The sequence below is a fragment of the Sceloporus occidentalis genome, unplaced genomic scaffold (genome assembly GCF_023333645.1).
Source record: "Sceloporus occidentalis isolate IW3139 unplaced genomic scaffold, rSceOcc1.0.p SCAF_14, whole genome shotgun sequence".
In the NCBI taxonomy this organism is placed as follows: Eukaryota; Metazoa; Chordata; class Lepidosauria; order Squamata; family Phrynosomatidae; genus Sceloporus; species Sceloporus occidentalis.
Window position 1 is genome coordinate 5,935,932 of NW_028316994.1, and position 106,340 is coordinate 6,042,271.

General features: G+C 41.5%; 5 protein-coding genes across 6 annotated transcripts; 2 read left to right on the top strand and 3 right to left on the bottom strand.

The window, feature by feature from the left end:
• The first annotated feature begins 577 nt into the window (after positions 1-577).
• LOC149303670 (galactoside alpha-(1,2)-fucosyltransferase 2-like) lies at positions 578-16,208 on the top strand. 2 transcript variants are annotated; one of them, XM_089480396.1, is made up of 3 exons: positions 665-678; positions 14,063-14,172; positions 14,659-16,208. In XM_089480396.1, exon 3 carries the CDS (start codon positions 14,678-14,680, stop codon positions 15,728-15,730), a length of 1,053 nt encoding a protein of 350 aa, XP_089336522.1. In that variant the 5' UTR covers positions 665-678; positions 14,063-14,172; positions 14,659-14,677; the 3' UTR covers positions 15,731-16,208. The 2 variants fall into 2 exon arrangements, 1 of the variants encoding a protein (XP_089336522.1); XR_016271979.1 differs by lacking the exons at positions 14,063-14,172; positions 14,659-16,208 and adding an exon at positions 2,092-2,171 and having other exon boundaries at positions 578-678.
• Positions 16,209-27,672: 11,464 nt separating this feature from the next.
• LOC149303671 (T-cell-interacting, activating receptor on myeloid cells protein 1-like) lies at positions 27,673-41,456 on the top strand. The gene is made up of 7 exons (XM_089480802.1): positions 27,673-27,979; positions 33,111-33,401; positions 36,085-36,192; positions 36,920-36,947; positions 38,425-38,474; positions 39,320-39,357; positions 41,281-41,456. The coding sequence occupies exons 1-7, from the start codon at positions 27,673-27,675 to the stop codon at positions 41,434-41,436; spliced, it is 978 nt and encodes a 325-aa protein (XP_089336928.1). The 3' UTR covers positions 41,437-41,456.
• Positions 41,457-53,157: 11,701 nt separating this feature from the next.
• On the bottom strand, positions 53,158-61,349 carry LOC149303672 (immunoglobulin superfamily member 1-like). Its single transcript, XM_089480803.1, has 6 exons — positions 61,097-61,349; positions 58,278-58,568; positions 55,741-56,031; positions 54,708-54,998; positions 53,472-53,659; positions 53,158-53,172 (listed from the first exon to the last, which is right to left on the bottom strand). The coding sequence occupies exons 1-6, from the start codon at positions 61,347-61,349 to the stop codon at positions 53,158-53,160; spliced, it is 1,329 nt and encodes a 442-aa protein (XP_089336929.1).
• A 10,787-nt stretch (positions 61,350-72,136) lies between these two features.
• LOC149303673 (immunoglobulin superfamily member 1-like) lies at positions 72,137-83,968 on the bottom strand. Its single transcript, XM_089479737.1, has 9 exons — positions 83,889-83,968; positions 82,510-82,797; positions 80,604-80,894; positions 78,814-79,104; positions 77,452-77,742; positions 76,160-76,465; positions 75,116-75,400; positions 74,065-74,264; positions 72,137-72,244 (listed from the first exon to the last, which is right to left on the bottom strand). Exons 1-9 carry the CDS (start codon positions 83,962-83,964, stop codon positions 72,197-72,199), a joined length of 2,076 nt encoding a protein of 691 aa, XP_089335863.1. The 5' UTR covers positions 83,965-83,968; the 3' UTR covers positions 72,137-72,196.
• A 4,317-nt stretch (positions 83,969-88,285) lies between these two features.
• Positions 88,286-105,836, bottom strand: LOC149303674 (T-cell-interacting, activating receptor on myeloid cells protein 1-like; the record flags this gene model as incomplete). The annotated part of the gene is made up of 7 exons (XM_089480804.1): positions 88,286-88,417; positions 89,643-89,680; positions 91,689-91,741; positions 93,922-93,946; positions 94,476-94,580; positions 95,225-95,509; positions 105,599-105,836. Coding segments are annotated over 7 exons (876 nt in total), but the record flags the coding sequence as incomplete, so codon positions are not given.
• Positions 105,837-106,340: the final 504 nt, after the last annotated feature.

Sequence of the window (106,340 nt, forward strand, 5' to 3'; positions counted from 1 at the left end):
CACTTTTGCTGAGCACCAGATGGTATGTTAACTTTGTTCCAGTTGATAAGAAAATAATTTGATAAGAGACCAAGCAACATCTGCTTAGGAAATGTGTGTGGAGACAGTGCTTACACTTTCCTTTAGGAAGTTTCTGAACAAGAAAGGTAGGTACGTCCTTATAATTTCCTATGTCCCTCAGCTCTAAATGAAAACCAGAGCACTGTAAGAGGTCTTAAACTAGGATATGGACTACAGAAGGACATCATATCCTTGGGTAACCATTTTAAATCAGGGAAAGCACCAGATATTTTCCCTAAAGGAATATAATGAGTTTTTGATTGAACATATTTCAGGTCAAGTTCCCCCTTCCAGCACTATGTGTGTGTGTCTTTTTGTGTGTATGAAACCTCCCCCAAAGAAATGAGCAGAAACAAAAATGGGAGAGGCAGACAGGATTGGGCATTAGTCACTATAAAAATAGTGTTTTGTGTGGAAAAAGCTTTCTGTAGAGAATGAAAAAAATACCACTCAGTTTAATATATTTTACTGAGAAAGTATGTTGTGAACATAGGTTTTTTGTGTTTTTTTCAGGCTACGTGGCCGTCTTCTTGAAGAATTTATTCCTGATGTTTCGCTTGCATCTGTGGCTGGCATCTTCAGAGAAAATGTTGTGAACCTTCCAGAAAAAGCAAATCGGTCTGTAATACAATAGATTCCACATACAAAATAGTTTTGTGAACTGAGAACAGTGGCTACATCTTCACTGCAGAAATAATCCAGGTTGACACTGCTTTAATTGCCACGGCTCAACGCTATGGAATTTGGGGATTTGTAGTTTGTTGTGGCACCAGAGCACTCTGAGGGAGAAGGCTAAACTATGATTCCCAGAATTTCATAGCATGGGTCATGGCAGTTAAAGTGGTGTCAAAGCTGGATTATTTCTGCACTGTGTATGGAGAAGTAAACACATACTGTGCAAGCCATTCTCCTGTAATGGTTTGAACTCTTAGTAAATTCTAACACACCATGACTTCTCTGCAAAACTGTGTCCACCTGGAATTCCTTTAAATAGGTTACTCTTAAAAGCCAAGATTACAATAACTGATTTTCTCTAATGAAAACTGAATTGTGTCCATATTGTGTCAGCACATGCATCCATCAAGTGTTAATGTTGGGGTTTTGCAGGATTCATATGCTTTTGTGGGGGCAGGGTACCTAAACTATACAGTATTTCTAAATGCTGAATTGGTATGCTAGAAATCTGAGGACTGAATGAAAATTTCATTTGGGGGCAATTCTCTCATTTGCTTCCTCATTACAGCCTTGTTTTAGCATGATGTATGATCCTAGTAATCTACCTAAATATCCTGAAGGCATCCAGTCCTGTCTGATCATGGAAGCTAAGCAGGGTCTGGCTTAGTTAGTATTGTACTTGGATTGCGAACCACCAAGGAATACTAAGTACTGTAGGCTGTTTTTCAGAGGAAGACAAAGGCAAACCAACTCTGAGTACTACTTGCCTAAGAAAATCCTATGTTTATGGAGTTGCCATACATCTACAGGCATCTTAAAGGCATGTACTTTACTTTTACTGTGAACCCAGCAATAGCTTTTACTTTGGTTTGTTTCTCCCTGCAAGAAATTAAAGAGAAGAGCGAAGAAAAGAAAACCTGGATGTTTCTCAGAGAATGGTACTGTTTAGCTTGAATGTCCCACTAAATAAACTGTGGGATGAACTCTGTGGCATGTTGATCCACTCCAAGTGCAAGTGAGAGCTATCAGAAAGCGATTTTGACTTCTTTAAACAGTTAAGTGATGTACAGTCAGCCTTCCATAACTATGGATATTTTATTCACAGATTCACAGATTAAAGTACAGTCCGTCCTCGCCTTACGCGGGGGATCCGTTCCGGATCCCTCCGCGTAAGGTGAATTCCGCCTATGCTCGAGCCCCATTGGAAACAATGGCACCATTTTCCTATGCCATTGTATTTAATGGAACTTGAACACCAACAGATTTGGGTATCCACAGGGGGTCCTGGAATGAACCCCAGTGGATACCAAGGGATCCACTATATTTAATAATATATCTTGGTACTTTTTATTACAGATGTGGAAGGGATCTGTTCATCCTCATTTGTGCTTGCAGTCACACCCATGATGGGAGATTCTATGATTCTATGATTGTTTGGACAGAACATTTGCCCTGGTCCACCAGAAATCCCAGTCAAGGATGCTTTTAGTTTTTTAGGTTTTTAAGTGGGGCCACAATGTCCCATTTGCTGCAAGAGACCACATTGAACCCTCACTACTGCCATTTTGAATTTCTAGAAGTGGCAATGCATCACTTCTACTTGACCTTTGAGCTATTCTCTCTCTCTCTCGCTCTCTTTCTCTCTTTTGGGGATCCGTCACGAACAGAATGGGACACCCCCACAAATGGGATTTTAGAAATATGTTTGAGATGTTTTTTTACTGATTTTCTTTGGGGGGGGGGTCAGTGGAGGTCCCAGCCTGTGGGTCACATAATTCCTATCTCTTCTTTGTAATTATGAAACTACAATCCTTTATCTAAACACTGTCATTTCCTGCTCTATAAAATTATTTGACAGCACAACCTTTGTAGCCTTATTTAAATTTGAAGCCAAAACATGAATAAACATAGGGAGATGGCCAGTTTAGTTTCCGCACAGTTTACGATGGCCTTTGCCAGGAATGCCTGTTGGCTTTTGCCCGCAAATAAAGGATGGGAGAATAAATGCTTTGGTGGATTGGAGGTGAGCCCTGACAGATAGGCCTGGTCATGTCAAGTTTCCATGGAACTGATGGTAGCAGGCACATTTAGCAAAAATATTAAGAGCTGCACACTGGTTTTATTAGTTTCAGGGGAGAAACTCTTCCAGGCACAAAGGAACTTATTGCACGGAGCTTTTAAACCACTGTTAGACCAGGAAAAAGTGGATTTGGTGATACTGCTCACACGACGCTGCATCCAACTCATAGCTGCTCTGTCCTCGACCTGTTGCTGCTGCATCCCTTTTTATTAACAAGGGTGCAAAACATCACCACCAGGGCATTTCCAATATTGGCGGTAATGTAGTGTCAGATTCCCCTCTTCTTCCCCTGTCTTCCCTTTCCCTTGCTATTCCCAAGCAGCCTGTTCCCTTTTATTATTATTTAGACGGAATTGCATGCAAAGAATGAAATAAAAATGAACTAAATAAAATAAACAAAAGGCATGCCGGGAAAGGCATTGGGCAGGGAAGCAGGGTTAGCGGAGAGTCAGAAAGAGAATATGATGGCAACCCCAGCCAAGCAATTGAGAAGATGTACGGTGATGGCTGCTCCGTAAGCGGTATATTTGCATTTTTAAAAAACAGATGCCATTGCAAAGAGAGGGTGGCTGGCATGGTAATGTCCTAACGTTCTGTAGGATCTTGCAGGCTGAAGGTTTTAAAAACGGGCAGTTAAACAGAGTGACTCTAAGTGATAATGATGTAGGACAAGCTGATTTTTTTCAGCAAAAACAATTATTTCTTTATTAAAAAGATAGGAAAAAAATAGCAGTAGAAACCAAGAGAAGAGTCTACAGTCTATGCAAGCTGTTTATGAAAGTAAAAGAAGGAGGAATGGCATTGGAACTAAAAATCTTTTTCCTAACTAATCGAAGGAGGGTGTAGCTAAACTTGAGGGACTACAGGCTAAAATACACACATGGATTTTCTCATCCTTCAATGTGAAGAGGAGTCTAGGGCAGCATCTGCACTGCAGAAATAATCTGCTTAGACACTACTTTAATTGCCATGGCCTTGCTTTGATGCCAGAACAAACTATCATTCCCAGAATTCCATAGCATTGAGCCATGCCAGTTAAAGTGGTGTCAAACTAGACTATTTCTGCAGTGCAGATGAATTCTAGGATGGCTGAAGATCAGAGCAAGGAATCAGATCTCGGAGAGGGAAACAAGTCTGAGAGAGGGGTGGGGGGAAACAGGTCTGTTTCTCTTCCAGTTTATCCACATACGGTTAGTCACCATTGCTCCTCCTGACCACATAATGTCGAACAAGCCATAGGTTGCTGCTCTCAGGAACCCTCCAAAGAACATATGCCAAAGCAAGGAACTGAGTATCGCATTTGTGGTGGAGGTGAGATTGGCTGAGTAGAGACAAATGCATCCTTTGCTATATCAAGACTATGGAATGCACTTGTCTCTCCACATTCACTGGGGTTAGGGGCACAGGACACAAATAACAAAAACGCTATGTTTTTACCCGAGAGAACACCTCTGTAGGAATTTCTAGGTCCTCCAGTGCAACTCAGTGGTCAACATCTGCCAGACACTGACTACAGAATTGCACGGGAGGGGCTACAAATGCCTAGTGGAATGTTCTCTCTTGGAATCTCTAGGTCCTTCAGTGTGACATTTGGTTAAAGTTGACCATAGACTTGTGCTAGAGGACCTAGAGATGCCTAGAAAGAACGTTTTAATAAAATCCGTGAATAATCAAATTGGCAATCGTCAAAGCTGCAAATGTGGAGGAACAAGTGTACTTGAACGTATCATGTTAGGTTAGGATACCTCCTTGCCTTTTATGGGTGTGTGCTTTAGCAAAACTCAGATTCACTGGGGCCCTCCATGTTCTACCTTGAAGCATGCTCTGATTGGGATTGTGAGTTGGACTGTGTCTTTTCCCACATATGGAAATTGGTATGGATTTCTGTGTGCATTTTCTCAAGTGTATGTGTGCATGTATAGCACATTCTAACACATACATATTTTCTTCCAATTAATTAATTTTTCAAATGTATGTTTTTCAGGCATATGCATTGTAAACGCCTTTTTGGATGAGGGGGCATGAATGGCATTAGAAGCTTGAAATGTATGGATCTCTGGTTACAAACTGTGTTCAGGCCCAAGGTTTGCCAGTTGAACAAGTGTGTATAAATTTATGAACTGAATGAATTTCTCATCCATCTCTTATTAGTTTCTATCAATTGATGAAGACATTCCTCTTAAAGGGGCCATTCAGACTACCTTTTACCCCGGATCAGAAATCGAATTTTGCACGTGAAGTTCATATTGGCCCCGAATTTATCACAAGTGAATCAGAGGCTTTCACATCAGTTCAGGGGCAAGTGCCCCTTGGCACGCGTCTTTTCAACTTGGAGAAAAAGCCATCTCTTTTTTAAAAACCCGAGTTCGGTGAATATGAACTTGCCCCGATCATCGGAGAAGGAGGAGGAGGAGGAGGAAGGAGCCAAAGGGTCCCAAGTGATGGAGAAAGATCAGGAGGAGGATGAAGGAGGATGAAGGAGCAGGGGCCCATGGAGGGCAATCGGGAGCAGGACCAGGAGGAGAAGGAAGGAGCCAAAGGGTGCCAGGAGAATTGGGGACGGAGGAGGACCAGGATGAGGATGAGGATGAAGAGCCGGGGGAGAGAAGGGAGCCATGGGGGGCAATTGGGGTAACAGAGCAGGAGGAGGTTCAGGGTAGGTCAGAGGGAGGGCACCAGATGGAGCAAGCCTCTGCTCTCCCACCAGGGAGCTTTCTCTTTTTAAAAAAATGTTTAAATTATTTTTGACAAACTATGCGCATGGTTTTAGCTTCAGGTTATAGAGACAGAATGTTGCTGGCTGCCTGTTTCCCTTTCCCTTTCATTTTCGCTTCCAGCAGCAAGGCACTTTTTTCCTATGTGAATGCTACAATGCGAATGTTACAAACATTTCTCTTTCCAATTTGGCAAATTGATACAGAATGCTTTTGCTACTTTCTCTAAGGAATTCAGGGGTAGCTGTGGGAAAGCAATGGATGCATGGCATTTCTAGCATTCCGGAATATTATTATTATTATTATTATTATTATTATTATTATTATTACAGGAATTTATCAGACAAGGGGAATTGGAAGCATAATCCAATGGCAATCTGAACGCAGTCATGGGGTTTAACGTTATTGCGTGATAACCCACTTCACACAAATTTGGGCAATGGGAAGTCAGTCCGAACGCAATCATGGGGTTTCACGTTATTGCATGATAGACTGCCACACGCAAATTTGGGCAATGACATGCTATTTTCTGGCAATGGGGAGCCAGTTCGAATGCAATGCGTATTCACATAATTGCCTGAAACTAGCAACTAGTCAGCGCTTGCTTCCAGAGAGATTCGGGGGAGGGAGCCTGATTCTGCCCGGTTCCATCCAGGGCAAATAGCTCAGTCTGAATGGGCTCAAAGAAAGGTTTTTGTTTTTCTGGGCAGAAAAATACCTCTATGACAAGCCCTGTTTAGGGAGGGATACATTATGATGTAGTCATTATAATATTGGACAGAGAGTTATGAGATCCAGTTGTAGTCCTCACTGGACTATGAAATGGACTCAGTGGCTTTGGGCTTGTCTCTCTCATCCTCCTTCCTTCTTTGTCCTCACAAGATCTATGATGAGTTACATATCTCACTCCAAAAAAGTTAATCTTGGGAGTAACACACCAAATTACTCCGAATAAGCTTTCTGAGATCCACCTCTCTAATACACATCACTGATATCAGTAAACAATTACTTGGCCTATATGTAACCCAGTAACATTGACACAAGATTTTACAATAATCCTTTCTTGTATTAATGTAATACAAGCGGAAAAAATAGGACATAGCTTTGGCTGTATGTGATTAGAAATTGGATTACTCATTTAATCCTCAAATGTTGTTACTTGCATTTCCCATCAACTCTAGCAAGAATAGACAATAATGAGGGATGCAAAGAGTTGTAGTTCAACAGAACCTTGAAGGGTTGCAGTTGCCCATGCCTAATCTAATGAAAATGTCATTGAATCAAAAATATTTATCATAGATTCACGCAGCTAAAATGGACAGCAACAGCTGTTATCTAGTTCAGCCACCCACCAATGCAAGAATCAACTACTAAAACACCACTGATATGTGGCCATCTAACTTCTGTTTAGAAGCTTCCAATAAAGGAGACTCCAAAAAGGTGACTGCCCCTCGGCAGTCTCCCTCTTGCACCAGGTGCTCCCAGTATTCCTCACCACTGGTTATTCTTGGTTAGGAACTTACTTATGGGACTTGCAGTCTGACACTATCTGGAAGGCCACGTGATCCCCAACCCTGCATTACAACTAGAAATGTGATTAATTTTGTTAAAGCTAAATCTCAGTTTCCAACAATTCTGGGTCCAGTGCCAAATTTCAAGCTTTGACTGGAAATGTGGAAGGCTGAAAATATTACCTTAAGGTTTCTGGAGACCTTAAAAGTCAGGTGGCATCAAAGATGTAATAATTGAACATATACATTTCCTGTGTGTGTGTTGTGTGTGTGTGTGTGTGTGTGTGCGCGCGCGCGCGCGCGTGCGCTTCAAGTGTGTTTTGGACAAAGACCATAAATAAAAATTGCAATTACAATTTGCTTCAAGTTCAAGAAGAAAAGAAGTCACAGGTAATTTTGGAGTCCAACGCATGTGCAAAAAATAAAATAAAAAAACATCAAGACATGCACATGATTTTCATTATAAAAAGAAGGCAGGGAAAGAGTCTATTGGAAATTCTATTTTAATTTATTTGAAATGAATTGAAATAAACTACTTCTAGATAAAGCTTCATGAAACATATCCTTTTTTTTTTTTTTAGATGCAAGTCATTTTCATATCACGAATTATTTACACAGTACACAGGCTAAATTTTAAACCTGCCTGGAAATAGTAACTGTGAAAGCGAAAACAAGCTAGCATGTCAGTCAACCTTTAGATATCCTTTCTTCTTCTAGTGCAGGTCTTAAAGGGCAACATTGCCGATAACAGCAAATAAAAGGAGTGTGGAATTTATTGAGACCTGCCCATACGCTCAGGAACACCTTGAAAGAGGAACCGTAGTTTAGCTCCAGATAAGCTTTCACTACAGGCAGGTGAGAAAAGCAATGATGGGAAAATGATTCAGTTTAAGTATGTGTGCTTTTGTGAGAATTTCTATTCAAAACCAATGCGGAAAGGCAAGCCGGGATACATAGAGACAGTACAAAACAGGGAAGGGGTATGTATAGACTCCCAATACTTGTGGGAAATATAACTTGGGGAGTATGGATTCATTGCTATGGATTGGATGAAAGGACAGACAGGGAGAAGAACTGGAGAGCAAGGTAAGGATCAAGGCACTATCCTTATTTCCCCACCTGTGGAGGGGTAGGTAATAGGCAATAGGTTAAATATAATGGATTTCTCCAACTGGAGAGGGGGAAAATGAAGTGCCACAAGTTGGGAGAAAAGAAATTCCAAGAAGGTTATGATTGTGGATGGTGATCTGGACGGTTCCACACCCTCCAACTGTCCTGATTTGACCAGGGCAGTCTGGATGTTAATATCACAACTTATTTATACAGTATACAAGACTGAATTTTAAACCTGCATGGAAGTAGTAACTATGATATTGAAAACTATGATATTGATCTGAGTGGTTCCATACCCTCCAACTGTCCTGATTTGTTTCACTTTTAGGATTCGTTTCAGTCCTCTTTCTTTCCACTTTTAAAGCTGCTTATAAAATGTCCCAGTTTCTCTCTCCTCCTTCCACTTTCTCTCTTCATCCCCACCTTATTTCATGTCAAATTCAGTTGCTGCAAACTGAAATGAAAAGTGCAAAAGTAGTCTTAACTCAGCCAGAAAGAGAGAGAAGAAGAAGAGCAGACTCTTGCCCTTCCCAGTAGACTTGGGCAAAGGCAAACTTCTGCAGCCTCTCCTAGCATATGTGTTATTCCTCATTAATAACTTTTGTCATCTTGATCCCATTCTAATGTTGTTTGGTCACACGTGTCCCAGATTTCATCTGTGAAATGTCGGAGGGTATGTGGTTCAGCAAATGTCTCTCCTGTCTGTGATGATCAGTTTTAAGGAAATCTCGTGGTTAGCTTCTATCAGAGAAGATGAGAAAGTCCTAAGATTGTTTTCTCAAGTCCAGAGAAGATCTCCCACCTTGTCAGAACACAGGAAGACTGATTATAGTATTCAATGGTAGGAAAATGCTACTCTCTTACTCCCTACAAAGCCTGTTCTTTTGAGAACTTGATGAATAGCAGAAAATTAATTTGATGCTGCACCAAGATAAGAATAAAAGAACAGTCCAGTTAGGTCAGATGAAGACCCTGTGAATTCCACCTTTTTCTACATCTATATCTATATCTATGTTTTTTAAATTATTATTTCAAAGAAAAAATAGGAAAGATTAAGAGAGAGGAAAAAGGAGGGGGAAGGAAATGTAAGGGTCTGAACAAGGGTTATTGTCGTAAGTTCAGCAGATTTTCAAAAATACATTTTCTTGAATTGATTCCTAAAAAATATAAATTCACCTGTAGCTAACGCTGTAAGGACTTCTGAGCATTGAACAACGGATGGTGTATATTTGTCTTTCCATGCTTTTGCAACAGTACAAGTATGCAGGATCCAACAATGTTGACCCTCTGTTAAATTCAACATCACAGGAATGCAATTGAAAGAATAAGCCAAAGATTTTTTTAAAAATACAAAATATGTTGTAACATATTTCACCCTCAGGTAGTCAACTATATTTAAGTGGGAAAATGAGGCAGTAGAAGTTATGTGCTGTTGCCTCTTCCTCCCCAGTAATTTGTACCAGTAATTTCTAATCCAAGTATTTTATCTCTAAGCATAGTGGTTTTACTGAAGTACCATGGCTAAAACCACTGCTGACCACAATTTTTCTAATCACTTCAATCTTTTTTAAAATATATATTTTTATATTTTTAAATAAGATATCATTTACACCATACAAAACAAAATAGCACAGCTTCATACATCGTTCAATTACAGATAACAATATTAGATAGTACTTTCCTTCCTCTGAAGATTTGAAGTTAATTAAGTCCAGCCAGACTTCCCTTCCTTTAAGTTTATTCTCAAGCCTCTACTTCTAAATTAATTTCCTTATCCATCCTGTTAAAACTCTTTCAAATAATCTTATAAATCCTTCTCCATTGATGTAAGCTTTACCGGTTTACAAATCTTAAATTTAACATCCATAATCATTATTTTTAATGAACTATCGGCTCTTATAATACAAACAGAACATAAATCATAATAACTCCTTAACCAAATTAATAACTGAATCCTAAAATATATTCTTTTCCCCATCTAAGAGTCATCTTGGCCTGTTACAGACTGCCAAAATAAAGCTGCTTTGGGTCTCTTTGGAGGTATGCTGTTTAAATGATGCATGGGTCCTAAGAGTCCGGAGGTCACGCCAAAGCCACACTCCATTCCTAAGCGCCGGAGTGCAGCTTTGGTGCAGCTTCCAGATCCTTAGGATGCATGCATCATTTAAACAGCATACCTCCAAAGAGACCCGAAGCAGCTTTATTTTGGCAGTCTGTAACATGCCATAGTCTGTTAGTGGCTTCCACTCTTCTACAAGCTGTGAGATGCTGCCTTGTTTCATTAAACACATCAGTTTGTCCATCTCTGCCAGTTCATATGGCTTGAACAGCATATTGTTGTCTTTCAATTTCTGAGCGAATGCTAGCCTTGTCGCTGACACTATATATCAAGGACGTGGGGGGGGGGGGGTTGGGGGTCCGTACCCCCCCCTTCAGGCCCTAGGGGCATTCAAGCTCCTTCCTCCCCCCTCCTCCCCTCCATCAAAACCATGGAGAACTCAGAGAGGGAAAAGGGGAAAGACAAAACAAAAGTTGCAAGCTCAGAGAGAGAGGGGGGGAGAGGAGGGGGAGGGAGTGGGTCCCTGTGATTTCTTTCCCTTTCGATTCCACAAGAGTCCAGCTTTAGTGAATGGAATAACTGTGATTTACAGATATCAGTGAAAACTGTTACTGTGATTTTAAAATATCTGTGATTCAAAACTGTGATTTTCTGTGATTTCTGTGATTTTCTGTGATTTCTGTGATTTTATGTGATTTCTGTGATTTCCGTGATTTCTGTGATTTTCTGTGATTTCTGTGATTTTATGTGATTTCTGTGATTTCCGTGATTTCCGTGATTTTCTGTGATTTCCGTGATTTTCTGTGATTTCTGTGATTTTATGTGATTTCTGTGATTTCTGTGATTTTCTGTGATTTCTGTGATCTGTACACTAGAGTGATACTGCTGCTACTGATCCAGAATCACAGAATTGTTTGTAGTAGTTACTCTGTCTTGTGACTGGAAGGTGGAAGCACCTTACCTACAAAGGACTCAATCAGTGATTTTCTGTTATTTCAGTGCTTCCTGAGTGATCTGTGAAAAAGTAGCAGCCAGTTCTGTGAAAATCACAGTTTGGAGCTCAGTAACAGAATGAATCACAGTCACAGAAAAAGTAGCAGTTCTGTGAAAATCACAGTTTGGAGCTCAAGAGCAGAATGTGTGGATGCATCCACACTGCAGAAATAATCCAGTTTCAATCACTTTCAATGCCATGGGATTTGTAGTTTGTTGTGGCACCAGAGCTTGTTGACAGGGAAGACTAAATGTCTCACTCACAAAACTAAAGTTTCCAGAATTCCATAGATAGCACTGAGCCATGGCATTTAAAGTGGTGCCAAACTGGATTATTTCTGCAGTGTGGATGCAGCCACAGTCACTGAAAAAGTAGCAGTTCTGTGAAAATCACAGTTTGGAGCTCACTAACAGAATGAAATCACAGTCACAGAAAAAGTAGCAGTTCACAGTTTGGAGCTCAGTAGCAGAATGAAATCACAGTCACAGAAAAAGTAGCAGTTCTGTGAATATCACAGTTTGGAGCTCAGTAACAGAATGAATCACAGTCACTGAAAATCACAGTTTAGTCTTCAAGCCAGTCACAGTTCCAAACTGTGACTAGTGAATATCTGTGAAAAAGTAACAGTTCTGTGATTCTATTCCATTCTCTATCCAGCTTCCACTCCTCCTCCCCCCTCCTCCCTCAGAAGAAGGGAAGGAAGGGGGGGGAAGGAATGAAGATTGATAGAGAGGGAGGGAGAACTGAAGAAAAGAAGGAAAAGAAAGGGAGGAAGAGGAAGGGGAGAAAGGAAGAAAGAAAAAGGAAGGAAGGAAGCTTCTAAAAGGAAATATAAAAGAAAAAAAGGTGACTTCTAACTTTCCTTTCAGCAGTTATATCCATATACAATATAGTAAAATAATAATAATAATAATAATAATAATAATAATAATAATAATATCCCTTACCCAAAATGCTGAGGACTAAATGTATTTTGGATTTTGGAGTTTTTCAAAGTTTGGTATATTTATATACAGTATGTCTAATGGGATATAATGGGAGATGGAATCCAGGTATGTCTCATATGCATCTCATAGACATAGACTGAAGGTAATTTAATACACAATATTTTCAAAATAATGTTGTGCTTCTGCACACTGAGCTTCAGCAAAACCCTGAGACCACTATTCCTTGTATAAGTCAATAATTTAGGTTTCAGAAGTCCAGAGAAAGGAGACTCAGACTCTACTCTGGACATTTCTTCTGATAATGAACTCAGGTTTTCAAAAACAGTCATTTCTGGATTTTTGCAACAACAAAAAAGAGGAAGGTCTGTGATGCAAAAAGGCAAGAGGCTTCCTTCCAGCCTTGTTTTTTCTCTTTTTTAAAAGACAAATACAATAAACTACAGTTAGCTGGCCCTTTTTCAGCATGTCAATGGGGATGCTTTGACGGAGAGTTCCTGCATGGCAGAATGGGGTTGGACTGGATGGCCCTTCTTGGGGTCTCTTCCGACTCTATGATTTTATGATTAATTAATTAATATATGGAATCAATCTAAGATGATGAATCAGGGCTGTGGAGTCCTATGGCCCTGCTCCAGGCAATGCTAGACTGCAGGCCCCATCATCCAGCAGCACCACAGACTGCTGGGAACTGAAGTCTAATAAGGCTGCACACTGCAGAAATAATCCAGTTCGACCCTACTTTAATGCTATAGAAAATCCTGGGATTTGTAGTATGTTGTGCCACCAGAGTTCTCTGACAAAGAATGCTAAATGTCTCCCAAAACTACAATACCCAGATATTGTTGTTGTTGTTGTTATTTTCTTATATCCCGCCTTTTTCCCAATATACGGACCCAAGGTAGTGATTTTCCATAGCATTAATCTATAGTATATCTTTCTACAATGTAGATGGACACCTCCATTACATAATTTGTTGAGGATGCTTTGACTGGGAGTTCCTGCATGGCAGAATGGGGTTGGACTGGATGGCCCTTGGGGTCTCTTCCAATTCTATGATTCCATGATTCTATAGCACTCTGAGCCTACTGTGATTTTAATTGTTTTTAAATGTATAAAGGTATAAAGTCTTATAATGCAAGCCATGCACTGATGGACTATTGCACTATAATTTTTTTATTGATTGATTTTATACCCTGCCTTTCTCCCAAAATAGGATTCTCTTAAAGGGGTTTGTTTATTATAAAAAGAAAGGAACGTATAATGGCTTGGAATTAAAAATTATGGTTGGTAGATAGATAGATAGATAGATAGATAGATAGATAGATAGATAAGTCTTGGAATCAAAAAGTGTGTGTGTGTGTGTGTGTGTGTCTTAAAATTAAAAATCCCTCTTGGAAGTGGGAATGAAATGTTGTGTGGATGCAGCCTGGGTTCTTAGCTCAGGTTCCCAAAAGCAAACCTTGATTTTGCCATTTTATATAAGGGACACCATTTTACTATACCATTGTATATAATAGGACTTGAGCATCCAGTGATTTTGGTATCTATGGGAGGTTCCTTGAACCAAACCCCAGAAGGGACGACTGTATGCAGTTCTTGTGCTTTTGTAGATTTTCCAGACATGGATCTTGGGAAAAAGGTACATTTATGGCATTATGGGTGAGTTGTGGTAGTAACTGAGATGGAATTTGTTATTATTGTTTAAGATAAACCTTAGATCCGGAGGCCTTATTCCCTCCCCTGAATTTTCCAGTAAGGTCTGGTGAACTCACTCTGTATCTCTTTATATGACCCTGAGGTATGATAGCTGTTCCAGTAGCTGAGCTGTCAAAATTCAAGCATATTTGTTCCTCAGCAGCTTATCTCAATCGTCCTGTCTCAGGTTCAATCTCCTACTTGTGTTTTCTAGATGTTTCAGAGCATGATAGAGACGTAGCAGTGCACTTGGATGATGCTTTAATTGTTTTCTGCTGCTGGACGCCACTTCCTCCCACCCTACTAGCTGCCTCAGAAATACCGGTGAGTTTGTTTAAGACCATATCTACTTTTTTGAATAGTGGTTTTATTATTTCTATCCATTCTAGGATACATATACAATGAAGAAATGATGCAGTTTGACACCACTGTAATTGCGGTTACTCCATCCTACAGAATGCTGGGACTTGTAGTTTTGTGGGGCACCAGCATTCTTTGGCAGAGAATGCTAAAGCCCTTCTAAAACTACAAATGCCAGGATTCCATAGACTGGAGCTACAACAGGTCACACTCTCTCAGCCTCAGGAAGGCAAGGGCCAACCCCCTCTGAACAGATCTTGCCAAGAAGGCCCCGTGTCTTAGGGTCACCATAAGTCAGAAACAATTTGAAGGCACGCAAGAGATGCATAGGATTTTTGTGGTCAAGTTTTATATAATTTATTGCCATATAGCTCGCTATCAAGGGGCATGGTGGCTGCTTTGTACATGTAAATCCCCCCTGTCTTTCACTGTATCCCAATTTTCTTTTAGGTGCCCCAGTTGTGGAGATATGTATCTCCGAGAAAAATGCATCTTTGAGAAACCTTCCTCCTTATTTGTCTTCTATGCCTTTGGTCTCATCTCCCTCTCCACATTCTTTCACCTTTATGACCAGACCTCTGTTCTGAAATGGAGAAGCACCTGGACAGAATACCCTGTTTATGTCAACACAAGCACTAATTCCTCTGCCTCACCTACTGAGCCAGTAGATACTAGTATATGGACAGTCAACTCCATAGGACGCTTGGGGAACCAGATGGGGGAATATGCCACTCTTTATGCCTTAGCCAAGCTCAATGGACACAAAGCCTTCATTCTTCCTGCCATGCACCGATACCTATCCCCAATATTCCGGATTACTTTACCTGTGATTCCTGCTGAGATGGTTAGTAAAATCCGTTGGAGGAATTTCCATCTACATGACTGGATGTCAGAGGATTATCGTCACATTGAGGGCAAATATATTCGTTTTACAGGCTACCCTTGTTCTTATACATTTTATCACCATATCCGTCAAGAGATACTCCAGGAGTTCACCTTCCATGACCATGTCAAAGAAGAGGCCAATCAATACCTTCAGAGTCTGCGAGGGAAGAGAGAAAATGTGACATATGTTGGAGTGCATGTCCGGAGGGGGGATTATGTCTGGGTGATGCCACACACCTGGAAAGGCGTGGTGGCTGATAGAAGCTACCTGGAGAAAGCCATGAACTACTTCAGAGAGAAGTACCACAATCCCATCTTTGTTGTGACCAGTAACGGGATGGATTGGTGCAAGCAGAATATTAATGCCTCCAGGGGGGATGTTTACTTTGGTGGGGATGGGCGGGAATCCACTCCAGGGAGGGATTTTGCTCTTCTTGCTCATTGCAACCACACAATAATGACCATTGGGACATTTGGTATCTGGGTTGGATACCTGGTTGGTGGGGAGACGGTGTATTTAGCCAACTACACCCTGCCAGACTCGCCCTTTCTCAAAGTCTTCAGGCCCTCAGCAGCATTTCTGCCTGAATGGATAGGCATCCCAGCTGACTTGTCCCCTCTATTGGGCAAAACATAAGCTGCCCAAATCCAGAAACCAGACAGAAACCATACATTCACTGATGTGCTCTCTGTTACTAGTGCCTGGGCATTGATCCCTCAGGGCATGAGTGTGTAAGAAGAAGTGGCTGATGGCAATCCTGGTAGCATACTCTGAGGGAATCCACTTTAAATGCCATGGCTTCATCCTATGGAATTTTGGAAATTGTAGTTTGTTGTGGCACCAGATCTGTCTGACAGAGAAGGCTAAATGTCTCACAAAACTACATTTCCCAGAATGCCATGGCATTAAGCCATGGTGCAGGGGTAGGCAACCTGTGGCCCGCGGGCCGGATGCGGCCCGCCTAGGCCTTGGGACCGGCCCCAGCCCAGTCCTGCCACTGATTGTCACCGGGGCCTTTTGGGGGCAATGGTCTATAGAAGCCTCAGAAACATGCATTTATATTAACATTTTAAAAAAAATCAGCAAAATTTTTTGCATGTCCTCCATTTTTTTTAAAAAAGTGTCTTCCATTTGAAAATTTTGTCCTACATTTGTCCTGGTTTATTTATATATTTAATTTTTATTAAAAAAATTATTTAATTATTTATTTTTTGGCTTCGCCCCCCCCCCAGTTGTCTGAGGGACAGCAACCCGGCCCCCGGCTCAAAAAGATTGCCTACCCCTGCCATGGTGGTTAAAGTGGTGTCAATCTGGGCTGTTTCTACAGTGTGGATGCAGCTACAGATTCCCAAGAGATAGTTCTGGCTTCTAGAAGACAGTGACTGATAATTAAAATCCAGTTAAGAGTTAACGCCAATGAAACTGAGAAATGCTTAGAGAGGAAGTGACTACTAAACTGTTTTGGAGGCCTATATGATCACTTCCTGCCATGGTACTTTCCTTCATGTGGAAATTTGGGTTTAACCTTTTTTAATGCTGATAATAGACTGCCTTGTGACTCATGCAAACAAATTAACTACCTCTGTTTCTCATGCCTTCAACATAATAGGGGGAAACATGAAGGGGGATAAGGGTGTTTGTCACACAACACAGTGCTATGATTGCACTTTAACTGTCATGGCTGCATCCTATAGAATCCTGAGATTTGTAGTTTTATTTATTTTTTGCACTTGCATCCCATCTTTTCCCCAAAACGAGATCTAAGCTGAGTTACAATAATTTGAAACACATCCAGCTCAGGCATTAATTTTCAATAGTTAAAGGGGAAATAAAAATCAACATTATTAGAAACATAATGAAAAACAGCTCAAACACTAAAACACTCAAAATATATTTAGGGAGGGATAGTTACATTTCTGGAGGCACAGTGTGGCATAGTAGTTTGAGTATTGGACTACAACTCTGGAGACAAAGGTTCAATTCCCAGGTCAGCCATGAAACCCACTGAGTGACGTTGGGCAAGTCACACTCTCTCAGCCTCAGGGAAGGCAATGGCAAACCCCTCTGAACAATCTTGCTAAGAAAACCCCATGATAGGTTCCTCTGGGGTTGCCAAAAGTTGGAAATGACTTGAATGCACACAACAACAAGGGTGTTACATTTCTCATGCAGATAACTTTAGTGTCTCTCTAGATTAAAAACTCCAGAATTCCATAGGACACAACCATGGCAATTAAAGTAGAATGAAACTACAGTAGCTGTGTAGTGGGAAAGATCCCAGGTTATTTTTTAAGAAAGTGTAAGAAAAACAAAGAAAATGGACTTCACTGTAAGAATTCTACTGAATTAGAATAGTTACTCAGGATGCTGCTCTGTATTACTCTTGGTACATGCTTGGAAGTGAGCTAGAACAGAGAGCAGAGAGAACATGAAAGCAACCCTTAGGATATCAGTAACATCATGAAAAGAGACACATCAGATTGGCAACAGGGAAAACTCCCAGTTTGTCCCAGGTGTCTGCTTGGATTACTACTGATCTCTCTAAGCACACAGATCTCAGAGCAAAGTGTGGCTTCACGTTTCCCTTCTTGCAAAACAGAGGTCATGTGTGGCTGGACTATGGCTGGAATCCTGTTGGTGTCTTATGCATGTGTCAGTTCCCTTCTGGAATCGGTTGACCATCTTTGCCCAGTGACTGATGTCCGCATTCAGTTCATGGTAGCAGAAGTGCAATTGTGCATACATTGGGAGGCACATTCTTACCCAATGGACATCCATCTACTCCTGAAGTCTTTACTTGCAATGTTGCCACTGGACACAAATTTAACAGTACAGTAGGCCCTTGGTATCCACTGGGGTTTCGTTCCAGGATCCCTCATGGATCCCAAAATCTGTGGATGGTCAAGTCCCATTAAATGCAATGGTATTGTAGAATGCTGTCCCTTATATAAAATGCCAAAGTCAAGCTTTGCTATTTGGAATTTATATATTTTTTCAGTATTTTGAATCCATGGATAAAGAATCCATGGATACAGAAGGCCAACTGCACTATGCAGAGATTTGTGACATGCATAAATGACATATTGGAGGCAGTGGTGTTGCTGATGTTGGTGTCATCTGGTGCATGGGGGCTGAACTGTCCTGCCTCTGCCCACCCAGACCGCTGCTGGGGTTGTCACCACACACACACACACACACACACACACGCACACACACTTCTTCAGGGTCCAGTGTCACTGCAGCCACACCAGAATCTGAAGTTAGTTCACCCATTTAATTCTTCAGGGTCCGGCCAGGCAACAATTCTGGCAGCCCTCTGACCAAGGCCTTCAGGGTCTGGCATGGTTGCAGCTATGCCAGACTCTGAAGGCAACTCCCCAGGAGCCGCCACTACTGAGGAAAGATGCCTTTCTTGCTTGCCCAGTTACCATGCCAGTCCCTCTGGGTATACTATTCCACCAGGTGACAGCCCTCTCTGGGGTGTCACCCAGTGTGGTCTGCACTCCTCTCATCTACATAAAGACGCCACTGATTGGAGGTGTATACCTCAAATAGATTTCCAATAGGCCTTCTTGGTGGTTGTTCCAAGGCTTTGGACCTCTCTCCCACAGGAGGCTTTGGTTGGCTCCCTCACTGTTCTCTTTCCACAGAAGTCCAAGAGACTTTTGGCTAATAACTCATTGTGGCAAAAGGGGTCTTTTAATAGCATGGACTGTGCTTTCCCCCTCATTGCTATGCTTTAAATGCCATTGTTGTGTTTTTTTAAAGACAGTGCTGTTTTTAATAGGATAGCTTATTGAATTGTTTTAAAAACTTTTTAAATTATATATTTTTTAAAAGCTGAATTTGGTTTGTATCTGTGCTGTGATTTGCCTTGAGTTCCATGTTGGGAGGAAAGTGGAGTATGCCTTAACTAAACAAACAAGCAAATTAATACATATAATTATCTCCTTCCTGCCTGCCTCTCATTTGGTTATCATGATTCCATTATGTCTATGATATATGTTGTAAAAAGGGTTTTCTGTGACCATTTCAAGCTGCTCTTGCAGTTGAATTGTGTCCCAAAGGGCATGCCAAGGTGGCCACAGGAGGTCCATGGATTGTTTCTGGAGTGGCTTGGGAGAAGGAAATGGGGAAATGGGTGAGAGATCCTTCATTACAGTCTAAATTACATAAATTTCTGAATTCTGTCAAATCCAGCAGGACACCAAAGTTCAGAAATTCAGGCTCAGTAGTAAAAGCTCACAAACTATATTAAGACACTATAGGCCCAATCTGGTGATTTTCATTGACAGAACTGACCCACAAATGTTGTAATCACATAGTTAAATTACACATAATCCAGACTTCGGGTGAGCTTAATTGTTATTTGTTAAAATTGATAAACACATTTCTCTTTTCTTTCCTACACCGCCCCTTTCTCTTTGTTGTTATAACCAAATGCTTCCTTACGAAAGACTTTGACTGAGTTTGCCTCCATTTCTGATTTATCTCAGTACCTGTGTCTGAGATGACAGTTCTAAAACACTCTAAAACATACTATGAGTACTACACATCCCATTATTACATAATGGTAGGATTAAAAACATATACAACTCTTCACAATTCATAGCTACATTGCAGAGATGCAACAAAACTCTGATAGTAAATTTAGATATAAGTCCCATGCCTAATGTTAGCCTGGGTCTTTAGCCCCCATAATGTGCAACTAGGAATAATTTTAATGAAGTATGTTGCATAGACAAGCAAAGTCTCCCTTAGCCACAAACCAAAACTTTGTTCATGACTGGATGAGATAGTGACACCTCTGCTTTCTGTTGGTTCAGTGTACACAAACTTTGTTTCATGCACAACATTATTAAAAATATTGTAGAAAGTTACCTTCAGCCTATGTGCATAAGGCCATATATGAAATATAAATGATTTTTGTGTTTAGACCTGGGTCCTATCTCCAGGTCTACATCTATATGTACATCTATGCAAATACAGTTATTTCCCCCCCCCCCCAAAAAAAAAAACCTTTAAAAATCCAAAATGCAAAAAACTTCCAGTCCTAAGGATTTCGGATAAGGGAGACACAACCTGTAGGTGACATTTGAGAAGCAATGGCAAAAAAACCAAACTGAAACTCAGTAACTTTGAAGACTCTGAATAAAAGATCTTGGTGTGGTGTAATGGTTTGAGCATTGGACTATGACTATAGAGACCAAGGTATGAATCCTACCTTGGCCATGTAAACCCACTGAATGACCCTCGGCAAGTCACACTCTCTCAGCCTCAGAGGCTGGCAATAGCAGCCCCTCTCTGAAGAAACATGCCAAGAAAATCCCAAGATAGGTTCCTCTTAGTGTTGCCATATGTCAGAAAAGACTTGAAGGCACCCAACAACAACAGACATGCACAGCATACTAAACTGCTAGTAGAATTAAAAGCAATTAGAAGCGTGCTCATTAAAAGAGACAAACAGCAAATACAAACAATATGGCACATTATTAAAACCCCTTTCCCCTTGTACTGATAGCATTGGCCCAACCAAGCTTAGCATCATGGGCACTGTGAGAAAAATTATGATGCCAAGGCAAATAAATGGAAAGGCAGACATTAGATTTTTACCGCTTTGTAAAGTTTAAAGTCTCCCATTTACCTCCTGACTGGGTGAAGGATCACACATGTAATTCAGTACAAAGATAAGCAATACTTACTTGGAAAGCAAAAATCATTTTGATAGGTGGAAGCTTCTTTAGCCTCTTTGGTACAGCTGTCATTTTGATGATTGCTTCTCTCCCCTCCCAATATACCTTCTTTTAAAAATATGGAAGAAATTACATAGCTAGTTTGCAACAAATGTTAGCTTTGAAATTCCCATATAGCAGTGACTAGATTGACCCGACCTCTCTGCATTCTTCTCACAGTGACCTCCTTAAATACTCCAAAATTGTTGACATGGGCAGCTGAGATAGTGACACCTGTGTTTTCTGATGTTTCCATGTACACAACCTTTGTTTCATGCACAAAATTATTTTAAAAGTATTGTGTATAAAATTACCTTCAGGCTCTGTGTATAAGGCGTATATGAAGCATAAATGAATTCCATGTCTAGACTTAGGTCTCACCTCCATGATATTTCATTATATATATATGCAAATATATATAATGCAACCCCTGAGGTTGACCCAATAGTCAAAGGCTGGCATCCTGTTAGGGATTTACATCACCCAAATATGAGCCAGTGTGTGGTGAAGTGTTTTAAATGGTGGACTATGACTCTGGAGAGAAGACCAGGGTTCAAATCCCACTTGGTCATGGAAACCTACTGGGTAACCTTGGGCAAGTGACACTGTCACAGAGGATGATAATGGCTAACGCTTTCTGAAGAAACATGCCAAGAAAATCCCATGATAGAGTCATTTTAGCATCACCATAAGTTGGAAACTACTTGAAAGCATAAAACAACAACTATATGACTTAAGATGAGGTAAAGGTGAATTGTGATGTTGCATATTGCTTATAGTCTCCTACATTTCCAGGAGCATTACACAAACAGTGCTAGGAATATAATGATTGCACAACACTCCCATGTATAAAGTGTCCAAATGCACATCAGGACACATTGAAAATTGGGACACTGCATTGGCACACATTGTGCATTGGGACATGTTTCACCTTGGGACATGCTGCACATCAGGGCATGTTGCAAAGAGGGAAGCCCTGTCAACACAAGATATCTTGCATGGTGCCCACCAAACATCGTTGGAGTTTCCTAGCAAGGTTGCATATCATGTCTATATCTATATCTGCACTGCAGAATTAATGCAGTTTGACACTGCTTTAACTGCCATGACTCAGTGGTATGGAATCCTGGGATTTTTAGTTTTGTGAGATGTTTAGCCTTCTCTGTCAGAGAGCTATGGTGCCACAACAAACTACAAATCCCAGCATTCCATAGCACTGAGCCATAACTGCTAAAGTGTTGTTAAACTGCATTATTGTTGCACTGCAGCTGCAGCCTGTGATATGGCTTCACCATCATAAAGTTATTACATAAGAGATTATGATATATAACTTTATGATGGGGCTTAAATAGCCAGTTAGTCTTCTTCCCAGCCCTAATTCATCACTTCATTGCCTACGGAGGTCTTGCACTCTCTTGGCTTACATGCAGATGCTATGAACTCCCAAAAAGTTAAAACCTCAACAAAAAAAAATCACTTTGGTGAAAGTAAGATCTGAGTTACCATTTCCCTAGAGAATGACCTCTTTCCTCAAACAATCTTTTGTCTGAGGATAGAATTAGTTAGTTGTGCGCCTTCTGAAGGGTAACATGAACCTGTTGTCCATGGTACAGGATTTAGGTCCAGATCTCCTACATAAAGGGCCATTTGCTTATTGGAGCTGTCCCAGGTCCTGAAGTTCAGGAATCTCATCCTTCCTGTGCTTTGGTGTTGAAACCGAGTTTGACTAAATTCTTCTTTGGTGTAGATCAGGGCCAAGGAGCCTGCTGCCCTCTAGATATTGCTGAACTACAACCCCAAACACCCCAACCATTGACCATGCTGGTTGGGGCTGACGGGAAAGATAATCCAGTAATATCTTTAAGCCCTTTCCCCTAGATTTTGTCTTTCAGGCATTTCATCAGATGCACATCTTCCTACATTTGGGAATTCCTCCTGACCTTCCTTCACACATACCAGATGTCGGACTGTTTGGGGTCAAATTAACTAGTTTGCTTTGTTAGTTTTAGTATTTTTCTAGGTTGTAACTTCAGTAGTCTTTTAGCTCTTGCACGTATAAATATTTTATTGCATTGAATAAAATTTTGCTGTTGTTAGTAATTTTTTGGAAGCCATTTGGGGAGGGTTTTCATCCTTAAAGGCAGCATGTAAAACCTTTTAATATATTATAACAGTGCTGGAGCCATCTAGTGGTTATCTGTAGACTTTCTTTTTAAGACTTGAAAGAGATGTGATCATTTGGATGCAAGGAGCTGCTCAGAGCAGCTTAGAACATGCACAATTTGATATGCACATTTGTCCTCATTTTCTTTAGATATCACTGGGTTCACAGTGTCCCTGTTGTTGTTGTTATTTGTTTTGTTTTGTTTTTTGCAATGCTATACTATATGCAAGAAAACCAAGGAGTGCTGTGAGCATAGGCTGGGGAAACTATGTTTTATATGAAAATCCTCAGGATTCCCAGCTTCTCCCCAAAATGTAGGTGTAGCAGGGTTGACCATTAACCAAAATCGAAAAAGCAAACTGTACATTAGTGACACATTTATTAGGACAACCAGAAGAAATATGTTTGTTTTCAAAGTTCACTGGCTTCGTCATCAGGCAAAGATAGTAAAAAACCACAACAACCACAACCTTGCAAGGGAAACAAAACTGACATTGCTAGAGTCACAAAATTGTTTTAAGTGTTGGCCTGGTACCAGAATGTATTTTATTTTATTTTATTTTATTTTACTTGTCATATTGGAGCCAGCTGTATCTCTATGGACAAGGCATTCTGATGCCAGGCTGCCAATGCAGCCTCTCCCTTTGTGCCACATATATATGAGCTCGCCTCTATCATATGGAGGAGGCAAGTATCGTTAAACTGTGATTAAATTGTGCTAATGGCACAATTGGGGGGAAGATTATCACACATCCCTGCATGCTTCTCTTGTTCGTGTCCCATGCGTAAGCAGTAATGGATGTGTCATTGGGTAATAACGGGAGTTATTACATAGGCCTGAGCTGATGATCTTAAGGCAAGAGTAAGTTGATATAAGAACAGATGCAAGCCCTTTTTATGATATAGGCTTTTCTATGTCATTTGATGTTTGATTGCAGGAGATTGTTTCTACAGATTGAGGAAGCTCAGCCTGAGGATGAAGCTGTGTTATCTGTTTCCTGTGGCTTCAGATGTAATCTGGACATTCACAGTGAACAGCATGCAACTGAGCTAGAGACAGTGTGACTTTGGAACTGGTTATTAGGAGCCCTCACTTCCCCGTGTCATGATGCCTGCTCTCAGCATTCTCTTTTGTTGGTAAGAATCACTAAACTGGGGCAGATCAGACAGGGATCTGGACTGGGCCATTACTGATAGAAGTGTGCATGAGACAGTGTGTGAGTGAGATGTATGGAGTTTAAGCTTGAAACTGCCTGCCTCTTTAGCCTTGTCTCTATCTCAGCAGTAGAGAACAAGTGGACCACAAGATGTTTCTGTATTTCTTCTCTCATCTTGATGGCACAGCAAATGCAGAGATATTGCATGACTTGCCAGTCCAATAACACCTGGAGGGCCATAGATGCTCAACACAGCTCTATGGCAATTCAAGGTCATATGTGAATGTGATTATTTGGCAATAGGAAAAATAATATGCATAGGCAGAGGCATCCCGCTTTCACTTCCTGATAATTACATATTTTGGGGAGATGAAAGTCTGGACCAGAGGACTAAATACCCGAAAGCTAGGCAGCGTCAGCCTTGGTTAGCACTTGGATGGAAGACCGCCAATGAATACTAAGTGCTGTGGGTTATATTTCAGAGGAAGGAACTGGCAAAACCACTGCTCAGTATTCCTCACCTAAGAAACCCCTATGAAATTCATGGGGCTACCATATGTCAACAAGCAACCTGAAGGTGCATACAAGTATACAAGCCTAGGGTGGGAATCAGGGATGGGAATTATGTGGCTCTTCAAATGTTGTTGTATCACATGTTCTAGCATGACTTACTATTGCCTATGCATGTTTGGGACAATAAGAGTTGCAATGACACGTGGAAGGCCACATGATTCCCACCTTGGCCCTGGCTTTGGAAACATGATAAAGAAACTTATCTTAGCTAAAACCTTCTTTGTGAATGCATAAATTGTTGTTGTGTGCCTTCAAGTCATTTCTGACTTCTGGCAGCCCTAAAGTGAACCTACAATGGGGTTTTCTTGGCAAGATTTGTTCAGCGTGGGTTTGCCATTGCTTTCCCCTGTGGCCGGGAGAGTGTAACTTGTTCAATGTCACCCAGTGGGTTTTCATGGCTGAGCAGGGATTCAAATGCTGATCTCTCACAGTCCTAGTCCAAGATTCAAACTACTACACTACAGAAAGAAATGATTGCTAAAGATCTCTGTAATAACTCTTTCCTCTTTGCAGGCTGCTCTCCAGATCAGAAGGAAATGATTCAAAAAGGTAAGAGTAGGCTGTGAATGAGAGCAGTAGATGGAGAATATCATGCTGGTTCCTTTGACTCTCAGAGCTTTGAAATTGAGAGATTCTCTTAGGTCTTCTTACATTCGCTACACTAATTCGTACAAATACTTTTCACATTATAAGATACGGTTTACTCTCTTCTTTGTGAATGTGGATGGACACTGCAGTGATATGAGAATCTTCACAAGCTAATCATGTTGCCATTTGGGTGCTCTACTCATGGCAGTCTATGAATTTCCCTGTACAACTTACTGTGATTCTAGCCAGAGATCTGGACACGGAGTAAGATAACCTGAGCTTCTCAAGACAAAAAAAAAAAAAAAGTCTTCAAAAGTTGTAGGAATTGCTTCTGCACAAACCAATTTTATTTTGGAGATCTAAATAACATTCTCCTCACTCCAAAGTATTTCTAGGGAACTCCTAGCATTACCAAGGAGTTTTCATTCCCACTTCCTAGGACAGTTTAAACTAACCAAGTATTTATCACAATGAAATGTACCACGGCTTTCTGTTCATGTTACACCAGAACTGAGATGGCCACAGGCAAGAAACATAGTGACAATTTCCTGAACACAGGTTCAACAGAGATCAAATGAGGGAAATAGGAAGAGAAAATGATCCCAATGCTTAACCAGTTTAATATTGCTAAAGCATTTTAACACTTTGACTATAACTCCTGAATAACCTGACCATCCTCTAGTTCCATCATCTAGAACTTTGGAACTATGTCTTGTTTAGCAAGGTTTTGATTTCCAGTGAGTCCACCATAGCTCTTTTCATCTTTATAACCCTATCCATTAGTATCCATCTTCATCTTTTACTTTTGCTTCAATTTATTCGTCTTTTGATTATGTTTGGCTTGTCAACCTGTTTATTACTAATGATATTTGTAGTTTTTCATATGAAATAAAAATAATAAGAATAAAAATAAGATGGGCTCAGTGAAAATTGGTGAAAGTCAATTTCTGAAAGGGTGGCATGTGATCAGTAGGAAGGAGGGAAGAAAGGACACAAGGGAAGGGGAAGGAGGGAAACCCAGGATATTTCAAGGAGTTTGGATATAAAACCATGAAGATGTAGGTAAAATCAAAACAAAAAGAACTGGAAAGGCTCAATATTTCCAGTGACTGTTTTCCTTTCTGGATAAGCCCTCTAGCTACTAGTTTCAGGATGACTTCAATAATCTCTAAATCCCGGATAACCAATATTTTGTTATTATATAAAAAGGATCCTATAAATCACTTCAGAGTAGGAAAAAATAGTAGGACTATTACTGTTAAATGGATCCAGCCACTACAAATATGCTTCTTTGAAGAGTTACAAAGGAACAGTAAGTAAAGGTTAGTTATTGATTCTTTTACTTTCTATCCAATCTTTCTTTCAGTCTGAGGCCCAAAGGTGACTCACAACAGATTAAAAATTTCAATCATAATTTTAGAGAACCACAGTTTAAAACAATTAAATAAGCCATCAGATTTAGACAGCACTGAATTAAACACAGTTTAAAAACATCTCAAACACAATGGATGAGAACGAATTACCCCCAACAAAAATGATTCCACAGAAACCAATTAAAATTGTACAAAGATCCAAAAAAGTTTTAGTCATTGAGTCCAACCCACTGCTCAGTACAGAATCTCCAGCTAAAGCATTCCCAGCAGTCCAGCCTCTTTTTGAAGACACCCAGTGGAGACCTCACCACCTCTCTAAGCAATTGGTTCCCTTGCTGGATTGGTCTCACTGCCAAGAAGTTCCTTCTAATGTTCAATCGAAATCTGCCATTCTGTAACGTAAAACCATTAGATCTATTTCTACCCTCTGAAGCAGCAGAAAACAAGTTTGGACTCTCCTCTTTGTGGCAGCCCTTAGGATATTTAAAGTGTGTGATCATGTCACCCCTCTGACATGAAATAACCCCAGACATGAGGTATCACTTGTAGGATGGCATCCTTTTGGGAACATGTGCATATGCAATTTTTCCTTATGCCTGTGTATGTTCTTTTGGGGACAATGCAGAGATTGGTAATCCTTTGCAGCTCCCAAAGCCTCTCCTAACTTAATGTACAGCCTCTGTTGCCCCCTTCCACATGGCCATTATCTACCTTATGTGGAGTGGGCAGTGTCAGAGAAGCATCTAGCTATGTCCCTGTAGCCAGATGCAAAATGATTAGAGCACCGACTGTGGAAAATGCTGGAGGATCTCATTGAAACTGAGCACTGATGTAATCATTTCTTGTTTGGTTACAGGGACATAGCCAGATCTTTCTCCAACTATGCCTGCTCTCATGAGGCACATAATGGCCATGTTTGGAGCAGGGGCACTCTATGCTGAGCTATGCTGAATTACACTTGTAGTGTTTCTCCCCAACCTGAACACTTACAATGGTTTTATTTATTTATTCATCAAGGAGAATTCCTCATGCTCCCTCCATTTCTGTGAGTCCTTCCTGGAGAGTCTTGGAGGGATCAGATGTCACAATTCACTGTGAGAGCCCTTACTCTTCGGGGGTGACGTTCTCCCTGTGGAAAGGAAACCACACCACCAACTTTGTTGCAGATGTGGATGGAAGAAAGGCTAACTTTTCCATCAATCGTGTGAACAGAGATGATGGAGGGCTGTATTCATGCTCATACTCCATCAACAAGTCCAGTTGGGAACGCAGTGAATCTTTGGAGCTACTGATAACAGGTAAGATCAATTTTCTTCTCAATAGTTGTAACAAGCTAGAGAGGTGGGAAGCTTCCAAAGTAGAAAGAAATGTCTGCCATTTTAAATTCTACTTTATACATGCTGGCAAAAGCTTTAAAGCAGGGAAAGCCTGCACTGCCATGCCTTTCCCCAACCAAGCAGGAGATATGCTCTCCTGTTCCAGGGCCCTTTCACACTATACAGTTATAATGTTACAGTTCAATTTTAACTGTTTTCTCATTCCAGAAGTAGTTAGAATGGCTGCAGCCAAGAAACATAGGTCTAATCTGCACTGCAGAAATAATGTAGTTTGACACTGCTTTTGCTGCTGTGGCGCAATGCTACTATATTCTTGGATTTGTAATTGTTTGACATATTTAACCTTCTCAGTCAGAGAGCTTTGGTGCCACAACAAACTACAAATCCCAGCATTCCACAGCATTCAACCATGGCAGTTAAAGGTGTGACAAACAGCATTATTTCTGCAGCGCAGATTAGATCATAGTGACTGTTCCCAGGATAGCAGATTCAACAGAGGTCAAGCAAGGGAAAGAAGAAAATTGGCAATAAAAGAAAATCATCCTAACTCCTAACTAATGTAAGATAGTAATGCTAAAGGGCTACTGCAAAGGAAGGAGAGAAATAACTTTGTTTAAAGGGTAATTTGAAGCTTATGTCAGGAGTTGCATATACTTTTATCCTGTCAAAATATGTAGGGAACTGGTGTGATCGGTTATACGGTAGAAACCCATATAACAACTACTTGGTGATTTCAGACCCAGGTGGAGAGATAAGACTCATGGCTGCTGGAGGTCATTCCATGTGGAAATATATGTAGCTGGGATAGAACAAAAAGGATGATATGGTAAAGAGAGGGGAAAATGTGTTTACTAATCATAACAAATGAGAACTGAGCCCGCCATGAATGTGAAATAACGTACTATTTAACTAGTCAGTGTTAATGCTTGCTGTTTAATTCAGACAACCAACATCTCTGCAACCTATAGTTGCAGAATAAAGGTTTACTGAGTTGTAACTACTAAGATGTTATACTAAAGACAAACAGTACCGGTGTTTGTACTGTTTTGGGCAGCAAAAAGGCAAAGAAGTGGGTCCTTGAACACATCAAGCCTGAAATTTCCCTGTAAGTCAAGATGATCAAGTGGAGGCTATTGTGCTTTGGCCACATCATGACAAGGCATGACTCACTGGAAAAGACAATAATGCTAGGAAAGGCGGAGGGTGGTAGAAAGAGAGGAAGACCGCATGCTAGATGGAGAATCAGGGAGGTCATGGGCCTGAATCTACAAGACCTAAGAAGAGCAGTGGGGGATAGGGGGGCTTGGAGATGTCTCATCCACAGGGTCACCATGAGTTGGGATCGACTCAAAGGTGGTAAACAGCAACAATAACTACTGAAGCCTGTTTTCTTGAACTTGGAATTCTGTTGGACTTGTCAGCTTATCTACATGCAAAACACCATCAGAGCATAGCTAGAAAAAAGGTAGGAATGTCCACAAAGAAGCCACTGCGGTGAGAGTGCAACAGAAATGTTACAGCATGATTATGTCAGAAGTGGTTTCAGATGGTTCTGAATATCCTCTGATAATATCCCATTTCTGGATGGAAAATGGCAGGTTTTATATCAGATACCCTAAACTGTGCCTGCCTTCTTCTTGCAGATCCTCAGCTACCTCAGCCCACAATCATTTTGTCTTCTAGTGAGGGTATCACTTCGTGGAAATCCTATCACCATTAAATGTTTAATGAATAAGCCTTCAGACAAGATCTGTCTTGTCATGGTTGGCCATGATATGAAGCCACTTTTGATGGAACTAAAAAATTACATATGGAAATAGGTTCTCACTTTCTCCTTGGATTTTAATGCATGGCATGGATTTCTATAACAGCTGTTCACCTCCTGGGGCTGGATCTTCAACTAATCATATTTAAAACAGACCTATTGAAAGCATAGGGCTAATTAAAGATAGCCATGAATAAAATCTGTGGTAGTGATTTCAAAAGATCTATTCCATATGGGATAATGTGGAGTCAACACTTAGGAGATTATTGCACTGTCCTTTTCTGTCCTCCCCTCCAGACCTAGGCAGAGGCTGAAACCTCTTTACTTTTGTGCCCAGATTGGAGGCAACCTGTACCTGATCATGGCATCCCGCACCTGATCCACTCCTCTCCTGTACTTTGCAAAGAATGGGAAAGTCCTGTTCTTTCTAAAAGTGCTGGAGAAGTCTGGATTGGGTAGCAGATGCCTCCAACATGGGCACAGAGGCATGTGATAAAAAACGTGCTTAAGAGGTTTCAGACCATTCCTAGGTCAGGAGGGAAGGATGGAAAAGGGCAGTGCAATACAATACTGTCACTGTGGGACTGTGAAGCTGAGATCCAAGAAATGGTGCTACTGCTATCCTCTCCTCTGTTTATCTTTCTGGTTGAGAAAAGTGCCAAAGAGCAATGGGACATGTCGATATGTGAAGGAAATATTTATCAACGAACCTCTCCTTTTACACAGATCCAACAATTCCCAGACCCCAAATCTCCATGCAACCACTGAAATAATCACCCTTGGAGAATAGCAATAGCAAGTACATTTTTATACTGCTTATCAGTGCACTTAAGCACTCCCTAAGTGGTTTGCAAAGTGTAAGACAATTGCCCTCAACAATCTGGGTATTCATTTTAGCGACCTCAGAAGGATGCAAGCCTGAGTCGAGCTCGAGCCCTTTTGCTGGTATTGAACTTGCTGCCTTATGGTTGTGAGTGAGTGAGTGAGTGGCTGCAGGCATTTAAGCACTGTGCCACCAGGGCTCCTCTTTTGGAGTACAATTGTCCCTCCATATTCACTAGGGTTAGGGGAACAAGACCCCCGTGAATATAGAAAAACCGAAAATAACAAAAAACACTGTTTTTACCTGAGAGGACACCTCTCTAGGAATCTCTAGGTCCTCCGGTGCAACTCTGTGGTCAATGTCCAACATACACTGACCATAGAATGGCACTGGAGTAGCTACAAATGGTCTTTCAGTGCAATTTTTAGTTAAAGTTGACCACAGAGTTGCATTGGAGGACCCAGACAGTCCTAGAGAGAACATATTAATGAAATCCGTGAATAATCAAATCCGCAAATATCAAAGCCACAGATATGGAGGGATGACTTTACATCTCTACTAAAAAACCGAAGAGAAGGCCTCAAGGTTCTATTTCCAGAAGTCTGAACAACATACAATTCCCCAGTTGATAAAAGCTAATAGAGCCAAAATTGTTATCAGCACTGGAAGTCAAAAACAGGGAGGCAACTATAGCTGTAGTTACCAGACCCAGACTGATGTGTTTTCTCCCTCCTCTGAACTATGTGAACCTGTGGAATTGCTGATCAGAGGTAATCACGGGGTGTCAACAGTCTGTCTTTTCCTTTACCTTTCCAGTCTCAAGTTTTTTTTTTGTTTTGTTTTGTTTTAAGTCATTTTAGCTCTTGGTCTGCTGAGCATTTAGTAAGAAAACAACCAGATAATTGTAGGTCCCTCATCAAATGACTAATTTCAGGATTCCATGGAATGGAGCCATGGTAGTTAAACTGGTATTAAACTGCAACAGTTGTGCAGTGTGGATACACTCTGGAAGCGATACTACTCATTTTCTGCCACCTCCTGGGCTGCTTCCTTGGGGAAGGGTTGACAGTTGACTGTTTCATGGAATTTTGCCGATCTGAACAGCTTTAATAATAATAATAATAATTTTTATTTGTATACCGCTTTTTCATAGATCAAAGCGGTTTACAGACCATATAAAAACCATTAAAAACATCTCATAAAAATAGATAAAATCCACTAATACAAATTATACAAAATCTGAACTCAATCATTCAACAGGGTAAGGCAGAGAATCGATGGGAACGGGAATACACAGCTTCATTTTACAGGGGGGAAGGCTTGACAGAAGAGGAAGGTTTTGAGCCTCTTTTTAAATGTTTCCAGGGAGGTCACAAGACGGAGCTCCTCGGGGAGACCATTCCAAATTTGTGGGGCCACCACTGAATAGGCCATCCGGGATGTAGAAACATGTTTGGAAGATGGAATTTCCAACAAGTTCTTCCCGGACGTCCTGAGTGTGCAGGGCGGATTATATGGGGAGATGTGGTCCCTCAAGTAACTCGGGCCCAAGCCATATAGGGCTTTATAGGTAATAACCAACACCTTGTATTGTGCTCGGAAGCGAATAGGCAGCCAGCGGAGATCTTTCAGAATAGGTGTTATATGGTCAAACCTGGCTCTACAATGTTTTAATTATTTTTCCATTTCCAGGTGTTTTTTCAGCTGATTTATTTATTTTTTTGGAAGGGGATGTCTGAGTCTTTGAGGGGAATTGGTAGGGGTCCAAAAGATCCCTGGCTGCATGTGGCGCAAATATTAAACAATTTCCATCAGTGGTTTAAACAAAGGGATTAGGACTAGACAAAAGCACACTTTTCTCTCCCTGACCTTAATATCTTAAGGCACCAGATCTGGTCTGATCTTGGAAGTTAAGCAGGGTCAGCTCTGTTTAGTACTTAGATGGGAAACCACCAAGAAATATCAGGTGCTGTAGACTTTATTTCAGAGGAGGAAACTGGCAAAACCACCTCCTTGCCTACAGCAGTGAAACACACTTCTTCGAAGTGCTAAGGAGTCTCCTTCTTTGGAGGTTTTCAAACAGAGGCTGGATGGCCATCTATAGAGGGTGTTTTGATTGTGTCTTCCTGCATGGCAGGAGGTTGGACTGGGTGGCCCTGAGGTATCTTCCAAATCTATGATTCTATGAAAACCCTATGAAATTCATGGCTTCACCATAATCTGACAGGCAATGTGAAGGCACTCACCCACACATACACACATCTTTTGCAAGTAGCACTGAGAAAAATAGTCTGTTTCCCCCACTAAGAGGCAAGCACAATGGTCACCTCTTCTTATCTGTTGTAACACCATGCTCTGCAACCTCTTGTCTATTCTCCATAAGTGTAATATTAATCCTCTTCCTTCCATTTGGGGCTATGTGATAAGTACTATGTACATTGCTCAGGCATACTAAAGGATCCAGTCCCTACCACATCTCAGTCCTTGTTTCCTTCTAAGCACAGATCCAAGCTTACTTAGACCTAAAATCTCCATACACCCCAGCAGACCAGTTGCCCTTGGAACAGAAGTCAAGATCCATTGCAAAACTAGGGACGGACCCATGAAATTCTACCTCCATCTAACTGGGAGAACAACAGGAAGGTGGACCATGAAGCCTGACTTTGACATGGCTGAATTTTCCATCCATAACGTCAGTCAAGAGCACCAAGGGAAATACAGCTGTAGCTATGCATATTTGAAAAGACCTTTTCTCTTCTCACCCTTTAGTGACCCAGTGGAGCTTCTGATATCCGGTATGTATCCATTTTGGTGTTTGCCAGTCTTGCTCCTCATTATTCTCTTTGAGACTTTAGAAAAGCTACCGTATTTTCCGGCGTATAAGACGACCCCCAACTTTTCCAGTAAAAATATAGAGTTTGGGATATACTCGCCATATAAGAGCCCCTCCTTAAAATCCAAGGAGGGAGAAGGCCGGCGGCCCTCGCGCCAGGCCGCGGCGCTCCTTCCTGGGCTCCACAGGCCTGGGAGGAGGAGAAGGCCGGCGGCCCTTGCGCCAGGCCGTGGCGCTCCTTCCCGGGCTCCACAGGCCTGGGAGGAGGAGAAGGCCGGCGGCCCTCGCGCCAGGCCGTGGCGCTCCTTCTCGGGCTCCGCGGGGCCTGGGAGGAGGAGAAGGCCAGCGGCCCTCGCGCCAGGCCGCGCTGCTCCTTCTTGGGCTCCATGGGGCCTGGGAGGAGGAGAAGGCCGGCGGCCCTCGCGCCAGGCCGCGCCGCTCCTTCTTGAGCTCAGCGGGGCCTGGGAGGAGGAGAAGGCCGGCAGCCCTCGCACCGGCAGCAGAGACTTCCCGGCGTATTAGATGACCTCCCAACTTTCAAAAAGATTTAAGGGGTTAAAAAGTCGTCTAATACGCCGGAAAATACGGTAATTATTTTTAAGCATAGTTATCGTATATACTCAACTATAAGTCAACCTCATGTATAAGACAAGGGTAGGTTTTGGGGCCAAAATTATGGAATTTTATATGGCCCATGGATAGGTCACGGGTAAAACTTTGGGGCATGGAATAAAGGGTTTAAAAGATGAAGCAAAGTGCTGAAGAACTTACAAAATTCCAACAGGCATAACTGCTTGTGTTCACCCTAAAGCCTGGATGAATGAGAGAATAGAAGAGGGTCAGTGCTTCCAGGACAGATTATACTGTTGCCTTTCACCAAGGGTTGGTTCCTTTTTTTTGGTAAGAGTTTTTTTTTAAAAAATATCATTTTATTAGTTCAACTTAAAAACACAATGACAATAGCAGCTCATGCAAACTCCATCCAAACCACACATAACACAACATTATTTTTTTTTTTGGTAAAAGTTAAAGTATGGTACTTACATTGATCTGTGGATAAGCCAACTTGGGTGTTTTGGTTTAATTTTTTGACTAAAATTTCTAGGCTTATACATCAGTATGTACAGTAGTTGGATGCAGTAGTGTAGCTATAAGGAGAAGGGGATGAAAGCATTAAAAGAATTCCACTCCCCCCACCCCGAAATGTTCTTTCGGTCCCCAAAATTTCTAGCCTTGCAATAAGTTGAAATTGAAGGTGAGCATTTAAAGAAAGAGTTTATGCATCCAAAGAAAAGAGGCTGGCAAAGTTACCAAAGGAATGCAAACTCAGAAAATGTTAGTGTAAATAATTTCATTCTCTGCAAAACTAGACATTTGGAGACTGAAGGAAATTTTTATTTGGGAGGGTCAGAATTCTTATTTGGGGACAATGCCTTGTCATGAGAGATCATAAGAGATCTCATGATGAGAGAGTTGGACAGTACTGGGTGCTCTATAATGCTGTCATGCTGCAATAGCATTATTGCAGCTATTTTTAAAACCGTATACATATTAAAGCAAACCAATCATGAAAATCAAGGCGAGGCAAATGGGTTGGTGATAACAATATTAGTGCAGATGAAAATACTGTGCAAATGTGGCAAGGGTGTGATACACAACCTGATGTCATCACAAGTACAGTTGAAGCAGTTTTTGAATGGTATATCCTGGCATCAGTGTGATGAATAAGGACCTGTCTTGCACTGTCTTTCTCTTCCCAATGCCCTGCATTCCCTCTCTCTCCCTCTCTCTCCCCAACTTTCATCATTACCCCTTCTCTCTCTGGGTGCATCTACAGTGTAGAGATAATCCAGTTTGACACCACTTTAACTACCATGGCTCCATCCTACAGAATTTTGGGATTTGTAGTTTTATGATGCACCACAACTTGTTAGCAGAGAAGGGGAAAGACCTTGTCAAACTACCAATTCCAGGATACTGTTGGATGGTGCTATAGCACTTAAAGTAGTATCAAACTGCATTATGTCTATAATGGAGATGCACCCTCTGTTTGTCTGTCTTTCTGCCTCTCTCTCTCTCTCTCTCTCTCTCTCTCTCTCTCACTGTTTCGTCTTGCTCCCCCCCCCCCCAAAAAAAGCCCATGAACTATAATACCCTCCAACTGCTCCGATTTGTCAGGGACAATCCTGCTTAATCCACCGTTGTCTATTTCGCCCCCCCCCCCAGCTATTTTTAAAACATCCCAGCTTTTCTCTCCTCCTCTCACTTTCCCCCTTTGTCCTCAGCCTCCTTCAGTTGCTGCAAACAAGTGCAAAAATAGTTAGCACTCAGTTAACTCAGCAGAGGGGAGCAAAGAGAGGGCAGAATCTCTCCCTTTTCCAGTAGAATAAACAAAATGGAAACTATTGCATCCTCTCCTAGTTTCCATTTCCTTCCTCATTAATGATATTAATAACTTTCATCTGTGAAATGTAGGAGGATATGAAAGAGGTAGCTACTGCGCGTGTACATTTTCTATCCAGCCAAGCAACATAACAAGCAATTTATACATATAAGAGTAGGATTGTACTGGTGGGTGTTTCTGTGCTCAGTCCTAAAGCAGACCACCATCCTCTTCTCTAACTGTTGGCTCATCTTTTTTTCAGATGATGAATTAAGCAGTTCTAGGATTCACATAGGAGCAAGAATAGCTGGTCTCTTCTTCCTCTTTCTATTATTTGGAGTCATCCTTTGCTACAAAAGAAGGCGTGATGGTAGGTGTGAACTTCTGGAGAGGAGTGACTTCAGTGGCTTTTAGTTAGAACCAGTGGACCACGATGAAGGAGCACCATATTATAGCCATGCTGCCACAGCTATTCTGCCCTTTCCAGGACACAAAAAGGAGCAGCTCCTTTTTGCACCCTGGAAAGGCCAAATTGGGGCCGTGGCAACCACACATCCGTTGTTCAGAAGAAGGGTCACCCCTTCAGGGCTGTTTCTACAACCCCTAAGCAAGTAGTGTATACTGTATGTATGTAATGTATAATGTATAAGAGAAGACCTCTTCTTAAGCAGCAGTCTAAAATTCAATTAAAAATTGGCAGCAGATCACAGAGAAGGTATTAGAGAGAAAATACCACCAGTGAAAAGGCCCTGTTTCTTTCTGAAAAGACTCTAAAAAGGCCTTGTGCTTTTTGAGGTTGAAACAAAGCAAAGCCTCTTGAAAAGTTCTTAAAGCCCAGGTAAGCTTTTCAAGAGAAGACCATCTTTATAACCAAATCCTCCTAAAAGGGAATTTGATCCGGCTTGCTGCAATCCCATTTGCTTTCAGAACAACTGGAGAAGGCAGCATCCAAAGGAAATAAGAAACACAGGAACAGCCTCAATGCACTTATTTCCTTACCCCTTCTCTAAGCAGTCATAAACATAAGCGAGCCAGATAACTGGGTGTGGATTTAAGAGAAGAAACTCACAATGAATTGATTTTATGTCTGTTTACAGATGAACCACAGCCAGTGTTGAAAAACAGGTAAGAGAATCCAGTTTTGCCCTGCACTGTGTTGAAGGTCTTCTGTACATTGTACCTTTCCCTTTGAAAAAGGAAGCAGATTCCAATGAAATGGGCCAGGAACAAAGACAATAAATCCATCTAATGCTAACCCCATCCATAGAACTCTTTTGGAGATAGAGGAAGAGAGTATCATGTTAGAATGAGCAAGCAGTGATTGATACCACAATTCGGAAATGGGTGGAGAATGTGCTCAGCCCAAGATGCTTTTTTGTTTGTTTGCTTGAATCAAAGCACAAAATGCATAAAAATGTGTCTCTTCCATCCAAATCAAGCTGCATGGTATCCAAAACCAGCCACATTATTTGGGTGCACATATTTGGGGGAAGACCGGCAGTTAATTACAACAGCAAATGCAATAAATAATTCTGCTGCCCTTTCATGACATCCAGAATCTGCTGCCATAGGCAGTTCCTTCACATCTGATTAGCCCTGGTGAGTGGATAAACCTGGAGTCCTAGGTTCCATTACAACACACAACACACACTGTTTTAAGATGGGATTTATGGACTGTGAGGAAAAATATAAAAGGTTTATTTGAGAATGAAGCTGGTTGGTTAGACTGGGCATTGTAGGACACCTGCGTTTTCTGAGGGGGGAAAGAACCAAGCCTGCATCCGCACTGCAGAAATAATCCAGACGGACATTGCTTTAACTGCCATGGCTGAGTGCTATGGAGTTCTGGGAATTATAGTTTGTTGTGGCACTCTGAAGTGAAGCAGTTAAAGTTGTGTCAAACTGGATTATTTCTGCAGTGCAGGTGCAGCCCAAGTGGGTTAGAAATGGGCCTAAATCTGTTGTCAGTCTTAACTAGAGTAGACCCGTTGAATCAATTTATTTACCTACATATTCATTTACCATTCAGTTATTGATTCCGTGAGTTTACTATAGCTGAGACTAGCCAATAAGATTCAGGCCAAGATCTTTGAACTGTGTGAGATAGCATGAAATAAAATATATGGATAGTGTGTGGCTGGGGGACCGAATTACTAGCCATGGCTATTGGGAGAATGTTTTCTTGCAGTGGCTGGGATCCTGTTAGTGACACAGAGTTGCACCATTCACAATACCATGGGGGTGGGTGGGGGTGCGCACACTCACACGCCTGCATCATTCCCAATGACCCAAGAATTCTGCTGACATGTTGCTCAAGTAAAGGTGCCCATAGAGCAGTGTTGTGCATTGTGGTTGCTCTTTGCAATTGTTCATTGCTCATTCCACAACGGCATCATCGCATTTACATGGGTTGCATAATGTTTCTGTTTTGCACTGGGACTATGTAGTACTGGTTTAAGATATTGCCACATGCAGATATTTACACTCTGCTGGAGGGCTGCTGGTATGATTGCTGGGAAGGAGAAAGACTAAAGAAGGCAGACATTTGGATAACCACTTGTAATGAAGTTATTTTCCTTTTCTTCTGCTTCTTGCTGTTTAGTAGGGGTGAGTTCCGAGTGTTAAAGCCTCAAAGGGAAGCCAAGCCTGCCTGTAAGTACCTATGTGGGATGAAATGGGTGGAGGGTAGCAGTACTGAATGGGGTTTGATTATAAACTGACATCCTTTCAAGGATCATTTACATAGGTTCATGTAAATTGACTTGACTGCAGTTAACAACAAATTACGATAACTGAGATAGACAATCATATCTTTTTAAATTTGAAGTGTACTTCTGACCAAACAATACATACATTAATATGTTTATTAGGCGAAAGCATGCACAAAAATGCATCTATTCATGAAAATATGGGGAAAATGCATAAATCAGGCAAAAGTATATAAACTATGTATATCGTGGTCCTAGAAAGAAATGAGTCCTAGAACAAATCAAGTTCAGACTCTCCCTAACAGCCAAACTGAGGCTATCATACTTTGTACATATCATGACAATGATTCATTAGAAAAGATTATACCTCTTGGTAAAGGGGGAGATAGTAGGGAAGGAGGAAGGCCACTATACAGATGGATATACTCAACCAAAGAAGCCATAGCTCTGAGTCTTCAGGACCTGATGACAGGATTTTTTTTTTAGTTATCTCATTTATAGGGTTGCCATAACTTGAAGATGATTTGATGGCAATTAACAACAGCAACATCTGGACACATAAACCAGAAAAATGCACACCATTTTTAATTAGAGACTTTTTTAAAAAAATGCAAAATGATGTAATAATAGGGGAGGGTAGATTTAAGATTGAAAAAGGTGAAACTGGTAGGAACCAAATTGGATATATTTGTCCATCCCTATTTTTAACTAGATTTGGCCATTCCTAGCATTTATTTTAGACCACACGTTATGTTTTGAAAATTCAATGATTTTCCTCCTAATCCATAGGCTACTTGACTGATCAAGATATCCCAATGGAGAATCTGGTAAGAACAGTTTCTGCAACATTTCCCCTAATCCTGATACTTGTAGACTGAAAATGCCAAGACCATAAATTGGATTATGACCAGTGCAGTAGATTTAGACCACTTCACATTCTGATTCAGTTATTAAGCTTGCCAAATGGTAGAATCAGTGACTTGAATTGGATTGTCAATAAGTAAGGCTCCCCCACCCGTCACCAGCAAATAATTCAATGTATTGCAAAGCAAATCCCAAATTAACAAACCTCACTTCATTCATGCCCTAGTGGTCTCACGACTTGATTACTGTAACATCCTCCTGGCTGGGTGGGCTTCCTCTTTCTCACCTCCGTCCTCTAATTTCTGTCCAGCATTCAGCTGCAACGCATTATCACATCCGCCCACCGCTCTGACCATATCTCTCCTGTGTTGGCATCCCTTCACTGGCTCCCCCTTCCTTTCCGCATTCAGTATAAGCTCTTGCTGTCAACGTTTAAAGCCCTCCATGGGCTGGCCCCTCCTTACTTATCAGACCTTATTTCTCCTCACCTTCCCAGTAGGGCCCTCCATTCTGGTAGTCAAGGTCTGCTGTCCCAGCCCAGGATTTCCTCTGCCCCATCTCGGATTCACCCCTTTTCACTTGCTGCCCCTCACTCCTGGAACCTTCTTCCCCCGCGAACAAGAGCCATCACTTCTTTAACCAGCTTCAAAACGGAGTTGAAGACCATCCTGTTCAGGGAAGCGTTCCCAGGCATTGCATAACTGTCACTTGCTATTTGATGTTTCTTTGTTGTCTGTTTTATTGAATCATTTCCTGTAATGCTATGTATTTTATATGTATTATCCTACTAGAAAGGCCCCTTCCCCACCACCACTCCCTTCTCCTTTTGTGTCGTGTCTTTTTAGATTGTAAGCCTGAGGGCAGGGAACCGTCCAATTAAAAAGATTGTATGTACAGCGCTGTATAAATTTACAGCGCTTTATAAATAAAGGTTAATAATAATAATAATAATTCTGACCCTGTGCAAGCTGTAAATACCCCCGATCATCACTGTACCACTTATGTGCAGCAGTGTAGTCATACATTTTGAAATCCAGACACACTTCATGGCAATTCCTATAGGTATACCCACAAAGAGAATGTTAATTCATATCAACAACAAACCAGTTGTAATAGTTTTCAGCTCACCAAGGACAGGTGTTTTAGAAAGCAAATAGTCTGAATTACTCATTCAAGACCAAGAAAAATCAAAATACTTTGCACTACAACTGAAAAGGGTCACCAAATATATTGTTGCAAGGGAACTTCATCCCACCCATCCTTATCCAGTATCAGGATATGGTCTCCAGGAGCCATTCTGCTTTACAAGCTCTCCTTGCCACCCAAGTGCCTTGTTTTGTCCCAAAATCCCACACACACTACTTGCTTAAGTTTGGGCTAATTTAATGGACAGGCATTAATACCCTGGAGTCAGTGTGGTATAGTGATTTGAGCATTGGACTATGTGACTATGACTCTGGAAAACCAGAGTTCAAATCCTTGTTCAGTTACCCTCTGGGTAACCTTGAGCAAATCACACTCTCATACTCAGATGAAGGCAAAGGCCTCAGATGAAGGCAAACCACCTCTGAATAAATCTTGCCAAGAAAACAAGAGCTGGCATGATGCAGTGGTTTGAGTGTTGGATTAGGACCATAGGAGAGTAGGATTCAGCTCCCTGCTCAGCTAGGGAAAGCCGAGTGGGTGACCTTGTGCACACTCTCTCAACCTTAGAGAATGGCAGTGCCAAGCCTTCTTTAAAGAAATCTTGCTGAGGAAATCCTATGATAGGGTTGCTGTAAATTGGAGTCAACTTGAAGGTACATAAGAACAACATTCACATCATTAAGTTAAGGACATTAGTTTGGATACTTTTACATCTCTGACTGCATCTGATTCCCTTGCAGCCTCCAGAGTCCAGCCCTCAAACCCAAATCAAAAATGTCATCTATGCTGAACTGAAGCACAAATCCTTGGACATTCAGGGGGTGGAAGAATTGGATGATGACACTGAGACTTGCACCTATACCACAGTGAAGAACAGGACTAGAAACCAGGAGTAGAGATGGAAAAGAAATGAGCATTGGTGAAGATATTGCTTTTCCTTTCTTCCCCTCTTCCTTTTTTTTTTTTTTTTTTACAAATTTACCCAATTTCTGGTATGTCAATAGGGATTTAAACAATATTTGCAAACCCTCTGGTCCTTGATGAGTCAAGTGATGTCTTCCATATGGAAACCCATGGTCAAACATGTCCTTATATAAAATAGCAAAATCAAGGTTTTCTTTCTGGAATGTTTAACTTTTTGGATTATTTTCAAATCATGGATGGTTGAATCCAAGGATTAAAAAAAACATCCATGGATATAGAGGACTGATTGTAGCACTAGTAGTAGTAGTAGTAGTAGTAGTAAGTAGTAGTAAAATTTTATTCGGTCATTGACCAATACAAAAATTGACAATATAATAATTACACATACGGTTATTAAAAATTGTCTATACAATTTCAGATACGATTTCAGGTCAGCTGTAAACAATTCAGCTTTCGTCAGCAACCAGTTGGGGGCGTAATTTACATACAATATAGCAAAATTTTGCCACCTTGTGAAGAACATTTGGTTTTCGTTTATCCAAGAGATAACGTAAATAAAAAGTGTCAGTATGACCAGCACTAGCATACTGGCTGTTTAGAAACCGCGTTAGTCTAGGTCCTACTGAGCCCAAAGCTTTGCCTCCAAATAGAAATCTATAGCTGACCAGCAAATGTTGAGATTGCAACAGATTATATTCCTGTTTGGAAAAGGTCCCTTTTGGAGTGCAAGTCCCATAATCCACAAACCATCACCCCAAGGGAAATTGTGGAAAATAACTTTTCCAAGCTCCGAGAATCACAATGATGACATAACCCCAGGGCACAAATTGGTCTGTGATGGCATTATTATGAAGATTTAAATGAAACTGTTTCTTGCTGTAGAGAGATCTTGTAGCACCTTTGAGACTAACTAAAGAAAGAAGTTGGCAGCATGAGCTTTTGTAGACTTAAGTCTACAAAAGCTCATGCTGCCAACCTCTTTAGTTAGCCTCAAAAGTGCTACAAGATCTCTCTACATACTATTTCTTGCTGGTTATCCACCAGTACACTGTTTCCATTAATGACATAGTGAACAATAAGAGTCTACAATTCTGAGATATTTGATTGAACCCAGACCAAATGATACATCAAACAGACAGAATGAAACAGGACAAACCAACATACAATTTCTCAATCAGTGAAACTTCTAAATTATGTGTATTTGTGTTCCATTTTAAATATAAGCAATGGTACTGAAAGGCGTAAAACACTCAAAGCAGCTTTCAGCATCAGGATGCAGTAGGTAAACAGGTGAATGTGTTAGACTCTATGGCAAAAGTTTCCAAACAACCTACAGAAGAAGGGGAAAAGGTTTTTAAACCATGTTTGATGGGAAAAGAAAATGACTTCTGCACTCTGGAATGGTTTCTTCTATAGCTGTGAAATGCTCCTTCTATAGTTGTGTCATCTGAAAGTGGATCCCATTTATGCATCTGGAGAAATTATCTTGTCATCATTATTCATTCAGTATTGAAAATTCAATTCAGCTTCAGTTTCATTCAGTAGTTTTATCACCTCTGTAAAGTCCACACTTTAAAACCTATGTTTAATAGAAAATGGATATTACAATAAAAATGTGATCAGCAAGGGAAGAGGGGGGCCTAAATACTCTAAAGGCACCAGATCCAATCTGATCTTGGTAGCTAAGCAGAGTCATCCCCGGATAGTACTTAAATGGGAGACCACAAATGAATACCAAGTGCTGCATTTTAGAAGAAAGACCTAGCAAAACCAACCGAGTTTTCCTTGCATAAGAAAAACCTTATGAAATTCATGGGGTCATCATAAATCAACAGGTGATTAGAAGGTATACAAACAGTCATATACACACACAGGAAAAGAGGGAGAGAGATGTGAAATATCTGAAGAGCACTAGGCTAGCATAAATTGAAGCTGGAGTTTTAAATTAAAACTTCCATTAACTGGACCACAGAAACAGAAGTAGATAACCTGTACAGAAATGTATACACAGTGCTGGCTGCTATAGAGCAGATGGAGTTGGCCCTGGGTGCTAGGAGGGATTTCTCAGCACTGAGAGGGTTGAAAATACTACAGGAAGTTGGGGATAATAAATGTCTCCAATGCCTAGTAGGAATACCTAGCAGGGTTCTTCGCTTCTTTCATTGGAATGTACTGTATTATGAATTGCTTTCTAAACTCTTCTCAGTGTTTTAAGGCTTAGTCTAGAAGGCATAGAAGGTGGATTCTCAAATTGTTTTAGTTGTGTGCCTTGAAGCCTTTCTGTCTTCTAGCAAACCTAAGATGAACCTATCATGGGGTTTTCTTCCCAGGATTTGTTCATAGGGGGTTGGTCATGGTCTGAGGCTGAGAGAATGTGATTGCCCAAGTTCACCCAGACCACAGCTAAGCAGGGATTTAATCCCTGGTTTCCCAGTGTCCTAGCCAAGCACTCAAGCCACTATGTCACATTAGCTGTTTGAGTTTGAGAAAAACCACATACAGTTTCAGACATTTGCTCCGTGTAGCCTAGTGCTGTGCTCTGACCAGTTAAGTCCCCCAGAGATTTGGAGAAAGGTTCTTCCAAGTCCTGGCCATTCCATGAGATCCTTTAAGCTAGAGGGTATCTTTCTCATGTAGAATCTGTGATCTGGAGCAATAATAGATCTATAACAATCCCCAGTTTCTCTACTGTTTTGTTTCTTAACTTAAAGGGACAGAAAGCAAGGGGAAAAGAGAGCCAACTCACCTATGTTGCATTCCACAAAGATAATATACGTGAGGACAAGAAGGATCAGACTTCCTATGATGAAGCGGGCAATATTGGCCTGGGTATAATCATAGCTCTCTTGCATCCCTGGAAAGAAATCAGGAAATCAGTTTCTGTGCAAAGTAAAAATTGTTAGGAAATGTGAGAGACCTTTAAAGCAAAGTAGTGGATCTCTTGAGCAGAACTGGCAAGGCAGAAGCTGAACAACAACCAGTCACATGCCCACACACCCACCAGCTGGGTATTAGCTGACAAAAGAAACAACTTGATCTTTTTTGTAAAACTTATAACAGTAGGGTTTGTTTTTGTTTTTTACAAAATGTATACATAATCAACCTTGTGTAACAGAGAAGAAAGAAGAAAGAAGGCAATGGCTGTAGTTTGGAGTGATATGGGAAGATAATGGCTGTATGCTAATAAGCAGTTAGTGAGTATAGGCACACAAAGGTTGCTAACTCTCACAAAACACATTTGCGAGTACTCTAGGTAGTTGGCATTAGCAAAAGGAAGTGAATCGCCACTGCATCAGTCCAGTATTGATTTGCCATATGCCATCCTTAAAGAGAGGAAATGGGGGAGCTAGTGCCCAAGGTGCCACACAGTTGCCCATCTCTGAGCCTTTTTCCTTGAATAAGGGTGACTTCGGGGTTGTTCCCACTTAAGATTTGAAACGATTTAAAATACATCGTTTTTAATAAAATCAATTCAAAATAACACTGTTCTTATCCCGCTATCCGAATCGCTTTGTTCATCGTTCCCATCTGGTTATTTAAATCGAAGTTTTTACCTGCAAGCGTTCCTACTTGGCATGAAATCGGTGTTTAAATAAAGCGATTCTTCTCCTCCATACCTTATTTGGAGCTGTCAATCAATAGTACGTCAGAATGACGTAACGTTAATCCGGAATATCTGGAAGCGATTTATCTTTTGGCATCGTTTCCATTTCATTGACTGTTTGTGAATTTAGCGAATTTAGGAAAGCGAATTTAAGAAACCCAAGCTCTTTCCAGAGGAACTATGGGATAGGTTTTCCATGACAGCATCCCCTCTTCATGTCTCCCAAAAGACAGCCAGGGAGAATCCCTTCAGAGAGCACAGAGATCAATGAAGGAGGCTGCTGGAAAAGCAGGGAGGGAGCACTCTTCCCAAAGATTCTCTTTCCAGGGTTGGAGGAGAAGGCAGATTCCGTTTGAGAAAGGGAGGGAGAAAGGCTCTATTCCCCCCCCCCCCCCCCATTGATCAGAGCCCTTCCTTGCCTGGGCGAGATCAGATGCCTCCTCGCGAGGAGCCTTCCCTTCCCTGTCTGGGCGAGATCAGAGGCAGGGAATGCCTCTTGGAGAGGAGCCTTCCCTTCCTGCCTCTTCTCCGTTAGAAATGGGCTCTCCCCACACAGAGGGGAGGTTGCAAAAATAAAAATAATCCTTATCTCTTATTGAAAGACCACAGCGGACAAAGGGGTGAGGGAAGCAAAAATGGCGACAGCCATGACAGATGGGGACAGAAAGGGCAACTCCCCCAAGGCCAGCCCCATCGCAGTCCGCTCCTCCCATCCATCTAACACGATTCAAAGGCTGTCGTTCCTATTTAAATATTCCGGTTCCTAACTCGAATCAATGGAAAAACGTAGGTCGGACCCTAGTGTTTTTTTAACATGCGTTAAATGAGGAAAGCTCGATTTAAATTTCTATCCCGCTCTACGATTCGATTTGTAATGGGGACGATTGCGGGTTGCTCTAGAACCGTTCTAGGTTTAAATCGGATCCTAATAGGAACGCCACTCCTTGGATTCGATTCAGAACGCGGGGTTTCACCTAGTGGGAACAACCCCTTTATGGCCTGAAACCTTTTGTTAGTCCTAACTAGAGGAAAAGCACTGACTCAGTGGAACTTACATAAGTGTTGATTTAGCATGTTGCCATTGATTCAATAGGTATATTCTAGCTGGGGCTCACAATATTATTATTATTATTAACCTTTATTTATAAAGCGCTGTAAATTTACACAGCGCTGTACATACAATCTTTTTAATTGGACGGTTCCCTGCCCTCAGGCTTACAGTCTAAAAAGACACGACACAAAGGGAGTGGTGGTGGGGAAGGGGCCTCTCTAGTAGGATAATACATATAGAATACATAGCAATATAGGAAATGATTCAATAAAACAGGCAACAAAAGAACATCAAATAGTACTTAGAACTCAGTTCCCAGGCTGGAAGCCCTGGAAAAAGCCAGACATAACTGGTTCTGTTAAAGGGAAAGGGTGTCATTCTTGTCAGGAGCTGACATGGGAAAGCAAGGGAGCAGGAAAAAGGCATATGATGATAAATGGCCAGAGGAGTTCTTCAAACAATTATGAGCCCAAGAGCAAGGAACAGATGAGGAACATGTTGGTTCATCTGGTGAGATTTCTCTGGAATATAATATGGACTGATGAACTGATATGTGTTTTAGGGGATCACAATAATCCAAGGAAGTTAAAAGACACCAGTGTCAGGATCACTTGACTTTTTGCATGTCCAGCCTAGGTAAGAACAAAGGACAAGCACCATGGATTATGCTAAACATAACATATCCCTCCTACCTGCCTATTATGTATTTCTACAGGAGCAAAGGAAGACATTAGTCATACTTATAGAGACCATACCATGTTTTTCCTCTTTGAAGTCCTTACATTTCCTCTGACTATCTGATTCAGATCACATCAGTACACTAACACCTTCCTGCTAAAAATCCTTATGTTTTCAAGACTAGTTTGTCCATTCCTTGGGAAGAACATTAAAGCTTTTGTCACACCTTTTGGGGAAACAGCACATGTCCCAAGGACAAGTATAAATCCCCCTCAAATCTCAGTTATCATCCACTTTTCCCAGTGTACCCTTAGGTGCTGTCTGAGTCTTCAGCTTTCACTCTCTGATGCTTTCTGAAGAAATTATCACACGGGGCAGGAGAGACTGCTCCATCCTTATCGCATCCGTGTTTATCTCGTCATTCTCCCGTCAGTGATACCCATCATTGTATTAACGTGAGTTTCTGTTAATACAAACTGATTGGGCCATGCCACTTCAGGGTCTGGAAAAGGACAGGGTAAGCATGATGTCATCTCAAAATCTTATCACAATTGCATGATAAGAACAGGATAATGATGGACAAGGACATCCCGTCCCCCGTGTGATAATCTCCTGAGTCTCCAGTGGACCTTTCTCTTCTAGACTGGTAAATATACCTCCTTCTTAACTCTCAGTCTTCCAATATCCCCAAAGTTACCCATCTCTTGCATGTCTTTTTTTCAATTTGATAATTTTGGTTTAATTCATTGATGTTTCTCTGATGGGTATGATAAAGGGAGTTTCAAAGACCTCCTAAATAAAACCATGTGATAATGTACAGAGAACACAAAAACACTGAGTTGTAATATATCTCACCTGAAACTTGAAGCTCCAGTGGTTCGCTGGCTCCTGAGAAGAGAAAAGGCTTGTCTACACAGGCATAAATACAGTGATACATCCCCCGGTGCTGAGAACTGAGGTTGCTGATGGAGAATTCACCCGTGTCAAAATCAGACTTCATAGTCCACTTTGCTGTTGGATCTCCAGCCTCATAGAGATAGAACATCATGGGTCCATTCTTAGTTTCACACTGGATCTTGATTTCTTGTCCAAGAGCAACCAATCCACTAGGACTGATGGAGATGGTAGGACTTGGTAAGTCCGGATCTGAGCATGGAAGGAATAGGAAGTGAAAAACCTAAATCCAAAGAGGCCCTCCATATCCAGTCACAGGACAGCGATCTGCATTAGAAGAACTGTTTCTCCTTGTACCATAATCTAGTTAGAAAGAATCATGTTTATAAAGAAAAAAAACTTCAAATTTTATCCTTGATACATAATTAATTGATGAATTAATATGCTGCCTTTCTCCCAACATGGGAGAATCCCATGCCAAATGATTCCCCCCATGGCACCCATGAATCCATGCATGCCACAGTAGAATCCTCCCATGCCACCTATGAATCCATGCATGCCAAGATAGAATTGCCCATGGCACCCATGAATCCATGCATGCCAGGGAAGAATCCCCCCATGGCATCCACAAACCCCTGCCCCTGTGAAGCCACACAAATGTAATGGTGCACAGAAACTGTCAAAGTTGTTTAAAAAAAACAAAAACTCATGCTGCATCAAGAGCCCCAAGGAACCTCTCCCCCACTTCCCTGACCTCTGGCCAACAGGGGAAAGAGAACCAATTTACCGGCAGAAGTGGAAAATAGCTGCATGGTGATTTAAATGGACCACTTGACAGTGCGGGAAATTTGAATTCACAAAGTGAATCTTTGTCCACGGAGTGCCGAAACAGGAAAAACCATGGTGGTTTGTCAAGACCTGTGGGATGGGTATGTTCTGCCCCTCTGCCCAACCTCTGCCCATTGCCTTTCCCTCCTGGGTGCCCCAAATGGGATAGCAGCGCATTCCCATTGGCGCTTCCCTAAAATAACCCAGTTCTTTTGAAAAGACTTGGCAAATGCCTCAGTTTCATAAGAACTGGGTTAAGGGGGATTTGCCCTGTGCCCCCTTCCCCGAAATTCAGGGGGAAACAGGAGCAACCACCCCCTTTTAAACTGGTTTCCAAAGCAGTTCAAAATGTACTGCCAATGAGGCCATACTTCAATAACAACACACTTCTTTAATTATCCAGGCCCACAGAGGCCCAAGCCCTCAAGAGAACTGGGTCCCACCGATTTTATTCTCCTGATTTTAGTCAAACAGTGTACCACACTGGCTCTCAACACCTTTTGTTGCCTGAAGTCTAAGACATTCTTCTTGTATCTTTTATATTATATTCCATTCAGAGTAGCTGGGGAGGGGGATGGAGGGTGGAACAGCATACTAAACTGGATCTCCATATTGTTATTCAGGATGAGAGGTTCTGCATTAATATGTGTATGTGCCTTCATCACTTAGAATCCTAGGAGGGTTACAGACCACCATAAGGGACATCCTTAGGACGTCCCATTTTGAAAAAGGGGCATCTCTTCCAGACGCCCCTAACCCTATCATGGACAGAGTCCGTGACAAATGATGGCGGCCGTTCCACACGGCCGCCACCATATTGATGTAGCGGACGCTGTGCGTCCGCACGTCACACCCCGGAAGTGATGCCGCGAGTGCACGACTAACGCCTCGCAGCATCTTTTCCGGGGCCCAGGAAGGAGCGCGATTTCCACGCTCCTTCCTTTGCAGCGTCCAGGAGTCGTGAGGTTTGGCCGCTGCGGCTCCTGGATGCTGCAAGCGGCGGCGGCAGCAGACCGCCGCATTTCGGCAGTCTGTAACCCGCCATAGAATCATAGGGTTGGAAGAGACCACAAGGGCCATCCAGTCCAACCCCCTGCCATGCAGGAAATCTAAATCAAAGCCTCCCTGACAGATGGCCATCCAGCCTCTGTTTAAAGACTTCCAAGGAAGGAGACTCCACTACACTCCAAGGGAGTTTGTTCCACTGTTGAACAGCCCTTACTGTCAGGAAGTTCCTCCTAATGTTGAGGTGGAATCTCTTTTCCTGCAGTTTGCATCAATTGTTTCATGTTCTAGTCTCTGGAGCAGCAGAAAACAAGCTTGCTCCCTCCTCAATATGACATCCCTTCAAATGTTTAAACAGGACTATCATATCACCTCTTAAACATCTCTTCTCCAGGCTAAATTGTTGACTTACAGTGAACCCATTAATGTTCTAGGGTTTTCTTAAGCAAGGAATACTCAGAGGTAATTTAGCAGTCCCTTCCCCTGAAATACAGCCTACAGCACCTGGTTTTCATTGGCAGTCTCCCATCCAAATAGTAAGCAGGGCTGAAACTACTTAGCTTGCAAGATCTGATTGGCTCTGGTGCCTTTAGGGTATTTAGGCCAAATGCTGCATTAGCATACTCACCTAATATTAGCAGTGTTGCATTACTGTTGCTGGCTGGAGAGATGAGAAACCCTGGTGTAGGTCTGTAGCTGCAGCTGTAGTTCCCACTGTCCTCCCGATGTATGTTCTTGAAAATGAATTTTGCCATGTTCTCTTGTGACTTCACAGATTGTAATTTCGTTTTATCTTCAGCATTATGAAGATAGAAAATGCCACTCTGACCTTTTTTGACCCAGCATTGAATGCTGACACTGCTCCTCAAATGAGAAACTATGCTAGAATTCAAGGAGATACTTGGCCTGGATAGTTCAGGGTCTGCAAGAACATGAAAGATGGTTTTACCTAGCAGTCAAGGGAGTGCGACTGCACTTATCTTTCCCCAGATGAAGGCACATACAGAGAAATGCAGCCAGTAAACCGCTGTGGCAGCACTGCTGGAACATTGTGTGTTGGAGAAGGATGCTAAGGGCCAAGAAGCAAGCACACAGTAGCTGTTTGCTTCAGGGTAGATTCAAGCCAGGCACCCATATTAGGTAGATTTCAAAGCACACCAGGCTGTTTTCTCTGCTTTGTAACAAAGCTGGCTGCGTTCGGAAGACAGCGAGTGAGTTTTAGGCTGAAACCACAAAGTTGCATGGGCAGATCATTAGGCTTGCACAGTTTGATCTAAAATTTTGGCCATTACTTTAGCACATACAGTTTACTGGCCAGGGTTGGTCCAGGGAGACAGCTGTTAGAGATAACTGTTGCAGGAGGATGCAGTGGGACAGGGAGAAAGGAGAACTACCAGGTGAATTGGAGGACAAGTTTGAATGCAGCTGTTCTGTACTACAGAATTGGTTTATTGTTCTTATAATGTGCTGGGGGAGACGATGCCAGTGGTAGCACTGAAGCAAGATTCAGTGATCATTCTAGTTGGCTTCTGCACATGGAACGGGAGACACCACCTTAGCTTCAAAGAGCAAATTATATCTTGTGACAGTCTTGCTGCTAGTGTATGTTCTCAGTGCTGTGTCAATACTATATTGACATGTAAGGTCTCCAGACAAAAATTGATTTGCAATGCAAGCTTAAAACAGAAGTATAAGATTGGGGGGGGGGGGGGGATGTGTGCAAATCCCAAGTATCTACCTGTTAGCAGAAGTTCCATGGGAACACTAGACTTTGAGGTGAAGAAACAATCTAATTTGTTGCTATAACGGCAGGTATATTTTCCTGTGTGTTCTAAGGTGACATTCCTTATGGTGAAACTAGAATTATTCTGACTAATCTCTTTCATCTGTTCAGACTTCTGGTCTCCAGCCTTCAGGAGGTAGAAGGTCTCAGCTGAGGTTTGGTTTTCACAATGAATAGTGACATTATGTCCAAGAGATACAACCATAATGGGACTTGGGGAAATGGTAGGTATAGATGTCCTGGGATCTATGGAAAAAGCAAAGACCAAACACTGAAAATTCTCATTTATATTGCTGGGAAACATTATGCAGAAGATAATATCAAATTCTTTTTCTCACAAATAAAGTTGCCAGGTTTTCCAAACAGTAGTACAGAACAGTTTCCAGGCCAGCTTAATGAGGACCCCTCCCAAGATTTCCAGTTCCCTGCGAGATCTCAAATCTTACTGGAACTCAAAAACCCAGGGAAATGGCAAGAACCATTGCAAGATCACAAATTTACTGAGTGTGTTACTTAGGCCAACTTGACACAAAGAGAAGGAAGGAATTCCAGCTGGAACAAAAGATTCTCTCTCTCTCTCTCTCTCTCTCTCTCTCTCTCTCACACACACACACACACACACACACACACACACACACACACACCCCTCTCTATTTGCTATTTAATTTTGCAGAACAACAAATGCTCAGGGATCAGTCAGTGATTGTGGTTGGCACCTGCTCTTCTGCATCACAAAATCTGGAATGTTAAGCCACAATGGCACCCAGAAGTGGCATCATATCACTTTGGGCATGTCAAATGATACCTGTAAAGGGATATATATAAAAAAAACATGCCAGTGCATCCCAACAGAGCAGTGAGAGGTAATTGTTTGAAAATGGAATGCTGGGATTACCTAAAAGCTGATGACCCCCTTCTGCTCAGTTTGAACAATCAGGAATCCTCACCTAATATCCACAGTAAAATGTTGTCGCTCTTATTTGAGACTGAAAATTCAGATTGAGCTTGATAACTGCAGCAGTAGTTTCCTGCATGTTCCTTCTGCAGCTTGATGATGGAGAAAATGGCCATTTTCCCATTCGGCTCTTTGATTTCTGGTTCCATGGAATCTCCAGGTTTGTGAAGATAGAACCTCTTGATCAGACTATTTGCATGACACTGAATGGTGATGTTGCTTCCAAGAGCTGCAATCCCACTAATGCTCAGAGAGATACTAGGCCTGGGTAGAGAAGGATCTATAAGTAGGGGAAAAATAGTTCAGTCATAGAGTATCATAAAGTCTGTCCACACTCCATGAACTATTGTACTCTATCTTACCCATTTCTTCACTACTTCTCAAGACAATGATTTTCCCAAGGCAGATTACAACATAAAAACGATATGTGTGACATCTGGATCCCACTTGCCTGGCCTCTAAGCCTCCCTCCTGCCCCCGAATCCAAGGTGACCAGATGTTCTAACTATAAAGGAGGACAAGACACCACAAAATGTAAGCCATTCAAGAAAAATGTTTGACATTACAAAATGAAAGTTAAATACACTAATATAAATATAACTTCATGCTTCTTAGTCATGCTCAAAATGGAGGACATATTGAAATTCCTCCTGGACTATACGTTGAAATGTAGGACATGACCTGGAAAAGGAGGATGTCTGGTCACTCTGCCCAAACCCCATTAAAAATGTGTGTTTCCTGGCACTTTTTCCACCCCCAAACATGTGAAAACATATTAAAATACCCCCAGCCCATGCTCACAAGTATCCCAGAACTTCATGCTATCCCCAAATATCTCCTTTTCCTGCATTCCCTCTCAAAATGGCAACAAGAAGTGATGCAACACTTCTTGTCATCATTTTGAGAAGGGCTGAAAGGAAAAATGAAAAACTGAAAAACTGAGAAAGGATTGGAAAGAGTCTTGCTATAGGGGGTTGGCAAGTATGGAGGGACATAGTGAAGGGAAATTAGCCCCTGATATCCCTATGTAGTTGCCTGTTGTTCCTAACTGCAGGAGTGTCCTGATCAAATCTGGACAGTTGGAAGGTATGAGTCCACTCACTTACTTGTTATCAGCAACTCTACAGAGTTGCTGTGCTTTGAGATGAAAAAAGGATCAGATTTGCGAGTGTGACTGCAGTTGTATTCCCCTCTCTGCTCCAAGCTTACATTGCTGATGCGGAAAGTGACCTTGTTCATACTGTGATTTGTGACCTGATGTGGCTTTGGATGTCCTGGCATATGAAAGTAAACAATCTCAGCACAGCCTTGGATTTCACAATGGAGATAAACATTTTCTCCAAGAGAGACCCCAGCAATTGGACTTAGGAAGATGGTAGGTTTGGGGATGTCAGGATCTGTGCAATGGAAAATATTAAGAATGGGTAAATCCACAAGTTACACTGTCAGTCAGTCAGTCAGTCAGTCAATGCATCACTTTATTTATAGCCTGCCTTCTTCCCAAGAATGAGATTAAAGGCAGCTGACAGAATGAAAGAAATACTAGTAAAACCAAATATAGATGAAATGAGTTATATTATATTTCTCTACCTTTTCTGTCCAGACTGGATCTTGTTATGTGTGTTGTACTTATAAAAATGTAGTTCATACTCATCTGTTTTAGCAAACATCTGTAGTTCAATGGGGTCTCAAGTGGACTCACCTTGTTTGTTCACAATCAGAATGGTAAACTATTTGGAAGGATCTTTGAAAGTCCGCATCTGCCCATAGGAACTTGCCAGAGTCTTAAGATCTGAAGGCTTTCTCTCAGTTCCACCCCCATCACAGGTCTATTCGGTGATGACATGGGCGAGAGCCTTCTCAGTGGCTGCTCTGCCATGTGGAATCCCCTTCCATAACAGACTAGCTTGGCCTCTTCCCTGCTCTCCTTTCACCAGCCAACAAAGACCTTCTTGTCCAAGCAGACTTTTAATGAGCAATTGCTTGCAGGGAGCCTTCTTATGATGGTGGTGGTGGGTTAAAGCTAGTTTTAACTTTTGTATGGTTTTTTTAAAATGATTTTATGGATTTAATAGGGTGATCAAAAGATTGTGCTTAAATTTTATTGTTATTCTTTTAGCTAATTATGTTTAATTGTTTGTGAGCCATCTTGGATCCCACAATGGGAGAAAGGCAACAAACAAACAAACAAACAAATACAGTCATCCCTCTGTATCCACAGATTCTGCACCAAGGATTCAACCATCCATGGCTAGAAAATATTCCAAAAGGTTAAACCAATTCAAAAAGCAAAGTTTGATTTTACCATTTTATATAGGAGACACCATTTTACTATGCCACTATATATAAAATAGGACTTTGATATCTATGGGTGGGTGGGTGTCTGGAACCAAACCCCAGGGGATACCAAGGGTTCACTATAAATAATAAATCAGGACTTCTCACCTAATACAAACAATGTCACAGGGTCACTAGTCCTGGAAGAGATGGAAAACTTTGCCTTGGGTTGATAGCTGCAGCAGTAACTCCCTCCATTGTTCCGGTCCACACTGTTTAGAAAGACCTTGGCTGAATAGCCATCCAGGAGTATCACTTGATGTGCCTTCTGATCTCCAACCTTATAGAAATAGACAGTCATGGCCCGTTCTTTGAACTGACAGTGAAAGGTAACACTGCTTTTCATATCTGCTGTCCCAGCTGGGTGAAGTGAGATACTGGGCCTGGGCAGATCAGGATCTGTAAGAAGGAGTAAGCATAAAGTGTTATATGAGATCAGGGTGGTGTTTGTTGGGGGGACCTCTTCAATTCAATAGAGGACACATCCAGGCTGATTAAGAAGACCAGAAAGTGACATCCCAATTTTGTTCCTTTTGTTCCTCCCCCCCCCCCCCTCCATAAGACCATGAAAGAAAGCATGACAGACAATGCCGTTAGCATTCATCAAAATCCACAGTTTAGACTGGGAGGGCAATTTCAATGAATATGGTGGGCAGATTTTTGTCCCTGGCACCCTCCAAGGGCTTCAGAAACTGCCAAAAATACAAACCCACCCATCACCCTTCAAACCAAAATCAGATGTAGCCAGAAGTCCAATTCTGGTTTAGGAAAAAAAATTCCTAAACAAGGCAAAGCAACCAATTTAAAAGAAGAATGGCTTCTCCTATAAGCATCCCAGAGAGACAATTTACTCTTTCTTGGTAGAAAAAGGACATTTTAGAGGATGGCTGCAAAAGCAAACTTGAGGAGATGCATGTAGTCACCCAGTCACACGTTGCCCACCTCTTGGTTTAAATCAGGGAGGGCTGGCTTTAGTCTCCAGATATTATTAAACTGCTACTACATGCATCCCATCTCATCAGCGGCCAGACTGGCAAGGGCAATTAGGGCATAGGACTTGACAGCATCTGGGGGAACCATATGTTTTCCAGTACACTGGGGCATCTAGTTGGCAAAGTGCATGAGAAGTCAGTATCTTTACCTATTATCAGCAGCTCCACAGGGTCACCGAGCTCCGAAATTACAAAAGGATTGGACTCATACATGTGCCTGCACCTGTATATTCCTCTGTTCTCCAAGCTTACATTGGTGATGGTGAAATTGTTTGTTTTTGAACTGAGCTTTTTGAAATCACGAGATTTCTGGTCTCCAGGCTTCTGGAAAAAGATGCTCTTTGCCCAGATTTGGCTCTCACAGGAGACTGTGACATTTCCTCCAAGTAAGATGCCCTGAATGGGACTCAGATAGATGGTTGGTTTGGGTATGGTGGGATCTGTACAAAGAAATGCAATAGTAAGGATTTCCCCACACTGCTCAGGAGTGTTTAATACCTTATGCTGTCCTCTACCATATGAATGAGGAAGGAGATTGTAATAGCCCTGGTTGTCCCTCAGCATTTATATACACCATTCAACTTGATCCATTTCAAGGCATGGTTAGAGGAGCCCACAGATTCAATGCCTATAACTCTAAAGGTCACATCAGAGCTTGACCAGAAATACTTGGGAAACTAAGAAGAAAGCAGGATTCCCTATCGTGTCTTAGGTCTACATATGCAATTATTTCTGCTCAGGATGTAAATATTCACTCATTTCATTCTAACACATGAGAATGAAAAAAGAATGAAAACTTTCTTCCCTGGTGAGTGAGAGCATGAGAGACACCTTGATTCATTTTTGAACCCACCCCCCCCCCCCACACACACACATTTCAGAACTTTTTATTGAAAAAACTGCACAACTTTTTTTTCCTGGTGTAAAATCAGTATTTTGCATAAAATTTAACATGTTTATATTGTTCCTGTTAATATTTTTAAGCCTTTGGGTGTATCCAGACTCCACAATTATAGTGGCTTTGATACCACCTTAACTGGCATAGTTTCATTTTATGGAATCCTAGGATTTGCACTTTGGTGAGATATTTAGAATTCTCTGCTGAGAGGCTCCAATGTAGTTCAGGCAAGTGGACTAAAGCAGTGTAAGTCCCTCATAAAACTACACCCCACCCCCCCCAATTACATAGCATGGAGCCATGGCAGTTAACATGAGATGAAAGTCCTGTAATTCTGCAGGCTGGTCATACCCTTTGCCTTTTTAACTTCACATAGGGCCAAAACAAACAAACCAAAAACCATCACAGATATTCCCCCAGGCAGAGCACATAACCTTTTGATACCCCCTTTTTCATCAAAAAAAGAGTATTAATTAGGGAAGCAAATATCCTTTGATTCCCTAATTTCTCCACTGTCTTACATGGTGCACCTGTACTAATATCATTTGGTTCATTCAGAAAACTAAGGTGTTGCACTTTACTGGCCTGTATAATATTGCGCATGTGCTAGAAACAGAGAATGTGGCACCATCCACTTCTCCTTCCACATTTCACTGTGGATCAATGAGAATTCCTAAAGCAGAAGTCCATGGTTCACTCATTCTGATGCTCTTGCAATACTACGTGAACCTGGTTACCATGTTTAACATGTTATGCTGGGTGCAGGAAGGCAAGGATGTGAAATATTACAGTCCATGTGGTCCATAGATCCTATTCTGGCTCACAATGCCTCTTTCTACAATAACAATAAAATAAACACATTTACAGAATAAATTATCAACCTCCCTCCTCCAAAATAATGCAAGTTTGCTTATTCAGTATGAGGTACATAGCACACGCTGCAGATCTTAGGTTCCTCTTGCTGCAAATATTACTCTGCCATCTATCTGAGATTTCGGGCAACATTGCTCAAACCCTTTCAAACATACCCTTGTAACTTTAAGGACTAGAGAAATGATCATTTTGAAGGAGAACTCTGGGATTCTTGTTAGTTTGGAAGATACAGCCAATATTGCTTTCTCAACTTTTTCTGTGTTCCCATGAAATTGCAACCAACACAGAGCCCTGGAGAAGACACCAATAAGCAGATGGTTTTGTGCCCTCTTGGTAGATGGCAGACCTAGGAAAGGACTTTGTTTCTTATTCAAGTTAGAGGTTGTTTTCTGTTCTTTGTTTTCAGTTGTATGTCATTTAGGTCCAGCATGAACATTATGAATGTAGTACAGTCGGCCCTCCACATTTGTGGCTTTAACTTCTGTGGTTTTGATTATGTGCAGATTTGATTAATATGTTCTCTCAATGAATCCCTAGGTCCTCCAGAGAGATTCAACTGGGAATTGATCATAGAGTTGTGCTGGAGGACCTAGGGATTACTAAGGAAACACTTCTCTAGGCATTTGTAGGTCCTCCATCATGATTCTATGGTCAACTTTTGGGGGATGTTGACCACAGAGTTGCTTTAGAGGACCTAGCGATTCCTAGAGAAGTCGTCTTTCAGGTTAAAAAAAAAGTTGTGTTTTTTTATTTGCGGTTTTTCCACTTTCACAGGGATTCTGTGCCCCTAACCCCAGTGAATATGGAGGGCCTACTGTACTATAGAACTAAACCACATACCGTGAGAGCACAAAGAAGTCTCAAGTGAGATCCTCACCCCTGTTGGCACTGGATTTTTGGATCAGAATTTGTTACCTATTATGAATAGCTCTTCATGTTCACTGGTCTCTGAAGAGTTAAAACCTCCTGAAAGTGGTCTGTAGCTGCAGCAGTATTCCCCTCCATGTCTTCGTTTCACATTCTTGATGGAGAAGTTTGCTGATTCACTAAATGCTTCCTCTGACTGAGTTTCAGGTTGATTTCCAAGCTTGTGAAGGTAGAATCTCTTAATCTGGCCACTGCCCTGGCACTGAATGGTGATGTTGCCGCTCAGAATCACATACCTGCTAGGGATAAAGGAAATGTTGGGCCTGGGCAGATTAGGGTCTGTAAGAAGGAGAAAGAGAGCTTAATCATACAGTGCAATTGTCACAGTCTCCATCCTTTTCCCAACAATCGCTCCATAGTAATGTCAAGAATGTTATAGTATTGGTTGGTATTGACAATAGAAGGAGCCACTGGTGATGGAAAACATATCAAATGTAAATCTTGTGACAGCTGTTTCTGGCTTTCATGATTTCCACAAGAATTCAAAAGGATGCAATTACTCTGGTCTCTTTCACATTACACAATTATAGCACTTTGATAATACTTTAATTTGCATCCTATGGAATCTTGGGATTTGTAGTTTGGAGAAGCATTTTGAATTCTGGCAGAGAATTCAAAATACATCACAAATTCATCACGTTATTACATCAGAGTATTAATGGCTGGCATAGAGGCAAATTTGGCCCTCCTGGTGGGATGCATTCCCTCAGAACAAACTGAAAACTAACTAGGAAATGAAACCTTTGGGTTTCCATGTTCAGTTGAGTTTCTTCCTTGAGGGGTGTTTGAGGGGACATTGACATGCATGGAAAAGTGAACATAGACCAATCTCAGACAAATCCTCCCTATTGGGGGGAGATGTGATATGGGGATCTAAAAATTCCCCAGGGGTACACTTGTAACCTATGGAACATACATCCTCATCCGTATTTGATGTCTGTGAGCTGGTATTATTATTATTATTATTATTATTATTATTATTATTATTATTTTACTTATAACCTGCTTTTCTCCCCATATAGGGACTCAAAGTGGTAAGCAGTAAACTTAAAACAATACAGTTTAAAAATAGCTCAAAAGCATTAAAATGTATAATTATAAAAATAAAAAAAAATCAATTAAGCCAGTTTAAAAGTTAAAACGATTATTCATTTAAATGTAACATGTGTTAAAAACGCTATACAAACCTTAAAATCTGAATTACACAGCATTTAAAGCCCAACCCTTGTCAGTTTGAAAAAGCCTGACAACCCTGTCCTCTTTAGGAAAAGAATTCCAGAGCCTAAGAGCAGCCACCAAGAAGGCCTTCTCTCTTGTTCCCGTCAAATGAGCTTGAGAGGATGGTAGGACAGAGAGAAGGACCTCTCCAAATAATTTCAACACTCTAGTGAGCTCATAAAGGGAGATATTGTCCTTCAAATAATCCGGATGCAAGCTACTGTATATACTCAAGTATAAGTCTTGAAACTCAGGTTAAAAAATTGACCCAAAAAAACTGAATCGACTTATCCATGGGTCAATGTAAGTACTGTACTTTAAATCATATATATATGATTTAATGCCAAGTTTGTTGGCATTGTTTTCCTTTGCTTTGTCATTTGCATCCTCCATTTAATGCCCCCAAGTTTTACCCCCAACCTATTCATGGGTCGTATCAAAATCCATAATTTTCGCCCCCAAATCTGCCCTCGACTTATACATGAGGTCGACTTATAGTCAAATATATACGATATATAGGGTTTTATAAGTCAAAACCAGCATCTTAAATTGTAGCTGGAAACGAACAGGCAGCCAATGGATCTGTTGCAACAAGGGAGTTGTGTGTTTCCTGTAGCCAGCTCCAGTTAACAACCTGGCTGTATCTCCTTGGGCCAGATGAAGTTTCTAAGCACCTTTCAAAGGCAGCCCCATGTGGAGAGCATTACAGTATTCCAATTGGGATGTTACCAAAGTATGTACCACCATGGCCAGATCTGACTTCTCCAGGAACAGAAACAGTTGGAGCACTAGCTTTAACTGCAAATGCACTCATGGTCATCACCGAAACCTGGTCTTTCAGGCTCAGAGATGAATCCAGAAGTTTTCCCAAACTACAATGTTCAGAAGGAGGGTAACCCCTTCTAACACAAGTCTCATCACCGTTGGGTGAGGGTGCAGGCTGAAAATCTTGACAACATCACAAGATGGGGAAAAAAGACAGAGAATAATAACGGCCTGGGACAGACTGGCCAAAAAGGGTGGCCTACCAGCAGCCTTTTTTCCTCTGGAAGGAAGCTGCAGCCACTAAACCATGCAGCTTTGCTGCAGAGAAAAAAGAACCTGAGAAAAGCGGGTTCTTTCTAAGTCGCAGGGGCGGTGTAACAAGTGCACCACTGGGGCACTCATTATGTAAGTGCTGCGCAGCAATATGCAGATGCCGCATGGTGCTTACGTAACAATGGCGGCACCCATGTACACAGGGCGCCGCCATTGTTACACCGCCTGTACATTCTAGGGTTAAGGACCGTGCAGTTTCCGTGCGGTCCTAACCATAGAATTGGCACTGGTACACCGCTTTACGGCGGTATGTATCGCACCAATACTAGCTCATCCAGTTTCAGGTTTCTTGCTGCTTATATATTTACTCAAAGAACTGTATCTCATCTCTTGATCCTGCAGTGTGGATTGAAACAGATTGCCAAGAAGAAAGCTCACATTTCATCCCAACAGCTGCCCTATACAAACAAGTTCCTGGCATAAACATACAACAGATAGCAGAAGCAAAAAAAACAAAAACAAAAACAAATTAACAAGATGGGTCCTTTTACCTGCCACAACTAATTCCACAGGGTCACTAGGTTCTGAGATTAAATAAGCATATCTCACGTAGCCATAACGACAGCTGTATTTCCCAGCTTGCTCCCAGCCTACACTGTGAATGAAGAGCTTGTTCTTGTATGCATCTGGTTTCTTGGGATAGTGTGGCATATGGTCTTCTGGCGTTTGGAAATAGAAGATCATGCCTGGCATTTTAGTTGAACAATGGAGAGTAATGTTTCCTCCAAGTGTAGCCACTTCCATCGGGCTCACAAAGATGTCGGGTCTACTTAAGTAGGAATCTGTGAAAAAGGAGAAACACAACAGCAAAAGAATCACAATTTTCTATCCTGTAGTGAAAATATTATTCAACTATTCATGTGGCTTATGACATTTCTACTAGCACTGATGGCACATTGTCATACACATCTTTGCAGCCCCAAGCACTAGACACATGCCTGGAAGAAAAAAATCTCATGTTAGGCAAGATTATGAAAATTTGAAAGAGGTGATTCCCCCCCCCCCCCCCATATTTTGAGTGGGGTTGGTTGGTGAACATTTTGTGAAGATTCTTGTGTGTGAAAAATACAGAGCTTTTTCAAATCAGATCTACCCTCTCCCAATAGGCCGAAATGGTGAAGTCCACTCTCCAGAGATTTTTGGGACCATAATGGACCATTTTTAGCTCACATTATGTTTCAGGCTGGGCAGCCCAGGCCCTGTGTGAACAAAAAATGGTCTTAGGTGTTAAATGTGAACTACAGACTGCACTGTACTTCCTATATTTGCAAACTGGGATTTACTTTCTGTATGGTAGTGGTTTGTGCATTGAACTCTGGAGACCAGGGTTCAAATCCCAATTTGGTCCTGGAAACCCATTGGGTGGCCTTCAGCAAATCACGCTCTCTCAGCCTCAGCGGATAGCAATGGCAAACGCCCTCTAAGGAAACTTGTCAAGGAAACCCCATGGTAGGTTCATATTAAGAAAAAAGTTGAAGTCGCAGAACAACAAAACAACATGCATTGTAATGTGGACAAGAGGAAATAGGAACAAAAGAAAGACCACACTATGGCTGGACTGATGCAATCAAGAAAGCCACAGCCCTTAGTTTGCAAGACCAGAGAAGAGAAGTTGATGACCAGGGCTCTTGGTGGGCTCTCATTCATATGGGCACCATAAGTTGAAGCTGACTTGACAGCAAATAACAGCAACAATGCATATGAGAGTATTTATAGAAATGCTTCACATATTCTGGGTCAGATAAAATTGGAAGGCAAATGCATCCACCCCATCTTGTTCATTAGCAGGGAAATGTATAATAGCCCTCACCTAATAGCCACAGTTCTGTCTCATCACTCTCTTCTGAAGTGAAAAAGTCTGAGTTGGGTCTATAGCTGCAGCGGTAAATCCCACTTTTATATTTGCTCACAGAAGAAATAGAGAATGTGCCTGTGTCTCCCACTGGCTGAACTGATGTTGGCTTCTTGCAGTCTCTATGATGATGAAAATAGAATCTGTGGATTGGACCTTTGCCATGGCACTGAATGGCAATGTTGCTGTTTTCTGGTACTATTCCCTGTGGACTCAGAGATATATTAGGCCTTGGCAGCTCAGGATCTGTAGGGAGAAGGAAGATCGTGAGGAATAAGGGGACTGTAGTTTTACCTCATCATTGAGTTATCCGAAATGATACTTAGCCAGTGTGGCTTAGTGGTTTGAGTGTTGGACTGTGACTCTGGAGACCAGGGTTTGATTTCCTGCTCAGCCTGGAAACACACTGGGTGGCCTTGGGCAAGTCGCATACTCTCAGCCTTAGGGGAAGGCAATGGCAAATCTCTTTTGAACAAATCTTGGCAAGAAACCCCCATGGTCTTAGGGTCATCATAAGCTGGAAACAACTTGAAAGCACACAGCAATAACATCAACAAATGATATTTCCACACCACCAAAGGAGCATTGTCTATGGTCAAAGTGATGGTCCATGGACCAGTGCCTGTTTGTGAGCTATTAGCAGCTAGTCTGCAGCTTTTTTCCAGGAAAGAAAGAAACCGTTCTCATCAACATACCCTTCAACTGTCCCGATTTGATATATTAAATCAGTTGGAGGTACTGCCCAAATGAAAAGGTATGTTGTTAAAAGGTGGCATCAACAGATGTAACTGCAATGATAGAACTCCTTCATCGTAGTTATATTGAATAATGCAAGATTTTGGCTGAAGTGTTTTGTGATGTTTGACAAAAACGTGATTTTTTTCCAAAAAAACCCCATATATATTTCTGAAAACAGTGGAGTGTTGTTGTTGTTTGAATAAAATAATGTCCCCTCCCCCATGAAAATGACATGCATTTCTGCTGCAGAATTATTTCCCAAAACACTTCAGATATGTAAAATACTAGGTAAAAACTGCACAAAAACATTCATTTTTCTCCTGTAGCAGAGAGAAAACAATGGACTTAATTCATCTTCATGCACGATGGGTGAAATAGTCAAAGATGGACTTCACTACTCTACGTCCCTCCTGGCCCCTTACTCTTACCTATTAGCAGCAAATCCAAAGGTTCACTGTTGTCCGATTTGAGCTGGTTTGAGTTGGAATAGTAACAAGTATAACTCCCTCTCTGCTCTCGTGTCACTTTAGTGATGGGAAAAACAGTGAATCCTTCACCACTTTTTATGGAAATGGTTCCATTCTGGCCCTTTTTCTGGAGGTAGAAATCTACATGTATCTGCTCAGTACATACACAGTAGATGAAGACTTCTCCTCCCAATGGCACCCCAAGGGCAGGATATGAGTATATATCAGGAGCAGCCAGGCTTAACAGAGAGTGGGGGGGGGGGGGGGGAACAAAACAAAAACAAAGTGAGGTGTGTATTGGCAAGTTAAAAAATAACCTGGAAGAAATATGCAGTCTCTGGGGCTCATTCAGTCCAGTGACTTTATCACATGCACTTCACTCTCACCTCAGTCTTGCCATAACTGCATTATTAAAAGAGAACAAAAACACACCGGTTTGGGAGCTTTTATTACCATACCTCTCTTCAATAGCGGATGGGGCCTTTCTGTGCTGTTGGTGGTCCTAGCATGCTGTCTTCCTCATTCCCCTTTAACCCTGCCTTCTTGCCCTATACCCTCCCTAATGTGCCTTTCTTTTTTATATAGATTTGTAATTTGTATTGCAGTTCTGGAGTTATGGAATTGAGATCTAGTAAAGAAGAAGAAGAGGAAGAAGTGAAGAAAGTGTGTGTGTGTGTGTGTGTGTGTGTGTGTGTGTGTGTGAACAAACTGCATGGGTATAGCAAGGGGGAGGGAAAGGAGGAGACTGACACCATAGGATTGCCCAATATTGGGACTGTTGTAGACTGCCACTATTGCACCGTGTGGACTAATAGGGTGGCAGCACAACTAGTTGCTTATTGAGGGGTTTTTCCACTGTTGAAAAGATGCCCTCTGACAACACTTCAGAGACACAGCAGCAATGGTTCAGATGTGATGTTGTGTGATAGATACTGCCAAAGGTGCTGTTGTCTTGCTAAAATTTTGGTTTAAAACCAGCATTTGATAAGATCCCAAAATAACAAAGAAATCCTTCTGTAAACCAATGGGTGTAAGCAATAGGCGGCATCCTAGTAGTGACATTCATAATCATAAGTCCAATATATGCCTGTGTATGCCTTTGTGTGTGTGTGCGCGTATACATGTGCATCATGGCAGAGGTTGATATTCTCTTCTTACTTCCACAATGACCAAAGACCATTTTCTTTCTTTCGATTCAGTCTTAGATTACAAGAGCTAGCCTGGCTTCTTTTGGTTCATTTGATTCTCGGCACTACAGAACACTTGTAATCTAAGACGGAATCCAAAAAAAAAAGAACATAATAGGTGTAATAGTGGCCAAAGCCAGTTAGGATCATGCACCCTGTAGAACTCTCTTCTACATAAGTCTCAACAGGTTCCAAGGTCTTCTCAGGAAGTGCTCCCCCCCTTCTCCTTCTGCATTAGGCGTATATTCTGTATTAACTTGAAGCAGAAGAGCCTTCAGTGGCCAAAGCAGATTCAGAACCTCAGCACACTGCCATTAAGAGGTGGCATTGGGTTGGAGATGCCGCAAGCGCACTCCATGCCTCCAACCCAGCAGGTCTGTGGCACAAAAAGAAGCCACAAAAGTGGCTTCTTTTTGCACCATGGAAAGGGTGCCATAGGCACCACTGCCACAGCTTTTCTGTGCCTCTTTGGTGCAGCATGTCTACATGATGCCGCCTGCATTGCAGTTGGTTGGGTGGTGTGACACCAGCATGATACTGATGTGGGAGCATGGGTGCAGTCAGTCAGGTCATTGTGCCCCCACTCTGCCTATTTACTAGCCACCATTTTTATATTTTTAGAAAAATCTTATCTAATTTTATTACAGTTTTATTATAAAATTAAATGCCCTGTTCCTAACTGTAATACATTGCATTTTATTTTTAGCCACCTTGGGCATTTTCACAGAATCATAGATTTGGAAGAGACCTTAAGGGCCATCCAGTCCAACTCCCTGCCATGCAGGAACACACAATCAAAGCACCCCCCAACAGATGGGCATCTAGCCTCTGTTTAAAATCCTCCAAAGAAGGAGACTCTGCCACACTCCGGGGGAATGTATTCCATTGTTGAATACTTCTTACTGTCAGGAAGTTCTTCCTAATGTTGAGGTGGCATCTCTTTTCCTATAGTTTGCATCCATTGCTCCATGTCCTAGTCTCTGGAGCAACAGAGAACAAGCTTGCTCCACTTTGATTCTATTTTAACAGAACCATAGAGTATAACAGAGAAACTGGGGCAGAGATGCTAAATCAGTTACTTAAAAACTTAACTAAGTACCTGCTCTAGACCCTTGGCCCTAATTTCTCTGGTAAAGTGGGGACTGGGCCAGGAGATGCTACTTAAATTAAGTACATAACTAAGGCGCGTTACAGACTGCCCCTTTGGGGCGGCCTGTAGGCGCACCTTTCCCCGCCAGATTGGGGCCTCAGTGTCCAGAGCGGCAGCCGCTGAGGCCCCGATCCGCCACTTTCCGGGCTGCAGGGAAGCGGCAAAAGGCCCCTTCCCCGCAGCCTGGAAAGGGGTGTCCTTGGGGCTTCAAGCCCCAAGGACACCCTGCGGCGGCGGGGAGAAGGAGAAAGGGGCCGTTTGGCCCCTTTCTCCTTTGGTCCGCTGGGCGCAGCCGTCTGAAGGCTGCGCCCAGCGGACCAAACCAGGAAGGAGCTCCGAAATGGAGCTCCTTCTGGGGTCGTGGAAAGGGCGCCCTAGGCGTCCTGCCGCGACCCCAATACGTCACAACCGTTTGGAGGCCGTGCGGTCGTGACGTATCGATGGCGGCAGCCGTGTGGAATGGCTGCTGCCATTTTGTGCGCGCGCAGCGTGCACTAGGGTTAGGGTGGTGCAGAAGCACCGCCCTGCCTTAACCCTAGTACGCGCTCCGCGCGTACTTTTAAGCCCGTCTGTAACGGGCCTAAGTATCATCTCCTGGCCCAATCCCCCCTTTACAAGTCAGCAGTCTCTGTGAGTGAAGTCTGTTCTGTCGATGAGGCGGCAGCAGCCTGACATTTCCACCTCCTCCCACTAGCTATCTCTGGTGTGACAATCCAAAGCAGGATTCCTGTCACAATTTCTCTTCGCACCAGAAGGAAGATGCTGCAGACCTCCATTGCTCACAACAGCTGCTGCCATTTTAAGGAAAAACTGGGGGAAATTTTATGATCATGAATACACAGAGATTGTGAATATGAATTAGTAACAGATGCATAACTCTAGGTTGTGCATTCATAACTGCATTTGTGAATTCCAGACAATAACTGTAGACTAAATCTCTCATCAGCTCCAACCAACATGATCAGTGGCGAGGAAGGATGGACATTGTAGTCCTCCAAGGTCTGGAGGGCAATATGCTCTCTTCTGGAGTGTCTACCAAAGATAATACACAGCAAAGCCTGTCACAGATAGGCAGAGGACCTACCTAAAAGTTCCATGGGTCAGTGTCACCCATGTAATACTCTCACCACACTCAGCCTCAGCATATTCTTACCTTCCTGACTCTCCTTCCCCTGGACAAGGGAGCAGCCTGGAAGGAAGAAGAAAAAAAGTCATAACAGATCAAACCAAAGCAACAAGACCCCTACCAGATCACAATCCATTTTAATCCCCCCACATACTGGTTTTAATTTGACATTAGGTGTAAGAAAACACCTTGAAATTCGTGGGGTCACCATAGGTTGACAGACAACCTGAAGGCACACACACATACATACATATAATTTCAATCTATTGACTGCTAACCCACCTCCATCCTAAACTGTGTTATAACCACTTTCTGAGCAAATGCAAATCACAGCTTTCCTTCCCTTGGCATTTCATAAGAACAACTATATGTTTCATGCCTTGAGGAACAGGTGATATCTCTGAGCACCAAAGCTGACAAACTGTCTCAGGAAATGCAGAATTAAAATATTTTAAATGCATGTAAATTTTGCTGTCAGTTGGAAATTAAACTTCACATATCACACAAATGCTGGTAAATTCCTTCCACTTCTTTTTTCTGGGCTCTCCATCATCATCATCATCATCATCATCATCATCATCATCATCATCATCATCATCATCCTGCCTTTTTCCCAGTTTGTGGCTCAAAGCAGCCAACAATAAGGTTTTTTTTAAAAAAAAAAATCACAAATATAAAAGTTAAAATTGAATAAAAAAAAATTAAACCAGTTAAAATGTAAGTCATAAATAGCACATAATGTTGGCTAATGCTGAGGCAAGCTTATTTAAACAGCAGGATTTTTCAAAGGGGAGAGAAGAACAGCTCTTAGCTCTGGAATCCAGTATGATCCAAGCATTCGGGAAAATTGTCCTCCCTTTCCAGAAGTAAGAGATGACACTGGGAATTGTCATTAATTAAAAGGAAATGGGTTCATCCATGTCCACTAGTCTGGATGCACCAAAAAACTTGTTGTTGTTATTGTTGTTGTTTTTGGTATATCAGGGGAACATGGGAAAGAAGTGTGGCCTTCGAAAAGCACTACAGATGCCAGATGTTCTATTCCAGTGGGCCCTTGGTATCTCTTGAGGTTTGGTTCCAGGATCCCTGTGGATATCAAAATCTGTGGATGCTCGAAGTCCCATTAAATACAATGGCATAGTAAAATGGTGTCCCTTATATAAAATGTAGAATCAAGGTTTGCTTTTTAGAATTGATACATTTTTAAAAATATTTTCAAGCCATGGATGGATTTTTAAAAATCTGTGGATATGGAGGGCTGACTGTATTTTGTACCTTAAGAGAAATGGTTACTCGGTGGTGGGTCAGCATCACACCAGCATTCATGTACTCACCAAAAAAGAAGAACAGAGAGGATAGGAGTCATGATGGACTGAGCAACCTCGCAGGATCCCTAAATGCAGGTTCAAATGGCTCTGGCCCCAGTTGATAGAAGGCAATGCATTCTGTGAGCTCCAGATTACATCTGAAGATGAAGGTTCTGTTTGCAAAAACAGCAGGAGGAGTGTGAATTCATGACTTCTGACTGTCTCCTCAATCTACCACAAATATCTCCTGTGAGAGATACAGTGAACGGTTAGAAAATTTGGCTCTTTGGCAGTATAAAACCTACGTTGGTACTTGCATATATCGAGCCATACTATATATATCATAGCCTTTGCCAAAATGGTACCCCCAATGAGCTAGAATGCAACTCCTACCAGCCCCAGCCAGAATGGAAAATTCTTGGGTAAGGTGGGATCTGTAGCCCAAAAAATCTTGAAGAACTGCCATTTTAAAGAAGACTGCCTTTTCAAACACAAAAGTTGGTAGTGCAGTTGCAGCAAAAACAATTGGGGGGGACCCCAGAACAACCCTCAAACAGTGATGCTGGGATTAAGCACAAAATTGGGCTCACACCTTCCAACCTTTTACATATGAAACTTCAAAGTGTGATCAAAAAGGTATGGCCAGGCAACAAGAGGGCAAAATTAATTTTTAAAGTAGAGAAACCTTGGAATTCAAGTACTGTGTTTAGGAAAGTCTGAAAAAAGGGAGAAAAACAGATTAATAAATACAATACTCTGTGTGTGTGTGTGCGCGCGCGCGCGCATGAGGAAGCACCATGATTAGGTGCAAATTTAATATTATAAAATATATTATTATAAAATCTAAGTGCCTTGATCAGACCTTATTCAAAATTATAGCTTGCTATCAGATCTGCTCGGCCATGGAAACTGACTGGGTAACCTTGGGCAAGTCATACACTCTCCAGTCTCAACTTAGTCATCCTGGCTTCTGTTCTAGAAGCCATTTGTTTGTCTTCTTGGCCATCCACAATATCTTCACCACTCTTTTCCATCACCACATTTCAATACATTGATTTTTTATCAGCTTTGCTCACTGTCCAGCTCTCACATCCATAGATGGTGATGGGGAACACTTTTTAAAAAATTGTATTAGCATACTTCTGGAATTGCATGTTTTTTAGAGGAACTGAAAGGCACACTGGGTAGGGCATAGGACAGGGAGGCAGGGTTAAGGAGGAGTGTGGAAGTGTGCAAAAGTGAGTGCAAGGACTCTTTTACCCTATTGTGAGGATGTGTGAGAGAGAATGCTTCCAAACCAGCATGTATCTGGCTCTCCTTACCAGTGCAATTGCAGTGAGAATGGGTTTGTATGATAAGCTCCTGGATCAGAGTGTAGCTCTGCTCATGCAGGTCTGCATCCCACCTCTTGTGGGTTGCATAGAGAGGGAGATGATTCACACCATAAAGTAGCAGCTAGACTAAGCTGGACTAAGCTTGGTGGGGAAGGGAAAGAACAAGGACACCTTCACAGATAGAATGTGCCCTTCTTTTTCTTCTCCTGGGAGCCCCGAGTAGCTGTGTCTTCTACCTCTCATGGTTAAAAATGTATGTAGCTGATATGAGTCTGAGAAAAAGCAGAAGGGCAAGAGAATAACCACCTATGCCCTGTCCAAAAAGGAATATATGTGCACGCATGTCACTAACAAGATGATAGTCATCAGGCACCTTTGATTAATATATTAGCTTCTTGCAAGCTTGCAAATTGTGGCAGTGTATGATGGGCAGAAGGAACTCTCTGGGGAGTGAAAGCTGCAGAACACAGCAGTGGAGGAAGTGCAGCTCTCTTCCTGTATCGGCAACACAAGCTCCATCATGATATACTGAGCTTATGAGATATCTTATGTGGTGGGTGTTTATGATTAGCATGTGACTATCTCTCACGGTTTTAAATATCTGTAGCTGAAAACAGGATAAATATCTTGTCAGTTTATGATGGTATCACAACTAATCTGAAGAAGAAAGATCAAAACAGGAGTGTAACTGAAAGGAGAAGGGTATCTAGGGGTTTTGCCAGCTTCTTGTTATTGTAATGACTCTGTCCTGTCTGACATCCTGTCATTTGTCATACTGTTTCTTCTTGCTGAACTTTGGTTTTCTACTAAACATTTAAATCAGTGTTGAACTCATATTAGGGTTTGTGTAAATTTGTGTGGCATAGTGGTTTGAGTGTTGGACATACCAGGGTTCAATTCTCCAATGCTCTGAACTTCCACTCCTCTTGCCAAAACAACAACAACAATGAACCAGGAAGCCTTAAGGTTGCCATAAGTAAAAAATGATTTGAAGGCACACAACAACAACACATTTTGTTCATCTGTTGTGTTATTATGTATCTGGAAGTTGACTCCACCTTATGGCAACCTATGGCAAGAGCTGCTCAGAGGAGGTTTGCCATTGCTGTCCTCTTAGGCTGAAAGAATGTAACTTGTCCACAGTCATCCAACCACACTCTTTCTTAAAAATTCTATTCTGAGAAGAAGTGTACAAAGCTGGAAAAAAGTGGTAAGTAAATAGGCAAAAATGACCCAATAATATAGTGATACCAGAGATATAGAATTTTTAAATTAGCCAATTAGTTTAATTTAAATCACTTAAGTCTTCAGGTTAATTGAAGTTTTTACAGCATAGTCAACTGTTTCATTCAAATAATAAGCAAATTGGCAACATCAGTTGAAGCAACAGCAGATAAATTCCCTTGTTATCTATGAAGTACGTAAGATCTTTATAATGCAACAAATGAAAATACTGTAAGCTTTCACAGATGTAGTAAAATCATGTTCTAATGGTTATCCCAATATTAAATCATAATATGACTAATGCATGCAGCTAGAACATTCAAAAATATTTAAATGTAATGGCCCAGATTCAGCGATGTACAGCTCTCTCAACCAAATGAGGATGGTTCTCTCTCTCCCCACAGCAATCGTGCCCCTCACTCTGTTTTCTGGAGAACTGACAAACCCTCTTGTATAGATTTTTGCATGGCATTGGGATAGGTGGGGCTGGAAGGAAAATGTCCCATTGAGGATGTATGTAAGTATGGGAAGTGGAATCTACTACTGATGAAAGAAACACAATTGGATTCTACCCACAAGGCTGGATGCAGCTTAGTTGGGCTTACAGTGAACCTATAGAGCTTAAATTAATGGTGGACAACCCAAGACTTTCATAGGATCGCCATAAATTGAAGTCACCTTGACAGCCACCAACATCAACCCAAGTCTTGTTAATTTCAATGGATCTAATCTATGGGAACATCTACATTGTAGAAATAATGCCATTTGACACCACTTTACATGCTGGAGATCCAGCCTTTAGAATCCTGGGATCTGTAGTTTTACAAAGTCTTTAGCCTTATCTGTCCAAGAGTGCTAGTGCCTCACAAAACTACAAATACCAGGTTTCTGTAGGATGGAACCATGGAAGTTAAAGTGGTATCAAATTGCATTATTTCTACAGTGTAGACGCACCCTACATATGATGAAGTCTAGATTCATTTCAGTTTTTCCTGTGCAGTACAACAGACTAAAGCTTCCCAATATCCTTTGCAAGAAATTAAAAAAAAACAGGACATTTTGGTGACCATGAAATACAAAAGATAAATTAAGTTTCTTTTCGATGTGTCTTGTGATCCACTGATGGTTCCACTATGGTTAGGTCAAAGCAAAGCAGTTTCTCAAATGTTGTGCAGCTTGAGAAAATGATCTCATCTTCATACTGTATCATAAACAGGTCGTGGTTTTGTTGACAAGTGAAAGGTTTGTATTTTCCTAGAAATTTTACACATTAAAAAAACATTAATATAAATGTATAAGCAACAGAAAATATACAATGCTGTCTGGAAGATCTTTGGGGGAGGATTTTCTTTGCATCCCATCACTTAGGTACCATAGGTACTGAGAGGACAGGACAAAGCTTTCTTGGTGGCAGCTCCCAAGTTGTGGAATTCCCTCCCATGAGAGACACAGTTGGTCTCCTATCTCTTCTTTTTCTGCCAGTAGGCAAAGACCTTTGTGTTCAGGCAGTCCTTTGAAATTTAATTTACTATAACAGAAAAGTCTTTTAACAGGATGTATAATGTTCTTATCCTTTGTTCTATGTTTTAATATTTTAAAAAAACTGTTGTAAAACTGTGTTTTGTTTTAGCTCTCCCTGGTTGTAGTAGTACTTGGTTTTAATTTGTTGTAAACCTCCTTGGGTGCCATAGCAGGATAAAGGTGGGATATAAATTAAATAGATAAATGCACAGTAATAAATGTAAAGTGCTTGCACACTGAAGGAGCATACAATTTGCTCTGGCTTAGGTGGACCTGTGCACATAGGTGGCCAGGCACTAGCGCATTACAAGCAAAATCTGAAATAAAACTCTTTTCTGTCTCAACCAGGAAACAGCACCTGATGTCACAGATATTGGTAATGGGGATGGAAAGAATATACTAAAATATGCTAAAATGGGTGAAAAACATGTTTTTCAAGTCTTGAGGAACCCTGATGAGAAGAATCCTGGACTGACAAGAATATTCACAATTTGGGACTTATTCTGTGCAAAATTTGCCCATGTTTATTTAGCATGCAAAATAGCATTTTCTGTATAGGGAACAGCATTTTCTGTGTAGAAAATAATATTTCAACATAGAAATATTAATTCCAGCAAAGTCACTGTTGGTTTCTCTGCAGAGCAGAAGGTGCTTTTGGGGATTTGTTCTGTGTAAAACTTGTGCATGGCTAACCTGCATAGAAAATGTCATTTTCTCTGCAGAAAACAGCATTTTCTGCAAGGAAAATAATATTTCAATGCAGAAATATTAATCCTGCACAGAAAAGAAAACTGTAATTGGGAATCTGTTCTGTGTAAAATTCACAGATGGCAAATTTGAATGGAAAACAGCATTTTTGGTACAGAAAACAGCATCCTGTGGTCCTGCAGCCAACAGAACCCCAAACAGGTAACTTTCTTTTGGAATAAACCTCTCTGTTAGACCTAAAATGGCCCAGATAAGACCAAAAACATGTTGAAATTGCCCCCAACTTTCTCTAGGAGGTATTAGGGATGAAAAAATCTTTTTGGAATTTTTTTCAGAGGGTGTGCAAAAAGTCCTTACACTAGAATAAATGGAGGTTACAACAGCCCAGAGCACCAAAAGGATTCCAGATGTACTGGACGTGGACATCCCTGAATAAGATAAAAGCTTATCAAAATGTATGTGTGTGTATAATGGGAGGGAGGGTAAAAGGTACATATCTAGATGATTTGCATTTTATTGTCAAGGGCTTCTAACTCACAGTTGTCTACCTTCCTGACACATAAGAGCCTAATTTCTACTTTAGGAACAACCCAAGCCTCTTCTTGCATGTTTGATTATGCTTTATCCACCCCTAGCATTGCTTGGAACAACTGACCCATCCAACCTATGCTACAACCTATTTTCCAAAGATGTCATGACACTGATTCATTTCCTTCCAAGATCAATTTCAGTTGTAATTTTGAAAAGTTTACAACTCGGACAATATAATCATGAAAATGAAGGGGACCAGATGCTTTTCCCAACCCTCAAACAAGTACCTGTGCCATCATTCCCTTCCCATTTACCTGTTCAGTTGATGATGCTGGGGCTGGGGCTAGTGGCAAAGTGGATTCATCCAAGGATTCCTTCCTTGGATGTTGTTGGGACTTGATTTCATACATCTTTGTGCTGTGACATTCCAAAGTCACAAGATAGCCAAGGAGAAGAAGGATCAGTACTCCAATAGTACAGTGAATTATGTTTTCCTTGGTATAATCTGGCTTGTCTGGAAAGAGATAGATAAATCAGGGTTTATACTCACATGAAAGTGGATAGGAAGATTCTCATCCACTGATTATGCCATATAAAAAGCTGATGGCATCCCCTCCAATATTTAATAGATAAAAACTGGGATGTGCTTTTTAAAAAATTGAAAAATTGAAAAATTCAAATTTCAAATTTTATTTTTTAAAAAATATTTTAATTTTTAATTATTTTTATTTTTTCTTTAAAAAACATCAAATTCTCACTTTAACCACCTAAAACTATGTAAATGTAAATACATTTAGGCTGTGCTTATGATACTGTAATTTAAAAGCATAAATTTAATATCACAACTATTGCCATTACATTCAGTGATATAAGGGAATTACAATTTGTGAGTAACATTAATACAAAAAAACATTACAGTTGCTATCTACTGGGTTTTGGTTCCAGGACCCCCATGGATACCAAAATCCATGGATGCTCAAGTCTCACTGAATACAATGGCATAGTAATATAGTGTCCTTTATATAAAATGACAATATCAAGGTTTGCTTTTTGGAATTTATATATTTAAAAAATATTTGCAAGCCACTGATGCTTGAATTTGTGGATTAAAAATCCATGGATATGAAGGGATGACTGTACTAAGGATTCTGTATGGTGTGGTATGAGAGGAGGTCAAGGGGTATGTGTGTGTGACCCCATGAATTACCACACTGGGTGACGCCAATCCTAGTGACACCACTGATCATGGTTCATAATAAATGAGAGTCAGTAAGTAATGAGCCCTGAAAAATTTGTCATCCCACCATTATTAACACACACTGATGAAATACCAAGAGGTCATCAAGACCAAAGGCAATACCACACCTGATACCCGAAGCTGCAATGTGTCACTGGTCTGTGAGTACACAAGAGGTTTGTCAGCTAATACATAGCTGCAGCTATAGTTCCCACTGTGCTCCCAGCTGATATTGCTGATGGAAAGTGTGGCCTTGTCAAAGTTGGTGACTATGGCATGGCTTGGGCTTTGGCTTCCATTCTTATGGAGATAGAAGTTCACGGGTCCATTGCTAATTGTACACAAGATAGTGATGGTCTCCCCAATCACTGCTTGCCCGCTCATGGAAATAGTTGGCCGGGTTAAAGTGAGATCTGTGAGCAGAAAGAAAGAGGAAAGAAATCTGAATTAAACCACTATATCAGAGGGACTGGTTTCAGGTACAGGGCAGTGAGCTAAAGCAGGCTCATTATTTCCTCTTCAGGTTGCATTCAGCCTGAATAAAGAGTCCTTGATTTTGCTCCTGTTCGTGAATTTTAATTGGTTTAAAATAAACCAACCTGGACAGCTGGTTGTAAAAAGTCTCTGATCATACTGGAAGCTGGCATATATATATATATATATATATATATATATATATGCGTGCTGGGATAGACAGAATATGTATGGATAGCCAAAATATAATTGGAAAGAACAGGAATAAAATCTGGGAGTTTCTGGTCTTTTTAATAAGTCTGGAGGCACCTTTAGGGTTTGTCTCCATTACCTATATACCCACAATTCCCCCTGCATTGGTTGCATGCTGTTTACACTACACAGCCCCAAACTTTTGAATGGTGTCTGGGATGTTTACACAACCCCTGGACTTGATTTGGAGTTTCCATCCATTATCCCACATTAAAAATTAGCCCTACCACTAGGTTAGAGTTTGGAAAACTTACTTTTTGGACTACAAATCCCAGAATTCCCCCAGCCAGTATGACCACTGGGAGATTCTGAGAGCTGTAGTCCAAAAAAAGATAACTTTTCCAAACTCTGGCTCTGATTAAAGTAAGTCTGACAGGACAAAGATGTACCACATTATTATTTCTCCATCTTTGTTACTCTGAAAGATGTTAAATTAGGATCCTCACTTAAAAGAAGAATTTCCAATGGATCACTGGTTTCTGACATCAAGGACACTGGTTGGGGTTTGTAACTGCAGTGATATTTTCCCCCATGCTTCTCCATCGCATTATTGATGGGGAACATGGCTGTATCGTTGTCTGGCTTCACAGCTTGTGTTTCCTTCTCATAACCAATCTTATAAAGGTAGAAAGTACTGTTCGAATGGAACGTATTATTCAGATCATGGACTGTGCATGGAATAATGATACTGGATCCCAGAATGACCATCACTTTTGGAGAAAGGGAAATACTGGGCTTCAGTAGAGTGGGATCTGCAAGTCAAAAAAAAAAAAAAAAGGCAGCTTAATACATGCGCCTTTACAGCTTCATTCATCTCCCCCAGACTAAGGTGTAGGTCGCAAATATATGGTTCAAGGTAACAGTGAAATCTGCTATGGAATCCACTTTAAATGCCATGGCAACATTATATATAATCATGTAAGCTGCAGTTTAGAGAGGTGTACTTAGGTTCTCTGCCAAAGAACTTCGTCTCACCAAACTAAAATCCCATGATTCCATAGGATGCAGCCCAGGAAGTTGGTAGAATCATAGTGCTATAATGGTGTAATATGAAAGGGACCTTTTTGGAAAGAAATCCTTGCTTCCAAATACATTCATCACTCTTACAGGCATCTATGCACCCCAGTCTGCCCCTCTACTCAGTCATAGGGGCCTATGGCATACAAAATCTCTCAGGATGTAGATATGCAATTTGGTATCTTCCAAAGAACCTAGTGCAGAATATAAACAAACGACAACGAGTCCCATTCTTGAGAAAAAGGCAGGATGGATAGATAGATAGATAGATAGATAGATAGATAGATAGATAGATAGGGCAGGACTTCTTTTTAATCTTTCCTGCTTCCTTTCATGCAAGAATTGGGTCCTACATAATACATCATCCTTAGCAGTTTGAGTATTGCTCTACAACTGTGGAGACCAGGGTTCAATTTGCAGCTCAGTCATGGAAACCCAGTGGATGATCTGAGGCAAGTCACACTCTCTCAGGCTCAGGGGAAGGCAAATACAAATCTCCTTTGAACAAATCTTGCCAAGAAAACCTCATGATAGGGTTGTCATAAGAAACAACTTGAAGGCACACAAAAAGAACCATCTACTCTACCCACCCAGGTGCCCAATACAAAATAGACTTCTAATGCCTTCTTGTCAAGCATACACCAAGATGCTGCAGGTAAACTCCTAATAATACCCCAAAGAAAGAGTGAAGCACGGTGTTGGGCTAAGTCAGTTCTTTTACCTGTTATTTGGATGGTCACAAAATCACTGGGCGATGAGATGGCAAAAGGGTATGATGTGTTGCTGTAACTGCACTTATATTTCCCTGCATGTGCCGAGGTTGCATTGCTGATGATGAATGTGGCCATAGTCCCATTTGCTTTTAGAGTCTGGAAAGGCATTTGGTCATCTTCCTTTTGGAGAAAGAACTTGGCAGCCAAATACTGACATTGGCAAGTGATACTGATATTTCTCTCCAAGGGAATCCACTCCATGTTCTTGGGTAAGATGTTGGGTTTGGGCAAAAGGGTATCTGGGAAAAAGGAAAATGGTGTCAATGATGGCACCACCATTTCATCCTTCTGATTCCAGTCTAGCTGACCATTCACAAATTTCTCCATTTTGGGGATGAAAAGAATTTAAGATTTTTTAGAAAGTGGAAGAAACTGAAAACAGATTCATCCAGCCAGATTCAATGGTTTGAAGAATAGCTTCTTAAAAGTCTGGCATTGGATGACTGTATATTTGACTGTGGGCTCCTCCAGACTGCTCAAAACCTCAGGGTCTAATATGCACTGAAGAAATAATGCAGTTTGAGACCATTTTAAGGGCCATGGCTCCATGCTATGGAATTCTGGGATTTGTAGTTTTGTGAGATATTTAGCCTTCTCAGTTAGAGAGTTCTGGAATCAAAACAAACTACTGCCCCTATTTAGTGATGTGATTTAGATTTCTACTGCCTCTATTTAGTGATGTGTGCCTTTTTATTGACAGGCAAAACCTGTCAATAGGCTCTCAATCTTGCTGCTATGCTATCATTCTGTTACAGTTTCTCTTCTCAGGTAGTCATGTGGTGTGAGTGGGCACAATTCTGCTCCTCTCCCTCTTCCCCATCACAGTGATTGGGACAGCCAATGCTTTCCTGAAGCTGACTGTTATGTGCATATTCACACAGCAGCTGGCTTCAGGAGGCAGTTGGCAGCTGCGATCATTCATTCCCACCCTTCCTCCCAGAAGGTGGGGTTTAGCAGTACAGAAAATGGACCATGTGACCATAGATCACCAAATCTCTATCATGGAGGAAAATCTAATAAGAAATGATGCCAAACTCATATGCTTCCATTCTTAAACTAGTGTGATTGTGGTGGCATAACAGGATAGTGTGATAAGATCTCTAAACTACTACATTTTTATGGTGGTTTGGGCATTTTCCAGCCATTTGGGGGCAATTTTCACCCATACACCCAGAATCATCTGGGGATCTTGGGAGGGCCCACACACATACAAAAGAATTGGAGGGAGGTTCATGAGATCCACAGGATGGTGTTCCCTAGTCCTGCTCTAAATGTTTGTTAGTCTCCCAAGGCTGAAATAGGATCCTGACCTAAGACCAACAGCGTTACGTCGTCACTGGTCTCTGAAGAGGTGAAGAATTCCGACTGGTTCATGTAGCTGCAGCAGAAGCTCCCACCATTTCCTTTCGCCAAGTTGTTGAAGGGGAAGTATACCATGCCGCCAGCTGTGATCACTATTTGCAACTGCTTTTTGGTTCTGCTTTCATAAAGATAGAATCGGCTCCCTGAACGGTTGGCTGTGCATTCAATGCGAATGTTGCTTGCCAGCTCTGCAATTCCATAAGGGATCAGGGAGATGTTGGGCTTGGGGAGATGAGGAACTGGGAAGAGAAAACAGATGGAGCAGCCCAGGTGGCAATGGAGTCACTAGCTTTGGTCAGAAAACACAACAGGAGGGTTTCACAGAAAACACTAAAGAAATAGCTAGGGTCTATTAACACTGGTAATATACTCTGTTACGACAATATCCCAAAGCAATAACAAGAAGACTCTGTAATAGACAAAACTGACAATAATATAATCTGAATAACAATGTTGTAGTGATACTAGCAAACACATAAATACATAATGCAAAGTGCCTTGGAAAACTATATTCCAAACTGTAAAGCACACTGTAGACATTAATATGTCTTCAGTGTTGCTGACTTATATTAATGTCTATAGTTATCCTCAGGAAAAAAGCTGGGCAAAGGAGAAGCCTGATGGGCACACATTCATCCTCTTCCTCCTCCACTGCTTTCCTTCCCCCTCAGTGCACCCTTTCCCTCCTGCTTCTTCTCTCATCTGCTTACTCATCCACCCACCCACCTGCCTGCCCAGGACTGTTGGAGGACAGACAGGCAAGTGATGGAGTGGCAGGCGATGGAAGGGGCATTGCTGCCCTCCTCCTCTGCTGCCTTGGCTTTCTTCTCACAACTCATGGTCAGTCTTTAATCCTCAGGACAGTGGAGAATAATCTCAAAGTGAGCACACTGTCTGGAAAAGTGTGTGTCTATATACAGTTTGCCCTCCACATTTCTGAGGTTTACGGGTGCAAGACCCCCCCAAAGTGGAAAAACAGCAAATATTTGTTTTTCTGGCTGTGTGGCAATCAACATCAGCCATACTTCCGTCTTGCATGCAACCAGAAACTGTCTCCAGTTTACTGCCTGGTAACCTTAATTTGGGATCATCAAGAATCCATCTCCTGTTACTCTGTCCAACCAGATGCAAAACATAGCCTCTTATGCTTGGTTGTTAAACACTAGCAATAGTGGAGACCATTCCTGGCAAGAAAGCAAATTTCTGCAGCTCACTTTGTTTAGCTCTGTTCAAGCTAGACCCAAGTCAATAAGGAGAAGAAGGAGACATCATATCATTTTCCTCCTCCCCATCTGGTCTCCCATGGCCAAAGTAAGGTTTGGGCTTCTGCTGAGTTTTTTGCTTGGAGGAAAGACATGGAGTGGGGCATAAAATTCAAATTAAATGAATAGCATAGGGAAGAAGTCCCTTAATGTAGCCTTCTCCATCCTTCACCCTTGAGACCTGTTGTCAATAACTATGCTGGCAGGAGAAGGTTGGAGTTGTGATCTAATACATATAAAGGACAGTAGGTTGAGGAAAGCTACTTTCAGGGGTTTCAGGAATTTTGTTGGAAAAGTTGTAAAGCTTTGTTAGATAAAATAGAATTTACATCCTTGCCAACTCTTGATAAATGTGTAACACACTCTGTAGCTAAATTTCAAGGAACTCCCTCCTTGCTCATAAAACAACGAACCATGAATTTTAGGTATAAAATGGGTATAAAAATGAATTTTGAATATAAAATCAGTCTTCTTACCTGTTATTACCAGTTGAGTGAGATTGCTCATTTTTGAGACAACGAAAGGTTCTGACATAGTGCTGTATCTACAGCTATATTCTCCAGTGTGGCTTTCACTTGCATTCATGATGTGGAATTTGACCATGGTCCCCTTGGTCTCTAGTGACTGCTGAGGCATCTCATCTCCAGACTTTTGAAGATAGAACCTCATGAATGACCCTTTGCTTTTACATGTGACAATGACATTTCCTCCAGGGGAAACCAACAATATCGGATATGGAGAGATGGTGGGCCTGGGAAATGTGGGGTCTGTACAAAGGACAAAATTGGACAATGAGCATCCTTTTTTCTCCCTTGCCAAGGATTGTAATTCTGTGATTTCCTTGGATCTACAGATTCATAAGAAGAGGGTAACACCTCTATTGTCCCTCAGACCTAACAGCATCCACCCAAGACCCAACTCTGTCTAAGCTCTAACATTCTCTTGACCAATTATGGAAGCACCTAAAGTAAAGTAGCTTTGATGTCACAAAACAGGAAGCTAGTGGAAATGCTTTTGGAAGAAGAAACAGGAGGGCCTTTCTTGCCCATCTTTTTGAAGGCAACCTGCTTTTGCTGTGGTGCCTTAACCTCAGTTGTTCCTGATAGTAGTGCAAGATTTCCATAAGCAGAGCATGTTCACTTCCCCTCTCTTGCACAGCCAATCAAATCACAACAGCAACTAAAACCACTGGAGTCAATGGCACAAAGTCACACCCCTGAGTGTTGAGTGGTGGAGTGTGGTCTTTATGTTTTTGTATCCCTAAATCAAAACAGTAGGAATTAAGTATGAAAAGTCAAACACTCCCACTCAGTTTCTGTGGGAAGAATCAAGCTGAGAGTCATTACTACTGTAAACTGTCCTGCAATCCTGATTCACCTAAATGGTGCAGAATGTTTCATAAGCAAGGCTAAGAGCCTTTTTTGCATGAGAAAACAAAGCAGAAATGGAGCCAGAGAGCAGCAGCTTTCTCTGTGCCTTACCGCATGATTTCTGTAGTGTTTCAGTTCTTTTCCCCTGGGAGATGGTTGTAAAAGTATGTCTTTTGTCAAACAGATTTTTTCAGAGTGGCAAGACTCACTTTTATTACTGTTTTTCTCAAGAAGAGAACTGAATCGCTATGACATCATGCAGAGAGACATGGAGAAAGCTGCTACTCTCCAGTTCTGTTTTGGCTTTGTTTTCTCATGCAATAAGACTCTTATGGAAAGATTCTGCACTATCTAGGTGACTAAGGAGCTGCTGAGACTGCACCAAAAGGGCAGCCTCCAGCCACTCCTGTTTCAGCCAGACCAGGGTTGCGGCAACTGCATGTCACACACCTGATCTGGCCTTTCCAGGGTGTGAAAAGGAGCTGCAAAAGTGGCTCCTTTTTGCACTCTGGAAAGGGCACCATAGCTGTGTTGCTGCAGCTATGGCGGTGCATCATGTGGACACAATGCCGGAGGAGCACTGTGATGCCGCACACCGTGTGGTGCAGCATGTGGTGTCACACTGCCCTGGGGGCGGAGCAGGGGCATGTGTCATGGAGACGCTACACCCCGGTTCTACCCCCTAGCTGGCCTTTCAGGCCGGTCTGTATGGAGGGTAAGACTGGAGAACAAAGACTATGCAAGCTGAATCACAAAGTTTGTTAGTCTGAGGAGCCCTTAGGGCTCTGTGTGCACTTCCCAGGTGCTCTGTGATCAGTCCAGGAAAATGAAAGAAATAAAAATTGAATGACATTAAAGAATAAGAATATATTCTTATATATACTCCTAAACACCACTAACTTGTAAGACATAGGGTGGGCCTTTTAGGGGCTTCACCATAGAGATAAGGGCTCTGTGAATCAAAAAGGTTGGGAACCCCTAGTCTGAGAAAATTATTAATTAGTTACCAGACCTACAACGAACAGTTCCACTTCATTGCTGGACTCTGAGATGAAAGGGTATGAAGATGATTTGTAGCTGCAGTGGTATCTGCCTCCATTAGTCTGCTTCACATCAGTAATGGAAAATATAACATCGTCTTCATGCAGTTTCACAGACTGAGAATCCAACTTTTTTCCATTTTTATGAAGATAGAACCCCTGGATTGGGCCCTTGGCTGAGCATTGAAAAGTGACGGTGATTCCTAAGTGAATCATCTTTCTAGGGGTAAGAGAAATATTTGGCCTTGGTAGATCAGGATCTGTGAAAAGAAGGAAAACAGCAGGAAAAGGTGAGAAATGCACACCATATTTTTTTTAAAAGCACCTTTCCTTCAGGTTTTGCATCTTGGACCTAAACATTAAACTCAGCATAATCTGAGAATGGAAGTCCATACGTTTATGAGCTCGCAATGCATTCTGTGAAAGACAGGAAAAAGTGTAATCAGCAACACCTTAGGGAACTGCACAAAATGTGTCTGTTTGGGGGTGAAATGCACACAAAATGCATACAAATGAAAAATGTGCACAAAATATTTTGGATTTGGGTGTGGGGTAGCGGAGCTTGTATATAACAGGGACAGAATAAGTTTCATAGCAAGGAAATAAGAATCTTACTAAGGCCAAGATGAATCCACTCATCAGTATGTACAGTGCTGTGTAATTTTACAGCGCTTTATAAATAAAGGTTAATAATAAATAATAATCAGTAGAAAGCTTAGAATATTGGAATGAAAAAAGACAAATATATTAAAACAGTGGTGGGCAGACTTCAGAGTTACAGATTACATTTTATTTTATTTCTTTGTTTAGAACCACAAGATTCACTCATAGGAGCCTAGTTCAAAAGAATTAATCAAAGCCTAGTGGATATAATAGCAGAATATTTCCATGTCATATCACATTGCTGCCAGGCAGCAGAATTAATGCAGTTTAACAGTGCTTTAATTGTCATGGCTTCATCCTATGAAATCCTGGGATTTGTAGTTTGCTTTGGCACCAGGGCTCACTGATAGAGAAGGCTAGATATCTCACAAAACTAAAAATCCCAGAGTTCCATAGCATTGAGCCACGGCAGTCAAAGCAGTGTCAAACAGCATTAATTCTGTCATGTAGATAAAGCCAAAGTGTAATAGTGCATAATGCCCATTTAGTGTTAACGAGAGGGATTGCTGCATACATCCACACACACACACACACGTGCAATATTTCCATTTATTGCCTCACTGCCATAATAATGGATATACTATCTCCACCTAGCAGACCAAAACAGTATATTCACCATTAAATCCAGTTGTAGTGGTTGCAAAATCTTTTCTGAGATTTTAAGATAGACATGGTCAGGGTTTCTTACCTGTTATCAGAAGCTCTAGGAGCCCGCTGCATTTTGAATGGGAAAGGCTTGAACTGTTATAACAACACTTGTACATTCCTCCATGCTCTGCGCTCACATTAGTGATGAGAAAATAAGCAACTCCGTTGATTCCTTCTGTAGGAATTATTAGGTTCTGCGCATCTTTTTCCAGGTACAAATGAAACATTGGGAAGAGAGGGGCCTTGCAGACAATGGTGGCATTTCCTCTTAGCAAGATTCGCCACATAGGAATCAAGGAAATTTTAGGAGCAGGAGGGCTCTCACTGAATCATGGTAACAAAGATAAAATCATATGTTAATGGGTAGATAAGAAATGTCTATCAATTGAGTTTGCTTCTTACAGTCCTATATAATTGGTTCACATATGGGACGGGAAGGAGAGAGCACTCTTTGGGTAATACTTGGATTGATTTAGACAACCCTGGTGACATGGTGAATGTCCTGTTCCCAAATCCATGAAAGGAATAACTCCCTCTATTAAGCTGAGTCAAATATTGCAACAAGTATGCAAACCTCTGACACCTGAAGCTCTCTTCATCAGGCAAGATGTTTCAAAAGGAAGGGTGGTTTTGGATAGAGAAGAAGGAGAAAGCTGATGAAAAAGTCTGCATGATCAGAGTTTTAACATGGAATGTGGGCAAATGCTGTATTGTTTAATTTTTTTAAAATTGCAATGTAACATTTTAGCCAACTTTTATTTAAATGTTATAAGCTACTTTGGGTCCCTTGTGGGGTATACAAGGAAGGAAGATAAATACACTTAAATAAAGTTCCCCCAAGTGATGTGATGGTTTCACATTGCACCTGCGATTGGCACTAGTACTGCTGGAGAGAAGAAACAAGCAAGAACAGTTCATTCCCCCATTTCTCAGTTGTTATAATATATTACCTTAAATGGATTTGGATTTTTGTTCTTATGGTCAGTATTGCTGCATTTGCTTCTACAGTCTGTTGACATGTCAGAGAAAGCCAGTAGCTTGGATGCCTTTCTACACAGATAGATTTTTGGTGAGAAGCATGGAACATGACTGTGGATAAATTCACATCATGTCCCATGTTGAGCAGCCAAGTGACCATAAGGGCAACACGCTTGAAATATTAGTTTGTTGGTGGCATCAAGAGTTAGTAAATATTCAATAACCTCTACTTCACAATCTGAGACAGCATTGCTCAAACAAATTCTTCAAGCCTGAAAAACCTTCTCTTTGAGAGTTTAAAGTGAGGCAGAGGGCTCATTTCAAAAGTCTGTGGGTCAGAGTCACTGTAGAAATAACACACTTTGCCTGGACATTTTCTTACCTTGTTTGAACATCTTCTCTTCCTGAGATGGAAAGCAACCTGAAAAGAAAAAAACAACCACTACTGAACAGGTCCCTATCATAATGAAAGCCAAGCCAGATGACTGCCACATCCATTGTGAGTCTCCTTGTGTCTCCTAGTGGACACACACATATATTTATTTAGGTATATGGACACATGTATCTGAGATGAAGTCCTACATCTACTGCAACACATTTTCAGTGCCTAGAGACACTTATTCTTGAGGAAATCAATTCATAGAGCAATATTAGCATGCTCCTGTAGCAACATGTTTCACGATAAGCTTTCCCATCGATATCTTCCATTCATCCTGAGTCCAAGAGCTTGTCTTTATCAAAATGTGAATATCTCCCTCTTGCTTTTATGTAAATGCCCTTCTCCCTGAGTTTGAGGCTCCTCCACCCCTTGCCAGTCGAGGTTCTCACCAAAGCAACAGGATGCTGACATTGGGTGTCTTCTTCATGATGGTACAACATCGGGGTCCGTAGGCCTAGTAGCTGCAGTGTCTGTTAAGTGTTCTGCATTCTATCAGCCCCCAAACTGGATCCAAAGATAACAGGATGCTGGCAAGAGCCTTATCTGCCAGCAAGGGCATAGCCATGAGCCTCTCGTGTGTTCTCTCATTATATGGAAGAAAGATAATCTGTGATCAGATAGACAGTCAGTCATCTCACTAAGGTCACTAGCCACTCAAGTCATTTCAAAAGCAAGAACTTGCAACAGAGGATCTGCTTTGGGCTGGGGTAAGCATAAAACATAGATTAGAGTGCTGCTATGGAAAAAGATAGATAATGAAATTGTGGTTTTGTGCTAAAAAAAATACCCATACATGCACCCCTTCCAGAAAACTTGGACACTGAGTTTGTGGCTCCTTTTTCTCTGTGTTGCTGCCTCCCAAGCAGAAAGAAAAATGAATCAAGCAAGGTGTTCCGATTTTTTCCAACATCTGCTTTTGTTTACAACACCAGTGAAAGGATGTGTAGCCTGCAAAACTGTTGTTGTTTTAGGGCCACCCAGACAGACTGGGAAAACCAGAAAGTCCCTGGTTTTGCTCCAGTCCTCCCCCCTCCCCCTGTTTTCTCTCTCTTTTTTATTTGAGATCTACATGACATTTTCCTCCATCCTGAAGTATTTCCAGGGAACTCCCAGTATGTACAAAGACTTTTTATTCCCACGCCACAGGACAGTTTACTGGTATTTGGGATTTCATACATCCCCTCTAATCCCCTGTCATAATGTAAGAGATGATTCCCACTTGAACTCTGAGACAGTTTGATGAGAGACTTTGGATTCTCTGCAAGAAAGATGTAGTGAACACTCCTGAAATGTAGTGCTAGAGCTCTTTAGTGAAGAGGTCTAGCTGTCTTCCCAAATTACAAATCCAAAGATTCTGGGAGATGCAGCCATGATAGTTAAAGTGGTATCAAACTGCTGTAACTGTGTGGTATAGAGACTCTCTCAGCCTCAGGTTTTCATGATCAACCACCTTTGGTATGTACTGAATTCTTGAAGGCAACTCAATTGCCTGCTCAGTGATTTTTGAGTTCCTTAAATACAAAGCATTTGTGGTTCAGTTGATGACAAAACAAATAAGAAGTTTATTGGGACCGATAACAAAAATGAACTAATTGATAATCAACATTGATTAGAGTAAAAGATAAACAACTAAAAATAACTTTGAATAGAAGCTTGTCTGAATGTCGCCTGACTGTTTTTAGCAGATGAAAGATTAGACTGGCAGGGAGATCATTATGAATTCTGCACGCTTGCATTTATGTTTTTGCAAAACAGTAACAACACAGAATACAACAAGGAAGAAGAAGAATACCAACTAAAGCAGTTAACATTGTGGCTACCATGAATGACAAAATAATAAATGAAACATTATAAAATTGTTCAATAAAATTAATAGATCAAGGAAAGGGGAAAATATAGCAGACCCTATTAAATGAATGCAATGATGGCAATAAAATAGGACAGTTCTGACTGATTAGTTCCTCTGGGTGTGGGGTCCAACTACACAGGTATATTGGTGGTCCTCATCCCTGGTGCCTTATCATTTTAGATGAAAGTCTAGCCTTGGGAAGAAACTGCAGCCCCCCCCCCCCTCCATGCCACCCCTGTTCCAGGATCCATGCACCTACATTATCAGCTATACTCTGCATATGCATGATATACACCCAATATTCACATTATACAACCACAGCACCTGGTTACATTTACTAAGAAACTGCAAGCTTTTATCCTCCATTTCTTCAGAAGAGGAAATGTTTAGAAATAATCATATAGGTTCCCTTGGAAGTGATGTGGTTAGTCTTTAAGTGTGTAGCCTTCCTGCAACCCACAACTAGAGATATATATATATATATATATATATATATATATATATATATATATATATGAAATAGAGGCAGCCTTAGCAATGAGCGTGCGCGCGCGTGTGTGTGTGTGTGAGAGAGAGAGAGATCCATTGGGTTAATACACATGTATTTTGCTATGATAATCTCCGTTCCCCTACACAAGAGCAAATAGCTATACCTGCCTATAGCAAAAGCTGACAAGGAATGGCACAGAAATCAAAGCACTTTTGAACATCTACATGATCCCTTGTTTTGGAAAATAAGGTAGCATATAAATGTTATAACTGCCACTTTTTAAAAAATTAAACATAAAGGTGGGAGCCTCTCTGATGCATGGACATTGGGCAGCTGTGAGGGGTAAACTGGCACAAATTTTGCTGGCATTCCTGCCTTAATTTCAGTAGTTAAGCCAAGAGAAATCAAGACTCACATTCAAGGTGAGAAACCTGCAGTGAGACTTTCAATATAAAATCTCTCCCTCACCCACCCAAAGGTGCATTCCAGAAAAATAGACTGACTACAACCACATCCCAAAGCCAGGAAGAGAAGTAGAAAGACATGCATTTCATTTGATGGGCAAGCCCATTGTGTTCGGAGAGCCATGAATCCAAAATTTATTCAGCACTCCTAAGCATTATGATAAGAAACCATTTAAAAGACATGCAAATCTTGCCCCCCCCCCCCAAATTTGCAGATTTAATGTACAATAACTGTGGTATAGACAACATCATTATCTGGTTCAGCTTCCTCCTGACTGTCTGAGGAGGTTTTTCTCAATTCGGCATAGATGATGTCTTTTGGCTGGGTAAAAGAGTCATCCTTTGGAGGCTGCAGGAAAATGAGGCACATTAATAATGGTGACATACAAGGTGTGACTCAAATATAATCTGCCTGACACGTACCTCAATAGATAGTAGATTGTATCTGCAAGACCAGTACCTACAGTTTCACTTACCCGCATGCAAAAAGAAAATATATTGTCTCTAGGCATTTTTCATGCACTCCAGCAGAATTCTATGCCATGCTTCTGCCAGAAGGTGACCACAAAGTTGCACTGGAGAACCTAGAGATTCCTAGAGAGATGTTCTCTCGAGGCATTTCTAGGTCCTCTGCTGCATTTCTATGGTATGCTTCCACCGGAAGTTCACTATTATCCATAGTTTCATATTTCCATGGTAAGTCCAGAAACATATTCCCTGCGGATATCTGTTTTAATATTGTAATAATTAATTCGATTTTAATGTACCCACTTTTGTATGTTTTAATTATACTTTTAAAAAAATATTGTAATGCCACTCTGAGTCCCAGTTTTGAGGAAAAGGGGAAAATATAAACAAACAAACATAACAACAACAACAATAATAATAATGGGGTCATACTATACTCTTTCCACACACACATCATTTTTACTTCCAATGCAGCCTAATGTAAAGATGGAGAAGGATTTAAATGAATCCAGCAATCTTAACTAAAACAGCATTTGTGCACATCCTCACACCCATTGCAAGAATAAATACAGTTCAAGAATTTTCCTATTTGCAAGGCTTGCAGGTGGAATAAAAAACAAAGCAATAAAAATAAAGAAATGTGAACAGCCAAAATGCATATGTTTGTTTTAAACCAGTGGTTCCCAAACGTCCTAATGCCGCAACCCCTTCATACAGTTCCTCATGTTGTGGTGATCCAAACCCATGAAATTATTTTCATTGCAACTTCATAACTGTAATTAAACTGGTGTTTCCCAATGGTCTTAGGCGACCCCTGTGAAAGGGTCATTCGACCCCCAAAGGGGTCCCGACTCACAGGTTGGGAGCCACTGTTTTAAATGTATGTACAAAGGTTTTAGTTATGGGGTAGGAAAAGTGTGAATTAGATAAATGCATAAATAAATGCAAGGGTTAGATAAAATATGAAAATAAATCCATGTGGATGAATTTCATTGCAAGAAAAAGAAACAAAGTATTGTAACCCAGCAAGGGTTCACATTTTAAGCACCATCTCTCAAATTTCATCAACAGTATTAGTTGCATTAAATTAGAAAGTGAAGACACACTTGCTTCTCCACGTGTCCTTCTCCAGCTGTTGAGGTGCCTGTGGATAAGAGACAGGATGAGTTTTGAAAACACTTCTCATAAACTGTATTGGCTTAAAGCAGAGGTGGCCTCCAAATGCTGTCTAAGGGGCATGGGGGCATTTTGCCAAATTTTTTCCATGTTCCTAGGCAGTTGGGAGGGGGGCAGGAAATGAAAAGGACATTTTGAATGGGGCTGTGACCTTCATTACAGAGGTTTTCCACTGACCTTTGTCAATCATAAAAATCATAGAGTTTGAAGAGACCCCAAGGGCCATCCTGTCCAACCCTCCACCTTGTAGGGCTAGTCATTGGGGGTGCGGGGATTACAGCCTGCACTGGGTGACACCTTACAAGAGGGGTGACACCCAGTCAGACCCTCCTCCTGCTCTGGGGTGAGAAGGGGTGAGCATGACCTTTCCAGTCTTTCTTGAGGAGGAGGCTGCCTACTCAGGAGAAAGCGGCCACCATAACAAATAAGAAGGGTGAATGTACTCCTCCCAGTTTTGCCATGGTAGTATCTCTCTCCTCAGGAGGAGGCCACTGCCACCGTGGAGGAAAAGGAGTGAGCGAACCTTTTTGGTCACCACTGCCCCCCCCCCCGGTAGCCCCCCATGCACACAGTAGATGACAGCAGGCATGGGAATGCCACTGGGAATAGACAATCAAAGTACCCCTGGCAGAGGCCATCCAACCGCTGCTTGAAAACCTCCAAAGAAGGAAGTCCACCACACTCCAAGGCAACACATTCCACAGTCTAACAGCCTTACCATCAAGAAGTTCTTCCTAATGTTTAGGAGGAAACCTGGTGATTTCCAGAAGAATTCGGTGATCCTTTCTAGTCTACTTGACACCACATTTTCCCCAGAGAATGCAAAGTTCTGTCTCTCCCAGTCATAACTAACCAGCCAACCAACCAACCATCATGTTCCTTCATTATATTTCCAGTTACCAGACTGAATGTTCTTCTCTATGCCTTCTCTTCTTTTTCAAGATATGATGATAAAATGGCATAGACATATATCACTTTAGCACTATGACTACACTGTCCCTCAATTAAAGAGAAATTAGAAATAGAAAAAATGAATAGTATGTAAGCAGGAGGGAAGACATGAATATTTTTAAGTTACCAGAATGAAAAATTTTCGTTCCCTTGATTTTTAGAGATATAATGCTTAAGTGGTATGTACTTATGGCACTATAGCACTATGACTATACAATACCTCCCTCAAATAAATAGAAAATAAAAAATAGGGGAAAATAACGTGTGGATCATGAATAAATTCAAGTTACCAGATTTAAAGCTTTTTTTCACTTTTTAGAGAAATAGTGCTGTAGCCTTATAACATTTTAGGACTTTGTTGTTGTTGTTGTTGTTGTTGTTGTTGTTGTTGTGTTTTCAAATCATTGCCACGTTATGGCAACCATATAATGGGGATTTCTTGGCAAAATGTGTTCAGAGGAGGTTTGTCATTGATGTTCCCCGAGGCTGAGAGCATGTGACTTGCCCAAGGTCACCCAGTGGGTCCCATGACCGAGTGGGGAATCGAACCCTGGTCTCCAGGGTCCCAAACCACTATACCATGCTAGCAAGATTATACAAAATATTAACAATTAAAAAAATAGAAAAAAAGAAATAGTGTGCAAGATGGGGACTGTGGATACTGGAGGACAGTCACATAAGGGAAGATGCTGAGCTCATGAAGGAGGTGGCAGAAGACACGGCCAACACCATCCCTCAAAGGAGAGAAAGGGGTGTTTGAAAAGAAACAGACTCATTAAAGGTGGTGCTCTAACCAGCAACAAACCAAGGCTCCAAACCCATTTAAGTGATGACTAGATACGGGAGCAGAAATAGTCATTATAAGGAGTAAAATCCCAAAAGAAAACTCTCCAACATTTCTTGGAACTATTCCTTCTGAGAACCCAGGGAAGTAAAGATACTTATATGGAGATTCCCAAATCTCATTCTGTTTACCTGATCCCAACCACAATTATCCTCAACAAGATTCATATACTGCCACTTACCAGTAGCTTTTGCTCTCCAGTGAGCCCGCAAAACTCTGAAGGACCTTTCACCACTAGCCAAGAGGGAGAAAGAAAAACTTATTAGAACAGGATCATCTGGAGCTCCCATACCTACAGTCATTATCGATCCACTCAACATTCACTTAAGACCAGGGAACATTTCCCAGGCCCCATTCTCACTTGCCCATTTGCTCTGGATAGAACTGGGTACATCCAGTTGCCCCCATACTGAATCAGCACAGTTACAAGTGCCCACTACCCTTTATCTTGATTGGAGCAATTTGCCCCTCTGAAGTTCACATTTGCAGTACCACTTTAAAATGGAGCCTCCATTGTTGTCAATCAAATTCACTTCCGCTTTCGTCAAAGGTGACATATCCTACAGCCACTGGCCAACTGAATGGGTGCTTTCCCCCTCCTTTAAAAAAAAACTGGCGGCAGTGTGCGCATATTCTGTCGACTTGTCAAATTTAAAAACCTCCAGGTGTGTGTGTGTGTTGTGTGTATTTGGGTCATTACAGATTATGGCAACCCTAAAACGACCCCATCCTGGGGTTTTCTTGGCAAGATTGGTTCCGAGGAGATTTGCCATTGCCTTTCCCATGAGCTGAGAGAGCGTGACTCCCCCAAAGTCAACGGTTTCCACAGCCTTCCCTCTGAATGCCAGCCTCTAGCTTCCCCTTCGCTTCCAGCCCAGCATTTCCTCCTCTTTGGAACCTTTTCCCTTCCCTTCCAGCCCAAAGCATTCACATAATCTGTCACAATAATAATAATAGTAATAATAATAACAAATGTCACTTGCAGCGGAGGCCACCTGAATGCCATCTCTGCATCTGCTTTCCCTCCAATTTCCACCCCAGAATGCCACCTCTCCTTACATACACACATGTAGCACAAGCATTCACACATTGTATCGATTTGCCAAATTGATAGGGAAACATCTGTAACATTTGCATTGTAGTTTTTGCATATTAAAAATGCCACTTGCAAAGTGACCTGCTGTGTCGGCAGCAAGCAAACGAAAAGGAAATGTAGCACAAGCAGACTCATTTTATCAATTTGTATCAACCTGTAGAACAAGCAGGTGCATAATCTGTCAAAAATAAAAATTTTAAAAAAGAGAGAGCAAGCTTCCTGCGAGAGGGAGGCATGTTCTGCCCTCTGCTCTCCCTCTGACCTAGATCCCTCCCCTGAACTTGACCCGATCATGACAGGGGCCAAGTTCACATTTGCCGGCAGCAGGGAAGAGACGAGTTTTCCTAAAAGACACAGGAAATAATCCACTTTCAGAAAAACTGCTGTAAGGGGGATTTGCCCTGGTTGTGGTGTGTAAAACCCTAATTCTGATGTGTTTAAACAGGTGCCAATGGGAACTTCTGACTTTTAATCTGGGATACAATTTGGTACAAAAGGTAGTCTGAATGGCCTCCCAGTGAACAAAAACACAGGATGTCTTTACACTCCAGAAATAAAACAGTCTAACAGCATTTTAACTGTCATGATTCAGTGCTATGGAATTCTGGAATTTGCAGTTTTGTGAAATACTTAGCCCTCCCCATCACAGAGCTCTGGTGCCCCATTATTTTTTGTTATTGTATGCCTTCACGTCATTTTCAACTTATGGCAACCCTAAGGAGAACCTATCATGGAGTTTTCTTGGCAAGATTTGTTTGCCATTGCCTTCCCCTGACGCTGAGAGTGTGTGACTTTCCCAAGGTGGGTTTTCATAACCAAGTGGGGAATTGAACACTGGCCTCCAGTCATAGTCCAATACTCAAACCATTACATCATGCTGGTGCCTCATTAAACTACAAACCCTGTAATTCCATTGCATTGAGCCATGGAAATAAAAGTGGTGGCAAACTGCTTTATTTCTGTAGTGTGCCAGAAGTCACACTGTCAGCCAACTTGCTGTTTCCCAGAAGGCTTCAGTGATCCTTTCTAATCTACTTGACACCACATTTTCCCCAGAGAATGCAAGGTTCTGTCCCTCCCAGTCTAACCAACGAACCATCATGACTCCCAGGAAAACTGAAACATTTTGAATGCATCTCGCAATCCATATTTAACCTACTATGTGATATTATTTTTTTCAAATTTCTGTTGCACTACACTCTTTCAAAAGTCTGGATCTTCACATCTGAACCACACCATCCTTTTCTTAAAGCTGAGCACAGTGCCCTACCATCCCTAGATCCAGCAGAATTCAAGATGAATGCCTGGGATCTCTTACCTTGTTTCTGTTGCTTCCAACAGTGCTAGAAAAAAACAAAATAAGAATCCATTGAAAGGGACTTTTATTTTAGATTCATATTCCTTCTTTGTTGTTGTTGTTATCCACCCTCGAGTCAATCTCGATCCATGGCGACCCTGTAGATGAGACATCTCCAAGACTCCCTATGCTCCACTGCTCTGCTCAGGTCTTACAAATTCATACTTCTGACCACCTTAATAGAGTCAATCCATCTAGCATGTGGCCTGGCTCTCTTTCTGCTTCCCTCTACCTTTCCTAGCATTATTGTTTTTTCCAGTGAGTCGTGCCTCCTCATGATGTGGCCAAAGTACAACAGCCTTAGTCTAGTCATCATGGCTTCCAGAGAGATTTCTGGTTTGATCTGCTCTAGGACCCATTTATGCACAAAACCAGCCCTTTTGATTAGAGTACAAGAGAGCATGGAAAAATCATGAGATAACTTCTGAAGCATCCAACTTGCATTCCATTACCGTAAGTTCTCCTATCTGATGAAGAATGTTTGAACTTCTTTCTCAAAAAGAAGTCAGACTTACCATCTCTTCTTCTTTTGTACCAAACAAGAAAAAGTAGCAGGAATAGGAAGAGCAGAGTTGCACATACACCTATGGCTATGGGTATGGTGAGTCTGCTTTCCTCATCTGAAAAACAGGGGGATGAAGTTAGACAAGCAGGTCAGTTCCTTCTTAAAAAATATTCCATGCCATTAGCTTATTCCAGAAAATGAAAGAGGGACATGACATAGTTAAGGACCTCATCACTGGCTTATCAGTGGTGAAGAGTTGGTGGGGAAAAGGAAAAAGAAACCTGGGATATTTCAAGAAAGATTGGGTTCAACAACCAAAGCAAAAATTAACTAAAAACTCATGAGACCTCCAGAGACTTTCTTCCCTATCTGGACGTGCCCTAAGATATTTACAGGGACGTTGTTGTCATTATTCTGTGCCTTCTAGTCATTTTCGATCTATGACAACCCCCAGGTGAGCCTATCATAGGGTTTCCTGCAGCTGAGGGTGTGTGGCTCGCCTGAGGTCACCCAGCTGGTTTCCATGGCTAAGCAGAGAATCAAACCTGATCTCCAGAGTCTAGTCTAATGCTCTAACCACTACACCATTCTGGCTCACCTGTTAAAATCTGATATGCTTCAGATTCTAGGTTTAGTTCTCCCTGCTAACATTCTATAATATGCATCAATCTTTCAGAGAGGCTCAGTTTGATGTGCAGTGTGGAAATCACATTAAACAAAACCAAAGCCCCAAGCTAATGGAAAGAACTAGGAAGATACCTAATAGAAGTTCCAAAGAACTGCTTCTTTTTGAGACCACAAAAGGACTTCTGGCAAATGCACAGCTGCATTTATACCATCCTTGATCCTCTAAGCTGAAGTTCCTAAAGTAATATTTGGCAATTTTATTATCAGTTGACATGATTATTTTTGTCGGGTTTCCAGTTTTATGGAGATAGAACATGACAAGTGGGTCTTGAATTTCACACTTAATGGTGACTTGCCCCATAAGGGGAACCAACACACCTGAGTTGCTGGAGTTGGTAGGTCTTGGTATCTGAGTATCTAGGAAGAGAAGGAAATGGAAAATGAGATGCCAAGCACAGAATGGCATAGCCCCATCGATCATCTCTATTTGTTTTCTGCTTCTTTGTAATGCCAAACATTTTATCTTAGACAAAGATTAGCTTTGGCTGCATTTGCTGTTTCTTCAATTTACTCTCTGGTCTTGTCTGCACTGGCCAGGATACTCCAGGGCAGATTGGAATACCTTGGCCATGGAGCTGGCCTGACCTCCTGTAGTTACTTGACTCTTTGTTTTTTGTGCAGGGACAGCTGTCTGCTTGGGCATCCACTGCAGCCACAGACTGCTCACTTCTGAGGTTAGAACGATGGCTGAGCAACAGTTGTCTGCCTCGTTCTGACCTCACAGCAAGTGACTGGTGACAGGGGCAGATGTGCTAGGTGGCGCATCAGGATACCTATGTAGACAGCCACCCCCAGCACAAAAACAAAGTGCTCCAAGTCTTCCCAGAAGATCTGAAATGAGGTACGTTTTTAAAATTCTTTTATATATATATATATATATATATATATATCTTTATTGATTTTTCTCATTTAATACAGACCTAGAAAGCGAAATGATAAGCATAAAGAAAGAAAAATTTGAGAGAAATACTACCATACCGGCTGTTGGTCGAATATGGTAGAGTCCCTCGCATATAACATGCTATGCTAACAAGTAGGGTTTCCTGCACCTCCTCAATTATACATCCATATAGTTCCTAGAACAACTCTTTATTTATCCCCCATATGCTATTCCAGTATACCACAATGGGACGCCAATTTTTTTCATAATGAGTAATATTTCTGTTTTTTATTTCATGAATTCTTTGTAACCAGTTTTCCATATTGGGTGCCTCTGCTTTTTTCCACTTAGCTGCTATTTCTAATCTTGCAGCCGTGATTAGACAGAGTAGTGTTTTTCATATTTCATTCTCTTTAGGGTTTTTCATAACCGAAGTCATGTTTAATAAGTAGATCTCAGGATCCTTGTTAAATTTGATCTTGAATATGTCTTGAATTGCTAAATGGACTTTCTCCCAGAATTCCTCAATAACTTCACAAGTCCACCACATGTGATACATGGTCCCCCTGCCCTTGTTAAAATTAACAACAGGTGAGGCAAATATAGAAATTTTTAAAGATATACCTCCGCAGATTCTGAAAAGAAGACAAGACTATAAATTTCTATCTAACGCTCTACAACAAAGGAACATAAATTTTAGATGGGACAAAATCGAAGGATTATCCTTTAACTATAATCAAAAGAGAATCAGAATAGATTCAATAGAGAAAGCAAAGATATTCTACAAGAAAAAATTAGCAAAGGCCAACAACACAAGAACCAACAGAGAGGAGAAGGAAGAAGTCAATCTTCAGTTAAATTTGAAGGACTCAACAATCTTACTAAACAACTCGGACTCGGAAGAAGATCTATTAATAATAATAATAATAATAATAATAATAATAAAATGTATTTATATACCACTATTCCATTCGATCACAGCGGTGTACAACAATTGCAATAACAATACATTACAAGATAAAAACTGCAATAGATAATTAAAACTTACAAAGCAGTGCACAGTATACATAAAATCAACATTAAACCAAGCCAGCAATATACTCGAAGATGTTAATCATATCGGGGGGGCACACATATCACAGAACATCAGGGAAGGCTTGATGAAAAAAAAGGTCTTCGGTCTCTTTTTAAAGAGATTCAGGGAGGTGGCGGTGCGGAGCTCCTCGGGGAGGGTGTTCCAGATCCCAGGGGCCAAGATGGAAAATGCCCTTTGAGAGGTTGACCTATATCTTGTAGAAGGGATCCTCAATAAACTCTTCCCAGATGACCTGAGTGTGCGAGGCAGATTATATGGGGAGAGGCGGTCCTCCAAGTACCCTGGGCCCAAGCCATTTAGGGCTTTATAGGTTATAACCAACACCTTGTATTGTGCCCGGAAGCGAACAGGCAGCCAATGGAGATAATACAAAATTGGTGTTATATGGTCGGCCCTGGAGCGTCCAGTGACCAGCCTAGCTGCCATATTCTGTACTAACTGAAGCTTCTGAGTTTGGTACAAGGGTTGCCCCATGTAGAGTGCATTACAGAAATCCAACCGAGAGGTTACCAGGGCATGTACCACTGTTTCAAGGTCCCCCCCCCCAGCCTAGGTAGGGTCGCAGCTGGCGTATCAGCCAAAGCTGATAGCAGGTGCTTCTGACCGTCGCATCCACCTGAGAAGTCAGCTGGAGCGACGAGTCCAAAAGCACCCCCAGACTGCGAACTGAGTTCTTCAGGGGGAGCGTGACCCCATTCAGGACAAGTGGACAAATATCCCCAGCCCCCCGGGCAGGGAGAACCTATCACTAGCACTTCCGTTTTCTCTGGATTCAAGCTGAGTTTGTTTTCCCTCATCCAGCCCATTACCGACTCCAAGCAGGCATTTAGAGGAGAGATGCCATCCCTAGTCACTGCATCATTCGGAGACATAGAGAAACATATTTGGGTGTCATCAGCGTACTGATAACACCACGCCCCGTGTCTCCGGATGATCTCCCCCAGCGGTTTCATGTAAATGTTGAATAGCATGGGGGACAGAATGGCTCCTTGAGGGACACCAGATGTAAGCACCCTCTTATCGGAGCAGACGTCCCCCAGCTGCACCATCTGGAATCTACCCAAGAGGTAGGAATGGAACCACTGGAGCGCAGTGCCCCCGATACCCAACTCCCCCAGGCGTTCCAGAAGGATACCATGGTCAATGGTATCGAAGGCCGCTGAGATGTCCAAAAGCACTAACAGGGACACGCTTCCCCTGTCCATGCCCAGACGGAGATCATCAACTAAGGCGACCATGGCAGTCTCAACTCCATAGCCCGCCCAGAAGCCAGTTTGAAATGGGTCTAGAAAATCTGTTTCTTCCAAGATCCCCTGAAGCTGGAAAGCAACCGCTCTCTCGATCACCTTCCCCAGAAAAGGCAGCAGCGAAACAGGCCGATAATTATTCTGAATCAGGGGGTCCAGGGAGGGCTTTTTTAGCAAAGGTTTTACTATTGCTGATTTTAAACTTGATAGAAAATGTCCCTCCCTGAAAGATGAATTAATTATACGGCGTAGCATAGAAGTGACCACCGTTCCCCCCTGGGCTGCCAGCCATGAAGGACAGGGATCAAGAGAGCATGCCGTCTTCCTAACACTACGAAGAATCTTGTCCACTTCCTCGGTACTCACAAACTCAAAGTGATCCAGTTTAACAGAGTCCATGGAATCCCTGGATACCTCTCTTATAGGATCTGAAAAAGTACTGGCATCGATATCAGCCCTTAGCCGAGAGATTTTATCCACGAAGAAGTTATTAAATTCGTCACAGCAGGCTTTAGAAGGAGCTAGAATAGGGTTCGGGGGGGGGGGGCAGTTGTGTCAGCTCCCTCACCACCCTGAACAGTTCTGCCGGACGCGACTCTGCGGACGCAATACGTGCAGCATAGAACGAATGCTTTGCTGCACTTATTGCCACTCCGTAAGACTTCAAAAGAGACTCAAGGAGTGTCTTGTCGGCTAAGTGCTGGTATCTTCGCCAGTTGCGCTCTAGTCGTTGCACGGCCTGCTTCCTTTCCCTGAGATCTTCCATGTACCAGGGTTGCTTATTGGAAGCAAGCTGGAAAGGATGCTTGGGAGCGATACTGTGTATAGCCCTGGAGAGATCCATATCCCAGATGTTAATCAGGGCATCAATAGAGTCGCCGTCAGTTTCAACCATATATCCCTCTAGGGCTTCTTGGAACCTTTTGGGTTCCATCAGCCTTCGAGGGTGGACCATCCTAATAGGTCCTCCACCCCCGGGGGGGCTTAGGGTAGAAGCCTTGATTTGAGCCTCAATCAGGAAGTGGTCCGTCCATGATAGGGCAGAGATAGTGAAGACCTCTGCCCACGGAGTATCCATGTCCAAACTAAAGACGATGTTGAGAATGTTACCAGCACAATGTGTCGGCCTTGAAACCAATTGGGACAGGCCCATGGCAGTCATGGTAGCCATGAACTCCCGAGCCGCACCAGTTGGACCATGACTGGCCTCGAAAGGGATGTTGAGGTCCCCCAGGACAAGAAGCCTAGGGGACTCCAACACCAGTTCCGAGACCAGTTGTGTCACCTCGGCTAGGGAGTCTGTTAGAGCACGGGGTGGACAGTAGACCAACAGAATCCCCAGACTGTCCCTGGCCTTCAGGGTCAGGTAGACGCACTCGATGAAGTCAGTTTTTCGGACATGGTTCCTGATCAAAGGAAGGGTGTTCTTATGGACCAAGGCAACACGCCCCCCCCCCCCGCCCACCTAACCTGATCTGGAAGGGCCTGTGCCCACACTGCTTCACTCTCAGGCCCAAGCCAGGTCTCAGTAATGCAAGCCAGGTCGCAGTTAAGTGAAGAAGTGAAGAAGAGGAGAGAAGAAAGAAAGCAAAGGATCTAGGAAAAGACTTGTAAACAAGACACAAAGACAAGTTAAGAGATGGAGATAAAAATAGCATCTTGGAACACTAAGGGATTGAATTTGGCTAAGAAAAGAAAACAGATTTATAATCATATTGAAAAGAGCAAATTTGATATAGTGTGTCTGCAGGAGACAAAAATAAGACAAGACGATAGTAATTATCTGAAAAATTATAAATTAGGAAACCTGTTTTTCTCCTTGGATAAAAAGAAGAAGAGGGGGGGTGGCGACATATGTCAATGATAAATATTCTGTGAAAGAAATAGGCAAAGATAGTGAGGGAAGATTCCTAATTGTAGAAATCTCTATTTTGGATAGCAAACTGGTGTTAGTTAACGTTTATGCTCTATTTAGAAAGAAAGGTGTTTTTTTTTTTAATAATTTAAATAAAAAATTACATGATTTAAATGTGAAGAATTACTTATTAGTAGGCGACTTTAACGGTGTATTGAGACCTGCTAGAGATAGATAATCAAAAAAACTGATAGCAAAAAATCAAGGGAAACTCCCTCCGAGCTGCTTCAATATGATAGAAGAGCATGATTTGACAGATGCTTGGTCTCACTTATATGAAGACAAAAAAGGCTTCATGTTTTTCTCCGATTCTCATAAATCTTTTTCAAGAATAGACTTATTTCTGCTCTCGAGAAATTTAACTACAAAGCTAACAAAGATGGAAATCCAACCTCAAACATATTCGGACCATAATTTAATAGAACTATACATTAAAACCTCTAAGAAGAGAGGATTTGAATGGAGATTAAAGGATGAATTGTTGGAAGACGGAAAGTTTGTTGGAAAACTAAGGAGAGAGATACATCTGTTCTTTAAAGAAAACATGACTCAAGGGATGCCTCCAAAAACTCTGTGGGACACTTTTAAAGCGGTGGCAAGGGGCTATCTAATTCAAAGATTTGCAGAAACAAAAAGAATTAATAAAGAGAAACAATCTACATTACTGAAAGAATTAGCGAGGAAAGAAGAAGCACTAATGAAGGACCCAACTAACAAAATTATCAATAATGAACTAAAACTGCTTCGGAAACAAGTTAAGATGGAAGAAACAAAGGAGCTAGCTAAAGAGTTAAAACTAGCAAAATCTGACTACTTTGAAAATGCTAATAAGCCAGGTGGATGGCTGGCAAATAGAGTAAGGAAAATTAGGAAATCCAAAAATATCTGTAAAATCAGAGATAAACAAGGAACCCACACAAGTAAGGACAAGATAGAAGAAGTCTTCTATAAATATTTTAAGAAGCTTTATAAAGAAGAAAAAACACCCTCATATCAGGATCACAAAATAGACAAGTTTTTGAAAGGTAAGGAAATACCTAAGGCTACTGAAGAGCAAAAAGCAGAATTAAATAAACCATTCACGAAAGAAGAAGTCATCTTAAGTATACAAAATCTTGAAGATGGGAAAGCACCTGGCCCAGATGGGTTTACGTCATTATTTTATAAAGTATATAAAAATGATATAGCTGACCATCTCTGTAACGTAGTGAATTCTATTACGAAAGAAGGAATACCGGACACATGGAAAAAGGCGCATATTGTATTGATTCCTAAAGAGGGTAAAGACTTATTACAGGTTAGCAACTTTCGAACAATTTCCCTCCTAAACATCAACTATAAGATCTACGCATTCTTGTTGGCAAACAGACTTAAACAAATACTACTACAGATAATAAAAGAAGACCAAAACGGGTTCTTACCGGGACGACAGATCAAGAACAATCTAAGAACAATCTATAGTATACTGGAATTCTATAATGTTAATAGAGGAAGACAATTAGCGCTATTATTTGTAGATGCTGAAAAGGCGTTCGATAACATAAAGTGGCCATTTATGACAGAAACTTTGAAGAGAATCTTGGAGAAACCTTTTGTGAAAACGTCAAGCAAATTTATAAAGAACAAACGGCCAGCCTAAAAATAAACAACATCGTGACTCAAGAATTTTCAATAACTAAAGGCACAAGACAAGGCTGCCCTTTGTCTCCTCTCCTCTTCATATCAACTCTAGAAATATTGAATAATGCCATTCGGAACAATGCTAACATAAAAGGAGCAAAGATCAAAGGGCACGAACACAAAATAAAAGTGTTCGCGGATGACATGACAGTGATACTAGAAGACCCAATTAACACCATTGATTTTCTGTTAGAAGAATTTAATACCTTCGGCAAAGTAGCAGGTCTAAAGATCAATAAGGAAAAGTCCAACATTCTAACTAAAAACATATCTAAAAAAGAACAAGAAGCATTGACTCTAAAGTCCGGATGTCAAATACAGAAAAAAGTAAAATATCTTGGAGTTTGGATTTCCAACAATAATAAGAACATGTTTGAAAACAACTATCAAAAACTATGGAAAGAAATTCGGAGGGATCTACTATATTGGAATAGACTACAATTAACGCTACTGGGGAAGATCTCTTTGCTAAAAATGATGATACTTCCAGGAATCATGTTTTTTATGATAAATGTATCGATAATCTCTGATGACAGAATTCTAGATGAATGGACCAAAGAACTTTAAAAATGTATTGGCAAAGGTAAAAGATCAAGGATTAAATGGGAGACACTGAGAGATGCAAAAGAAAGAGGGGGATGGGCTTTCCCTCATTTGAAACTATATTTACAAGCAGTAAACCTTACATGGATACAAGACTGGATAAAGTTAGAAAATAGAACAATACTAAATCTAGAGGGCTTTGACCTAAAATACGGATGGATACGGATATTTATGTACAATAAATTAAGAGCAGATAAAGTGTTCAATAACCATCCAATCAGGAAAGTCTTGCTACAGACGTGGCAAAAAATTAAACAGAAATGGTACAAGCAAATCCCCAACTGGGTCTCCTCGCAAGAAGGTTTATTTGGGAGATGGTCAGAGAACTTGAAATGGCTAACGTATCAAGAACTAATAGTGGAAGACAACTTAGGTCGTAGAAAAATGAAATCATTAGAAGAAATCAACAAGAAGGGATATGAGCTACATTGGTTTATTTACTCCCAAATTCAGAGCAAATTTATCGAGGATTTGAAGAAAGAAGGGATTGACACCTCACAAAACGAATTAGATATCATTTTTTGGAAACAGGACAAAAAGAAAATAAATAAGTTATACAAAACCTTACTTAAAAGAGACACAGAAAAGGAAGTAATAAAAGCTAACATGATTAGTTGGGCTCAAGATATTGGCCACACAATAGAGCTCGAGAGCTGGGAAAGTTCATGGAAAAGATCACAAAAATTCACGGCCTCCTATAATTTAAAGGAGAACTTTATGAAGATTTATAGTAGATGGTATTTTACCCCTACTAAACTCAAGAAAATGTTCAGCTTGCAAGATGATAGATGCTGGAGGTGTAACAAGGGTTTTTAAAATTCTTTTATAGGTATTATATCTCAAGTTCTGGTGCCAAGCATGCCAGATATGATGCAGAGTGCACCAGAAACAAGGGCCCCATTCCCACTGGCTTATAACGCAGATCAGGACGCAAATCATGGGTGCATCGTTCCCATTTGAGCACACATTCAATCTGCATTGCTCTGGTATCGTTCTCATTGGAATTCGAATCTGACTCCCATGTGATCAAATTATCCTGGGGGGGAAAACGAATCAGTGATTGATAAAGCAGTTTAATTTAACAGCGCATTTTTAGTGAGTTTTCCTGTGCCTCCCAAGTCTGATTCAGGGCAAATGAATGGGAACGAAAGGGTGTCTGATTCAGGAACTTGGGGGGTGAAAGGAGCGGTGCTCAAGGGGCTGGCCTGGGGGTGTCACCTGCTTGTTCTCTTTCCTGCATTACTGGCACCATTTTTTCCCGTTCGCATAGTCTTTCCCTCGGTTGAGTGGGAAGCAGGGTAAGGTGATTGCGCTACATTGAGCTCCAAACGCAGTAAACACATTACACCCCCTGCAACTTCCCCCCTGCTCCACATTCATAGACCGATGTGTGAGAAGACCTATTGAACACCATTTTAACTATTATTTTTCTTTTTTTCTTTTTTTGCCGCTGCCTGAGCGCCTGAGCAGCAGATGGAATTTTCAGTACATGCCTGCTTGATCCCCCCCCCAAACAGCCCAGGCAAAGGGATTTGGGGTGATTAGAGGCTCCTCTTCTCTCTTTCCCAGAGGGAGTCTGGGGAGACACAGAAGAGCCTCGGATGCGAAGGGATTTGGGGTAAAGAGAGGCTCCTTCTTTCTTCCAGAGGAACTATGGGAAGATACAGAAAGCCTCGAATGCAAAGGGGTTTAGGGCGGAGGCTCCTTCTCTCTTCCAGAGGGAGTCTGGGGAGACACAGAAGAGTCTTGGGATGCAAAGGGGTTTAGGGCAAATAGAGGCTCCTTCTCTCTTCCAGAAAATAGATTTGAGGGGAATAGAGGCTCCTTCTTCCTTTCCTGGAGGGTAAAAATGCCTAAGCGACTGATTGGCTGTGACATCAAGCGCTTAAGCGCTTTATTGACAGCTGCTTTAAAAAAAGAAGTCCCGGAAGGGCAATGGGAACGGGGAGCAAAATAACCCACTTCAAATTACCACAGGGAAAATACCAATGGGAACGAAAACAGGGGTAAAAAACCTCAGGTCTGTTTGCACCCATTTTTAATGGGAACGATGGGTCAGATTCGATTACGACTCGGGAAAAAAGAAGCGAAATCGCAGCGAAATAAGCCGCTTTTTTGCCCAGTGGGAATGGGGCCAAGGTTTGGGCCATGTGTCCTCTGAGTAGGACAGAAGCGGGAGGGAAGGGGCTTTGGGGCCCATGCAAACAAGGCCACTGATACACCATTAAAAGCATGTTTGGCCTGTGCTGAAAAGACTCTAGGACAGTAGTTCCCAAACTCTGGTCCTCCAAGGCTGCATCCACACTGCAGAAATAATCTGGTTTGACACCACCTTAACTTCCATAGCTCAATGTTATGGAATTCTGGGGACTGCAGTTTGTTGTGCGAGGCTCTGGAGCAACAACAAACTGCAATTCCCAGAATTCCATAACACTGAGCTATGGCAGTTACAGTGGTGTCAAACCAGATTATTTCTGCAGTGTGGATGCAGCCTGGGAAGAACAGAGTTTAAGAACTACTGTCCTAGAGTCTTTTCAGCAAAGATGAAACATGCTTTTAATGGTGTAGGAGGCCTACATTTTTGTCTTAGATGTTGTTCCGTTGTCAGTTAAGAATAAATGGTCTAGAGGGATACCAATGCAAGCATAGGCCACTTCACTTCTTGGCCATGTGAGGACCAGGGACAAAGGGCAATAAAAGACAGGTAATAAAATTTCAAATCTATTTGCAACAGAAAAAAAAAACATCCTTTGAAATCAAGGTTGTCCCTGCTTTTGGAGAAGCTAGCTGCCTCTTTCTTAAGCAGAGAACACTGAATTTCTCAAGAAGCCCCTGTAATGTTGCATGTGGAAAAACTCGCAATATGTAGTTTATGCTTTGGAGTTGACCCAATGAAGGCATTCACTGTCTTGTGAATTTTTGATTTTGTTTTATTTTGCTGAATGGCCAACTCGGACACCATGAATATATTTCCTAAAATCCAAATAGTAAACAAAGGAACTGGGAAGAGTATGAATGGCTTTACCTGTTATTAGCAGCTCCTCAGGGTCACTGGGTTCTGACATAAGAAATGGCAAGGAATAACTGCAGCTGTAATTCCCTGCATGCTCCTTCCTTGCTCTTTGGATGGTTACCTTAATCTCGAATGGACGTTGGTGAGGTATCTGTTTCCCATCCTTTTGGAAATAAAACTTGCTAGCTTCTCCTTGGACTCTGCAATGAATAGTGAAGTCTTTTCCAATGCCAACTTCAACAGACCCAAATCAGACTCTCTTAAGTTTATCGCATGGGGGTTAAACCGCTCCCCAGCATGTTCTAACGGGGGCGAGCGGGAGCGCACACGGAACGCGATGGGCACCAGATGGGGCCCAAAACGCGACTTTATCACACGGGGGGACGCCGACGCCGCGTGTTCCCATCGCGTCCCAATTCGGTTCCAGAGGGCGCCATTTCTGGGGACGCTTTGAAACAGTTGGTCTGGGTAAGTAGGGAACTGTACGAAGGAAGAGAAAAGAAGAGGTCACTAGAAGCAGCATTTTGGCCACCAGTGAGGAACCTTTGGCTCTTAGGTGTTTTAGACTTCTGTTCCCAGAAACCCCAACTAGCAAAGCCAATGACAAGGCATTATGGAAGCTGTTGTCCAAAACGATCCAGAACATAGAATATTTCCCTCTCTGGTTTATACTACTTTCCACACAAAATAAAATTTTTGTGGAACGGCCTGCCGGATGAGATCCGTTTGCTTACATCCTTAGACAGCTTTAAAA

Bases quoted from the DNA above. Each gene is read 5' to 3' on its own strand.
- LOC149303670 (XM_089480396.1), top strand. From the start codon at position 14,678: ATGTATCTCCGAGAAAAATGCATCTTTGAGAAACCTTCCTCCTTATTT.
- LOC149303671 (XM_089480802.1), top strand. From the start codon at position 27,673: ATGGTTTTATTTATTTATTCATCAAGGAGAATTCCTCATGCTCCCTCC. The intron at 27,980-33,110 runs GTAAGATCAATT...TTCTAAGCACAG, and splicing joins TTTGGAGCTACTGATAACAG to ATCCAAGCTTACTTAGACCT. The intron at 39,358-41,280 runs GTAAGAACAGTT...ATTCCCTTGCAG, and splicing joins ATATCCCAATGGAGAATCTG to CCTCCAGAGTCCAGCCCTCA.
- LOC149303672 (XM_089480803.1), bottom strand. From the start codon at position 61,349: ATGGAAGTGGCTACACTTGGAGGAAACATTACTCTCCATTGTTCAACT. The intron at 58,569-61,096 runs GTAAAAGGACCC...TCCTTCTTACAG, and splicing joins TGTGGAATTAGTTGTGGCAG to ACCCTAATCTGCCCAGGCCC. The intron at 54,999-55,740 runs GTAAAGATACTG...TCCTTCTTACAG, and splicing joins TGTGGAGCTGCTGATAATAG to ATCCTGATCTGCCCAGGCCC.
- LOC149303673 (XM_089479737.1), bottom strand. From the start codon at position 83,964: ATGTACAAGTGTTGTTATAACAGTTCAAGCCTTTCCCATTCAAAATGC. The intron at 76,466-77,451 runs GTAAAAGAACTG...TTTGACTTGCAG, and splicing joins TGTGACCATCCAAATAACAG to ATCCCACTCTACTGAAGCCC. The intron at 72,245-74,064 runs GTAAATGGGAAG...TAAAATTTCTAG, and splicing joins CAGCATCATCAACTGAACAG to GAAAATACAAACCTTTCACT.